Source organism: Pleurodeles waltl, chromosome 3_2 (genome assembly GCF_031143425.1).
Source record: "Pleurodeles waltl isolate 20211129_DDA chromosome 3_2, aPleWal1.hap1.20221129, whole genome shotgun sequence".
Lineage (NCBI taxonomy): Eukaryota > Metazoa > Chordata > Amphibia > Caudata > Salamandridae > Pleurodeles > Pleurodeles waltl.
Window position 1 is genome coordinate 120,444,486 of NC_090441.1, and position 144,179 is coordinate 120,588,664.

Here is a 144,179-nt window from a genome sequence, read left to right on the forward strand (position 1 = left end):
CTGTCCCTCTCTGCACACACACACCGACACACACAACCCTCAGCTCACTGTCTGTCCCTGCACTCACAAAGACACACACAACATTTTGCTCACTGTCTCTCCCTGCACTCAAACCCCTTTACTTACTGTCTCTCCCTGCACACACTAAGACACGCACAACCTTCTGCTCACTGTCTCGCCTTGCACACAGACACACACAACCCTCTGCTCACTGTCTTTCTCTGCACACACATAATCCTCTGCTCACTGTCTCTCACTGCACACACACAGACACAACCCTCTGCTCAGTGGCTCTCCTTGCACACACAGGGACACACAAACCTCTGCTCACTGCCTATCCTTGCACACACCGACACACACAAACCTCTGCTCACTGTCTCTCCTTGCACACAAAGACACACACAACCCTCTGCTCACTGTCTCTCCTTGCACACACAGACACACACAACCCTTTGCTCAGTGCCTCTCCTTGCTCACACAGGGACACCCAACCCTCTGCCTGTCCTTGTACACATAGACACATTCAACCCTCTGCTCACATAGCTCCCTGCACACACAGCCACACCAAACCCTCAGCTCACTGTCTCTCCCTGCACACACAGACACACACAACCCTCAGCTCAATGTCTCTCCTTGCACACAGACAGATACACACAACCCTCTGCTCACTGCCTCTCCTTGCACACACAGACACAGACACAACCCTCAGCTCACTGTTTCTCCTTGCACACACACATACACACACAACCCTCTGCTCACTGCCTCTCCTTGCACACACAGACACACACAACCCTAATCTCACTGTCTCTCTTTGCACACAGACACACAGAACCCTCTGCTCACTGCCTCTCTTTGCACACACACACAACCGTCTGTTCACTACCTCTCCTTGCACACAGAGACACACACAATCCTCAGGTCACTCTCTCCTTGCACACACAGACACACACAACCCTCTGCTCGCTGCCTCTCCTTGCACACACAGGGACACCCAACCCTCTGCCTGTCCTTGCACACACAGACACACGCATCCCTCTGCTCGCTTATCTCCCTGCAGACACACACAACCCTCAGCTCACTGTCTCTCCCTGCACACACAGACACACACACCCACAGCTCACTGTCTCTCCCTGCACTCACAAAGACACACAGAACCATTTGCTCAATGTCTCTCTCTACACAGCCCTCTGCTCACTGTCTTTCCTTGCCCACACAGACACACAACACTCTGCTCACTGTCTCTCGCTGCACACACACACACAAACCTCTGCTCAGTGTCTCTCCCTGAACACACAGAGACACACACAACCCTCTCCTCAGTGCCCTTCTCTGCACAGATAACCCTCTGCTCACTGTCTCTCTCTGCACACACAGACATACACATTCCTCTGCTCACTCTCTCCCTGCACACAGACACACACACACAACCCTCTGCTCACTATCTCTCTCTGCACACACAGGCACACAGTATCCTCTGCTCACTCTCTCCTTGCACAGACACGTACACACAACCCTCTGCTCACTGTCTCTTTGCACGCACACAGACACACACAACCCTCTCCTCCTCCTCACTGTCCCTCCCTCCACACACACAACTTTCTGCTCACTGTCTCTCCCTCCACACATAAAGACACATACAACTCTCTGCTCACGTCTCTTTCTGCACATACAGACACACACAACCCCCTGCTCAATGGCTCTCTCTGCACACACACAGATACACACAACACTCTGCTCAGCATCTCTCCATGTGCGCACGCACACACACAGGCACACATAACCCTCTGCTCACTGCGCCTCTCTGCACACACCCAGACGCACACAACCCTTTGGTCACTGTCTCTCCCTGCACACACAGACACGCATAGCTTGCGGCTCACTGTCCCACTCTGCACACACACCGACACACACAACCCTCAGCTCACTGTCTCTCCCTGCACTCAAACCCCTCTGCTTACTGTCTCTCCCTGCACACACAAAGCCACACACAACCCTCTTGTTACTGTCTCTCCTTGCAGACACACACAACTCTCTGCTCACAGTCTCTCCGTGCCCACATAGACACACACAACCCTCTGCTTACTATCTCTCTTTGCACACACGTAATCCTCTGCTCACTGTCTCTCCCTGCACACACACAGCCACAACCCTCTCCTCGGTGCCTCTCCTTGCACACACAGGGACACCCAACCCTCTGCCTGTCCTTGCACATACAGACACATGTAACCCTCTGCTCACTTATCTCCCTGCACACACAGACACACACAACCCTCAGTGCACTCTCTCCCTGCACACACAGACCCACATAAGTCTCAGCTCACTGTATCTCCTTGCACACACACAGACACACACAACCCTCTGCTCACTGCCTCTCCTTGCACACACACATACACAAAACCCTCAGCTCACTGTCTCTCCCTCCACACACAGACACACACAACCCACAACTCACTGTATCTCCTTGCTCACACACAGACACACACAACCCTCTGCTCACTGTATCTCCTTGCTCACACACAGACTCACACAACCCTCTGCTCACTGCCTCTCTTGCACACACAGACACATACAACCCTGAGCTCACTGTCTCTCCATGCACACAAAGACACACAGACCCCTCTGCTCTCCGCCTTTCCTTGCCCACACAGACACACACAACCCTCTGCTCACTGCCTCTCCTTGCACACACAACCCTCTGCTCACTGCCTATCCTTCCACACACAGACACACACAACCATTAGCTCACTCTCTCCTTGCACACACACAGACATTCACAACCCTCTGCTCAGTGCCTGTCCTTGCACACACAGGGACACCCAACCCTCTGGCTGTCCTTGCACACACAGGGACACGCAAACATCTGCTCAGTTATCTCCCTGCACACAGAGACATACACAACCCTCAGCTCACTGCCACTGTCTCTCCTTGCACACACACAGACACACGCAACTCTCTGCTCACTGCCTCTTTTTGCACACACAGAACCCTCAGCTCACTGTCTCTTCCTGCACACAAAGATACACACAACCTTCAGCTCACTGCCTCTCCTTGCACACACAGACACACACACACCCCTCAGCTCACTGCCTCTCCTTACACACACACACACACAAACACACAAAACCCTCTGCTCACTGCCTCTCCTTGCACACGCAGACACACACAACCATAAGCTCACTCTCTCCTTGCACACACACAGACAGCCACAACCCTCTCCTCTGTGCCTCTCCTTGCACACACAGGGACACCCAACCCTCTGCCTGTCCTTGCACACACAGACACATGCAACCCTCTGCTCACTTATCTACCTGCACACACAGACACACACAACCCTCAGTGCACTCTCTCCCTGCACACACAGACCCACATAAGCCTCAGCTCACTGTATCTCCTTGCACACACACACACAAGCCTCTGCTCACTGCCTCTCCTTGCACACACACATCCACACAACCCTCAGCTCACTGTCTCTGCCTGAATACACAGACACACACAACCCTCAGCTCACTGTATCTCCTTGCTCACACACAGACACACACAACCCTCTGCTCACTGCCTCTCTTGCACACACAGACACACACAACCCTGAGCTCACTGTCTCTCCATGCACACAAAGACACACAGAACCCTCTGCTCGCGGTCTTTCCTTGCACACACCTACACACACAACCCTCTGCTCACTGCCTCTCCCTGCACACACAGACACACACAACCCTCTGCTCACTGCCTATCCTTGCACACACAGACACACACAACCATAAGCTCACTCTCTCCTTGCACACACACACACATACACAACCCTCTGCTCAGTGCCTTTCCTTGCACACACAGGGACACCCAACCCTCTGGCTGTCCTTGCACACACAGACACATGCAAACATCTTCTCATCTATCTCCCTGCACACAGAGACATACACAATCCTCAGCTCACTGCCACTGTCTCTCCTTGCACACACACAGACACACGCAACCCTCTGCTCTCTGCCTCTTTTTGCACAAACAGAACCCTCAGCTCACTGTCTCTTCCTGCACACAAAGACACACACAACCTTCAGCTCACTGTCTCTCCTTGCACACACAGACACACACAACCCTCAGCTCACTCTCTCCTTGCACACACACAGACACACACAACCCTCTGCTCACTGCCTCTCCTTGCACACACAGGGACACCCAACCCTCTGCCTGTCCTTGCACACACAGGGACACGCAACCCTCTGCTCGCATATCTCCCTGCACACACAGACACACACAACCCTCAGCTCACTGTCTCTCCCTGCACACACAGACCCACACAACCCACAGCTCACTGTCTCTCCCTGCACTCACAAAGACACACAGAACCATTGGCTCAAAGTCTCTCTCTACACACACGACAAACACAGCCCTATGCTCACTGTCTTTCCTTGCACACACAGACACACAACACTCTGCTCACTGTCTCTCGCTGCACACGCACACACACACAAACCTCTGCTCAGTGTCTCACCCTGAACACACACAGACACACATGACCCTCTCCTCAGTGCCCTTCTCTGCACAGACAACCCTCTGCTCACTGTCTCTCTCTGCACACACAGACATACACATTCCTCTGCTCACTCTCTCCCTGCACACAGACACACACACAACCCTCTGCTCACTATTTCTCTCAGCACACACAGCCACACAGAATCCTCTGCTCACTCTCTCCTTGCACAGACACACACAACCCTCTGCTCACTGTCTCTCTGCACGCACACGACACACACAACCCTCTCCTCCTCCTCACTGTCCCTCCCTCCACACACACAACTTTCTGCTCACTGTCTCTCCCTCCACACATATAGACACATACAACCCTCTGCTCACGTCTCTTTCTGCACACACAGACACACACAACCCCCTGCTCACTGGCTCTCTCTGCACACACACAGATACACACAACACTCTGCTCAGCGTCTCTCCACGTGCACGGGCACACACACACACAGGCACACATAACCCTCTGCTCACTGCACCTCTCTGCACACACCCAGACGCACACAACCCTTTGGTCACTGTCTCTCCCTGCCCACACAGACATGCATAGCTCGCGGCTCACTGTCCCACTCTGCACACACACCGACACACACAACCCTCAGCTCACTGTCTCTCCCTGCTCCCTGCACTCAAACCCCTCTGCTTACTGTCTCTCCCTGCACACACAAAGACACATACAACCCTCTTGTTACTATCTCTCCTTGCACACACAGACACACACAACTCTCTGCTCACAGTCTCTCCGTGCACACATAGACACACACAACCCTCTGCTTACTGTCTCTCTCTGCACACATGTAATCCTCTGCTCACTGTCTCTCCCTGCACACACACAGCCACAACCCTCTCCTCGGTGCCTCTCCTTGCACACACAGGGACACCCAACCCTCTGTCTGTCCTTGCACATACAGACACATGCAACCCTCTGCTCACTTATCTCCCTGCACACACAGACACACACAACCCTCAGTGCACTCTCTCCCTGCACACACAGACCCACATAACCCTCAGCTCACTGTATCTCCTTGCATACACACAGACACACATAACCCTCTGCTCACTGCCTCTCCTTGCACACACACATACACACAACCCTCAGCTCACTGTCTCTCCCTGCACACACAGACACACACAACCCTCAGCTCACTGTATCTCCTTGCTCACACACAGACACACACAACCCTCTGTTCACTGCCTCTCTTTCACACACAGACACACACAACCCTGAGCTCACTGTCTCTCCATGCACACAAAGACACACAGAACCCTCTGCTCGCGGCCTTTCCTTGCACACACAACCCTCTGCTCACTGCCTCTCCCTGCACACACAGACACACACAACCCTCTGCTCACTGCCTATTCTTGCACACACAGACACACACACAACCATAAGCTCACTCTCTCCTTGCACACACACAGACATACACAACCCTCTGCTCAGTGCCTCTCCTTGCACACACAGGGACACCCAACCCTCTGGCTGTCCTTGCACACACAGATACACGCAAACATCTGCTCAGTTATCTCCCTGCACACAGAGACATACACAACTCTCAGCTCACTGCCACTGTCTCTCCTTGCACACACACAGACACACGCAACTCTCTGCTCATTGCCTCTTTTTGCACACACAGAACCCTCAGCTCACTGTCTCTTCCTGCACACAAAGACACACACAACCTTCAGCTCACTGCCTCTCCTTGCACACACACACCCCTCAGCTCACTGCCTCTCCTTGCACACACACGCACAACCCTCTGCTCACTGCCTCTCCTTGCACACGCAGACACACACAACCATAAGCTCACTCTCTCTTTGCACACACACAGACAGCCACAACCCTCTCCTCTGTGCCTCTCCTTGCACACACAGGGACACCCAACCCTCTGCCTGTTCTTGCACACACAGACACATGCAACCCTCTGCTCACGTATCTCCCTGCACACACAGACCCACATAACCCTCAGCTCACTGTATCTCCTTGCACGCACACAGACACACACAACCCTCTACTCACTGCCTCTCTTGCACACACAGACACACACAACCCTGAGCTCACTGTCTCTCCATGCACACAAAGACACACATAACCCTCAGCTCACTGTATCTCCTTGCACACACACAGACACACACAACCCTCTGCTCACTGCCTCTCCTTGCACACACAGACACACAAAACACTCAGCTCACTGTCTCTCACTGCACACACAACCCTCTGCTCACTGCCTCTCCTTGCGCGCACACACACACAACCCTCTGCTCACTGCCTCTCTCTGCACACACAGACACAACCCTCAGCTCACTATCTCTCCTTGCACACACACACACACCCCTCAGCTCTCTGTCTCTCCTTGCACACACGGACACACGCAACCCTCTGCTCACTGCCTCTCCTTGCACACACAGACACACCAAACCCTCAGCTCACTACCTCTCCTTGCACACACAGACACACACACACACCCCTCAGCTCACTGTCTCTCCTTGCACACACACACACCCCCCTCAGCTCACTGCCTCTCCTTGCACACACACACACACACACCCCTCAGCTCTCTGTCTCTCCTTGCACACACAGACACACGCAACCCTCTGCTCACTGCCTCTCCTTGCACACACAGACACACCAAACCCTCAGCTCGCTGCCTCTCCTTGCACACACAGACACACACACACACCCCTCAGCTCACTGCCTCTCCTTGCACACACAGACACACACACCCCTCAGCTCACTGCCTCTCCTTGCACACACAGACACACCAAACCCTCAGCTCACTGCCTCTCCTTGCACACACAGACACACACACACCCCTCAGCTCACTGCCTCTCCTTGCACACACAGACACACACACCCCTCTGCTCACTGTCTGTCCTTGCTCACACACAGACACACGCAACCCTCTGCTCACTGCCTCTCCACGCGCACACACACACACACACACACACACACACACACCCCTCAGCTCACTGCCTCTCCTTGCGCACACACACACACCCCTCAGCTCTCTGTCTCTCCTTGCACACACAGACACACGCACCCCTCTGCTCACTGCCTCTCCTTGCACACACACACACCTCTCAGCTCACTGCCTCTCCTTGCGCGCACACACACACACCTCAGCTCACTGCCTCTCCTTGCACACACAGACACACACACAACCCTCTGCTCACCGTCTCTCTCTGCACGCACGCACACACAACCCTCTCCTCCTCATTGTCCCTCCCTCCACACACACAACCCTCTGCTCGCTTATCTCCCTGCACACACAGACACACACAACTCTCAGTGCACTCTCTCCTTGCACACACAGACACACACAACCCTCAGCTCACTCTGCACCCTGTGCCCCGACAGCCCTATTATTCCAGGGAAATGCTCGGGTTGCCCAGCACAGATGCCACGCATGGCGCGGGATCCAATTACTGCACTTTTCCGACGTTACATCCATTGTCTAAACTTGGAGCCTGAATATTTATACCCCCTGGTCACCCTATATAAAGGGACAATGCCTATTGTGCGCGCGCTGGCTTGTGATCTGACACAGGAGGGGAGGACCGACGCGCTTCACAATGGTAGGACTGTGTGCAGTGCCCCTAACACTCCCAGTGTGTCTCTGCCTGCCTAATGCTCGGCGATTCGTATTTGTATAGCGCTTACTACCACCGTTATCGCCTCATAGCGCATTCTCTATATGGATGTCGTTTCTGCATATCGAGGAGGGTCATCAGTTGTTTGTGTTTGTTGATTGGCTGCGTGTTTGCCTATCGGTGCCAGTGTGTCTCAAATCCGCCCACCTGTCTGTCGGCCTATCTTTCCACCTGTATGTCCACCAACCAACCTGTCTATCACTCTGTCGTCCTATTCGTCTCTCTAGCTCTCCATCAGTTTCTCTCTCTCCTTGTGTGTCTTGGACACGCAGGGTCTATCACTCTTCCTATCCATCTGTATCCTCCATCTTCCCAGCTCTATTTTTACCATCTCCTGTTCTCCCCTCTACATATTCACCTGTCCCCGTGAGGCCTCTTTGGCTGTAGGCTGTCAGGCCACGGTTGCACAGCCTGGTGCTTCCCCCGAACTGAGACCTCCTTGGGATAAAGGGCCTGCCCTCCCCCTCCTCCCTCTGCTGGTTCCCTGGACGCATCTGTCCTGCACGATGATTCCTCGAGTGCGCCTTGACGCACGCCGACCTCTGGTACTTTGGTACTCCTTCCGGGACGTGTCTGTGCTGCAGCATTCAAAGGCCGGATGCCAAACTATCCACTGGGATGGCAACACATTTATTTCCCGCCCTCGGGTCTGCACCCCAAACACAGCCCCCTGGCCCTGGCGAGTGCAGGTTCTGAGGAGTTAGGATAGAATCGGATCCACTCTGGTGGGAGCCCACATTTACCACTCAGGGACAGGGTGTGGCAGCTGAAGGGTACACGAGATCAAGCTCGGTTCTAAGCTCTTCTTATTGGCAGAATCAGGGCCATTAGCTTGTGTTAATGACTAGCAGCATGGGCAATTATCTTGTGTTAATGACTAGTAGCATGGGCAATTATCTTGTGTTAATGACTAGTAGCATGGGCTATTATCTTGTGTTAATGACTAGCAGCAAGGACAATTATCTTGTGTTAATGACTAGTAGCATGGGCTATTATCTTGTGTTAATGACTAGCAGCAAGGACAATTATCTTGTGTCAATTCATAGGATGACAAGCCAGGACGTTTGAAAATGTTCTAAAAAAAGAAAACACACGAGGCCTTGCTCCAGATATTTTGCTTGATAAACTTGAGGAAAAAAGGAGTTTAAAGTACTAACCACGGGCCCGCCGTTTAATGGGGAATATATTCTGTTTAGACATTTGGTCTTACACGTCTTCCTCTCCACTGCGGCGTCTGTGATAGTATTCGCTCGAGGGCCGATGTGGGGTGAATAGAGATATCCGAAATGTGTGCAGTGGGCCCCGCTGCTGAGAGTGAAGGCAGTCTGAGGTGAGGTGGCCAGCTGGCTGCAGCCGAACACCCGGTGCAGTGCAGGCCTGCTGCTTGGAGCATGTCACAGGGCTGCTTTCACCCCTGGTCCAGCCTGCGTTCTGCCCACCCGGCCCCTGGTCCAGCCTGGGTTCTGCCCACCCTCAGCCCCCGGGCCAGCCTGGGTTCTGCCCACCCCCAGCCCAGCCTGGGTTCTGCCCACCCTCAGCCCCCGGGCCAGCCTGGGTTCTGCCCACCCTCAGCCCCCGGGCCAGCCTGGGTTCTGCCCACCCCCAGCCCAGCCTGGGTTCTGCCCACCCTCAGCCCCTGGTCCAGCCTGGGTTCTGCCCACCCGGCCCCTGGTCCAGCCTGGGTTCTGCCCACCCTCCGGTCCAGCCTGGGTTCTGCCTACCCTCATCCCCCAGTCCAGCCTAGGTTCTGCCCACCCTCAGCCCCCGGGCCAGCCTGGGTTCTGCCCACCCCCAGCCCAGCCTGGGTTCTGCCCACCCTCAGCCCCCGGGCCAGCCTGGGTTCTGCCCACCCCCAGCCCAGCCTGGGTTCTGCCCACCCTCAGCCCCCGGGCCAGCCTGGGTTCTGCCCACCCCCAGCCCAGCCTGGGTTCTGCCCACCCTCAGCCCCTGGTCCAGCCTGGGTTCTGCCCACCTTCAGCCCCTGGTCCAGCCTGGGTTCTGCCCACCTTCAGCCCCTGGTCCAGCCTGGGTTCTGCCCACCGTCAGCCCTTGGTCCAGCCTGGGTTCTGCCCACCTTCAGCCCCTGGTCCAGCCTGGGTTCTGCCCACCTTCAGCCCCTGGTCCAGCCTGGGTTCTGCCCACCTTCAGCCCCTGGTCCAGCCTGGGTTCTGCCCACCGTCAGCCCCTGGTCCAGCCTGGGTTCTGCCCACCCTCCGGTCCAGCCTGGGTTCTGCCTACCCTCATCCCCCAGTCCAGCCTAGGTTCTGCCCACCCTCAGCCCCCGGGCCAGCCTGGGTTCTGCCCACCCTCAGCCCCTGGTCCAGCCTGGGTTCTGCCCACCTTCAGCCCCTGGTCCAGCCTGGGTTCTGCCCACCTTCAGCCCCTGGTCCAGCCTGGGTTCTGCCCACCGTCAGCCCCTGGTCCAGCCTGGGTTCTGCCCACCTTCAGCCCCAGGTCCAGCCTGGGTTCTGCCTACATTCAGCCCCTGGTCAAGCCTGGGTTCTGCCCACCCTCCGGTCCAGCCTGGGTTCTGCCTACCCTCATCCCCCAGTCCAGCCTAGGTTCTGCCCACCCTCAGCCCCCGGGCCAGCCTGGGTTCTGCCCACCCCCAGCCTGGGTTCTGCCCACCTTCAGCCCCTGGTCCAGCCTGGGTTCTGCCCACCTTCAGCCCCTGGTCCAGCCTGGGTTCTGCCCACCGTCAGCCCCTGGTCCAGCCTGGGTTCTGCCCACCCTCCGGTCCAGCCTGGGTTCTGCCTACCCTCATCCCCCAGTCCAGCCTAGGTTCTGCCCACCCTTAGCCCCCGGGCCAGCCTGGGTTCTGCCCACCCCCAGCCCAGCCTGGGTTCTGCCCACCCTCAGCCCCTGGTCCAGCCTGGGTTCTGCCCACCTTCAGCCCCTGGTCCAGCCTGGGTTCTGCCCACCTTCAGCCCCTGGTCCAGCCTGGGTTCTGCCCACCGTCAGCCCCTGGTCCAGCCTGGGTTCTGCCCACCTTAAGCCCCTGGTCCAGCCTGGGTTCTGCCCACCTTCAGCCCCTGGTCCAGCCTGGGTTCTGCCCACCGTCAGCCCCCAGTCCAGCCTGGGTTCTGCCCACCCTCAGCTTCCAGTGCAGCCTTGGTTCTGCCCACCCTCAGCCCCTGGTCCAGCCTGGGTTCTGCCCACCCTCAGCCCCCAGTCCAGCCTGGGTTCTGCCCTGGTCCAGCCTGGGTTCTGCTTGTGTGAAAAAATGGGTGAAAGGGTGGATGGGTGAAAGGATCTGTCAGTGGGAGAAATTATGGGTGAAAGGAAGAGTGAAAAGGTGGATAGGTGAAAGGGTGCATGGATTAGTGAAAGGATGGGTGAAAGGGTGGGTGGGTGAAATGATCTGCTAGTGGGAGAAAGGATGGGTGAAAGATGGATGAAAGGATGAGTGAAAAGGTGGCTAGGTGAAAGGGAGCATGGGTGAGTGAAAAATGGGTGAAAGGGTGCATGGGTGAGTGAAAGGATGGGTGAAAGTGCGCATGGGTGAGTGAAAGGATGTGTAAATGAATGCATGGGTGAGTGAAAGGATGGGTGAAAGGGTGCATGGGTGAGTGAAAGGGTGCATGGGTGAGTAAAAGGATGGGTGAAAGAATGAATGGGTGAGTGAAAGGATGGGTGAAAGGGCGCATGGGTGAAAGAGTAGATGGGTAAAAGAATGCATGGTTGGGTGAAAGGATGGGTGAAAAGATGTGTGGTAGAGTGAAAGGATGGGTGAAAGAGTGGATCGGTGAAGAGATGCATGGATGAAAGCATTTGCAGGTGGGTGAGTGAGTGAAAGCATGGGGTGAAAGGATGAGTGAAAGGGTCTACAGGTGAAAGGGTGGATGGATGAATGGGTTGGTGAAAGATGAAATGATGGATTAATGGATGGCAGAATGTAAAGGTGAATAGTGGTTATCGGCGGGCGGATGGAAGGGTGGAAGGATGTATGAAAGGGTGGATGGATGAACTGATGTGTGAGTGGGTGTGTGAGTGAAAACATGGGTGAAAGGATGGGTAAAGGGGTGGACAGATGAAAGGATTGGTGAAAGACGGAATGATGGATGAATGGATGGCAAAATGTAAAGGTGAAATGGTGGATATCAGAGGGAGGATGGAAGGGTGGAAGGATGGGTGAAAGGGTGGATGGATGTGATGATGTGTGGGTGGGTGAGTGAGTGAAAGCATGGGGTGAAAGGATGGGTCAAAGGGTCTACAGGTGAAAGGGTGGATGGATGAATGGATTGGTGAAAGACGGAATGTAAAGGTGAAGTGGTGGATATCAGCGGGTGGATGGAAGGGAGGAAGGATGCATGGATAGATGTTCAGATTGGAATGATAAGGGAGATCTTCTAAGGAGGGTCGCTCTCACTTGCTTCGATTGCTTGGTTGCATCAGAGCATTGGTTGAAAGTGGGGGGCATTTTAATTTTCTAGATTTTCTCTTGATTGAAGTCCTTCAGTGCATGAAATCAAAAATAACCACTGACATATATTCATCCATATCAACTGATTACTATTAAGTTTCAGGGGGAAACAGTTCTAAAACGAGAACTTAAAATCGAGTTTTCACTTTCATTGTTTAAATGACATTCCTAATCCTGCTCAGTGACACCTTCCACAGAGTCTGCTGGCTCCTGTCCTGATGCCACAGCTCAACTGTAATAAATTATTACAAAACAACTTCAACAATATTTTCTCACTGTAGCTGATTAATGACATGAAAAAGACTGTAAAAAGAAAATTAGAGGCTGGTTTTTATACTGTAAATTAAATTTTCCTTGTATTCTAAATAGAAGAATGCACACCATCCGTACATTAATAATCTATTGCAGCTCGCCGAGGAGTTTCATAACCATATAGAGAGGCATGAACCGCCTGCTGATTGTCTTAATAAGGGCGTGGAACTCCGAGTTATGTGTCTAGTGTAATATGCTGTAATAACCAAGGAATATAATTTTTTCCTATTACGTAATAACTTTTTTATTACATAAGGTGTTGTGAACACACCCATTGAAAGAAAATTAAAAACTTCAGTTTACACACTTATTAGAAATGTTTAAAGGTACATCGTATTTAGATTATTTTACCATGGGTACCAATACAAGGAGTTTATAAAGTCCAGGTGCCAGAAAGCAAAGCTGAAATAGTGCTTTTGAGTGACAGGCCAGCGGTAGGTTACTCAGCTATAATGTGCTACATTCAAAGACCAGTTACAGAAAGCATGATATATATATATATATATCACGGCAGGGGTATACCTGGGAATTATCGGTAACCACATAGTGAAATAATTCAAAAGAATAATCAGCATAGGTAGCCCATGCAATGGGTATGACACGTGTATTAGGAATGGTATGTATATGGGATTTAAAACTCTCTGTATAGTGCACTGTAACTTAAAAACGGTTATTTATTTAAGTGTATGAATTCATTTCACTTTATATATCACCTTGCAAAGGTACTCTACAAGTAAATTAAAAGTGGTACAAACAATCAAAGTGAATTATATGTTAAAGCATCAATAAAACCAATGAAAAAAGACAGGTACATTGATACTGTCAAGAGAGTGGAACGTTTTTATGTGGGACTGATTATATAGGATACAGGAAGCGAGTTCCAGTGTTGAGGGAAAAGCAGCGAAAATGAATGAAAATAGGCCTGAGTACAGGGAGGGCGAGGAGAGAAAAAAGAAAAGTAGAGGCCAAATGCAGAGATTGAGAGAAAAGAGAGTAATAATAGAAGAAATGTAGGGAAAAGAAAAACCAGGGACAAATTCAGAGGAAACGGAAGAGAATGCAAAAGTTCAACGGAATTATCAGCAAGAAACAAGGAAGGAAGTGAATGTCGGAGAAAATCGAGTTATGAAAAAAGTCAGATTGCAGAACTGAAAATAGAGCAGAGAATGGCAAGGACACAGGCGGGGGAACTGGGGAGGGGGGAGCAGTAGTCAACCTGGGAAAGAGTTGCACGTAGAATCAAGACTATTGGTAGATTCATAGCTAAAATGAGGCAGAATTTCGGCTGTCAGTGTTAAGACGTTCTTATATGTTATTTTTTCTATTCTTCATTGTGCAGCCATGGGATTCAGAAGTGTTGCATTATATACATCCTAGCACAGAAACAAGCAACTTTTTTGGTGGGCCAGAGGATCAATAATTTACTTCTTGAGCCTATGAAGATAACTGGTCGCCACATTTTAAATGATGTGTGGCCATCCTTGAACTAATTTTACTAATTTAACAAGTATACTTTATTTTCAATTAAGTGTCCAGCTCGTAATGTGCTGTTGTCAAGGGGCTCAAGGTCCAAGCAATGTATGAAATAAACTGGGAGGGGGCACCATTACTGGGACTCATTTAAGCAGTTGAGATGTGTTATTTCCCAGAATTTATCCAGTTCTGGGATATAACACATAAGGGAGCTCCAATCAAGAGCTCTCTTATGAACGTTGAGCTGCTGTGGTTTTGCTTATGCATTCATCTGATGTTTTTCTTGACATACATTGGGTAGGCAAAGATAGACCTCCAGGGCCTCTACACTGGATCTCATCAATTTTCCTACACTTAGATGCTGTATAATAAAAAAGGCAGTCATTGTTTGACTGAATAAATTAGTTGAAATTCTATTGCGCTTGAAAATGCATTTAGCGTAAAAAGCAAAGACATTACAATTTGAAAATATTTATTCAAAAAGAGGAAGGCACATCTTTTCCCAACAATGCTCTTAACCTTTTTCATAACTTCAGTAAAAACAAAATTTACCTTCATGAGGGGAGAGCCCTTGTTAGCCAGTTCCTCGAAAGTCGCAAAGCGTAAGCATTAAACTTGAAGTTTAATTTTAATTCTTTCTATTAGTTGAATTCTGTTTCTGTAATTGTTGAAAATATTAGTCACCTAGGACCAGCCTTATTTTTGAGCATGACTTGAGATTTAATTTCGGATTTGCATTGAATTTTATACAATTAGATTTAAAATGCCTAGAACCTATGACAAATTATTATTTTAAAGATCTTCATACAATCTAATTTTAAAATCATTTAGCAGACGTTTTAATAGCAAGCATTGTTTATAAATCTATTTCTAATAATTTAATTTTGCTTCCAATTAAGTTTGAACGAATCCATCTACACATCACCACATGTATGCAGTTCTTACAGTTGCATCTGCTTGACAAAGGCATGCCAGTGACAGTACCAACTGTTTTTTTTATTTCACCAAGTCTTGGTTATTTCTGGTGATCCATCAGATAGCTGGCAAATGAGCAGATTGGCTCAAATAGTCTATGTTATGCTGTTGGAAAGGATAAGTGAAATGGCTTGGACATGCACTTTGAAAAGACATCCAGCAAGAACTCAGGGGTAGGCTCTCATAGATCAATGTAAGGGCAGTGCTTAATTTGTGCTTGAGGTTCCTGGTGCAGGGCACAGGCACTTATTTTTGAGGGCTGGCACTTATTTTTCTGCCTCAAGTATTTACTGTGAGCAAAAGACACATACGGGCAGGCGGAGGAAGAGAAAAACGAAAAATCATCACAATGGGAGAAAGCAGAAAGCTGCAAGAGTGAGCTGAAGGGGCAGGGAGTGGCTGTAAATAGACTGAAGAGGCCCAAGATGGCTTCAGGATCATGCTGCCTCAGTATTCCGTGTTCACACATTTAATTGCAGCAGCCGCGTGTTTAAGAGGAGGGCTTTGGGCACCGGAACGTTTTTAATTACAAATTAAGCACTGTGTAAGGGTATTCCTCTCTGGTGACTCAAGCATAGTAAAAAATGTGAAAGTGTAAGTAAAGTGTTAATGTTTTCTGTCCATCTGAAACACTGTTCCATACTGTACTCAAATTCCTGAATGCCCTGTCTTTTCTGTATGATTCTGTCGGTAGTGGAACAGTGGTAGAAATCACATTTGGCCGTTGAAGCGAACTTCAGAAAGAAAGCTCTAGCTTATAGGCTAAAACCAGGACTCCTACAAATGCCTCATCTCCAAGTAAGTCTGTGGCTTGGCAACCTCTATTGTAATCAGACTATTTTCCTTTAACTCCAAACTCCTCCCAAACGTACGATGAAGAGGAAAAAATGCTATGGGGCCAACATATCGAAGCCTATATCACGAACCAAAACACTGCACAGATAAATATGTGTAGGGAAGTATAGATTTACTATTCTTAACTCATTACTGTTAAGATATATATATATATATATATATATATATATATATATATATATATATATATATATATATATATATATATTTATATAAAAAATGATGTGACAGGCGCAGGCCAAACTATGTGGCAGGGTTCAGTAAATAATGCAGCAAGAAAAGGCAAATTATGCAGAGTAATGCTGCACATTCTGCTATAGTATTACGTCATTATTTTGTCACTTTTACACTGTTTGGGCATTGATTGAACCTCTTTAGTACCAGTCTAACACCCACAATAGCAATAAGCAACAGAAAGGTGACCAGGCAACCTTTGCAAAGGCCTTCCGTTGCACAGCAACGTGTTGTCGCATTGTTAGTAACTTTTGAACCGTTAGAGCTAAAATCAAAAAAGTTTTTTTGTCAAAATCTGCAAATTATGCAACAGATGATGGATTATGTGGCAAATCTATAATTATGTGAAAAACGCACCAGCCGCACAACCGCATAATTCCAGTGACCCCGAGTACAGTAAACCTATACCGAGGTATAAATACTTACCTTTACAATATTTTACATAAATTTACATAACAAAATAAAACCAGGCAGACCCAGCTCGACAAAAGAAAAAGCACAACGGAACAATCCAGAAAATCAAATACAAACAAAAATACAGACACTTGTTTTGGAGGTAAAATACAAACGTAAAACGAACCACAAACCACCTTAGCATTAAAAAACGAAACGGCTTAATTACAAAATGGAACAGAAAAAAACATTGCAACAAAACCATCGACGTATTTTATACGAACACAGTAGGTTCGAGGACTGGAAACATAGAGGTCCGAGGTGCTTTCTGATGACAGAGCCGGGGATGGGCTTTTTTGATGAAATGATAATTGTTTATTAATCTGCGGGACGTGCCCAAGTGTAATTGCGCGCGCCGTCTCTGTGGGGAGTTCCTTCCCTCTGAAGTCTGAAGGGGTTTTCGTGAACATTAGAGCCGAGCCATGCGAGGGGGCCTCGCCGGCTTTCAGCTGCACAGCAAAGCCACGCTGCTTTCAAAGGATTAGCGCAGACAAAGCAAATAATTACTAGTTTAGCTGGAGACGCTCTGGCTGTGGCGCGCGGGGGCGCACGCAGAGCCGGCGGAAGACCACACAGCCTCGCGGGCGTGGAGGACGGGATGCGGGCAGGGGCGGGGCGAGGGGAGACAGGCGGGGCGCGTGCCGTGGAATGTGGTGTAGGGCATCCTATGAGATGTCTTGGGACAAGGTCTGACACTACTATGTGTTGGCCTACCTCTGGCGCACGCGCAGCTGCCTGACCTGGCTTTCTTGGATAGCCATGGTGCTCAATTAAGGGTAGTCAGGGGTAGAAGGTGCCATGCTGTGCTGGGCCTGTGCTCTAGTGCCACTTGCACTACCCTGTTGCAGAGGCTGAAGGTAGCAGAAGGTATACAGGGCCCAGTGTAGTTCAGTAAGGCGTTCAGCACTTCCGCTGCCTGGTTCACTAGGCGGGAGTCGGTGAGTTCACATTACCACCAATTCATCACACATACTCAGTGTGCAGGTCCAAACTGGATCTTGAACATTCCAACCCTCCTTTTATTAGTAGGCGTCCGAGTGTGTTGGCAACATAACGTCCCTTCCCAATGGTATTAAAAAACATATAACGTGAGACGTTTTATGAGACTCTGAGTGGCAAAGGTACAGGCGTAGACCAGCTCGGCTGTCTTCATGTCTGGTAGGGCCTCTTCGTCTTGGTGCCATCTCAAATGATGGAGGCGCAGTGGAGGGTGGCAATTCTGAAGATAATGAGCTAATTAGGGCAGGACTAAAGTTAATGTCTTCAAATGCTTTCCCTATAGGCTGTTCTCAATGTCATTGTCATTGAGTGCTTTCCATGTAGGCTTGCTTGGGGATGTAGTTACCTTTGATTTGGCCGTGAAGCATTTGAACATGGAGACATTTCTTGTCACATGTTTGCTTATCTGCTCAGCAGTTATCATTGGGCCCTTGTGTTTGGGAGCGCTAATGGATGTTGATGCTGAACAACACCTTGTTTTTTTTAATCCCATTGTTGAGGGGTGGGCAATTCGTCTGGCACTCATGCATTTGCTTCCTTCTTTTCTTCTCTGTATTCAGTCTTCAATAGTTGTCTGGGTTGGCAGCCATCTTGTGGTGGTGGAATTGTATCTTTGGTTGCTAGGTCACACAGCATGGATGCAGGGACATGCCGATTTGTGCAGTGGGAGATGTTGAAAGGCACACGATCTGTGGTGGATGAGCTGCTCAAGGTTCTCCTTTGGTCCAGACCAGTTCTCATGGTCTTATTAAGGATTTACCTCTCTACCTCACCATTGGCTTCAGGCCAAAGACAAACTATTTTGGAAGGATAAATAATCAGGATAATTAGCAATTTACAAAAATTCATTCAATGGAATGGCTGGCTATTGTCAATTTTTACTTCACCAGCAAGCCCATGGTTTCTGTAGTTTTGGAGCCCCATAGTCAAAAGCTATTGAGTTGACAATCTCAACTGCATAGTAATGAGTTCCACTTTCAACCAGGGCCTGTACCTGTCTTCAATCTGGGTTATTTCAAATGCAGATCCTGATTTTGTTCTATGGTACTTCATTTTCCTCTTTGGTGATGGGCACAGGGTCATTTCCAAAACCTCTGGCTTTTGCACAAAACACACCCACCCACTATCTCCTTCACCATACTGTCAATGTCTGGCAGACAAAACTTTTCTGACTTTCATGTGTCCTTACCTTAGTGACCCTGATAGGCCATCTGGACAGGCCTTGTGATGAAGGAGAAATGAGGTTGCAATGCAGTTTCTGATAGGATATTGCTAACTTCATCTCTTTGTGTAGCTACTGGTTCCCTCTGCAGAGTGACCTCAGTGTGATCTGGGTTTGAAAGGTGTAGTGGGGTTGTCCTTCAAGAAAATACTTCTGTGTGGTGTTTCTGTCTGGCCACCAGGGTTGTGCCTTGAAGGGATGGAGCGGAGCTGCATATAAGCACCACCTTTGCCCGCTGATGACAGTTCCTTTCTTTTCATGCCTTCAGATGTGAATCCATAGCTGCATTCCCATTATGTTTGGTTTTCTGCTGACTTCCAGTGAATTCACAGTGTCTTAGGAAACAATGTCCTTGTCGTAAACACAAGAGGCCCTATTTTTAAAAGGTTTACGTTGCCCTTGCACCAGACAAGGAGGTGCAAGGGTGACGCAAAACCTGAGTGAGACTTATCAAGCCACGCAAGGCCACCTTGGGTGGCCCTGCATGCCTGGATAAATCTAGAGTAAAGCAAGGCAGCACAAATCACTGCTTTGCAGCACTCTGCCCCAGATAGGCATTCCATGGATGAAGTGTGGGTGTTCCCACGCATCCATCCATGAATTTTGGCGCATCCCCAGGTTTACTATTCGTAGACCTGTGAATGCGTCAAAGCGCTATGCCTCCCCAAGTGAGGCGTAATGAGGATAAATATTTTTATTTCACCTTGTTTTTTCCTCTTTCTGCATGTGCTGCATTCTGCAGTACACACTGAAAGAGAAAAATGCCTCTCAGGATTGTTTTTGTGAAGGAAGTGCTCCCTCATTCACCTGAAGGTGATCCTAGACTGGGAGGTGAAAGTGTATTTTGCAGAACCCAAGAAGAATTTGCATGCTCCTGCGACCTTTCAACTTCAAGCTCACACAAGTCAAAGTCCATGCCCAGACATATAAAAGAACATCAGGACTTGACCCCATCCTGCCACTGTGACTCCAGAGAGAAGGCACAAGTATCCTGGGCTGTTGTCATCCAAGCAGGAGATTGAGGCCTTCTATAAGGCCATGTTGCCACCAAATCACTTTTGTTAGTCCCTAGTGGCACATGCCCAATTATTAAGGGCAGGATTCAACATTTCCTTCCAGGCTGGCGATCCATCATATCCAACACATGGGTCTTGTAGTTTGTTCAAAATGGCTATGCGCTTCCCTTTTTTCCTACCCCACACACTATTCCTGCCACGCCAGAGCAAATTTCAGACCAGCACCTGAACATTCTGTTACATGAGATATGCTTGTTGCTCTCCCAGGGTACTTTTATGAGAGTGCCTGACTCGGAAAGAGGAGGGGGTTCTTAATCTTGCTAATGCCTCGTATTCAATAAACACAGTGCCTCAGGCCTCTTTTGGACTTTCAGCCCTTAAATGCCTTCCTGCAGAAGGACAAATTGGAAATGCTCACACGGTCAGGATCCTGTCTGATCTGGATCTTGGCGACTGAGGTTCAACGCAGTATAGTAGTACGTTTTTCAATTTGCTATGCTCCCATTTAGCCTCACCAGCACCACTTGTGTGTTTGGATTTTGGCAAAGCTGGAACAATGTATCACATTTTTAGATAGAGTTGAGGGTCAGCTCCGCAGCTAAATACAAGCTTGTTCAGCCAGCCCCGTTACTCAGGGTACAATGTGAACAGAGTGAGTGCTGTTGTTGCTTGGCCTTTGCGCGTGGTTCCAGGATGAGGCTCTGCGGAAGACCAGAAGGCATTGGCCTTCTACCAGAGATGCGCCTTCTACAGGAGGCCAACCTGTCTAAGAATTTGCCATGAAAGCCCACGTGAGGTCCCGGGGGTGGTATCAGCTGGGAGTGACCAAGGAGTACACAAAGTCCCTCATCAAGCGTGCAGTAAACAGCATCAAGTTTTATACGACATCTTGGATGCTGCAGCCAGGGTGGATCTGGATTGATGGCCCGCTAGCAGATGTTCCGTGTTCCAGGAGGCGTTCAGTTAATTGGAAACACTGCTCCCAGTTGCTTTCCCCGGCCAGGCAGATTAGAAACAGGTGGAACGTTGGAAAGGATGTCCTTCGAGTAACAGTGCTGCATCAGAGGAGGGTTTTACTCCAGGTTATCGCGCAGTAAGGCTCTGAGGAAGGACCTATTAAAGAGGTGACTTTGTGAAGTAGTGGGGGTACGCATAACTGGTTTTAGGCAGGAACAATAAATCCTGATATCATTATATGTCCGGACTCAAGTCAGTAATATTCAGTTTCTAAATTGCACAAAAGAGCGGTGCAGTAGGGAAATCAAAGCATTTGTATGTGTGAATTCACCATATAAGAAGTCCCTTGAAAATATATCACACCCTTCACTAGTCGTCACTCTAGCACCAGAGATGTTTCATCTAGCCGCACAATACTCCAGGTACTACTGGTACTACTACCACCGCTAGTCCTTGAAATAGTGCTACTAGTACTATTACTGCTACTACTGCTGCTATGAGTACTACTCATACTACTAATACAACTTGTATGCTAATGCAATCTGTACTACTTGTTCTAATACTACCGATGCTACTAGCACTGCTATTACCTCGACTACTACCTCCTGCAGCTATTTCTATCACTGATACAATAGGTATTGCTACTATCACCACTACTGATTTTGGCACTGCTACCACAGCTACTTTTGGTATTGCTTTTACTACTAATAATACTACAACTGCTGCTACTATTCCTGCCACTATTGCTGCTATTACTAGGGCCAGTACTACTAAAACAACTTGTACTGCTAATGCTACCTCTGCTACTTGTACTGGTACTACGATGCTACTTGCACTGCAATTACTCTACCACTACCTACCGCAGCTACTTCTACTAATACTACTTGTAGTGCTATTATTTCTACTATTAATTCTACTAACACTGCTACTAATGATAATTCTAATACTGCTTTTATTAATAATAATACTACAAATGTTGCTATTATTGTTTCTGCTACCATTGTTGCTACTACTAGGTCTTGTACTTCTAATACAATTTGTACTGCTAATGCTACCTCTGCTACTTGTACTGTTACTATGGATGCTACTAGCACTGCTATTACTCTACTACTACCTTCCACAGATACTTCTGCTAGCATTGCTACTGTGACTGCTACTATTTCTGCTCGTACTACTACTATTGCTACTTCTAGTGCTGCTTCCACTATAAATACTACTACCGTTGCTGCTACTAGTACCATTACTCTTGGTTCTGTTAGCACCACTGGTATTGCTGTTTCAACGACTAACTCCTACTTTGTAATAGCAATTAATTTACCGTGATAATAATAGTAATAACCATAGTAATACTTGTTACTACTGGTTGACAGATGACCACATCTTCTAATATGAATAACATGTTTTCAGAGACTTCATGTTCGCTTTACATAGAAAGAGACACTTTCTCTCTTTTAAATAACACAGTTTAGTACATTTACTCTCTCCCTGCTCTGGCACTCAAGGAGTTTGAAGCCCAGGGAGACAAAGAAATTGGTGATGATCACTCAAAATTGAGACGTCAGCATGCGAAAACCGGAGGTCTCCTGGCTGCAGAGCTAGCAGTGCTGACACTAGGCTACGCCCCTGGCCTACTCATTGATGATGCCTCTCAAACGTGTGACATTGCCTTTAAAAATACAGCAGGAACCTCACGGGGCGTTATTTCATCAGATAATCGATGCCGTTGGCCGCATTGCAAAATGAGATGTCACCAGCTTCCTGATTGGCTAACAACAGACGGTTGCTTTGTGATTCATGCTGGAGCAAGGAGCTGGCATGGTGGAGGTGTCAGCAGCATGCAAGGTTACATTGGGAAACCAAGGTTGTGACCTCTATGTTTAAACCACCCACACAATTTAATATCTTACAATGTGGAGCAATAACACTCTTCGATGATTTATCAATTGCTCGATTATACCCTGGTCTTAGGCCTCATTAAATTGGAGTCTCATATATTTCTTATGTAGGCAATGCTATTGAATTAAAGGTGAACCTACCTTTAGTCTCCTACTTTTCAGTGTCCACTCCAGTGGTTGGTCATGTTTCATTTCTCATAGACAAGCATAGGACATCTATGCTATTTGCAGCCGTACACTAATCATCTTTGAATCCCAGGGCACCTGTTTATTAACACTACTTGTAACTCCGTTTAAAACATGAGCACAAATTCTAGCCTGATTCTTTTTTGGACCCACCTTTTCCTGTTGTTCCATCACTCACCTTTGTCTATCAGATCGGACAGCCCACGCGGCGGTGCTCCAGCATCAAGCGAGGCGCGTGGTGCCATCTGCACTTGCTCACTGTGTGATACCATTGGTGCAAGGTCACTCAAGGACTGTTGGCTTGCAAGCAGAATAAGGAAGCACTAATGGTTGGATTTTAGCCCCAAGAAGAGTTAGACATGGAGACTGGACCAAGGGGGATAAGGTACCGAGCACCCGTCATGCCTTTGAGCTAAGGAGGCATCCCTCACAGAGACTCCCTCCCTTGTTGAAGTGCCCTTACTGGTACTACAGAAGTGGTGGCAGATTAAAATAACTTGATGAAAGGCTATGTCCCGCAGCTGATAAGTTGTTCCAGGAGAACCTTTTTGTCACGGTCATGGGTGTGGTTTTGAGAATTGTCTCAGGTTTAAACCTGCTTCAGAGACTTGATTACATGATTAAGTTGAGTCCTGCTCCTTGTATCGGTTCAGAGTCCACAAGCCATCTATGCTTCAAGGGGTCGAGCCAACCTCCCCCTCCAGGCACAATACTGAAGGTCAGTTGCAGCGAGCGGTTGAGCCCAGTGCTTAATTTGTAACTAAAAAGGTGCCAGTGCTAAAAGCTCTCCTACTAAACACGCAGCTGCTGCAATTAAAGGTGCGAGCACATAATACTGAGGTGGCCTAATCCTGAAGCCACCTCGGGCATTTTCAATCCATTAACAGCCAATCCCCCTTCAACTCACTCATGCAGCTTCCTGCTTTTCCCCTTTCTGACTCTTCTTCTTTTTTCTCTTCCTCCGTCTTTCCCACGTGTCTTTTGCTCACAGTAAATGCCTGAGACACAAAACTAAGCGCCGGCCCTCAGAAATAAGTCCCGGTGCTCAGCACCGGAAACAACAAGCACAAATTAAGCACTGGTTGAGCCCATCTCCCTCTCTGCATTGGCCAAGGGATCCAAGTCTCCACCTGTCTTGGAGGATTCCAGCAGGTACCTGAGATCAGTACCCTCTGTTGGTGATCCTGCGCTGTGCAGGTGGCTGTGAAGAAGGGAAGTTCAACCTCGTTAGAGGTGAGTCTCAGCACAAGCAGAAGTGCAGGAGGCAGGTTTTCCGTAGAGTGCCGAGACAGGTCCTCTGGAGACCTAACTAAGTCAATCTTGTTCAGAGATCACCCCACAACAAGGATTTTCAGATCCAGCAGCCTGCTCTGCTACTCCAATTCCTATAGGAGAAGGATTTGGCCCTGGGTTCTCCAGATCAGCGATTATTCTCTCAGGGGTCTGCCCCACTGCCCCCACTCCCTGGACCTGGAAGAGATAAGGCAGGACTTGCCATACCTCTCATATTCCACTGTGGATTTGAATGCAGATGTTTTTTACTCAGTTTTATCCTCAGTACTCTCCTCAAACTCCTTCCTGTATGCTATGAGCATGAAGCTGATGCCTAGAGATACCATTGGTTTCAGTTTTCCCACTTCCTGAAACAGGCTCTGGAGGAGCTTCTAAAGCCAGAAAATCAGCCCATAGCCAGTCATGTTCCTTGCTGGCTCAGGTACCAGTTTCTACTTAGGTCCTCGCCGCACCTGTTGGTTCTGCAGGAAGGGATGATTCCTTTTGGTCTCGTAGCAAGTGGTTAGTATGGGGGATACTGAGCACCGATACAGACACCCATCCAGAACCTGGTACCTGTGACCAAGACGACCTTCACCCACCCAGAGACTACTATGCAGACATGGCCAAGGCATTAAAAGCGATGTCCGTAGCGTCAGTGCACCCACCATGAGCTTGAGGGCATCTATGTCTTGGCGGCCTCATCAGTATCCCCATAAAAACCCACCATGGCTATAGTACCTCAAGTTCTCAAGTAGGCCCAAGAGATTTAGAGGAAGGCTTTTATTCTGAGTTTCCACTCCAAAAGTCATTGAATGCCAATGCTTAGTCTGAGTCGGTGGTTGCCTTTGGGGCCCATCTCCACTAATTTTGGGGTTGGCACTTATTTTTCCAAATCAGACTTTTACAAAGTGCACGGAAGGGAAAAGCACACAAAGTGGAAAGACAGAGGAAGAGAAACACGGTAACACCATCACAAAGGAAACAATCCTTGGCAAAGCCAGTAGGTCTCACCCATACAAGAGCTATTGGCTTTGCCAATGTGTTTTAGCCATGTTATTCACCATTGTGGCTGCTGTTCAGCATGGCTAAAAGTTAGTGGTATAGAGGAGAGTGTTGTGGAGTGTTGTAGAGTGGAGTGGTGAAAAGTGGAATAGACTATTGTAGAGTGGAGTGGCAGAGAATGTTGTGCATTGGAGTGGCATAATGTGGAGAAGTGCAGTGGTGTAGAGTGAAGTAGAGTGGTGTAGAGAGGAGTGGCATAGAGCATATAGTAGAGTGCAGTGGCTAAGAGTGCAGTGACATAGAGTGGAGTTGTCTAGAGTGCATTCTCGTAGAGTGCAGTATTTAAGAGTACAGTGGCACAGTGTGGAGTGGTGCACAGTGGAGTACAGTGGCGTAGAGTGCAGTGGCGTAGAGTAGATTGTTTCAGAGTTAGTGAAGTGGCGTAAAGCGGAGTGGTACAGGGTAGAGTGCAGTTGCGTAAAGTGGTATAACGTGTAATGAAATAGAGTAAAGTGGTGTAGAGTGCAGTAGGATAGAGTGCAGTGGAGCAGAGTAGTTTGGAGTGGCGTACAGTGGATTGGTGTAGAGTGCAGGGACATACAGCTCTGTGTTACAGGGTAAAATGCATTGCTGTAGAGTGTATTGGCATAGACTGCAGCTGTGCAGAGTAGATTGGTGTGGCCTAGACTGGAGTGGTGTAGAGTGTAGTGGTGTAGACTAGAGTGGCAAAGAGTGCAATGACATAGAGGAGAGTGGTACAGGGTGGAGTAGAGAGGCATAGCGTGAAGTGGCATAGAGTGCAGTGGAGTGGTGCAGAGCACAGTGATGTGGAGTGGTGTAAAGTGCAATGGTGCAGAGTAGAGTGCAGTGGTGTGGAGTGGTGCAGAATAGAGTGAAGGGGTGTAGATTGGAGTGTTCATGGTTTGATAGCACACTGCCAGTACAGACAACACACTTTCAATTGAAATAAGCATTACATATGCACAGACATGCAGTTTTACTACTAAAACTATACAGTGACAAACGAAAATGTGTGGAAACTGCACCACCTAGTTTAATGATTTGCTTTGATCATATTAAAGTATTTGTCTCCAACACACTTCAAAAATACCAGAAATGTGCTTCATTTGCACGTTTATAATTCTGATATATTCTGAAATACTTACACAGTTAATTTAAACGTTGTTGTGTGCTAGAAAAAAAACTCTTTCAAACCCCCAGTATCCAGCAACATTGTCACATAAATCCTCACTTAGAAGTCAGAGAAAGAAAAGTAAACAAGCGCCCTTGGAAGACAGCGCCTGACATTTGACCTCAGTCTTTGAATGCACAGCACGTTTTGAGATAAGAACAAGATTTAAAGACCTGTTAGCAGAAAGTGAGTTTGTGAAAGGATTCAGTAAACACAGTTTCTGCAAGGGAGGGGCGAACTGTACCTGGAGAGACTAAAGCAAATAAAGCCAGCAAATTTAAGCTAGAAAGTATGCCACAAAGCCAGTGGTAATCAGTGAGTGGAAGGCCTTGCACCTGTGGACGTCATTGCATGTGAGATGTTTGTGTTTGTGTGTTGTTTGCAACTTGTATCTGAGTACGTGCGTCAGTGTTTATACGTTCATGTGTGTATTAGTATTGGTTTTAGCACAAAGTACTGAGTTAATTACCTGTGAATGCTGTTCAGTCACTGGGTGAATAGTGACTTTAATCATATCTGTGTATGTTTATATGAAGGCATTACATGGAATGCGTCTTTATCTCTGAATAGGAATCCTATTCACAAAATTAGTGCTGGGGTCCAGATCATATAAGCTAGTCCACCAAGGCAAAATGGTGTGCATGGATCCACTTGGTTACTGTGGACCCTAAATCTGATGCCACAAGGAAATGTCTTGAATGTGGCTACATGCACTCATATCCTATTATGTGTGTCCTATGTCCCAATATGTAGTACATGCAAACTAGATATGGGGGGCCAGATTTACAAGGCCCTAGCGCCTCCTTGCGCCATACTAGTCATTTTGTTACGCTAATATGGGTCAAGGAGGCATTTTTCACTGCACCATATTTACAAAGTGGCACAATGCATGCATTGTGCCACTTTGTGACCCCTTGTGCCACAATATGCCTGTATCGGGCATAATGTATGCAAGGGGGCGTTCCAGCATTAGGAGGCCATTAAAAATGGTGTAGTGACATCTACAAGATTTCGCTGCTCCATTTTGGGCGTCATTTTTAACGCCTGCTGAAAGCAGGTGTTAAAGTGATGCACCCATTGTAATAATTGAACCTCCTTGCACTTTGCTGCACTAGCAAAGCGCCACAATAGCATTTTTTTTTTATACACTATTGGCCTAATGTGCACCATGGTGCACCGTATTGTAAATACGCCGCACCCATGGTGTTGTTAGGTGGGGCAGGGGCGATGCAAGAAAACTGGCACATCAGCACTGATGCGCCAGTTACTTGTAAATATGCCGCAAGGTTTGGCCACAAGAACCCCATTCTATGTCCTGTGCCCTTGTGTGAGGTAGATAAAGGGCATGGCCAAGTTATGTGCCATGTGTGTACAACATGTATGGGATGGTCAGAGACCATCCTGTATGTGCCCCAGTCCCTGTATGAAGCACTCGGGCAGTCACTGGTGATGTCTTCTATGATATCATTTGCACTGTTATTTGTGATAGCATGTGTGAGGTCCTGAACAGCGAGTCCACAGGGAAGTGGCTATGGTTATATAGCTAAAGATGAATAGTAAACTCCAAGGTTTTTTAGTTTTTGGACTGTAACACAGATTCATTTGTCATCTTTGCAGAGGAGTATAACTTTACTGAAGCAATTTTATCACTCACTTTCTTCAGATGTATTTACTTAAACTTTTTAGTAATTAATGTCTACTGTCATCAAATGCTAATGTGTGCTATAAGAAATCCTCACATATTCCTTGAAGAACATCAGCTGAAAGAACAATATGTATATTACCCAAAAGGCCCATAATAAATTAGACAGGTTACCCACCATAATGTAAATTAAGGTAACCCACCGTGAACCTTTAGTAAGATTAAATTGAGGTAGCTTATCCGCCCTTATCCTATACTAGGCTGACTTAAGTCTGAACGCTGTAACAAATTTGGTAAAAGCTTATAATAATGTCACCCTGCTCTTGCAAACTGTGCATTGATCATGGAGACTCTCAGACGTAAACCATGCTTGGCCGTTATGAGGTCTCCTCAACTAAGACTATTAGTTTTCCGTGCTTGTTTTAATCCTCACACGTTACTGGTGGTAATTAAGGGGGGTGGTAAAAGCAGAAGAGACTGGTGCCTTCAGGAACAGAACAGGGAGATTCCGTGGGCGTCCTGTTTACTGCAAAACTTGTTTTGACCAGCAGGTCCTTAATGGCCTTCAGAATGACTGGCGGCTTGTTTGAGTCCTGAGTTCCAGCTATTACAAACTGCAACCCCAAAAGAATACGTACAGTTCAGTACCCCAGCAGTCCACCACTCAACCTGATGCAGCCTGTCGCGTGGGATTGCTGCCCAGGTGCCTGGCAGTATCAGGTTGTGTGGTGGACCGCTGCTCTTCTGAAAGATGATCATAGATAGAGGCGAATGATGCGAGTTCATTTTTCTGCAGCCCCATCACTGATAGCTTCTTCTTAGCAAAAATATTATACCGAGGAGAGAACTACCCTGTTACTGGGCAATAGTCCCTACCTGGCAAAATATGATGGCGCTGATATTGCATCCTCCAATGTAATTATCAGTATCCTGTCTATTAATGCTGCCGCATTTACAAGTAACTGGGAATTGACCCTTTGTTGCCACACAGAACGTGGTTGATCAGTTATGTTGGTCTGATGAAGGCCCCCAGATAACTGAGGGGACGAAATAATCTGGGGGTTGTATTCTCAACCAAATCCAAAGTTTGTAATATAAATCATATTTTTGTGTTGTGTAAACTGACACAGACGGCTATGCATGTCCGATGTACAAAAATATGTTGATTAACTTGGTTCTTGACTTTTGACCTCCATTTCTTCCACAGGCTCCTAAGAAGGCAAAGAAAAAGGTAGAAGGAGCCAGTTCCAATGTCTTCGCTGTCTTCGATCAAAGTCAGATCCAAGAGTTCAAAGAGGTGAACTGCTGAAGTTGTTTTTTGCTTTTATGATGGGAGAAGTGAGGCTTTTTCTTACGTTTGGCCAGCACCCATTGGTCAGGCCCCAGGACACACTACCCGTGTGATGGCAAACAGTAAAGTAAGGGATCGGAGTAGGTAGCCCTGGGAGACGTGTACGGGATAGCAGTATAGGGAGTGAAATGAGAATGGTTTGCGTCTTTGGCCAGCGACCATTAGTCAGGCCTGAGGAGAGAATACATGGGAGAAGACGACAAAAGGTGGGGGATCGACTGGGAGAAGGGTACTCAATAACAGTGTAGAGAATCACATGCTTGAGGGTAATTGGACAATGCCCTCATATCTGATTATAACCTATTGAGAAGGAGGTTGATTCACTCCTGAGAATAGTTCTAGAGTTGATTTATGCCAAAAAATAAGCAGAGACTGAGCGATGGAGGATTCATTCTTGAGAGTAACACAACGGATGAGGATTCCCTCAGGGGTGGTTCATTCCTGAGGGATACAGAACCTATACAGAAGAACAATGCAGGATGGAGGCTTCATGCCTGAGAACAACAGGGCAGACGAAAATTCACTCGAACGTGATTCATGCCTGAAGGTAACAGATCCCAGGGAGATGATGGTTTACTCAGGGGTGGTAAGCTGAGGATAATACAACCTAGGGAGAGCAGGGCGGGATGGAGAATTCATGCCTGAGTAAGAATAACTGGATAGTAGAGGATTCACTTAGAGGTTTTTCATACCTCAGGACAACTGAACCTTTGGTGGAGAACAGTGCAGATGGAGTATTCATGCCTAAGAATAACTGGAGAGACTGAGGGGTAGTCGGTACCTGATAATAACAGAACCTAGGGAGAGGATCAGTGCAGGATGGAGCATCAAGCCTGAGGATAGCATATTTAAATTAGAGGAAGTTATTAGTCCCTTTAGCCATTGCCTCCGGTGGCATTATTCTCCAGTGAAGATGGTTGTTGACCTATGGCCTGACTGTATTTTATTTGATAGTATCTGCTGTTCCTTTATGCCTCCTTGTATTTGCACTGGTCCCTGCATTGCACCAGTCTATTAATTGACTGTCTTTGTTGGTGCAGCGCTGGTGGGGGCCCTTTGTGCTTCTTTTATGTCTTCCTGCACATGCATTTTCATGTTTCGATTTTAGCTATTTTAAGACCATGCCTACCTGTTGATATTATGTATTCGGTGGAATATTTTATGACTTAAACTTATAAACTATGTTATCTGATTGTGTTTTTTAACTATTGTAAGGCTGATAGCTGAAACAATAAAATAAACTTGAAACCATAGGTAGTTATTACTGGGATGATATGGGGGGGGGGGGTAGGATTTTCAAATATAATGATGAAAGTTGCAAGCCCTAAGATAAAAGTGCAAGGGGAGTGGTGGGATACACACCTGAGGATAAAAAGTTGAAGGAGGATTCACAAAAATGCACACAACTTCAGTTTGCAATGTGGCATGACATGGTATTTAGCAGTTCCTCTTGGCATCTCTGGATGCTAATGCAAGAATGATTTATATATGATGAAATGAACACAATATACTTCCTGGACCAGCCAGTGAAATCATGTGTACCACCCAAATCAGTCAATGAAAGCCAATGATAACACAGTTGCTGCCTGTGGCCAACAACATTAGAGATTGCCTAGATCAGTGGTTCCCAACTTTTTGACTTCTCTGGACCCCCACTTGATCATTACTGGAACCCGGGGACCCCCACCGAATCATTATTGGAATCCGGGGACCTCCCAGTGAGTCACTACTGAAATCTGGGAACCTAATCTGTTTTTATTATTTTATTTTCTGAGCAGTCACACAGCCTGAGGAGGCTTTGTGGACCCCCTAGGGTCCCCAGACCACAGGTTGGGAACCACTGGCCTAGATCATCCAATGTACTATCTGAAACAGCCAGTGCAAGATATAGTCTTCCCAATTCAGACAACAAAAGCATGTTTTATATGTGATCGATGCAAAAAAAAATGTTCACTGTATAACCAAACATATTTCCTATTTACTGCCCTGTCAGTTAACTGCATAACCCATACATTGAAAGTACCGCTTAATGGTACCAAAGTGATTTTTACCAGATATATCAGTTACCAAAGAATTCTTCTACCCATTCGCACCAAGAATTCTGCCCATCACATGGATCAGACAACTGAACCCTGCTTACAAGTGAATCCGCTGTTAAGCATGTTTCTTATCTCAATCTGCCCACAAAAGCATGTTTGCTACACAAATCTTCAAAGCAAGTATTAATACTGCCAGAATGGGCCAATGAGAGCTTGTTTAGTACCTAAATTAGGCAGTGCAATTCTGTACTACCAGATTCAGCATGTTCACTGCCCGAGACAATCAGTACAAGAACATTTGCTACCTGATTAATCGAATAGGAGCATGCCTGCTACATGCTTCTAAAGTTATAGCATGTTTACTAAGTGATTCAGCATGACAAATGGAAGTAGGTGTGCTTTCATAGGCATGATACACAGTAGACCTAGAAGAAGCATGTTTGCTGTCCTATTCTGTGAATGACGCATGCCTGCTCGCTGATGCAGAAAACGAAAGTAAGCATAATCCACGATTAAGCCAATGAAAGTCTCTTTCTACCATAGTCAGTAAATAAAGCTTGTGTACTACGTAACTCACCGAATACAGGCTTGTGAATCAGCCAATGGAAACATCGTTCTACCAGAGTCAGCCAATAAAGCTCGTGAACTACCAAAATCAGCGAATAGAAGCTTGTGAATCAGCCAATGGAAGCATCGTTTCATCAGAGTCAGCCAATAAGGCTTGTGTACTACGTAACTCACCGAATTCAGGCTTGTGAATCAGCCAATGGAAACATCGTTCTACCAGAGTCAGCCAATAAAGCTCGTGAACTACCAAAATCAGCGAATAGAAGCTTGTGAATCAGACAATTGAAGCAACGTTCTAACAGAGTCAGTCATTAAAGCTTGTGTACTACCTGCGGTAATGGCAGAAATGTGCGGTAATTTAGTTACTAGACATTTCTGCCATTCCAGCAGATTTAGATTATTGCGAAGTTACCATATTGCTTCACAGCTCTTACCACTAGCTCAAGCCTGATGTTAACACCCCAAGAAATGTGGTGTTTGGTACATCAAATGCAATGTTAGCGCCTTATGTTCCACACTTTTACTGCATATTGTTTTCACTATAATTCCATAGCTGGGGTAGTAAGACATCCCTCAGTGGGGTTAACATTATAACCTCATTGGGGTTCAACTCTTGAATTTCAGACACTGCTTTATAACAGATGGTAGCGTTAATAACTGTAAATTGAGTGTGTCGAGCGTGTGGCACTAGGTAGGAATAACACTGTCTCCTGTACTCCCCAGGCATTCACTATTATGGATCAGAACAGAGATGGCTTCATCGATAAAGGCGACCTGAGAGACACCTTCGCTGCTTTGGGTAAAACTTCAGTTAAAGCACTTATATTTGTTGGGCCTTTGCAGCGAAATCTCTCCCACCTTACATTAGTGACTCCACCCAAAATCATAAACATGCGACACAATAATACTTAAGGAGGTATAACACTACTTGTTTGGCCTCAGAACGAGTCAACTGCTTCACTTTTTTATACTTTTTAATAGCTAGCTTCTTTTTATGGACAACTTTTTTGACTTAAAAACAACTATATTTAAAGCGGCTATCCAGTGAGGAGGAAAATACATGTCCCTTTAGTCAGTTCTGCATCTCTAACAATCACCAAGGACAGATATTACAGAAGGTTTTCCTATGGTGACATTGTTCACAGGCTGGCCCTTTTAACACTCTCAATTTTAAGAGACCGTAGGCTATTTTCCCACAAGCAAGTGTTCACCTGCGACACTGTTGTACATCGCATTTTGCGACTTCCTAATTGCAAGTCGCAAAAAGTCACAATTATGAAGTTGCAAATTCATGAGATAGTGCATCTGACCATAGGGGCCACATGTACAAAGGTTTTTAACGGTCGCGAACGGTCCGATTCACAGAATCGGGTCGTTGGATGAACGAAACCGTAATATATTACTGAATTGCAAAATAGGTTGGCGAGTCAGTATTAGGAAGGGGGATGTTAAGGGGGACCCTTCCTAATAGTGAGTCGCAGGGGGATGTATGAATGTTTTGTGACCGGCAGTCACAAAACATTTGCAGTTTACCACCAACTTCAAGTCCCCTAGGTACCCCTTCTTTGTGAATGAGAGCACAAACATTTTTTAAGAGCAGGCAGCGGTCCCACGGACTGCTGCCTACTCTTATGAAATGAAAAGAAAACGTTTCATTTTTGTTTTTGAAATGCATCCCGTTTTCCTTTAAGGAAAATGGGCTGCATTAAAAAAATAGCTTTATTTAAAAAACAATCACAGACATGGTGGTCTGCTGACCCCTGCAGGCCACCATGCCTGCGATTACAGGCCATTCCAGATGGGTCGCAAATTGCGACTTACCTCATGAATATTGATGAGGTAGGTCCATTTGTGACTCATTCGGAATCGCTAAATGTGTCTGAGACTCATTAGCACATCGCAGTTTCGAACTTCTTAACTGTGAATTGCAAAGATTCGCTATTAGGAAGTCACAAGCCGATTTCTTAGTACATGTGGCCCTAGGTCCTGATTTTGTGATTATTTTTCAAAAACGTAATTCCATTTTTTAGAAAAAATCTGAGCAAAACATCTGACTTTCCTTTTATGTATTTTTTAAAAACCTTTTTCCTTTCACTTACTAGGGCAAGGGAACTCTACATGCCCCTTCCCTTATTTTAATGTTTTTTCCCTTTTAACCCTCTTCCTTTAATTTATCACCTGTGCCTTCCCAATTTTAATATAGCCTTAGAACCCGCCATGGCGGGCTCTACCGGCTATTAAAGGCCCGCTCCCCGCGTTAAATGCCCGAGCCGAAAGCGAGGGCATTTAACAAGGGAGAGGGACTTTAATAGCCGGTAGAGCCCGCTACGGCGGGTTCTAAGGCTATTAGAACATTCTGCCACACAGGGCAGAGTGTTCTATTAAAAAAAAAAATGTTCACGGAGCCCGAGGGGATTAAAATCCCCTCGGGCTCCGTGAGGCTTTGTTCACAGCTGCTGCTGTGAACAAAGCGAACATTGGAATGTTGGCGCTGCGGGCTTTTACCAGCCAGTAAAAGCCCGCAGCACTCCATTGTTTTCAATGGAGCCTCCAGCATTCCAATGTTCTAATTTCCCTTTCGCACCTGTACCTGCTTGTATTCCCCTCTTTCCCTCAACCTTTTTAATGTCAAATATAAAACATGCATGCCCCCATCCCTGCTCTTGCCCCACTTCAGAGCTTCAAACGTTTAAAATAGGTGATCTGCAGTTTAATACGGGGTGTTGCACTTCATCTTAACATTGCTGAGCATGTGTTTTTCCTGTCCTTGCGTTAAAATGTTTTTTACCAGCTAATTTCTCCCTTTACAGATGTGTCAGGATTATTTGTTTGCTCTTACAGGTGGATTTTTAGGCTTAGTGTCTTCTTCTTGTTTTGTGTTTCAGGCCGCATCAATGTCAAGAGCGAGGAACTGGAAGCCATGGTAAAAGAAGCGCCCGGAGCCATCAACTTCACCGTCTTCCTCACCATGTTTGGTGAGAAACTCAAAGGTATACAGCCTGGAGGCCCTGTTTTCAGCTCCAACTCCCAACTGAGGCCAGCCCCTTAGTTGAGGACAAAAAAGTGTGATGAGGGCACTTGTAAGGTTTATCCCATAAAAGATAGCTTACTGAAGGGATGGAGGGCAGGTGTACCCCGCCCACAAGTAAGGAAAAGGGCAGTCCAGATTCCTACCCATTCCACATGTCTGCCCATGAGGAGCAGATCTAATGGGCTCAGAAGAAGCCAAGACTCCATACCAATGAAAGTATGGCCTTCTCAACCAAAATGTCCAACATGAAGTTGAGAGATACCAAAGGCAATGCTGATTTGAATAACACGCTTGCCCTATTTTGTAACCACCAGGCAGGTGGCTCCACTCAGGTTGCAAGGCAGGTGGGAAAGTGTTTTGATTCCATGGTCCTATGATAGACTGAAAGCAATAAACCAGGCTTTTTGTTGAGTCAGAGATACGTCTAGCCTTGTTGGCCTACGTATGTCTTGGTATCACAAGACACTTTTAATCTCTTCCAATTTTATTGCTACATTTCATTTTAAAAGTCTAAGGGCCTGATTCAGAGTTTGAAAGAGGGAGTTACTCCGTTACAATCCCATTATAGCCTATGGACATCATAATAAGGTGAAGTGCAAATCCGTCACATTTGTGACAGAGTAATCCATCCTCCAAACCCTACATCAGGCCCATAGTGATTTAGAATTTGTGTTATTGGACTGTTTTTCTTCTCCAACAAGTTTGACTTCATGGATGCAGCCACGCCCTGGCATTCTCTTACAACAGCCTCTGGATACTATTGCTCTCAGCTACCGGGATGGTCAGGCTGTGGAGGAAGAAGGGCCTGGAGATGCTGGACATCAGCAAATTGGTGCCTGTGCGCATGTTGAAATCCTGGTTCTGCCTGTCGCTCTGGCATTCCTGAAGCTAAACGGCAAAGGCCGCCAGGCCCCAAGGACTTCTCATGATACTCCCTGCAGTGATGTGCAAAGATAATCCTGGGAATTCACCAAAGTTCTTGGGTCCCAGGGCACCACGGGAACCTTAAGTATTACATTCCTTGGGTACACAATCAACCCTGACAGAAGCAATTTACGGTAATTCTCTGAGCGCTACCATGCAGGCTTGTCCTTCCTCATCTTACTTCTGTTTTGGCTCTCCCCTCTCGCTTCAATCCTTCCTTCTCACTCTTCTTCTGTTTTGTTTTCCGCTCTGTCCTTCCTTCTCACTATCCTCTAGGCTCTCCATTTCTCTCCCATGTTATCATTCTCTTTTTTTCTCTCTTTCTTCCGTCCTCACTCCAGTCTTTACCTCCTGATCACTCTCTCTGTTCCTGTGTCCATTCATCTATTCTCACTATCGTCTCACCCCGTTCCATCTTTCATACTGTCTTCTTCAGTTTCCTGTTCCCTCCTCTGTCAGTGCTTCATATATACATATGTATATCTATATATATATATATATATATATATATATATATATATATATATATAAAACACAACAACTCTCCATCGTCGGGGGCCCCCAACCCTGCAGGGTGGCTTCAAAATGACGTGGACGGAGCATCCTGGCAATAACATCCAACATATATAGTGCCCATTCTCCAGGTATTTCAGAGGAGGCCACTGGAAATTGCACCACACACTACCCTTGCTAATCTGCCAAATGCCAGTGCCAAGGCTATGCACTAACCATCATAGTCCAGCAAATGTCACAATTTGGACGATTCTAGGTTACCCAAAGCTGTAAGAAGGTATATTGAGGGTATTATGTTTTAAAATGTATGTTTAACTGGTAACCACTTCAATCGTTAAACACTAAGGCCCTCATTATGAACATGGCAGTCCAGACCGCCATGCAGGCGGTGGCGGAAATTACCACCACCGGCATGGTGGTCTGGACTGCCATATTATGAACAAGGGAGAACCGCCACAGGCGGCTCTCCGCCACCGCCAGGCAGCCTGACAATGGCGGATTTCTTTATCCGACAGGGCAGCGCTCCGGATAAAGAACCCTTGTTCCTCCAGCCTTTCTCTGGCGGGTTCCCCCGCCAGAGAAAGGCTGCCGGAAGGGGTGCTCTGGGGCCTCCGTGCACAGCCCCGTCGCACAGGTCACTGCCCTATTTACGGGCAGTGATTTGCGCGATGGGTGCTGCTGCACCCGCCGCACTGAGGCATTGACGACGGCTCCATGTGGAGCCGTTGGCAATGTCCAGGCCCAGCTTTCCCTGGGCCGGCGGGTGGAAACACTGTTTCCGCCCGCCGACCCTGAGGAATGTTCATTATTGGCCTGGCGGAGTCCTCAACAGGCTGGCGGTCTGTGTTCAGACTGCCAGCATGAACACGGCAGGGATTCCCGCCATGTTCATAATGAGGGCCTAAGTGCCCGATTTAATATTTGGTGCACAAAGTAATCTCTGTTGGCCTGACAGAGGATTTAATGTCTGCCAAGCCAAGAATATTCCGCCAAATTTAGAGACGACCTCCTAGCTAGCTGTCATTTATAAAGCATTGACAGGAAGTGATGGTTCCTGTGAATGCTTTTTAAAGTTTGGTGCATTGACAGAGCTGTCCGTCAAACCTATTTTTTTCCACCAAATTTTATTTGAAAATAAAAAAATGCCCTCCTCGCTGCAGGAGTAATCTCCCATGTTGAAGACGGGCAGTGAAAACTGACCTCTATGTCCGCCTATCAAAATTAGGTGGGGGGACATAGACATCAGCTGCCGATGGTCCCTACGCTGTTGGGCCGTCGGCGGGATGTAACCATAGTGGAGAGGGAGTAGTCTCTGCCATGGTTACACGTATAGTCGACTTGCATCTAAATTCGGCGGGTGGACCATCATATTGGCGGCTAGGATAGTTTGTCACCGCTGCCATGGAATATCCTTACCAACAAGATTTAAATCACCCCCTAAGATGATATGTGCTGGTCCAAATGGACAGTCGGCATCCCAATGTGGTGGGCTGCCAGAAAAAAGTGCTGAGCACCGCCAAACACCAGCACAAATAAAACATCTAGGGCCAGATGTAGGAAATCCATGAATTGCGACTCGCAAATTGCGAGTCAGAGAGACTCGCAATTTGCAAGTCGCAATTCAGAATGCAGAACGGTGTCTCAGACACCTCCTGCACTCACGGGGATGGTGGCCTGCTGGAGACAGCAGACCTCCATGTCTGTGACTGCTTTATAAATAAAGCAGTTTTTTTTTTTCATTTTGCAGCCCGTTTTCCTTAAAGGAAAACGAGTTGCAAAATGAAAAATAAACCGAAACCATTTGGTTTCGTTTTTTTCAGAGTAGGCAGTGGTCCATAGGAAAATATTATTGTCGACATTCACAAAGGTGAAGGGGTCCCATTGGGACCCCTTCCCTTTTGCGAATGAGTTACCACCAGTGTGACACTGGTGGTAACTGCGAGTTGGTTTGCGACCGCATTCGCGATCACAAAGCAACTCTGAATTGCGATCCGAGTCGCAAATAGCAAGGGAACACCCCTTCCTATTTGCGAGTCGCATTCCCAAATTGCGAGTCGGTGCCGACTCGCAATTTGGGAATGTGCATCGCGTGAGGCCGTTTGCATGGCGCTAACTGCGTTTTTCGCCATGCAAACTGCGTGCTACATCTGGCCCCTATTGATGTCTCCCCCGTTCTCTCCCCTATCCTTTCTTCTCGCTCTCTTCTTCGCTCACTTTCTCATTCTCCTCTTTGTACTTTCCTTACACTTTCCTCATTCTCCCTCCTTTTAGCTGTCCGCTTCTCGCCTCTCCTTCCTTCTCCCTCTGCTTTTCACGCTCCATTTCCTTCTTTCTTTCTTCACTCTCCCCTCCTTCTCGGCCTCCTTTGTTGTCCCCTCCCAACCCTTCTCTCCACTTCCCCTTTGTTCACTCTGTCCATACTTTTTCCACACTTCCTTGTTATTCTGTCGTTTCTTTCTATTAACTGTTCTTTTTGCTGTCTCATGTCTCTCTCTCTCGTACTTCCCGCCTCTCCTGTTTCCATCCTTCTACCTTATGTTCTCTCTCTCTGCCGATCTTCCTATATTTTCTTTTGTTCCTCTTCCATCTCTGTTCCACAACTGTTCTTCTTTTCTTTTCTTTTTTTTGTTTTTTTTGTCTTTTCTTTTCTCCTCTTCTCATCTATGTCCTGCCTTTTGCTGTCTCTCGCTCCCTCCCTTTTGCTCTCTCTCGCTCGCCTGTTCCTTCCATCCCTCTTTCCCTCTCTCCTTTTTCTGCTCCATTAGCTCACTCCCTCCCATCTCAGCGCTCCCGTGTCCCCCCCCACGTCTCCCTCTCCACTTTGCATCCCTCCTCCCTGTGGTACACCGTCCCCTCGGCTCCCCACCGCTCCCGTATGCAGTTTGCCTGGTTCCTGCTGGCCATTAGCAGAACAGATTTTTTTCATTGGAGAACGGGGAGAGATTCACAGCTGTTTCTGTCATGCCCTTCTGGTTGGGTTTGTCATGCAAACTGAACCGAGCCAAAAACTCTGCGCATTCCCAATCAAAACTAATTGGGATGCGAGGCCTTTGTGGTGCAATTATGGATGGAGACCAGGCAGCCGGAAGTGGCTGCTGGGTGAGTAGAGGATCGTTTTAAGAGCCGGTGGGGGGGTCCCCTCGAGCTGGTAACCATGGACTGAGAAGCACTGTGCACTGATGCCAGACACACATTTTATTTATGCAATGCCAACCAGATGAGAGTTGGGAGCCAGTGTGTTGTTACCATAGAAAACAGATCTTGCACATCAAAGCCACCACTTTATTTACCAGCTAATCAATAGCGTATGGATTATTCCATCTTGTAAAACAAAATCCCATGAAAGGAATTTTTATTGCAGCATAGACGCACTAGTCTGCCCAAGGAACTGCGCAAATATCAACTTCGTCTGGTGCCCCTCGCCAGGCCACCATGTTTCATGGATGCATCTTCTGCATGTGCGTCACTGGCGGTGCGCTTAGCTGGGAAACTCAAAGAAGGACTTGAAAGAGCCAGCCTCTTACGTGCCTCCAGTGCCAACACTGATGGAGAAGGACCTCAAGAGATGACACTGATCGGTGGGTCTTGAGGTCAGCGAGTGAGGTACAAGGTAGGACCCCCCGGTGACCATGCACCTTTCACGAGCAACGTAGGCACCTGGAATCCCAGCTCTACATCAGGCAGCTCATCACAGTACTCAAGTGGGTCTCCTCACAGACACCAGCCACTACCAGGACCATTCACTGCCTAAGATGCTCGATCCTCCCCTAGCAATGGTCATCAGCGACGGGGCAGCGAGTACGAACCGTGGAACTCTTCTGGTCTATGGTCTAGATCAATACCAATTCAACTAATCATTTAATGTAGTGATCTTCCTACAAGGGTGAAACCAAGAGGTTTGAAACATGAATATATCTAAGTGAAAGTTTAAAAAAACTTGGGTGGGACAATCAGAGGGAAGGAAAGGGCAAGACAAAAGAAGTCTGTGCGTGGCTTCATCCCAGAATTGTTAGACATAGAGAAGGTTGAAATTTAGGAACAGAGTTCAGTAGATGGAAAATGAGTACGGAAGAAAAACTCGAATCACCTTGCAAACCTAGTTTAAAGTTACTAAACAAGGAGCTGTTGACAGTGGATTCAAGACACCATGAGAGTGTGTAGGACATGAGTATCCATTGTTAGTCCACGAGGATCCATGACAGGTGTTCAGGATATTGACATGGAATCCACAATAAAGAATTACTATATGCATTGTTAGTGAGCATCTAGGACAGGGTGGTGTTGTTAGGGCCGGATTTCTGCTCAATTTTAAGGATATCCACATTAGACACATTCACATCCAACGACTTTATCCAGGATTCATCTAAACTGTCAGTGGCCATCATGAAATTCTGCCATGGGTTGGAATCAGTTCTCATGGGGCAGCACTGCAAACCTGTGATCTGGAGATAAGTTTGCTATTGCTTATCCGCCTTGTGTTAGCATTTTCTCACCCCGGGTAACTCTTCTCTCTGTGTATCCCTGGGGGGCTGGGGCTGGGGTTGGGGTGTTGGGGGATGAGTTTTTGGAAATGGGTACTTTGACTCAGACAGTAGACTTCCAATACACTGCAAGGTGCCACCACAGCTGTGTGTACCACTGTTTGAGCACTGTTACCCGGCTGGAGTACTAAGTAATGTCTGTAGATTAGGGGTTTTCAGTACCGGGAAATCCGAATTAATGCCAGATTTTTTATATATATATATATATATATATATATATACATACATACATATAGATATATATATATCTTGCACTCTCCAATGTTAGTATATCCTAACACTGCTGATAGAGTTCAAGTACATGCACACCATGAATTCAAGTCCGTCTTAGCCTGAAGTTTGTTTTCTGGTTGTGGACTGAATCATCCAAACCAACTGTGCTATTTCCATGTGCATGATACGGTGGTAAGTGTGTTCCAGTGGGTAGTAATGCTTCTTGCCATCTGGTAAGGCTGGTAGACACAGTGTGTTAGGTAGTTGGATTTGTGGTGTTGTGTTGAACACCCACAGTATCCCTGTACCGGATGATCTGGCGAATGTTGGAATTTAGTGTGATGTGGGTTGCTGTTGCTTGGTATATGGCTTTGTGTGGATTGGGTTGTTATTTTTAGCTATCTTTGGTGTAAATGTGGTCTTTAGCCCACTGTGTTCAGTTGTTGTTTATTAAGATTGTAGCTGCAAGGCTGGTGATACTCAGCTATATGGTATATCTGAGCCTTCTTGGGTGTGTGGTGAGTGTTCTGTCTTTGGATATTTTGTGTTGTTTCTAAGTGGTTGGTGCTGTGGTTGGGGGTGTATCAATGCAGAATAGGTGTGTTGGGTGATCTTTCTAGTTTGCTCAGATGGATGATTTCTGTGTTTTCCCATTATATCCTAAAAACCTGGCATTGATCTGACCTTCCTTGACCTACGCTGGACAGACCAGTTCCAGAACAACTATGTATAAACCTTTATTTTGTAACATCTCCATGTCTTTTTTCAGGTACAGACCCAGAGGAAATCATTTTAAACGCCTTTAAGATTTTCGATCCAGATGCAAAAGGCCACATTAAGGCAGACTAGTAAGTTAATAAAATTCTATTTCTTTTTTGTATTTTTGGTGTTTGCTGTAATGATGCAAAAAACCTTGATCCTTGTGGACCCAGGAATCCATTGAAGTGATGACCCAATGACAGTCAATGCATCTTATTCAATTGGGATTATGGGACTTCAGCAACTTGTGATTTTTCTTGGAACACTCTATTCTTAAGAGTAATGTCATACCATCAGCCATTTAGGGAAGCTTTGAAAACGTGGGCCTTCAAAAAGATTTTTCTCCTAGTCAACAAGACAATTCAGTCATTCACCAATCTTGAATTGTGCTTACTTTGCAGTCACCCAAGAGTCAGCATGGCATACATTTAATAAATGCATGGTATGGGGCTAACTGAGTATGACATGCCAATTTCTTCTGTTATTTTCATTCTGCCTATTCATTGAAGCATCTTCAGCACTGTGGGGCATAGTCACTGAGAGGTCAGTTAAAGTTGCTGCGCTGAGTTGCGTGAATGGGAGAGAGCAGATGTGCATCTTATCTACTCAGACGTCACTCAGCTCTGCTCTCTTCCTGGGCTGGCACACTTGTGGCTGCCATGCACTAGCGTAGCCATTCTTGCTCTATGGTGCAATGGTGTCTACACTATAGTCAGAATAGTTTTTCAGCAGACAGGGGTGCCTTCATGCACAAAAACTGTTCTTCAAGGCATTTTCTTCTTTGCATGTGTGCTGTACAATGCAGCACACATGCAAAGAGTTAAAATTCAGAAGAAATGAACATTTTCTCCTTGTTATGACTGCCTCAGGGAGTGGCAGAATTTTGACACAAACCTCTGTCTACAATTCTTTGTAGTTAGGGATTTGTGTCAAAACCTGTGGGTGGTTAAATAGGAGTGCCAATTCCCCGGGACTCCTCCCTCTAACAAGGGCGTTGGGTTTAGAGTCAACCTAAATTCATTTATCAGTAGAGGGGGCTGTAATTTGTTGCTGTCGACTTCATTGTGTTTACCAGATGATAAATAGCACCTGTATTATAGCTGAGACAGAGTTAGGAGTTCAGGTAGGCTCCACAGCTGCTACTTGGATCCTGTATCTGCAGAGTCTAACCCAAGGAGGAGTTCATTTTCTATTTGGCCTCTATGAGGAACATATACTGAAATGTAAATCTTATTAAATTGGTTATTGAGTGCCTTGAAGTCCACTAGTTGGGGGTAACCAAAGCTGAACCTAATTCTGACACTTTTTTGTTTTATCAATAAGTTCATTGTTAGGTTAATTTATTTTCAGAGCACACATGCAAAAGCTTCTTGGCTCTGTGATCGTACTCAGGGGCATCGCTACCAATGGTGCTGCAGGCACTTGGGTACCGGAGGCATAGGCCTCCGAAAACGTTGTTTATTGCTGCATTTTAATAGGCTTCCAGTAGTAAAGACAGACATTTACCTTGTTGGCACCCAAACCCATTGCACCCTTGCTGCGGTGCTTAATTTGAGCCGGTTGTTTCCGGTGCTGGACACTGAGTTGTCAACACCAGCACTTATGACAGTCTGCCACATGGTGGCGTTGTTTGTCTAATTTAGAAACCAGCATAACACCAGTTTTTTAGTTCAATATACATTACAAATTACTAATGCCTGCGGCCCAGGATATTCTTATAACTTTGGGGGCCTGGAATAGTCTAAAATGTCACACTTGTAGGTGTATGATGGTCAGTAGTTGTGTTGGTGTTGTCACTGGCAGCGCTGGTAGGGACAATGAGTGATACAAGCTGCGGTGGCCTCCTAATGAGGGCACTTTCACTTTTTTATTTGACGCAAAGTCGCTTTGCCACTGATCATACTGGTTAGATGCGTAAGCGGCAGGGCTATAGTGCGAACTACCATGGTCCGATAAGTACCTCCTCACAAGGCTAGGCCTCAGTGTGGCCTTCACCACTAAGAATGAGCTACCTGATGCCCTTTCAAGTTTCAACCATGGGACTGGCAACAGATTTAGACCGGCCAAGCGTGATACCCAGATGAGCGTATTTCCCCTACATTTGGCCTAAATAAAGGTGGGTGTGGATCCATAAAAATATTTTGCGACTTATTACTAGTGCACTAAACATCACCCATTTTTCACTGTTATACGTATCTTCAAGTCTAAGGCAAAATACTTCTCAGGCCCTAATCACCAGTTATTTCTGATGGGGTGGATAACTCTGGTTACCAGCCACACTGGGACAGACATGATGTGTGGTAGTACTGCATGGAGTTAATCCTCAGTGGAATTATACATTTACATGCAGAAATAAGCACACTTGAACCGATTTCTGCATGCTAGCCCCCGGTGCATGGGGATCAACTTGTGATCCCGGGGCAATACACAGGGGCAGCTCCTCGGCAATGGCGGAGGAGCGTCGCCCCCCTGGCTAAGAGCCAGCAAATGAAAAATATATTGTTTTATTTTTTATCTGCTGGCTCAGCCAGCAGTGAATGGAGGGGTGGAGCTGGGTCAAGGGAGTGGGGAGAGAGGAGAGGGAGGAGGAGAGAGTGCACCTAAGTTTGCATGTGTGTTTGGCCGGCTGTCTCAGGCCGGCCAAACACACATGCACACTTAGGTTTCTCCAACCTGACTGTGTTGAACAGCCGGCCTGGAGAAACTGCACAGACCCCAGGGCAGTGTCTGAGCAGCAGTCCAAGTCGCTCAGACCAATCCTGATGCTGCTCTCATGCTAGGTTTAGCATGAGAGCAGTTCCAGGATTGCTGAGGAGCCTGTGCTTGTGTCCCCATGAATGCTGGGACACCAGAAGAGGAGCGAGGCGCCAGGAGGCGGTGAGAACAGTAAGTGTTTTTTTTGTTTTATTATTTTTAGTTGCGTCCCCGTCCATGTCGTTCCCCTGCCCCCCTTTGACATTTGCAGCGGCCGCCGCTGGCAATACCAGAATCCGGTGTTACCGCCCCTAAATTCCAGACCATTAATAATGAGGGTTTCAGTGTTTTAATACGATAAACGTGCATGTGAGACCTGCGCTTCCTACTTTTTTTTTAGAGTTAGGCCCTCATTTCAACCTCAGTGGTCTTTTCACAAGACCGCTGAGGTTCCGCCGGGCCGAAGGCCGCCAACCATATTATGACTGCTGGCAACCCTCTGCCCTTTTTTGAACGGAGAGCTGCCAGCAGCCATACTGGCTGTCAGCGGTGAAGTGGAGGCTTCTCCACCGTCACCTCATCAGAACACCGGCCACCGAAATATGACCCAGTATTCAGCGTGGCGGTGTTCTGGTGACGGGGTGCTGGCGGCGGAGAAGCCCCCATGGATCCCGTTCCCTCCCGGAGAATCACCAGAACAGGTAAGGTGATCGTCCGTTAGGGGAGGGGGGCGTTGTGTGTTGTGTGCGTGCATGGGGGTGTGCATGTGAGTGTGTAGAGGGGGTGTGTGAGTATGCATGCGGGGGGTGTAATGTGTGTATGGGAGATGTAACATGTATGTATGTATGTGTGCATGTATGTGCGCGTGTATGTGTGTGAGTGGTGCGAGCGTGCGTGTAGGGTGGTGTGGGGGGTATGTGTGTGGGTTTCCATGGGGTGGAGGTGGGGAGGGGGTCCTACCACCTTTGGGTGGTCATAGGGGGGTCGTGGGTGTTGGGGGAGGACTGAGGGAAGTGGGGGACTAGACCCCAATCAGTGCCAGGGAAAAAATTCCCTGACACTGATGGTACATACCGCCATGGATTTCGTGGCGGTAGAAAACCCCACGAAATCCATGGCGGTATGCGGGGTCCTGATACCGCCGACGGTCTAGTGACGGCCGCCGGGCTGGAGACCGTTGTCTCCAGCCTGGAGGTCGTTACCGCCGTGGCTGGCGGTGCGGGACATTGGCAGTTTGGCATATGCCAAACTGCCAATGTCATAATGGGGCGGTGATGACTGCCGGCCTGTTTGCGGTCTTACCGCCCTTTTTCCGCCATCCGCCAGGGTTGTAATGAGGGCCTTAGTCTCTTATCAATGGGTAGGTCTAGGTTTTTCAGAGCCTTCAGTAGTATAGGACAGGGACCCACTAATGATGGTCTTAAATTATTATAATAAAGCTGGAAAAGATAAAAGAATTACTTGTTATTAGGCAGCGCTTTTGCGGTGTCCAAGCGCTGTAAATAATAGAAGAAACAATTACCCAATCTAACAGTACCCAGTTTACTTCTCTTAGAAGGATGGAGTGCTGAGTGAGGCTCGTGTCTCCCAGGTCACTGCATGTTCCAGCCATGACTGTTCCACTCACTGAACTGAGCCATCTTCCTGGAAAAGCACCACTATCCCCACTCTGTCCGTTTGGAAGCATTAATTCCATGGTGCCTTAATGCCAAACCCCATCAGCCGCGTTGTCCCCTGTTTTGCTGGAGTCCGTGCGCCACTACATTTCAGAGGCGGTAACTCAGGAATCCTTCTAGGAGGCGTGGGTTACTTACCAAAGACCTAGAAGTGCCTAGAAGTCTGTGGACATGAATTATGCGCTTGATAAATTATTGTGGATACAACCTGCAGATCACAGGCTTGAATCCAGGTAAAAGAGCTCATTTCCTGATGAGGCAAGCAAGCAAAGGAACTCATTACTGTAGCAAATAAGGTTCATTGAAAGCGACCTCGCAGTAAAGAGGTGGATGCAGCCAACACGTGGACATGACGTACTACATCTCATAGGATTTGTATACGTTGCTTGGAGATCTATCCCTCTTACTTCCTTAGCATTCTGCTTTATGCGTAAGATGCTGCTACACACCTCCACTGGAGCTCCTACCATGGACCTTGCACTGGGCACCAAAACTCAAGACTTATCACTTTGTTGCGACCTCAGTCCCAACCATTTGCACGCACCATAGTTCATTGTTTAACCCTTCCTCCTCCTCCAATAGTCACTCCAGAATTGAAGTTGTTGACTTTTCAACCCCCACTCAGTCCTCCAGATGCGCCTTATTCTCCCACCTTTTTCTAGGAGCTAATATTTATTTAATAAATTCATTTCTACAGTGCCAACTTGTGCTCAGAGCTGTTTCTCAGTACAAATACCAAAATCGGCCGACAGCCCATAAGCTACACCCAAACTCTTAAGCTAAAACTGATCCCGCTGCTAGCCCGCGCTTGTAGAGTTCTCTCATATCTGACTTCATAAATCAATCAGTTGATTTTCTCTAACAACTTCTCAAATCCAGAGCCTACCCAGGCTGACCCTTCCTCCTCTATCACAGTGTCTCTCAACTCATTTTTCCCCAGAATTTTCCAATATCCGGTGTTTGATCAATTCAAATTATTTCCATGCGTAACCTACCACACCCTCCCAACCCAGCTTCTGGGGTCTTCAGTCTATGGAATCTGCCCTCACTCATCTAACTTCATCTAAGCGGCCCATCACAAACACCTTAACGTTTCCTCTTACTCCTCAGCCTTGCTGTGTTTGAAACTGACTCCACCACACACTGATAGCTGCCTGGGCTCCTCTAGGCATCACCGGTCCAGCTCTTGGCTGGTTCTCATACTAGCTCCTTCTATGACTGCTCAAACTCTCTCTCCTGGGTTCAGAGTTGACCCCAGACATACAGTGCTCACTCTCCTATCAGTGGGAACTAGAATGCAGCTCCACAGCCTTAGAGGAACCAATATGGAGTAGTAAGCTTTTCACGGAGCACCACGATGGAGAAGTGGTAGCCAACCCTTTAGGACCACTCAAATGTATGGTTCCCTTCTGAGCGATGTGGAGTTGAATAAAGGCTTGATTTGTCCTTTGAAGGACACAGGGGGTCTCCTAATTATCCATTTATGCGTGATGTTGAAAAGGAAAGGCTGTATTCGTAGACAACCCTTACAGTATAGTCGGTGACCTGTTCCTTATATGCACAATTTCAAAGTTTTTCCAGAAGTGAGTAACAAGACAATTGTATGGTACAGACCAAGTCTCGTGTGTTATTTGTCTCAAATCACGCCCACTACATTGCATTGACGAAACACAAAAACTGGGTAGAATGGGTCTCTACATTTTGGAGATCGTTGAGAACAGCTCCTCAGATGTAACCCAGACATTACCATGGTTTATAACATTTTGTCCGTACTGTACAAAGCCATTTCCGAATGACAGGGTGGTCCCACATGTTTCCCTTGATAGGCGCGCGCTTGACGCTGAGCAGCGCGCGCATTCTCATGCTACCCACATCAAGGCAGAGCTGGTAATGGTTTCTGTAAAGCCTCCGGGATGTTCTCTTTCTTCTTCCCAGAAATGGATCATCTGTGTAAATTGACTGGCTTTGAAAATGGTGACAATGCTTTTCCACGGGCCCCTCCTTGCCTTGTCACCCCACCATGAGCCCTACATGTCTCTGGCTCGTCTTTCTAATTTGTGCCCTGGTCTGGAGTGTGCTGGTGAATGTCGGACACTAGGGCAGTGCATGGAATCCTTTTTCCAAGTATGTTATGAAGATGCTGGCAGCGTCCTGGCACGTTCCTTTGAGGCTGATGCGCACACGGGCACAGCCGCAGGCATTGGCACAACAGATGTCCACAATGGATGCAACACGATCATACGCTTTCATTCACATAACACATTCTTGTTGGAAGATTCCTTCCCTACTTCCTTGAATGAAGGGAAGTGCACAGGAAATGCCCCAAACTCAGAAATGTAATGCATTTTCCTGGGCTGAATAAAATATTTAAAAAGAGGCTTTCATTGAAAATCGCTCAACGAGTAAACTTTGCTCTTCCATTTTGCTCGAGGTCCTATTTGGAGGGGAAACTACTTTAAACATGTAAGGGCAAACTCAAGAGTTTCTCCTGCCTCAAACCCGAAGGGAACTAAAGCGATGCAAACTCTTGGTATGGTATTTACTTTCCAGTACGAAACTTTTTTTGCGTTGAAAAATTGACCATTTATCAGTCACATAGCACTTTGGCTGGTTTGCACCACTTTTCATCAAGGGGATATATATGTGACACAGGGGCATTCCATTGCAAGCTTTTGTTAGCTTTGCGTTTTTTTTATTCTTCAGAATGTTAATATTACTGACCTATTCAGCTAACCATAACATTACTTTAACTTTTGTTTTTTTTTCAGTGAATTTCTAAGTTTAAAAAAAAACAAAAACAAATCTTTTTATCACATCTAACTATATCATTTCAGTGAATTTCTCGTTTTTTTAATTGTAAAGTAATATTTTATTACCATACGTGAAGCCACCCCCTTCACTGCACACGGCGGTCGCCACCGTGCATGAGGGAGGGTTGGCCGCAGGGCCTAGCCTTTGGCCAGGCCCTGTAGCAACACCCCCACAGGCAGACAACCCCCCACGCCTTGCACAGCCGAAGGTTTCCATCCATGACCCTTATTAGGCCCTGTGGGCCCTGTTGCCCAGGGTTGTTTTTTTAAAAGGGGTAAGGTGCTCCGTTGTCCCCATGCTGAGCCTATTTTGGCCCCAGGAACCCCATCCCCAAGGGCCTCCTTTTTAAAAAGTTAGGTGCCCACCCAGAGCACCGACCATGCAGACACTGGGGAGTGACGGGGGGAGCCCCAGGGCCCCCATGGCCGAAGCTGGGTCCTGCTTGCTGCGGGAGACAGTATTGCTCCCAAACGCAGGGAGCAGCTATTTATGCTGCTCTCTCCTGGCGGGAGCAATACCTTGATCTGTGTCCCTGCCTGCATCAGCAGAAACAGATCACAAGTCTGATCCCAGCTGGCGGGAGTATTTTTAAAGCTCCCACCAGCTGGTATCAGACTTTGTGTTTTCCCATGTTTGCTCCGAGTTTAGGCAGGAGCAAACACACGTTTCCCTGCCTGTCCAGAGCGGGCAGGGAAACTACTGTGTCCTGTGGATGGGCTCCATGGTACACAGTATGTGAGCTGGCCCAGGGAAATCAAGTCATCGAGGCCATTAAAAGCTCACAGAGAGGTGCTTTGCCCCTCCCCTTCAAAAATACTGTGGGCTCCGGGGGATGGGATCCCTAGGGATAAATGTGGCTCGGAGAGAAGGGGTTGTGCGACTCCTCCCCATATTTGATGAATCAGGCCCCAGGGGATGGGGTCATTGGGACCAAATACGGCTTGGGGAGCCTGCGTGCCCTCCTCCCTACATTAGTGAATTGGGCCCGGAGGATGGGGTCCCCGGAGTGAATACTGCACTGAGTGGTGGGTCGTGCAGCACCCTTTCCCATATTAATGAATGGGGCCCAAGTTTTTTCTTAACTTTGGCCCTGGAAGTTAGATCCCTGGGGCCTATATTAGCTCGGGGGGGGGGTGGCTAGTGACCACTCCCCTTAATTAAACAATGCAGGACTGGCCCATCATATTATTTATTTATTTTTTTCCAATCCTATGTGAGTCACGCGGAAGCGCAGCAAAACTTGCTGATTTATTTTTTGTATTTTGCCCGCATTTGGGGGGCGGAGGGGCTCTAGCTCCCCCCTATGGGGCCTAGGGGGGCAGGGTATCCCTATATTGTTCCCTTATATCACTTTTTTATATTTCAGAACAGGAGGAAAAAGCTCCCTGGGCCAATCAGAGCACGTTAATTTTAAATTGGCGCTACTGCAAGCATCTTTTGAGCCTCTTGCGGACCCAACCATTAATGTATACAATTATTTTTTAACCTTAATGTCTTGAAAACTACTGAACAGATTTACACCAATTCACTGAAAGCACACTGTGCGGACCAAGATGTACCTTCCTGCCAAATTTGGTGCAATTCTGTTACGCAGTTTTTGCTGTAGCCCTCCCTAAAGTGGTGCATTGGATTGGTGTGTCATCGAGGGGAGAAGCATCTCCTAGAGTTGAGCGGTGAGGAGTGTCACAGAGTGGAGTGGAATGCTGTATAGTGGAGTGGGTTATCATAGAGTGGCATGACATATCATAGAGTGGAGTGGTGTGTCATACAGTAGAGTGGAGTGGCGTGTTGTGTTATAGAGTATTGTTTAAAGAGACATAGATCCAGATTACGAGGCTGGCGGTCCGAAGACCGCCAGCCTCGCGGTGCAGTCCAACCACCACATTATGAGGTTTGCGGGCAGACCTGCCAACCTCCCGCCGTCCCCACCAGGATCTCAGATCCCGACAGGCTGACAGCAGTGCAGATTGCAATCAGCCAGGGTGGCACTGAAGTCAGCGCTGCCCTGCTGATTACAACCTTGTTTTCTGCCAGCCTTTTCATAGCAGTTCAATCGCTATGAAAAGGAGAACAAGTACAGGGGGCCACAGGGAGGACCCTGCACTGCCTATGCCCATGGCATGGGCAGTGCAGGGGCCCACCTGCAAGGTACCCTTCAAATGTGCACTGTCTACTGTGCAGACAGTGCACATTTCAAGGGTGCTGGTGCCCCCTGCGTGCGGCAGCACTGCCGGCGGCTCTATTATGAGCCGGCGACAATGCTGCTGCCCTTTTCCCACTGGGCTGACTGGCGGAAACCCTGGTTTCTGTCAGCCAGCCCAGTGGGAAAGTTGTATTGGGGCCGGCTGGGACCACCCAGTCGGGAATTGGGCGGATGGGTGTTTCCATCCGCCAAACTCTTAATCAGCCCTAATGTATGAAAATGGTAGAAAGGGTTAAGATGAAATATGTAAAAAATATAGATTATATGCTGTAAAGGGCCACTTTAGGTATTTGATCTAGATTGTTTCATTATTTTAAAAGTTATAGGGTGTGATTCAAAAAGGTAAAGTTACACAAAGAAGTATCTTTACAACTGCGGAGTTTCCTCACCTCAAAAAATAGTACACTCCTATATTTTTATGTATGTAGACTGGGCAGTCGTAAAGATACTACCAGTGAAATGGCATTCTGAAGGCCAAACAGTGGTAAAGTTACACAAAAGTGTAGGTGTACCGTTGTGAATCAGGCCCATAAAGCTTAAAATGTTAGTGATATATTGGCCAGCGGTATACTGCGGTATATCGTGGTTAATGACGATTACAAAACAGTATATGAGTGTCTAATGACTGCCTTTTCAAAAGTAAAAGGCAGCCATAATGTTTAAACTACACTTTGGGCCTCAATACATCCCTGGCGGTCTAATGACCAGCAGGGTTGCGGTGGCGGTCTGACAGCCATATTACAACTGCAGCTGTAGCGCTGCGGTTGGACTGCCAGCACTGCCAAAGTTCATCCACATGGCGGTCTGGCGGTGATGGCAGTCCTAATCCGCCAGGGCAGCACTGCTTATTATGAGCCCCTTCGCCAACAGCGATTTCATGGTGGTAACCCCGCCATGAAAAGGCTGGTGGAGATGGGGTGCAGGGTGCCCCCCGGGGGGGGCCCTGCACTGACCTTGCACTTGGCATGGGCAGTGCAGGGCCCCCCCTGACCAGCCCTGACGCAATGTTGACTGCTCTGCAGACAGTCAACATTGCGACGGGTAATGATGCACCATACATCCTACAGCATTGCCGCCAGCTCTAGTGGGAAACTCGTAATGGGCCCAGCGGGGAGGCTGCCACACTGTTGGCACCTACCTGTCGGTACTTTGGCAGACGGACTTTTCCATACGCGGAAGTCATAATAAGCCTCTTTGTCTGTGTTCTGGAATTTAAGTATAAAAATAGCGTCCTACTATTTTGTAAGTGTATAAGAAGGGATGAGTCAGTTTAAGGAAGTGTGAAAAGGTAAGTACAATTTAGTTTTATTACTTTATATATTTTTACCAAAGTTTGTGGAGTACAGCAGTACTACCGTATTGTGTAGACTGCACTTAGTGTGCGTTCTGGGTTTTAATGGTAGAGTGTAGTCGATTTTTTTTTTCTTTAATTACATAAAAAAAAAAAAAATACACTGTGCTAGACTGTATTTCCCCTTAAAACCCACAACACCGACTAAGTGTGGTAAAAAATGTTTTGCAGTTCCCAAATTAGAACTGCGAAATAAAGTTTATACCACACTTACCGTGTGTTATGAGTTTCAGGGGGAAATATGGCGTTGTATTTTTTTATATTTCTTTCTATATTAGTATTTTTTTATAATATTTGTAAGTACACTGTACTACACTATATTTCCCTTGAAATGAGATGCATTTTTTAAATTTTTTTTACATATTTAATTTCTTTCTAATTTTCCAAAGTAGAGCAGTAATTTCTAGGAATCACCACAGTACTCTCTAACATGTTTTTTTTAAAAAAAGTAAATAGGTAAAAAATTAAAAACACACTGTAGTAGACTATATTCATGAAATATAGAGCAATAGTACAGTATATTTTTTATTTGTTACAGTTTTAATTTTTTTAAATAATTTTTGCAAATAACATGTTACCTTGTATGTAGTACTGCAGTAACCTTCAATTTTTTTCCAAACAAAAAACTAAATTGTAAAAAATTTAAAATATACTATGGTATGCAATATTTATGACATATAGTGTAGTACAGTGTATTTTTATTTTATAACTTACTTTCTGAATTTTGTTAAAAAAAAATTAAAGTGCGAGGGTACGCCATCATTTAAAAAATATATATATTTTAAACTTTAAATAATTTTCCCTATCTATTACCACTTTAAATACGAAACCTTATATCTAAGCTCCTAACCCAGGACACAGCCAAAGTGCAACATGGCTGCCTTTAACTTTTGTAAAGGCGGTCATTAGCCAATCACATAACGCCTTGTCAGCAGCATGTACTTCAGTACTTTTGTGAAATTTCGCAAAACTACCAGGGTCTGAGAAATCAATAAGTTTAAATTCCAAAATACTTACCCTTACTACCTGTACTACCAAAAAGGATCATCTGCACTTTACAATAATCCTGCCAAATTTCCTACAAATCCGTTCTGCCATTTTGGTGCTACATCCAAAGCAGAAGTCTATGGAAAATGCACTGGGAAAAGATTGAGTTTTGGGATCACTCTTTTGTTCCTTTATACTCCCTTAACAAATCAAAATGAATTTTTCCATCATCAGCCAATGTAGAAAAAGTTATGGGTGTTGAAAGTTACATAAAGATTCGGAAAAGTTATTAGCAGGCAAACCTCTGAGGTATTCCTGTCTCTGAGAACACTGACTACAACTACAGAGTGGCTACTGCTGTAATACACACACACACACGCACACACACACACACACACACACACACACAACACACACACACACAATATCAGGTACTGTATGCCAAGAATACAGTAGGAATGACCAACAGAGGCCAGGATGGCAACCACATCTCAGGGAAGGTCCTCCAGAGCTGACATATGTAGTCATATAACACCCACAGTAATTCACCAACTACAAGATATTGCCCAGCTCACCATATATGTTTGTAGTAGCAGACATCTGTGCTGTGCTGCTGCCTGCCCTCCTGCTTGAGGCACTGCAGTTTTGTCCCAGCCATAGGGTTGTGTGTCTGTCAGGGGCCTCCCTGCCTACAGCTGCTTGTGGCTACAGCTTGCCTCTGAGCTCAGAAAGCAGATACTTACTACTTGCAGCTCTCAGCCCAGGAGACCGAAGGCCTGAGCAGTGTTAGCACCCAGGCAGGTATGGCTCAGGGGGACAGGGCAGGGGCTGGTACCATACTCAGCAGTGAGAAAGCAGCAGAGCAATGTGCTGAAACCAAGATGGAGAATTTACCAGTTCCAAAGTCTCTACTGGTGCTGCTCCTGTGTACTTCATATTTCACTGTTTGTTGTAAATTACTCTGCTACCCACGTGGTGATTTTCTTCCTTTATTAATACTGTTATAACTAAGGAAAATTGGATTCCATTAAAGACAGGAGGCAAAGATGATGACTTATATTAATTCCTTACTGAAAATCTCTAACAGTAAAGAAAAAAGTAACAACAACATTGAACTTGGATGGAACAATAGAACCATCAAAGTAGCAAAGGCCAGCATTAAAGCTGACCTCACAATGTAACCACCAATCGTAACACAGCCCATAGTGTAATGTAATTTAATCTTCCTCTCTGTCTTTAATAGAATCCAAACCTCCTGTCATGTTGGTGGGGGAGATTTTCCATTCTGTTACAAGACCAGAGGCTCAATTATGACAAGTTCAAAGCTTTGTAATAACATTGCATGACACATGTGGAACTGGTTTGTAATAAAATGTTTTAAACATTTACTCCCGAGACCAATCTGCTGCTTTAAGAATGTCCTCCAAACATCTAGAGGAAATGTATGCCTTGGACGCCCTAGCCCCACTATTAGATTGGGCACGAATAAAGATGTGTCAGTCAATCCCTGATCCAGCTTTAATCCACCTGAACCATCTGGCCAGGGTAGAAGGAGATACAGGGCTAAAAGTTTTCTTGCAAGAAATCAAAACTTGTCAAGTAGAAGCAGGATGAAAACTGATGCTTGGGACCCACAGTAGCGCAAAGATGGCACAACAGATGGCTTTTTACAGTTTTGGAGCACAGGATAAAATGCAGAGGTAGACAAGAATGTAGCTTGTCTAGTTGGTTAGAAAGTGACCCCCATGTGGCAAGAATGATTTCTTATCCAAAGCTAATGCCCAGGCATTAGACATTCGTCTAATTAATATAAGGCATCGTGACATGGTTAATTGTGCTAACAATTGCTTAAAAGAAAGGCATTAATTATTCAGCTAAGATACAAGTAAACCCAAAACTATCTTAACATCCCACAAAGCAGAGTATTTTGGAAGATAAGTCATAACTGAGCCTCTAGTCTTGAAAAAAGAATGGAAAACATTTGAGTTCTTGCGTAGTAAAAATATTTCTATCAAACACTGGCAGAAGCAGTCCAAGCTTCTCTGAGAAATGCACAAGTACACGGCAGGTGAGAGCTGAGACACTGCACACTTTCCCACACCCAGGATGCTATGAGTAGAAGGATTTGGGCTGTAAGCCATCCTCGGCCCCACATCTTTGGCACAACAGCATGGAAGCGGCAGGTTTAGAAAGAGATGCCTTCCCGCCGCTGCACTTTAGACACTAGGACAGCAGGACAGAAGCGGCAGGCACCCTACGCCTGTCTGTGCACCAGAAACTGCATGGGAGGGCAGGAACATCAGAGAATTATGGAGCATGGGGAACAGTCATCAACGGAAAAGGCGGCAACATGGGCAAAATGATACAAAGGTGGGGGAAGCAGGGCGGAGGTAGAGAGCAGGGGAGTTGGGAAACAGATGCCAAGCACCAAGTGGGTGGGAGAGAGAAATCATTTCATTGTGTGGTGGTGTTGCATGTGTGGGAGGCATCGCTTGCAGAACCTCTTCTGTCTAATGTGCAGGAATGAGTGGAGTTATATCATTATTTGCAACTATGTATTTCATGTTAGCGAATGCGGACAATGCTCTTCCAAGATGGCTGCAACTCTTGCCGTACTCTGATGCCGGGTAGCCTGGAGGCCTCTGGTTTTGCAACATATGGGTCCCATGCATCAGAGTATGCAGCGGGATCTTGTGCTACTGCCACCCATGATGCAAATGATGCGTGGAGAGGGGGGTTCTCAGCTTCCAGTCCTCTTAGTCCAGCATCTTCCACAAGCACCAACATTGAGGGGCATATTTATGATGCCCCTAGCGCCACCTTGCCCCACATTTGCGTCATTTGTTTTTTTTTTCACGCAAATGTGGCGTTAAGGTGGCATTTCCCATGCGCCATATTTACAAAGTGGGGCAATGCAAGCATTGTGTCACTTTGCAAAGCCTTGCGCCACATAATGCCTGGGCCAGACATAATGTATGCAAGGGGGGCGTTCCCACCTAGGGAGGCCCAGAAAAATGGCGCAGTGAAATTTACCAGATTTCACGGTGCCATTTTTTGCATCATTATTGATGCGTGCAGGTATTAAGATGATGCTCCCATTGAAAACAAAGGGCCTCGCTGTGCTTTGCTGCATTGACACCATAATTTATGGCGCTAAACAAGCAAAGCGCCACATTAGCCCCATAAATTATGACAGTAATGTGGACACGACCGTCATGGTGCACCGTATTGTAAATACGGCGCACACGTGGTGTCATTTGGGGAACGCAATGGGGCGCTAGAAAAGTGGTGCATCATCAATGATGCAACACCTTTCCATAAATATGCCCCTTAGACTCTTATAAAACATATAAATCATACTTCCTGACCAAATGCTGAAAGCCCCAGTATCTTCTGTACGATTTACTGACTATGGGGCAGATTTAATCGCTGGCAGTCAGGATACTCCACTGCAATGGTGACAGAGTTCCCTCCCAGTGAACCAAGTGGTTCACCCCTCATATGTATATATGGGGCTGAGCATAGGTTTCACTACTCCGTTACTGCCGTAGCCAAACTTCTTTGACGGCTGAACGAAGAATTGGCTATATGTCCGTCTGCCCAATTAGGATGGGCCTACATATGGCCATTTGTTACTGTCTGTCACCTCCAGGCAAACCCTGCCGTTAAGGGAGAGTAAAAAAACAAAAATACCCCATCTTCATGGGAGGTGACTTCCATGGTGAGGGGGGGCATTATATATTTTTTTTTTCAAAAGGAAAATCCAGCTTCGGGATTTTCTTTTTGAGAATAAAAAAGAAACCAGTTTGGTGCAAGGCTCCATCATGTTGACGGAGCCCTGCACCAAAGTTCGAAAAGCATTGGCAGTGCTTCACAAATAACCGCCAGCTTGGTGGTCATTTCTAAGGTTGTCCGGCAGCATCTCCATCAGAGCGACGGGCCTTTCGCTGACAATTAGATCGGCCTCTTAGTTCCTTGCACGATGATGGTTGCAAGTTATGATGATAATAAGATGCAGATGTAGCAGCAAAGATGTGAAGAAGATGTTCACACGAGACATGAAAATAGCAAAAAATCACACGTTTTACTCGTGTGAATAAATATGTCTTCACTGCTGAAGACTGCCGACAGATCAGTGGCCAGGAGGAGGTTGCTAGAACAGGCGCCGTGGCAGCGGGCCTCTCCCCCCTTTGCGCCTCGAAATTCCCAGCTGTATAGAAAAGCCAAAAGCATTGTTTGCTGTTGAAAAACAAGAGATGGAGTTGGACCAATATTAGCGCTGCGAAAGGATACAGTAAAGGGGAGATAGCAACACCATTGCTGAAGACCACCATGTAGTTTCGATGTGAGGCATTTTAGGTCTTGGCGACACACAACTGTAGCTGGCTGATGGCCAGACCTATTGTTCCCACAAGTGTGCCTTGTTTCTTTCCACTGCATGCCAGAGAGGACTCTTTTTCCTTCGCTTGAAACACTCCATGGGAGTGCATGTGTTTATTTTCTCTCTTTCCCCATTGTCCTGCCCCCTTGGTGCATGCTCTCTTTAAATGGCCCCTACCCAGACGCCGCTACCCGATTCTGCTCCCCGTCACTATGGACTGCTTGCTCATTCATCTCCCAGCTCATTGCATTATTAAAAAACATATTCCAAAGTTGTCACTCATGTGTCTTGATGAGTACACCTGCTTGCGGTTGGAAAACAAGCACTGCCAATCCAACAGCCAGAGCCTAGACTGATTGGATTTGCCAGTGTCTGTTTTTAAAAAATAGGCAAAATGTGTCAAAGTTTGGTTCTGAATTTTGATTGCCTCTATTTAGAGAGGCTTCGTGGACATGAACCCTCCTGGTGTGACTGATTGGTTAGTTCTATTTCTTATTAATGAGCATTTAATAGATCATTATTGTTGAGATATTTGCTCTTCACTCCACTTAGGCACCCGGCCCACTACCAGAGACCAATCCACTTGGGTTGTGAGCAGTTAACTCCTGAGTCTTTATGATAGTATAATACTTCTAAAAGTGTAATAGTCTATTAGTATAATACGCATGTAATACGAGTATAATAGGCTCTTTCTATTTTCCTATTACAATGTAGCTTTCAGATCACTACTCACTGTAATGTGAAAAAGATATAGGTACTGACTGATTCAATGATTAATTCATTAAATGCATTACTTGGGTACTCCAATGTAATAAATGATTACAGGTTAGTTGTGATGTCGCTCTGCTTGCCGAAGACAATGTGAAAGGGAAGCCACTGAGACAATTCACATCTATTGCTTAAAAATAAAGGGAGTGCGACCCTCATCACCAGTCATTCTTTCTTCTTTATTGGAGCAATTTTAGGCACATCAAGGACATGCAACAGCGCCGAATTCATTACTGCCTTCATCTGTGAATTAACTGTTAAATAGCATCCAATTGTACTTTTAAAAGCAGTTTTATTTTATCTAACAGAAATTCTACTAAACAACCCCATTTAGAATCACGTAATCATATACAGAGTAGTAAGAGGCGTGTGATTTACCACCAGTGAAACCTAGAGTGAGCATTTGGCATTATCTTTCCAATTTCTTTTAAATAATCTATTCAGATTCCTTACCGTTTACAAAAGGGATGTGGGAGGCCCACCGTATGGGCCAGGGAACTGGAAGAGGCCTGTGGGGGGCATCACTTCAGAGCAGGATTTGGTCTCATCACTCCTTAGACAAAGCTATTTCTTCAGTGCTGCAGGGCTCACCGGTGCTCCACCCCCGTCCCAATATTTCCAAATTCAAAGCCAAATTCCAGCAGGGCGTGTGTGCTGCTGGCTTGTGACCACAGAGATCACAACCCTCTACCCATGTAGACATTGAACAGCAGAAGTGACAGGGCCTGCTCACATGGCACCCCAGGTAAACTCTGAAGAATCTAAACTATGGCTTATATAAAACTGCAGTCTGGTAGACCTGTAGACGGGCTTTGCCTATAAGCAGGAGCACTGGAATTATGTGGCATGGAGGATCAGATTTTGCATCGGGGTTGACTAAATTGTTCAGCAAAGAAAGGCAAATTATGCAGCTTAATGTGGTACGTTTTGTGATAGTGTTACTTAATTATTTTGTCATTTTTATACTTGATAACACTGCCTGGGCACTGGCTGCCCTCATTAGTACCAGTTTAACACTCAAATGTAGCAATAAGCAACAGAAAGTTGAGCAGTCAACCTTTGCAAATGGCCTTCCACTGCACTGCAACACATGTTGCTGCACTTTTAGTAACTTGAGGCAATTTTGTTTTTTTAAATAAAATCTGCATAGTATGCAGTAGATCATGGATTGTGTGGCAAATGTAGCAAATCTATATTTATGCAAAAATGCTACACTGCACAATCATTCTAGTGGCCCAGGCTATAAGTAAAGACTGTATTTATTTCAATGTTGTTATTCAAATTCATATTTCATGGCCCTTATAACTCAGATGCACCTTGTGGTCTGTCATTTTGAAAGTTGTCAACAGGTGTAAAGTCCTTATTTCCCATTAGACACAAAATGCGTAAAACCCTTTGATAGATCAGGCCCTAAGAGTATTAAAAACAAGCTGTTTCCTTCTGCTATCACAGTCAAGCAATTGCTCATTATGAATGCTGTTTCTGTCTTGGGTAGGAGGGTGGATGACTGTCTACAGTTGTACTGTTTTGAATAGGAGAGACATTAGCAGCAGCCCTGCCTTCTAAAACTGTATCAATAAAGCAGGTTTCAAATATGAAGAAGGATCCATGTCACAGGCTTTTTGTGGAGATGGAGGCATTGGCACCTGTTGGCTACTCCAGATTTGTTGGCTTCATCCCTTCTTGCACAGTGGTGTACAGCAGCTGGAAGATCTCTTGTCAGCCCACTATTGCTCTGTTTACCCATAGTTGCTGGATAACTAATCTACTGAGAAGGATGCATGTAGTTGATTCATTCTCTGTGTGAACTCTTAGTGTACCAATAGGAAGAAAGAATCAAGAGGTTTGCCTTTGTGTCCTAGTCAGTAGTGGTCTAGGCTCATATCATGTACCTCTTTCGTTTTGTGCCCAAATCATGCATTTATAGATTAGCTCATCAGAAAAAAGAATTGTTTCTCTGTTCAAGGATCATACTTTTATTGCCATGTTTCACTATTCATTGATGCCAGACTAACCGTGACTGACCATGCCTATTTTTTTCCCAACAGCATCAAAGATATGTTGATGACACAAGCTGATCGCTTCAACCAGGAGGAGGTAAGAGACTAGATCCTTCTGGAGTCTGTTGCCCCTCAGCCATCCGTCTTGATGCACACTTGCACACTTTGCACCCCCCGCCAGCCACCTTACAAAAAATCCCACCCGCTAGGTTGAAGTGAATGTACCCAAGACCTATGCTAAACTTCACAAGTGTGCTTTGTTTTTTATTGTATTTTTCCGCACCCTTGTGCAACTATTTCCTCCAGTTGATATTCTGCAGGTGAGGACTAGAGTCAGTTTCTCATCTGAGTTAGTGTCATCTTGAGGCAGGAACTAGTGCAGTTGTCTTCTGTTTAAAGGAAGTCTTTTACAGGAACTAACCTTTGTGGGCATTCGTTCCCTTGACAAGCAAATGGTCATCTGTCTTTTGTCTGGCAGTGTGTGACTCAAGGCATTGATTGACTTGTCATTGTCGGGTAGCATGCTGGGTGAACATATGCATGTCCAACTCCTAGTGGAATACAGTGGGATCAATAAAATGGTCTTAGGCAAGATATCACCCAGTGATCAGTCTTGTCATTGTTATGTTATGCAGATTTGTAGACCTCACTATCACTCAGGAGGGTATCATGGTGCTGAGAAGGTGTGAGTCAGGACAAACCCAGTGCCAAGTGGGACCACTCAAAAAGCCGTGTCTTCAGCTCCTTGCAGCTCCTTGCAGAATTAAAGAAGTGAGGAGGAGGTTCTAACGGTTAGCGGCAGGTCGTTGTACGCTTTAGGTGCGATGTAGGAGAAGACTCGACTGCAGGATATGGTTTTCCTTATGGATGGGATGTGTGTAAGTAGGAGTCTTGATGAGCGGATGTGTCTGGAAAGTTTGTGAAAGCAGATGCAATATCCTGGGCCACTGTTACGTAGAGCCTTGGAAGTGTGGGTTAGGAGTTTGAAGTGTGCTTGTTTGTAAGTGCAGTGGTTGAAAGTGATTCTGGCTGCTGAGTTCTGAATGGTCTGCAGCCTTCCAGTGAGTTTTTTGTTGATCCTGACAGAGAGGGTGTTCCCTTAGTCCAGCTTGCTTGTGACGAGGGCATGTGTGATGGGTTTCTGGGTGCTAACCAGGAGCCATTTGAAAATCTTCCTTAACATCTTCAGGATATAGAACCATGAGGCTTTGACAGCGTTGATTTGTGCGGCCTTGTGGAGTTTGCTGTCGATGATGTTCCTGAGGTTCTTGGCATTAATGGTGGGTGTGGTTGTCGGTTCTAGCTCTGTTGGCCATCAGGTGGAGTGCTCTTTCTGAAGATATGATTTTGGTCTTGTTGATGTTGAGCTTCAGACAGTTGGTCTCCATCTGGTGGGTGATTTTTGTCATGTAGGCATTTAACTTTAGTAGGGTACTCTGTGTCTTGTGAGGGAGGCAGAGAATGAGTAGCATGTTGTTGGCATAGAGAGGATGTTAATGTGAGATCTGATGAAGCTGTCTAGAGGGTTCATGTATGTGCTGAAGAGGGTTGGGCTTTGGGAGATCCTTGGTTAACTCCACTAATGAGGTCCCATACATCCGAGATGTATGGAGCCAGGCTAACTGACTGTCCTTCTAGACAAGAAAGAGCAGATCCATTGGAGTGCATTTTCTTGGATTCCGATGTTGTGTAGGCATTGGATGAGAATAGGGTAGAAGACTGTCAAACGTAGCAGAGAGGGCTGCCATGTTTCCTCCAGCCCGAGTCATGTAGATGGCATCTGTGGCAGCGATGAGGGCAGTTTCTGTTCTGTGGTTGTGTCTAAAACCAGACTGAATGGTGTTGAGAAGTTGGTGGCCATTGAGGTATTCAGTGAGGCGTCTGTTGATGAATGGTAGCAGGGGGTCTGTAGTAGGCAAGTGTTGAAGTGTCCGTGGAGGGTTTCTTCAGCAATAGGATGAAAATTGTGTGCTGATGGGTTGCAGTCCTCTGGAGTAGGTGTGGTAGGGTAAGGGGTCTGATGGGCCCCCTGAGTGGATGGACTTTTTGTTAGCAGCGTTTTTTTCTGGGGTGAGGGACCATGCGTTTAGCATCGGTTCTTTAGATAGGATCAGGAGATGTTTGGTGAGGTCTATTGGTCATGGTTACAGATTGAACTTGCTGTAAATACTGGCAATTTTGTTGCTGAGAATTGAAGGAGATAGTTACAGTGGTCCTGCGAGGCGGTGACCGAGTTGGATGGGGATACTGGTAAGGTGAAATCCTTCATGATGGCGAACATTTCCTTACACTGTTTGAGCTGTCATCGATGCTGTCCACCACAGCCGTAGTGTATGAGGTGTATGAGGCAGCAATTTCATCTGGTAGCTGAGCTTCTGTGTACTTATCACTGAGATGATTGGTAAGGTGGTATATTGGGCGGTCATTTGTGTGCCCTTGGTACGGCGGGAAATTTGACAGTAATTTGCTTAGTTTTTAGTAGAGAGTGATGTAGTTCCCTGTCCTCTGACTGAGTGATTTGTAAGGAAGTATTTCCACCAGACGTGTGATGTACATCTGGGGAGCTCCCAGCGTGCTCGAAGCAAAGCAATACTGGGAAGCGTGGACAGTCTTTAGAACGTTTAAATTTAGGGCAGTGTGAAGGTTGATTGCAGTGAGAAGTTTGCTTGCTGGTAGGCCTTGGTCCACCTGTCAATAAAGCATTTATCTATTTGATTTCAAAGTGGTGGGCCATAGGTGGACACAACTCCTTCCAGTTTCTTCTTCCGCTTGCTTTATTGCGTACTTTGAGAAGAAAAGCTAATGCTTTAAAACGTCTATGAATCTTATCACCATCACTCTCTGCTCTTCCGATCCCACTCTGATCATGTTAAAGTTCATGGAACTGGTCAGAGGGTTGTATGTAACAATACTGAGCACACTAAGATATCACCACCAAAATGTTGTAGCCAGATTTTCGACTACCAAGATCTCAAGGAGGAGGAATTTACAGGTAAGTACAGCATTACTATTGTTAAATATGGTGGATGTTTTCTTAAGTTAACTATACGTACTTGTCTTCACAATCATTTGGTAGTTGATATTGGAGCTAAAATATTTTGGTAGCAGAATATTTAAAACTTGAGGTTCAGAAAGCATTCAGGTCAGAGGCGGTGCTTAATTTGTGCACATGGTGAGCGCCGGCACTCATTGTTTGGGGGCCTGGACTCATTTTTCATCATCACACTTGACCCAGAGCAAGGGAATAAATGGCAGAAAAGAGAGACAGAAGGTGGGATAGAAAGATATGAAAACTGTGACAAAACGAGAAAGCAGGGTTGAAAAATAACTGCGGAAGTGAGATACAGAGACATGAAGCGTAGGATGGTGGAAATAAAAGGCGTGAGGTGGAATCAAGGCTAGTTTGCCCCAGTGGTTCAAGGCTCCTAAAATGTTTGGAACCTCGCATTGAGGGCCGTATTTATACTTTTTGGCGCACAACTGCGCCAACGCAGTTGTGCGTCAAAAAATTTAACGCCGGCTAACGCCATTCCAAAGCACCATGTGGGTGCCTTATTTATGGAATGACGTTAGCCGGCAGAGCTGACTGGTGTGCGTCAAAAAAAATGACCCACACCAGGCAGCGCCGGCGTAGGGTAAAATGGAGCTTGGGCGTCAAAGAATGGGGCAAGTCGGTCTGAGGCAAAAAATCTGCCTCAACCCGATTTGCGCCATTATTTTTTTTTACTCCTACCCTCCATTGACATGACTCCTGTCTTAGCAAAGACAGGAGTCATGCCCCCTTGCCAAATGGCCATGCCCAGGGGACTTCTGTCCCCTGGGCATGGTCATTGGGCATAGTGGCATGTAGGGGGGCACAAATCAGGCCCCCCTATGCCACAAAAATAAAATAAAAAATACTAACCTGAACTTACCTTAAGTTCCCTGGGATGGGTCCCTCCATCCTTGGGCGTCCTCCTGGGGTGGGCAAGGGTGGCAGGGGGTGTCCCTGGGGGCATGGGAGGGCACCTCTGGGCTCCTTCCGAGCCCACAGGTCCCTTAACGCCTGCCCTGACCAGGCGCTAAAAAATGACGCTAAAGCGGCTGGACGTCATTTTTTTTGACCCGCCCACTCCCGGGCGTCATTTTTGCCCGGGAGTATAAATACGGCGCACATGCCTCGGAGTCATTTTTTAGACGGGAACGCCTACCTTTCTTATCATTAGCGCAAGGAAGGTGTCCACGCTAAAAAATGACGCAAACTCCAAGATCTTTGGCGCTAGACGGGTCTAACGCCAAAGTATAAATATGGAGTTAGTTTTGCGTCGGATTTGCGTAAAAAAAAACGACGCAAATCCGGCGCAAACAGAGTATAAATATGCCCCTTAAGCTTTTTACAGATTAGGCACTGGTCACCAGCCTTCACTAGCTCGATGTACCAGTCATGTTTTTCCATACACTTAAGAAGTCATTTCGGGGCTGTTCTGTGTTCAGATCTCGTATAGTTGTTTGTTCAACCAGTCCTGCTGGGTAGAAATTAGACTAATTTACCCAGGGCGTGATTAAAAGCGCTAACAAATCCCCAGCACAGCACTTGTCAGAACCAATAGCTTTCTGAACAAAGGAGAATTATGCTGACTATGCCGCTTTCAGAGCATATTTACAGAGGCTAAAAATAGCAGCGGACTAGCAGCGCGCTGGCCTGCTAGTAAATACTGTAACATCAGGGCGAGCTGACTCCATGAACATTCATTCAGTGCCTTTCACTCTGTCCAGCGTTTGTGACTCTTGTGCTTCTCAGCCAGATCAGTGACTGACGTCACAGTATGTCTCAAATCCCAATCTGACGTCATCAAAGGGACATTCTAGCGTGCTTATTGTTGACGATTGTTAGCGCGAAGGACTGGATAAAGAAAAATGATTTTTCCTTCGCTGGATGGCCCCTTTAAAGGAATGAGTATGAGCTGGCAAGTTACAAGGTGGATACTGACGTGTAGGCTGAGAGTCTCTTCACTGGGTTCCCTCATTTCCCTACAGTCACAACAATAACTCGCGTACATGGATCATCTGCACTGGGCTCAGGGTTTCCATCTTTAAGTGGAAAATGCATCTGCAACGAACGGATGTAACCGGATTACTGACAGAATATAGAGGACAAAAATATTGTGCGGACAGAATATTGTGTAAAAAATATTGATGATCAAAATATCGAGAAGGTAAGCACAAATAGGTAAGTATAGATTTACTATTCTTAACTCCACATCTCCATACCTTGAGGGTATGTATATCGTCAAGGTACATTTATGTTGAGATAAGTATAAAAAAAACTTGTATACCCATAGAAACGTACCTTCAAGATTTTCTTGTCCTTGATAGTCTTGAAATGATATTTTGGTCACATGATATGTTGGAATTGATATATTTTCCAAACATCATGTAAAACACAGGGGGCCGGCTAGGTGCTGTAGTCACCTCAATAAAGTTTCTAGGACAAGAGCTGTTAGGCAGCCAAGAACTTTGCTTGGCATTTGGAGTCACACACACACTGAGGGCAATCTTATGTCTGTGTGCAGAGTCAGACACCAAAGGCTGGCATCAATCAATGTGTCAGAGCTGAGCCAGGCACTGAAAGCTTCCACTGACGAGTGTGCTAGAACTAGAGTCAGGCACTGAAGGCCTCCCTCAATCAGTGTGTCGGTGCCGAACATTGAATCCCTCAGTCGCTCCAGTTCTCATAGCCAGGCATGGGAAGCCTCCTTCTTTCAATGTATCGGACCAGGAACCAGGCACTCAACGCCTTCCTCTTTCAGCGTATCAGAGCTAGAACCAGGCACTAGAGATCGCCTCTGATCAGTATGTCAGAGCCAGGGACTGGAAGCCTTCTTCTAACAGTGTGTGAAAGCAAGAACCGAGCACTAAAGAAGGCCTCTCTGTTTCAGTGTGTCAGAGCAAGAACCAGGCACTGAAGACCTCTCTTCAGCAGTGTATCAGAGCTAGTACCAGGCCCTGAACGCCTCCTTCGATCAGTGTGTTAGAGCTCAGCCAGATGTCGAAGACCTCCCTCAGGCAGTGTGTCACAGCCAGACACTGGAAGCCTCAATGAATCAATCAGTTTTTGTGAAGCACAACTACTCACCCGTGAGGGTCTCAATGCACTTGTGGTGGGTCTGTGCCTCAGGCCAAGAGCCGGGTCTTGAGGTTCTTCCTCTCTGAATCAGTCTGTGGGAGCTAGCACCTGGCAGTAAAGGCCTCCCTCAATGGGTGCGTCCGAGCCAGACACTGGAAGCCTCTCTGAATCTGTGTGCGAGAGCTAGAACCACGCAGTAAAGGCCTCCCTCAATCAGTGTGCACAGAAGGTCTGCCTCGGTGCCATAGTTGGAAATGTTTACTGGGACCAAGCTTCCCATAGGTTCTCAAACTTAAATGTGGACTTTGAGGCAAACCTATCAGGTCCACACATTTATGGTCACCTTTAATATGTAGGCACACCTATTGCTGCACTCTGAGGCTCACCTTGGATCAGTGCATCACACCTTTTGCTGCTCACTGAGGTTCACCATTGATCAGTGGGTCGCATTTGGAGCTCACTGTGGTGCTCACCTTTAATAAGTGGACAACATTTAAAGGTATTTCATCAGACAGAATGAGGGACTTGGGCTGCTAAACGGCAGTGCAGGGACTGGGGCAGCATGGGGTTGAATGGCACAGAGTGATGGGTGTTGATGGCCATAGAGATAGTGTAAAGAGCGCGTGTCCTAGGGACATTATGTTCATGGACATAGTGCTATGAGCTCGATTCAGGAACCTGAGATGCTTGGATGCAGGAAGTGTGCGAGGAGCCCACAGTAACATATGTGACTTAACACTCTAGTATCCCCTTTTTCTTTTTTTTAGTATGCTTTTATTTGTTTTCCAACATATAAAGTCATACGGTACATTGGACTTTGCAGCATTTAAACAGTGTAACCTAGTTGTGTCCCAGAGGATGAAGTCAATAGTATATAATAAACATGCACACAATAAAGGTCAGACTGAAGGCCATGTGGTGACAGCTATAGGCCAGAGCAATGGCTGTACCAGTGACGGGTTAGTAATTCTGCTATGGAGGGAGCTATAACAGAGGCTGCTGAAGCTAGCAAAGAGATCTAGACCTCTTACCTGGCATGAGTACCACAAACAATAACAAACATCACAAACAATTCTCCAGTAGCCAAGGGGTGTGTTGAGTTATGGCTACAGACCCATGTTCTCTCTCAAGCAGCAGGTCATACATGTGTGACCGTGTAGAGTGCTAATGGTGAATGATGCAAGTATTGTTGGAGAGAGAGACGCATAGAACGTTGGTTGTTCCAAATTAGGCACATACATACTGCCCAACAGCAGTGGTCTAATATCCATTCTACCCTTCTATGACTACATATCTCCCATTATTGTCTACGACTTTATTACAGGTCTTGAATGGGACATCTGGACCGATCCTTATCAGGGTTCCTCTGGCATAGGAGCAATGCTTAATTTGAGCTGGTTGTTTCCGGTGCTGAGTATCATCACTTAATTGTCTACACCAGCACTTAGGACAGTGTGCTGCATGGCATGTTGTGTGACTAATTTAGAAATCAGCATAACGCCAGTTGTTTAATTCAATAGACATTACAAATGACTAATAATACCTGCCGTCCAGACCATACTTATAGCTTTGGGGACCTGGAATAGTCTAAAGTTTCACACTTGTAGGTGTATGATAATCAGTAGTTGTGTTGGTGATATCATTGGCAGTGCTGGTAGGGACAATATGTGGTGCAAGCTGCAGTGACCTCTTTACAGGGGCACTAGCACTTTTAAAGTTACAAATCAAGCACTGCATAGGAGAAGTATTCCATGGCTGCTATTCGACTGAGCCATTTAGTGTGCAGTTTTTGCCCTTCTTTGTGTCAAATGAATCTCTTGCAGCATGGAAATGTTCATTCCTCCAGAGCACATGTAGGAGTGAACTTTGTATTCTTTAGTGGTGGTAGACATTCCCTAACATTTCAAGTCAAGCACTCATATGTGATCTTCCCCATCCTTCATGGTCATTTCTAGGTCGTCGATGAGATAGAACCCGGGTTGTAAGATTGATGTGTTCACTAGCTAGCACCATGCTTGGCCACCCCCTACTCACTGCCAAGGCAGGGACCCAAACTTTCCCTGCCCAAGTAAGAACCAACTGCAACTAAAGGAGAACGTCCTGTGAGAGATGATGTCACACAGGATTTAGCCGTGAAGGTCAATTTGTGCTGGGATTAAAGGTGTGTGGGGCTGGCAGTGCTGCCTAACAGGTAGTTGCAATACATGGAGCTTGCCCCCTCCCGGCCTGGGACAGCGGCTACCATGTAGCAAAGATAAAGGCTTATCATCTCCTGGGCTGCCTTATGTTGCAACTGGATCGGGACAGACCTTGATGTTACTATGCGAGCTACTTAGAGGCTAGAGTATTCATCTAGAATATGAAGGCAATTACAATGTGAGCAAATTGGTCAGTTACAGTAGCTCATCCGATGTTTGTGGTATGACGACGGACACAATTGTTGAGGTGTCGCTACTGGAGTCAGAGCTGGATTCATGAGGATGAGGTTGTGGAGCTGAACTGTCTGATAGATCCCGAATGATCGTCCATCGGAAGGATGCCGCAGTTGCTATGGCTTCTCGCTGTTGTCGGAGGGCTTATAACTGTGAAGGGGGATCTGGTTTGCAGGATCTCTTGCAGCTTTTCCTCAATTGATGTGGACCGGGATGAGGATTGTTTAGAACCATCACCACCCCCTGGATGGGCCAGCCCCCCTCAGCCCAGTCCCAGGCCTCTTCTGGGGTATTGAAGAAAAATGCTTGTTGCGTAGCTATGATGAGGGATCAGGAGAGCATATCAAAGGCCCATCTCCCGGAGTCTACGCTTTACCACAATGAAAATGACCCTGCGGCATTGGGACTGCTGTGGTGTAGCCTGGAAAGAACATTACATTTTTTGATCCAACAATGAATTGTCTTTCTTGGCACAACTGCCGGATGATGATGTCTCTTTCTATGTGGTCGAGAATCTTGGCCACTATCAATGTAAGAGTGATGTTGTGGAGGAGGAGGCTCTCTCAACCATAAACAAGTTCGAGGAGGACTGACGAGACACAGATAGTGAATGCCAGTTCTCAATGTACTGAGTGGGATTGTCCCCTTCTATTCCCTCGGATGATCCAACTATGCAAACATTGCTCCGCTGGGGTTTCCATTCAACGTCTTCCACTTGTCCTTCTAGAAAGCAGACTCTAGAGGTAAGGTCCTGCAGTTGTTTGTGGAAGTCTGTTGTTTTTGGCTGAAGATCTTGAAGTGTCATTCCAGCTGTGTGCAGTCTGTCAGACAACTTATGTTGATCTTCTCTGAGGAGGTGGAGGGCTACGACTAAGCCGTCCACCTTTGTTTCTAAGGTGGTTTTACTTTCCATGACAGCAACTGGAATCCATTCAAGTATTGCCGGTGGTGGCTCTGAGGGCTCTCGGCTGATTAAAGCATCTGGTCTGACCACGGGTAAGAGGACATCAGAACAAGTAGCACAGGACAAGCTAACAGGGGCTCCCTGCTTCATGTGGGCCTTGGAGTGACCCATCAAGAAATGACAGTCCAGTCTGCTTCATCCAGGGCCTGGAGCACGAGCACCTGGAATGAATAAGTGGAAAGGTGGGGCTGAGGCTCGGGGGCACCGCAGGGGCTGCAGAGGCCTTTGTTACACCACTGATCCCGTCTGCCTTATTACAAGTGTAATAGGATAGAATCTATTTGTAATAAGATAGGCAGGATATCTGTTATGCTTGTGAAAAAGTACCCTGTCCGCCACACCCTAAATCAGGCCCTAAGAACCTGTGCTAGAGACAGGCACTCACATACCACTCTCTTTGAAATGTGTGCAGGCCAGGCTTTGTGCAGTTCCACCCCGGGTTTTGCACTTGTTCAAAATGTCAAGAGCCACAGTGACATCTCTAGCTTGCATCAGCTTAAATGAAAAATAAATTCTGTGCGTTGCTGTAGAATCAGCATTCAATGTTATGGAATTAACAACCATCGCTACAGAATAAACATTCACTGTTACTGGATACACACTCGAGGTATCAACTCAAACATCACTGGCGCAGAGAGCATTAAAAGTTTGGAGGCTGTTTGCTTGACCTGAAATGTCAGCTATGGTCTGTTCGACAAGGCAGTAGCCAGAAAAATAACATACCCCCCACTTTGAACTACGTGTAGCAATAACACACAAGTAAAGCGAGCAATCCCAGCTCTTCCTATGAAGTGTCATGGGAATTGTAGCCCTTAGGAAAGTTTGCAGAAAAAGATGGGGAATGATGAATATCATAAACATAGTTTTAAAAGAATGTGGCCTAAAACTACACACTTTCTTCTCTTAAACGTACTTTCTCTCTTCTTTCTTTTTATGCTTCTTTCTTTCCATCATTGTTTTTGCTTTATGTATATTTAGATCTTTCAATCTTTCTTTCCTTCTGTCTATTCTTCTCTCATTACATCAGTTCTTTTTTCCTAGCTTTCTATCCTTCCTTATAACTGTTTATTCGTACGTTGCTCCTGGCATTCTTTCAAACATTCTTTTCATATTTTCTTTTTGTTTTCCGTGCATTAGTTAATTCTTTCTCTCTCCCCTTTCCTTCAATCACCCATCCTTTCATCTCACATTCCTTCTTTATTTCATTATATTTTTCAACTTTCCTTCTTTCTTTCCTTTATTTTTTCTTTATTTCTTTCATCTTTTCTTTTCTTCTTTCCACTCTTCATTCTTTCTTTTCTTCTTTTACACCGTTTCCCCTTATTTTCTTTGTTCTCTTGTGCCCTCTTTCCGTCAACCTTCCTTCATTATTTGCATTTTACCTGCTTTCCTCTGCGCTGTCTCACCTCTTTGGCCTCTATCTTTTTTCTTTGTCATTTAAATAGTTGGTCTTTCTTTGTCACCCTTTTAGGCTGTTTTTAGGTTTTCTTCTGGTCCCCACCCCACAGCTGAATTATTATAGCTTATTCTTGCAGAGGTTATTAGTTTTAACTTAAGACCTGCGATGACCTCCGAGCTAAGGATAAATGTTAAGAAGGGCCATAAAACAAATTAATCTGCCTCAGTAACACCCCTTAAACTGGGTCAGCGGGTGGTTCACTGCGCACTTGGTGCTCGGTACTGAGTAGAGTTGAGCAGGAGATTACATTAAAACTGCTTCAAGAGCTTCAAACTTTGAGGACTCGAGGCCAATAGCAAACTCCCTCAATGACACCCGAGTCATTGTCAGTCATGTTCCTAAACCCTGCCAAATCCAGACGAGCTGTAGTATAGTATATATATTTGCCTTGGTAATACTGTTCTCTAGTCACTCACACACATCCAGGCGCAAGCAGTAAAAAGCTGCGACCAGCGGATCTAGAGCAAGGTTTTGGCTGTGCAAACCGGAGGCTTGAGGAAGGTCAAGGCAGAGCAAGGAGACTTGCATAGACTGTGGAGGCTCCAGGCACAGCTACTCATGGAGGCCTCTGAGATCCATTGCAGATATCAGCAAACTCTTCAGCCAGAAGACCCGATTCCTAGATATCAGCCTGCAACTGAAAATAAATTAAGGATGGTCAGTCCATGAGAATATGTCTTCCAGGCAGCACATTCACAGGGCATTAGTGGTTTCAAGAATGAAGACATTTCTAACTATCTCAAAGCAATAGGTTTCTCTACTGGGGGTTCCTTTCCACCTCTAATGTCTCCTTTTGAGACTCCTTTTCGAGGCTGACTGCAGGTGATGTGGTCAGGCATCCAGAAGAGGTCTTTGACTTTTTTTGGCATAACTCTCTGGAACACAAATGCTTATCATGCCACACGTCATTGGCAGGGTTTTGATAGTCGTTTTTCGGGGTGGGCAATAACTTGGAGACCAGATCCTGAAGACTGACTCTGTTGTTTTACCTCATGTTTGTTTTGTCTTGTAGATAGCCCAGATGTTCAACGCTTTCCCACCAGATGTCGCTGGTAACCTCGACTACAAGAACCTGTGCTATATCATCACTCACGGCGAGGAAAAGGACTAGGAGTAGAGATTTCTTCATATGTTGAGATTATCTGGTTGGAAAGACAAGATCCTGCAATAAAGCGAATTTGAGAAGCTGTTCAAAAATTATGGATCATATACTTTATAAATATTACAAATTCTACTTTTGCCAATAGAAATCCTCATGATGTAATTGGACTTTTGAAATATTAGTATTATTGAGTTTGCGTTCGTGGCTTACGGGTCTTCTGTCTTTCCTATTTGAACTCAGAGCAGCTTATGAAATATTCTACAGTATGCTGTAGTCTGTTCAGCAGCTGATACGAGTAGCTGTTTATAATTTAAAACACAAACAACAGTGTAAATAAAAGACAACCTTTTGTGAAGATCATTTTTACGATAATGTCTGGTGTCCATAATTTGGGATCTGGATTGAATGTGGGTGCTCAAGTCTTGTAGACATCATTTGACGTAAGGAAGAATTTCCCCTTGAGAAGGTGGCAATTTAATAATATTTAGAAAATATGTAGGGAGAACGAGTAATGATTGTCCTTCGGTGACCATACAAACAGGGTCAGAGCTCAGTCTGTGGCCAGGTTTGGATCCACGCCTTTTAGCATTTGGCATTAGAGACCATAAGCCTGTGTGGCAAGATTGGAAAGCTGCTGGAGTGTCTTAGAAACACAGAAACCCTGATCCAAAATGTACTTAAGTGTATTCTGTTTGGTACCAGCTCAGGTAGGTCCAATGTGTGAAGCATAGAGTTGGACCAAAGATCGGGACCACTGGTCTTTCCCATATGCAAGCAGCTACCTCTCCGTGCCTTACAGATCCTACCTGGTCCTTATGTGTCAGTTGCTTTCCCAGTGCTTTTATTACACTGAGGGCCTCATTTACAAGGCCTTTGCGCCACCGTTGTGTCATTTTTTTTTTTTACGCAGCCGTTGCGCTAGCAGTGTTCTACACTGATCCAGATTTACACACTGACGCTTTGGGCCAATGCGTCAGTTTGTAAACACTTGTGTCACATTACAGTATACCTGCTCCAGGTATAATGTATGCAGGGTAGGCACTCCCATAGGAAAAGCCATGCGAAACTGACGCAGTGAACATTTTACTGCTTCATTCAGTGACTTCACTATATCAGAATTTTATCGCCTGCTCAGAGCAGGCCTAAAATTGACACAAGGCTTTTCTCCATGGGACCTCCTTTCATTGCTGGAGTAGCGTCATTTTTTGAGCTCCACAGATGCATCAGAATTTCTGACGCATCTGTGAAAACGTGCGCCATAGAGCTCTGTATTGTAAATACAGCGCATCCATGGCATAGTTAGGGGATCGTAGGGCAGCGTAAGAAATCTAACGCATCGGGCCGATGCGTCAGATTCCTGTAAATGAGGCAGAGTAGGTTCCAGACCTCTCTGGACTCATCTGCTGTTCCTGTTTCAATCCTTTTTTCGAGGTGGTTCTGTGCATTTGCTCCACATTCTGTCACAAATATTTTCTAATATTATAGGTTTGAGAAGAGGAATAATCAACCAGTAGTATTCAACTGTCGTAGAAATTGGTGTTGTGTTAAGCAGAGCAAAAACACAATTGGGAGCTGCTTTCCTACCCAGAAAGAAGGTTAAAAGATTTGGCTTCGAGGGATTGGATGGTGCTCATGTCTCTTCGTAGTTACTGAATATCTACTTTTTCTGAACTATTAGGTGCATCGAGAGATTATTAATGCTAAGTAGTAATTTTTTAAAATTTATGACATGTATCTGTCATGGTTTTGGATAGCTATGACGTGGTAGGTTGCCAAACTGCAGCCTTGTCATTAGACTTGAGTTTGAGTGTGGCTTTCCACGTTTGGCTTGATATAGGTTCTAAAGCCATCACTGTAAACGTCCAGTCAAGCCTCGTATCATGACTTTGCATCTTATGAGGACTCTTCTCTACAGTTTATTATGGTAAGAAGAGGCGCAAACTGGTGAAAGTTCACATAGAGTATTTCATCAACAAAGAAAGTTCTTAAAGCAGTAGTTCATAGAAGGATGTTCTTTCCTGAGCACACAACAAACTACAGACAATATGTTTCACTCTTCCCAAGAAGAGCTTCTTCAGGACTACTCCTTTTTATAGGAAGCTTGGTTTTGTTAACAACATTCCTGTAGTCCCCAAAAGGAATTAATCCTCTTGTCAACAGTTTAAACCATAACATGCCTATGGGTCATTACTGACTTCTGTAGCTACGCAGGCTTCCTATACACTGAATTGGACTCAATGAACTGACGTCAAAGGCTTTGTTCCTTTGTTCCTTGGGATCGCACAAAGATGCTGTGGGGAAGCTGCGAACAGGACCATTAGGCTATTATATTCCTCCACCAACCTCCAGGATGTGAATGTCAATATAACTACTGCCCCAGGCCCTTAAGGATTCTGGAGATTCACACTAGGGTGTTACTGCTCTCAATTTCATGGTCCACCCATTGACTTTGAAGTTTTCACTAAAGCTGCATCCTTCATACACTCAAAGGATGTTAATTTATCCTTACCTTGATGTCAAATTCTTCCATGCACAATCAGTCCCGCAGACCAGGGAGAACACTTGAATGAGGTGTGAGGTGTGCATCAGTTTTGGAAGCCTCATCTGGACAAAACCCAGAATTCAGTGGAACCTTATACAGATCAGAATGCTCCTAAATCCTCACCAAAACTGTATGCGTTAGCAGAGGTTGATGGTTCTCTTAGCCAGTCAGACTTCCTCAGCTTGTCAGGTGGTTTGAGTCCAGGGACATGGTGGCCTGTGTATTGTATTGTAATCGTATTTATATAGCGCTTACTACCCCTGACGAGGCGTCGAAGCGCTTTTCGATGAGTAGCACGCTACTCCGGAACCCAACAAGAATTAGTGATGGATTAGTATCATTTAATAATGAGTACAGTTTTAGTATTATTATGAGTTAATTTGAGCCGCGGATATGAGAGTTTGTTAGTTAGATTGACGGGAGTAATGGAGGGGTGGAGGAGGAAAGAAATCCAGAAGTGTTAATTGGGAGTATATCCTTAATTTACTCAATCCAAAGGCTTGGGATGAATAAAGGGGGGCGGAGGGGGGAAGAGTATGTGGAAGGGTTAAGGAGAGCATAGTAGCAGGGTGAGATGAATGCAGGAGAATTTAGTAGGGTTGTGTGATCACAGCGCCCTTAACCTAGTCTTCTGATGAGGCAAATGCTCAGCCTCTGGGCTTCAGACTTGCTGACTTGGATCAGATAATTCCAGTATCACCCACTGCGTTTCTTCTTTTCAATTCTGGTTTCACTTGATCAGTCAGTTCAGTGCCGTGGACTTCAACCCACCAGATCACTTGGTAGTTGTGCTGTTGTCTGGCACCAGAGCCACCGATCCGTGGGTGTTGACTACTGCTGCTGATTTAAAGGAAAGAGACTCACGATAACTAGGCCATGGTTACTTTATACACCTGTACACGCACACAGTGCATACACCCCGTATACATTTGTTATATAGGGTAGCATTGGCTATCTAACGCACTCATTCCAGTTTCAGCAACTCACAGGTCAGGCCGGTTCATGCATAACTCTTTAAAACAATCTCTGCACTGGATCAACAAGCTTGGTTTGAAGAATCATATCTCATTTCTTGCAGATGAGAAGATCCTGGTGTACAACCTTTCCATGCTCAACCGGGCAAGACTCTTCCTTGGCATGTAAAGTTATTGCAGACCCCAGCACAATGTGTTACAGTCGGTTGATCAGTACATAGCATACAGTGCTTGCCCAGTTAGCACACCCAGCTAACACTTGACACATTGGGCAGGCATCCCTTTGTTCCATAGTTACAATGTCCTATGCATGCAGTCCTTGTGTAGTCTGTACTCCAGATAATACTTTCTTAACCCCTTCTGATAAGGCTTATACTTGGTGCACACGGTTTGATGCAGACATGGATGTCAAATATTTATAACAAAAATATTGTCTGACATAAATATCAAGGCCTAAATATAATCTACAAAAATATTGTTCAATTGGATATAGGTTTTCTATTATTGGTTTCAATATATTTTTGTAAACGATATTTACAACATGATCATTTTGTCGGAAAATATTTAGCTACAATATTCTGGTATAATTCTAGAAAAGAACAGAACGTGGTGCAGCTCGTTAATCAGTTCATTATGTTGTATTTGATGTGTGCTTTTGCTGTGGAGCTTGACATGTCTGCAGTTCAGGTAGATCAGCCCAGGGTTGTGTACACAAGGTGCCTTTCTGAAACAAGGAATCAGCTATGCCCATTATGAAATAGTACAATTCCTCGCAGCAGTCGCTTGTGCTATGAGTCTGGGGGCCTAGAGTGCCACATTCAGGATTGATTCAGCGCAGGAGCTTGTATAGAACATAGAAGTCTAGGATATCTTCTAAGTGGAGAGAAATTGCACTCAAATAAAGGGGGTTATTCTAACTTTGGAGGAGGTGTTAATCCGTCCCAAAAGTGACGGAAAAGTGACGGATTTACCACCAGCCGTATTACGAGTCCATTATATCCTATGGAACTCGTAATACGGCTGGTGGTATATCCGTCACTTTACCGTCACTTTTGGGACGGATTAACACTCCTCCAAAGTTAGAATAACCCCCAAAGTCTTTTTCACAGTGTTGTGAGTGCAAATCTTCTTTATTAAAAAAAATATCCAGTGCTTGACAATTTACAGATTTTAACCAACACATTTTTCTTATTGTCAGTTAAGACAGTCAGTCAATGCTTTTGTGTTAAAAACACACTAGGAGATATTGTAGCCTAATAGCTTCTCAAATCATGTAGTGTAACTTGCATATGTGCAAGGTAAGTATGTACAGTCTGACAGTTAATGGCTCTGGTATTAACATCTCATTAATTCCGTGGCCATATTTCTTTAGTAAATAAAGTATTATGTAGGAGTTATATGGTCCTTAATCAGACAGGTCTCACAAAATGACATACAGTACTCTGGACCTGTGTGTGCAACTGCTCCCACCTGTGACATTGGACTATGGGACCATGTCCATAATTGGGGAATATTTGAAGGAATATCCCACCTTCGTTGCCGAGCACTGCAGATGGTTTAATAATCAGACCAAATAGCTAATTAGCAACTGGATTTTGATTGCACTTGCGAGAACGTAGCTAACCCCGGTTTTGCTAACTGGAGAGGACTTCCAGCCCTGTTGTGAGCACCAAAGGCCTTAGCGCCAAACCTAAGGGAAGTCGCACAATCCTTATTTACTTATGTAAGTGCCCTGCACGTTTACAAGGGCAATAGAGGTCTTCACAGGCACCCAGAGCACCATTAAGAGCAGAACATGGTAGATATGTGTGTATGTATATATATATATATATATTTTTTTTTTTGCAGGCACTTTTAAAGAACAAACCTCTCTAGACAGCTGTGGCGTGCTGAACATGGTGGGAGGTTTTTGACTCCACATTCTTTACAATGAAGCAGGCTGTCTGCCGGTGATAATATGCAATTTGCATGAAGCGTAGTTGTACAGCATATGAACAGCAACAGTGGGAAGGGAAAATCAGTCAGAAGTTAAAAGAACCTGGAAGATTTGACTTTTGAGTGCCTTATGAACGGTAGATATTGTGGATAGATTTTAAAGATCTTCTGGGGGTTAGAATTACACATTTTGTGGGGGTCAGCTTGCTGGGATCAGAGGAAGACAAGTCTCCTTGGAGCTCCAGCACGGTTCCATCTTCTGAGATCAGTCAGTGGATGATTGAAGGTGAACTGCTAACCAGAGAAGCCACCAGTGGCGGATGCCAGGAGGAACGCCATCTCCTCTGAGACCTAGGCATTTGCAAAGTGGAACTGGCTTAATCAGCAGAGGTGGGATCTCAGAGAACCCTCGGTTGGCTGGTACCAGGTTGGAGAGTAAAGTCCCTGCATACTTTCAGAGACGGGGGTCAATTTGGGGCAATGTGCGGTTGTTAAGAAAGTATATCAAATAGTTTTTTTCCAAGGTTGGCAACTCCTTTCCCTGGTCAGTCCTTTGGTACTCCTGGCACTGCCCTTTTGAACTCCGGCTATCATGTGTTGATGACTTATAAATTTAGGTCAAATCAAATTCTACAGGAAAACATAATATTGAAAAAGTTGTCTTTCTACCCATTAAAAACAAACGCCAGGCGCAGACAGTTCAGCTTAATGATATTGGAGTATGCCAAAGCTAAAATGGTAGTAGATTTATAAATATAGCAGAGCTTTCATATCTACGTTTTAAACTTTGAACCTCTTACATTTTTTCATCTTGCAGGTTTGTTTCGAAGACATGCTCTGTTCATTGCTATATTTTTCCCAGCAAACCTATACATGTTTTAAAACTCTCGTTATACTCATGTTAATATATTCAAATGAATGTTCATGGTATATAATAAACATTCAACTGCAGCCAAGCAAGGAAAACCTCTGTGCCTTTTATTTGGACAGAAAATAAATTTGACTTTTTTAAGCTTACTTTGCAGATAATATTCAGTCTATCCTATTCCACTAAGTAATGGTGGGTAGACTGCCTCTCAGTGAACTTCTATGAAAGAATGGATCTTCAACCCTAGGAAGAATTAGAAATTTGCTCCAACTGAGGAGGCAAAACTGCTGTCTGCGTGACCCTTTGTCAGCCCTAGATTTGGAAAACATAATTGACAGGCCACAGTCCTGCCACCACTAGGCACCATGTGACTTGTATACCTTTGATTCAGCCAGGGAAGTAAAGCCTTTATCAAACAATACCTTTTTGAACCCTGAGGATCTGAGTTCCTTCATCCATACTTTAGCAAGTTGTTGGAGAAAATGTTTTATAGCTTTGCAGGCACCAACCATATCCTAAATGGGTTTCAAACAGGCTTTCAGCCAGTAGAAGTACAGGGCAGAAAGTACTTTCCGTTCTTGATGACATAAGGATGTTGGTGAAGTTGATGAGCTAATGTGGTGTCAGAGCACTTGTCTCAATAAATCACTATCTGGTAAGCTTGCTTGTGGTGTGCTGCAGAGTGAACTTGTGACCATTTCTATGTGACATCTACATGGACCCCTGGCTAAGCTCAATCCTCACAATTTAGTGGAGAGATTTTTCTTAAAACACAAAAAAGTCTTCTACAAAAGACCTTTAAACTTTTCAACAGAGGACGGGTGTTTTGAATTACATTGTAGGCCATGTAGATATATTGCTGGAGTTTTTGGAATATAAACTGAGGATAGGGATTACATAGTTTGCCTCCCCATACCAACAAGAAAGCTCAATACATCCAGACCCATTCAGATACATTCACTCTTGATTTTCGACATGGTTACTGAAGCCTAAATTATTCTGACATGTAATCCGAGCCAGTAATAAGAGGCTACCAATTCAATTTAGTGTTCAAGATTGCCCATTTCCTCAGGGCTGTAATAATGCCCTATCTTATCAACTTTCCTGAATTCAACTTTATATCTAGTTTATGCAAATTCAAAAAATTGTGAGCAGCATTCTGCTATTGTTGAAGACCAAAGGTATTTTATCTATACAATGTGCAGCATGCATAATTATGAGTAGTTGATATCCAGCTAACTAACACAGGAGGAAAATATCTGGACCCAGTTATGGCTTCTGAAAACTATGCCAAATAAAGAGAAAAAATCAAGGGGCGAGTACACACCTATGTTGCAGAACATTTTATGTAAAAATGTTCTTAGTTGGTTCCTTGCTGGAACCTGTCAAAACCTGCAGCCAAGCGATGGGCAGTAATACGTTTTAAAAAGCCCCGACGCACTTCCACAAGAAGATAAATTGGACCATCATATGTTTCATTCAACTTTATCAAATTCACTTGATAAATTGCCTGTTGACAGTGCATCAAATTGCACAAAAACACCCTTGATGAATAGGTATTATCTGCTTTCAGTAACCCATGGTTGCAAATGCTGAAGACGTTTAGCAACTATTTTCCATGAAGCCTCTAACAGAGATATAGGGCAATAGCTGCAGGTTGAGTTCTTAAAGCAGACTGAAGCATCCTTACTCAATAAAAGGATAACGATTGATAGATGGTCATCGAATGCCATTGGCTTAATGCTCTTTCAATGTTTTGGCTTTAACGTTCTAATTATTTACTTAATTCGTTAGGAAGAATGCCCCTATTTAAATATGTAGTCCTGCAAAATGTTATATACATACTACAGGACTTCCCCCCTGCAGACCAAGTTGGTTTGTGGGTCTGCGTGCTAGGCTACACTGCTTCATATGAGAAAACTGCCCCAAAACGCATTGCATTCAACAAATGTAATACAAAGGGTACATACAATGGAGGTATGGGCATGCCGGTCCTCCAAATGGATTACTCAATCTCCCCAAAACTTAGTTCTATAAATACCGGCAGCTTGATCATGCACTATCCCAAGACATCTTAGTTAGCTCTCCTAAATTCAGTCCATTAGAAGCCAAAAACACACAAGGGCCACTGGGCCAGTTGCAATCTCACGCATTTACGCATTTCTAATCATCAATGTCCCTGACCTGTTCCAGGAGTTGAAAGGATGCTGGGAAGCATGAATGGGCCTTCTAGACGAAAGCGATCAGAGGTTTGCAAAGGCCTTGAGAGCTGGCTCTTTCCCTCAAGGTCGTGCCTTATGCAGCTAAACTAACTACATGGTACTTACTTTACCCCCAGAAACTTATAGCGAGTGGGCAGGGCTTCCACGTCCAAGTACTTTTCCTGCTCCACATGGTTTGGAGATACCCGATCCTAAAGTAGTTCTGGTCCAAGATACTTACCTCTCTGTCTAGAATTATAAAGAGGCTGGTTGACACTTCTTGTATTCCTGTCTTCATGTTCTTTTGTTTACTGCTGTATTTGATAAAACAGTAACATTTTGGTTAATAGAAAAATACTATTAAATTATTTATTTATTCCACTGATATATTCAATGAGATGCCACTAATAAATAGCTTACCAACACAAGTAGGTTTATAGATGTATTAACACGATACATATCTGAAAAGTGGACAATCAAATGTGATTAAATACCAGACACAGACTTTACCAGTACCAATGCCACAATCTGCCAAAATATATGTATGTTAATGGTGGACAACGCCTTTTATATAGAATGACAATTTTGTTCTTATACGATATCGCCAGTAGCAGTCTTGTCTGAATCCTAAGTAACCTGTAAAGCATTATTGCTTTTTTCTGTAATTAGGAACAGAATTTCAGAGTTTAAAGAATCAAACCTACACAATCATCGTCCAAATAGAAAGAGCAATCTTAGTAGGTTGTTAAAAACAAGACTAAATCAATTTTCGCTTTATGATTACAAACACCTACATTACCTTTATAAATGGTGAAATCCCCATGTGGTATATTTGCATGTCAGAGCAATTATTTTATAGATCCATTTTAGTCCCCATATCACTAGCTAAATTATTATAATCCTCACTCAACTGATGCACAAAGTTGCAAAACCAAGGAAACTTTGAATTTCCGAACATTGGCAGGTGTAGGGCATTTGAATATAGCTGGTCGTTTCTTTGAATTTCTAGATACACCAGAGGCATTCTGCTTAAATCCAAAGTACTCAATCTCCTCTTTATCGTATTCACATTTTGCTGTTTTATAGGTTAAATGATGTTGTTGGAGCCTCGTCATATGTTTTGGATGTTCAATAAGAGGTTTTGAAAAAAATATATATTGTCCGAATAAATCACTACAATGATTTAAGACATCAGAAAAAATGTAATCCATTAAATGGTGAAAAATAGCAGACATATTAGAAAGGCATAGCACAACACTATAAATGCCAAATGGGGTGCAAAATGTCAGGTTTAGTGTAGGCGAAGACTTTCTCCATCTTGAAAATGCCCTGATACATGTAATTGTTGGCCTGTTTGCAGTAAGACAAACAATAGGTTTTACAAAAATGGTTAGGGTAGCCCCCGGGGAACTTTACTTCACTGATTAGGGAGTGCCCAGGAGTCACCTATCATGCTGCTGGCAAGTTCCACACATAAATGTGGCACCCCAAGACACCTCCTTAGAACACTTTCTAGACCTGTAGAACAAAAGAAGGGTAGTGGGCCTACTGACTATGACCCGAGAGGAGTCCTGAAGGACTGGACCTGCTCCCCCTTATACCCAGGACAAAGAAGTAAGCTCATAGGGTAAGTTGGCGACCTCCTATGGTGCTACTGGGACACAACAAGCTTTAAGAAGAAGAAGAAAGTTTGGAAACGTTGCCCAACTTTTGCACCAGACCCTCAGTGGTATCAACTGCAAAAAGCATCCGACCAGTAGTTTCATGGTGTTGGGTAGAATTTCAACTTTGTGCCATGTGGAGATCGCCACACTTCCGAAAAATCAACAAAGTGTGTGTATTTAAAAATTCATATATCCATTTCCCCTCGTTGGATTTTTGTTTTGGTATAATTTTGTTTATTATATTGTACTCTGTTTTTCTAATTCGGTTTGGGATTTTTATTGCTTGGTGTTTTCACTTTATTACTGTTTTGGTACTGCAGTCATACTTTACGAATTGTCCAGAGTTATGCTTGTCTGGTCTGTGCCGTAGCTGCCAGAGGATTGAGCTCAGGCTAATTTAGTGACTTGGAGGGTTAACCCTGACAAGAGTTGCCCACCTCAAATGTTAATCCAATTTCTTGCAGTTTGGAAAATGAAGCTCGACAATGAGTTCAAACTAACATGTCCTTCATTTTCGTTTTCAGTCCCTGACAAAATTATGTAATTTGGGTGTTCTCAGTCCAAGTTGCTTCTGCTGTCAATGGGTGAAAGCGAGTCACATAAGTCAAAACATCCATTCCAACTCAGGATGCTCAAACACCTTAAAAGCAAGAAAGAAGGTATTGTATCTATTTAGCAGGAATCTGAAGGTGTAACAAGTGGAGTAGGCAAGGTAAGGCAGGCGAAGTAAGGTGCAAATTAGGAAACCTACCTTTGCTTGTTTAAGTAAAGTGTGCAGTGCAAAAACGAAAAATGAACAATGAGAGAATCTAAAAATTCTCTTAACAGGATCCCCCAAGAAACAAGGGACACCCAAAGGGACTATTGGGATATCAGTCGAACTTAGAGCTAAGATCGGTTGTAAATCTGCATTCTCAGGTGCAGTTCTTTTAGCTCTTGAGTTAAAGTCTGAAAGGGATCCATAATGCCTTCTGAGTCTTTGGTAATGCAGTCTTTCAAGGACTAGATGCAATAAAAGTTTCTCTATTTCCCTGCTTGACTGCCCAAAAAAGGGCGATTCCTCCCTGTGTCACCCTGCACAAAACATACTTGTGAAAGGTGACCAGTGTATTGTTAAGATGGCCCACACAGGGCAGTAAAACTCTCCTTGGCAATATTGGAAATTCTTGATTCTAGTTGATAGTTAAAACAGGTTAAAAAGCAATGAACCGAATCCATCCTGAATCAGGGATAAGAAAGAGCCTATATTAAGGTCTTCCAAAAAATAGAATCTAAAAGGAAACCTGGTAAACAACAGCAACAGCTCAGAGACAAATAGGTAACTAAATGGATGATGAACGCAATGGAAAATAGAGACACAAATTTGTTGTGAGGCATTCCTGGCCAGCACAAGCATCCTATTATGTGTTTCAAGGAGGAAATAACATCACACGAAAAAAGGCTTGCACCATCTTGGTTTGGGAACTTGAGGGAACAAACACTGGAGAGGTGACCATCTTGAAAAAGTTTAGATCACAGTTTAAGGATGCCTCCTCGTCCAGCAGAACACCGTTTGCAAAAATAGCAGGTGAAGAAAGAAAAACTGCCTTTCGGCTATCTTTCATGTCTTCCCATTAACACTCCACATCGCAAGTGGAACACTCTGCTGAGTGACTCTTCATTGTGCAACAAATTTGAGAACCAAAGATGTGCTGTTTTTCTCATGAAAGGTGTGACTCTAAGTGTGACTCCAGTGAGTCTCAGGATCGGCATGCGTAGCTGGGGCTGGGCGGGGTGGAGGGAAGGGCGCGGAAGTCGTGAACCCCACCCCAAAAAAAAATGTACCTGCTTTGCTCCTGCACCTCGCTCCTCTCTCGTCGCTGCTGCAGGCACAGGTTCCCAACCTACGCTGCGCCAATCCTGACGCTGCTCAGAACTGTGTCAGGATTGGCTGGGAGCGCCCAGCCAGGGCACTCCCAGGCAGACTGGGAGCCTGTGCATGCTCTCTCGTTGCTGGGCTGGAGAGACCCCTGTGCGCATGTGTGTTTGGCTGGCCCGAGACGGCCAGCCAAATACACATGCGCTCTGAGGGGAGTGCACAGTGCGTCAACCCCAATGCCCGCACCTTTTGCATGGAAAGGGATGTAAAAGGATTATCAGCCGTTGCTGCTGGCGGGGGGGGGGGCGACGCTCCTCTGCCCATATGGAGGAGCCGCGCCTGGTGAGTCTTGCTCTTAACAGATTTGCTAACAATTTTCACCCCTGTATTCGTCATACTGCCTGCATGCATTTTATTTCTGTCTGTCTGTCTGCAGAAAGCAGTTAATTTGACTGAGAAAATTATTTAAACTACTCAAACTAGGAAGCACAATGCAGGTCATCCTACAATGGCATGGGGTATATCAGAAGTGCGTTCAGATATTGCAGATGCAAGATATACCAAACCATTGTAGTGGGCTATGGGTCAACCCCTGATAATCATTGGATGGCTTTTTTGTCAACCTCTTTTGCTTCTCATTTGATGCTTTGCTTTCCTCTTGTGTTTGTTCCTACACTGCAACATAGTTTATTTACCATACGATTGATTGGATGACATGTATACTTTCACTAATTGCATTGACAAAACTACTTTTAGGGTTGAGTCTGCAATAGCATACACTAGCGCAAGCATCTCTCTTGCGAGACACTATTGCCCATTACCTACTATTTGTTGGCATGCATAGCAGTCTTATTTACAGCCTTGCAATAGGTCACTGCAGACCTAGCATCATTCCTATTCCTTTCTATGACCAAGAACTGATTGATTCAACTTAATCAGTGCCTGTCCGCTACTCCCAGCACGGCAGAGATACTGTTTTGTTCTTTTTAACTTCTAGTGCCCTGCAAAAAGAAACCATGAGACTGACAAAAACGCGCCCAGCAGGATAAACACAATTGTAAGGATTTAGGCCCTCATTACAACTTTGGCGGGCGGCGGTTCAACCGCCGCAGTGGCCATCACTACATTCCCGCTTGGCCGGCGGGCAGGAACCGAGTTTCCGCCCGCCGGCCCAGCGGGGATGTCGGCCGCAACACGGGAGCCGGCTCCAAATGGAGCCGGCGGTGTTGCGGTGGTGCGATGGGTGCAGTTGCACCCATCGCGCTTTTCACTGTCTGCTATGCAGAGAGTGAAAAGCTCCATGGGGCTGGGGCAGGGGGCCCGCGACTCCCCTTTCCGCCAGCCTTTTCATGGCGGTTTCTACTGCCATGAAAAGGCTGGCAGGATGGGGACTCGTAATCCCCTGGGCAGCGCTGTAAGCAGCGCTGCCCGGGAGGATTAAATCAGCCAGGACCAACGTGGCGGTAAAACACCGGTCCCGGCGGTGTGACCGCGGCGCTTCCAGTGCAGACTCCAAAACAGCCCTGGCGGTCTTTGACAGGGTTGTAATGAGGGCCTTAGTTTCAATAGGTAACTTTCTTTTATTTTGCCAAGTCTTTTTTTTTCTTACTTTGCACTCATTTTTTGTTTTATTTTTGCTCATGGGTTCAAAAGATGACAATTATCTTGTTCTAAATATTGGAAAGTAGAATTGTTTCTTTCTTTTGTGTAATTTCTGAAATTGCAGTACAACCCAATCCACTCCACACCAATCCACCCCACACCAATCCACCCCAAACCAATCTGCTCCAATCTGCCTCACTCTAATCCACCTGAATCCTCCCCACCCCAAACCAATCCACCCCACTCAATCTAATCCTCCCCAATCCACTCCACACAAATCCAATCCACCCCAGACCAATCCAATCCAATCCACCCCACTCCAATCCAAACCACTCACCCCAATCCAGCCAACAACACCCTAATCCACCGCACTCCAATCCTCCCCTTCCACCCCAATCTCCTCCACTACAGTCCCATCTGCCACTATACTAATCCACCCCAATCCAATCCAATCCATTCCAATTACCACACCAATCCACCTTAATCCAATCCACCCCACTGCAATCCACTCCACTCTACTCCAATCCAATCCACCCCACTCAAACCTTTCCACCCCAATCCAATTCACCCCACATAATCCAATCCACCCCATGCAAATCCAAAATAATCCACCCCACTCCAATCCAGACCACTCCAATCTACGTACTCTACCCCAATTCACCCCACTCCAATCCAGTCCACCCCACACCAATCCAATTCACCCCACTCCAATCCAATCCACCCCAATCCTGTCCAATTCACTATGCTCCAATCCACCCCACGCCACTCCATTCCAATCCACCACATTCCAATCTGATCCACCTCAACCCACCAACTCCAATCCAAACCAACCCACCCCACTCTAATCCACCACGATCCACCACACTCCAATTCAAAACAATCCACCCCACTCCAATCTAATCCACCCTACTCCAATCTAATGCAACTGAATCCACCCACTTCACTCCAATCCACCCCACACCAATCCAAATCACCACACTCCAATCCACCTCACTCCAATCCAAACTACCCCAGTCCACCCCACTCCAATACAACCCACTCCAGTCCAATCCAATCCAAACCAAACCGCCCTACTTCAACCCAATCCACCCCTTTCCAAACCAATCCACTTCATTCCAATCAAATCTACTCCAATCCAGTTCAATCCACCACTCTTCAATCCACTCCACTCTTCCCCAATCCACCCCACTCCAGTTCAATCCACCCCACTCAGTCCAATTCCAATCCAATCCACTCCACCCACTCCAATCACTCCATTCCAGTCCACCCACTCCAGTCCAATCCTCCCACCCTAATTCAACCTAATCCACCCCACTCCAGTTCAATCCACCTCACTAATCCAATCCACCCCAATCCACTCCACACCAATCCAATCCACCCAGACCAATCCAATTCACCCCACTCCAATCCACCCCAATCCATCCCACTCCAATCCAAACCACTCACCCCAATCCAACCAACACCAGCGCAATCCACCCCTCTACAATCCTCCCTTTCCACCCCAATCCAATCTCCTCCACTACAGCCCCAACTGCCCCACTTTAATCCACCCCACACCAATCCACCTCAATCCAATCCAATCCACCCCACTCCAACCTATCCCACTCTACCCCAATCCATCCCACACCAATCTAATCCACCCCACACAAATCCAATTCACCCCACCCCACCCCAATCCAGTCTACCCCACTCCTGTGCAATCCACTATGCTCCAATCCACCCCACGCCACTCCATTCTAATCCACCACAATCCAATCTAATTCACCTCAACCCACCAACTACAGTTCAAACTACCCCATCCCAATTAAACCCAACCCACCCCACTCCAATCCACCATAATCCCCACACTCCAATCCAAAAAAGTCCACCCCACTACAATCGAATCCACCCTACTCCAATCCAATGCAACGGTGAATCCACACACTCCACTCCAATTCACCCATCCCACTCCAATCCACACCAAACCACTCCACCCTAATCCAATCCAATCTAAACCATTCAACCCAATTCAACCAACACCACCCCACTCCAATCCTCCTCTTCCACCCCAATCCAATCTCCTCCACTACAGTCCCATCTGCCCCACTCTAATCCACCTCAATCCAATCCAATCCACCCCATTTCACCCCACACCAATCCTCCTCAATCCAATCCACCCCACTGCAATCCAATCCACTCTACTACAGTCCAATCCACCCACTGAATCCTTTCCACCCCAATCCAATCCACCCCATATAATCCAATCCACCCCATGCCAATTCAAAACAATCCACCCTACTCCCTAATCCACCCCACTCCAATCCAGCCCACCCCCTCTACCCCAATCCACTCACTCCAATCCACCCCAATCCAATCCACCCCACACAAATCCAATTCGCCCCACTCCAATGCAATCCACCCCAATCCTGTCCAATCCACTATGCTCCAATCCACCCCACGCCACTCCATTCAAATCCACCACACTCCAATCTAATCCACCCCAACCTACCAACACCAATCCAAACTACCCATTCCAATCAAACCCACCCCACTCGAATTCATCACAATCCACCACACTCCAATCCCAAAAAATCCACCCCACTCCAATCTAATCAACCCTACTCAAATCCAATGCAACTGAATGAATCCACTCCACCACAGTTCACCCACCCCACTCCAACCCATCCCACTCAAATCCACACAGTCCAATCCACCCCACTCCAATCCAATCCATCCCTTGCTTATCCACCCCACACCAGTCCACCTTAATCCACGCCACTCCAATCCAATCCACCCACTCCAATCCACCCCACACCAATCCAAATCATCCCACTCCAATCCACTTTACTCCAATCCAATCCACCCCACCCTACCACACTCCACCCCACCCCAATTCAACCCACTCCAGTCTAATCCACCCACTCCAATTCAATCCACCACAATCCACCCCACTGAAAACAGTAAAGCCCCCTCCAATCCAATCCACCCCATCCAGTCCAATTCACCATAATCAAATCAGCCCCACTCCAAAAAAGCCGCCCGACTCCAATCCAAGTCACTCCAATTCAATCCACCCCACCCCACCCCAATCCACCCAACCCCAATCCACGCTACCCCAATCCACCCAACCCAACCCCAATCCACGCTACCCCAATCCAATCCAGTCCAATCCACCCCACTCCATTGCACCCCACTCCAATTCACCCCCTCCAAACCACCTCACCTTAATTCAATCCACCTCATCCTAAAACAATCTACCTACTTCAATCCAATCTGCCCCACCCCAATCCAATCCACCCTATCCCAGTTCAATCCACCCCACCAACTCTATTCCAATCCACCCACTCTAATCCAATCCACCTCACTCACATCCAGTCTACCCTACTCCAATCCAATCCACCCCACCCCACCCCAATCCAAACCACCCCACTCCAATCCAAACAACCCCTCTCCAATCCACACAGTCCAATCCACCCCACACCAATCCAATCCATCCCTTGCTAATCCATCCCACACCAGTCCTCCCATTCCAGACAACCTTAATCCACCCCACTCCAATCCAATCCACTCACTCCAATCTAATCAAATCCACTTCAGTCCAGTCCAATCCACCACACTTCAATCCACTCCACTCCCCTCCAATCCACCCCACTCCAATCCACTGCACTCAGTCCAATTCACCCAATTCCAGTCCAATCCAATCCACTACAATCAACCTCCCCCAATCCAAATACTCAATTCAAGTCCACCTACTCCAATCCAATCCTCCCACTCTAATCCAATCTAATCCACCCACTCCAGTCCAATCCACCCACTCAATCCAATCCACCCCAGACCAATCCAATCCAACCCACTCCACTCCACTCCAATCCAAACCACTCACCCCAATCCAACCAACACCACCCCAAACCACCCCACTCCAATCTTCCACCCCAATTCAATCTCCCCCACTACAGTCCCATCAGCCCCACTCTAATCCACCCAATCCAATCCACTCTAGTTCCCCCACACCCATCCACCTCAATCCAATCCATCCCACTGCGATCCAATCGACTCTACTTCAGTCTAATCCACCCCACTCAATCCTTTCCACCCCAATCCAATCCACTCCACATAATCCAACCCACCCCATGCAAATCCAAAACAATCCATCCCACTCCAATCCACCCCACTCCAATCCAGTCCACTCCAATCTACCCCACTCTACCCCAATCCACCCCACTCCAATGCAATCCACCCCACACAAATCCAATTGACCCCACTCCAATCTCATCCACCCCAATCCTGTCCAATCCACTATACTCCAATCCACCCCACGCCACTCCATTCCAATTCACCACACTCCAATCGAATTCACCCTAACCCACCAACTCCAATCTATCTACCCCATTCTAATCCAACCCAACCTACCCCACTCCAATTCATCACAGTCCACCACACTCCAATCCAAAAAAAACCACCCCACTCCAATCTCATCCACCCTACTCCAATCCAATGCAACTGAATCAATCCACTCCACTCCAATTCACCCACCCCACTCTAATCCATCCCACTCAAATCCACACAATCCAATCCACCTGACTCCAATCCAATCCATCCCTTGCTAATCCACCCCACACCAGTCCTCCCCACTCCAATCCACCGTAATCCACCCCACTCCAATCCAATCCACCCCACACCAATCCAAATCAGCCCACTCCAATCCACTTTACTCCAATCCAATTCACCCGGCCTCACTCCAATCCAACCCACTCAAATCTCATCCACCCCACTCCAATCCAATCCACTATAATCCACCCCACTGAAAACAGTATAGCCCCCTCCAATCCACCCCATCCAGTCCAATTCACCATAATCAAATCCACCCCAGTCCAAAAAAGCCACTCGACTCCAGTCCAAGTCACCCCAATTCAATCCATCCCACTCCAATCCACCCAACCCCAATCCACCAACCCCAATCCAATCAATGCTACCTCAATCTAATCCACTCCAGTCCAATCCACCCCACTCCAATGCACCCCACTCCAATTCACCCCACTCCAAATCACCCCACTCCAGTCCACCTTAAGCCAATCCACCCCATCCGAATACAATCCACCTACTTCAATCCAATCTGCCCCACCCCAATCCAATCCACCCCATCCCAGTTCAATCCACCCCACCAACTCTATTCCAATCCAATCCAAACCACCCCACTCCAATGCAATCCACCCCATTCCAATGCAATCCACCCCACTCCAATCCAATACACTCCAATCCAATCAAATCCACTTCAATCCAGTCCAATTCACCCCACTTCAATCCACTCCACTCCTCTCCAATCCACCCCACTCCAATCCACTGCACTCAGTCAAATTCACCCAATGCCAGTCCAATCCAATCCACTACAATCAACCCCACCCAATCCAATCACTCCATTCCAGTCCATTTACTCCAATCCAATCCTCCCACCCTAATCCAATCTAATCCACCCACTCCAGTCCAATCCACTCACTAAATCAAATCCACCCCAATCCAATCCGCTCCACACCAATCCAATCCACCTCAGACCAATCCAATCCACCCCAATCCAATCCAACCCACTCCAATCCAATCCAAACCACTCACCCCAATCCAACCAACACCACCCCAAACCACCCCAACCAATCATCCCCTTCCACCCAATCCAATCTCCTCCACTACAGTCCCATCTGCTCCACACCAATTCATCTCAATCCAATCCACCCCACTGCAATCCAATCCACTCTGCTCCAGTCCAATCCACCCCACATAATCCAATCCACCCCATGCCAATCCAAAACAATCCACTCCACTCCAGTCCACCCTACTCCCTAATCCACCCCACTCCAATCCAGCCCACTCCAATCCACCCCACTGCAATCCAATCCACCCCACACAAATCAAATTCATCCCACTCCAATCCACCCCACACCTGTCCAATTCACTATACTCCAATCCACCCCATGCCACTCCATTCCAATCCACCACATTCCAATCTAATCCACCTCAGCCCACCAACTCCAATCCAAACCACTGCATTCCAACCCAACCCACCCCAGTCCACCGACTCCAATCCACCACACTCCAATCCAAAACAATCCACCACACTCCAATCCATCCCTTGCTAATCCACCCCACACCAGTCCTCCCCACTCCAATCCACCCCAATCCACTCCAATCCACCCCAGACCAATGCAAATCACCCCACTCCAATCCACCTTACTCAAATGCAATCCACTCCATTCCACCCCACTCCAATCCAATCCACCACAATCCAGACCACTGAAAACAGTATACCCCCTACACTCCAATCCACTCCATCCAATCACGTTCACCACAATCAAATCCACTCAAAAAAGCCACTGACTCCAGTCCACGCTACCCCAATTCAATCCACTCCAATTCAATCCACACCACTCCAATGCATCCAACTCCAATTCATCCCACTCCATACCACCCCACTCCAGTTCACCTAAATCCAATCCAATCCACCCCATCCCAATCCAATCCATGTGTTTCAATCCAATCCATCCCACCCCAATCCAATCCACCACAATCCAATTCACCCCATCCCAGTTCAACATACCCCACCAACTCTATTCCAATCCACCCCAATCCAGTCCAAACCACCCCACTCCAACCCAATCCAATCACTTCAATCCACTCCACTCCAATCCAAAACAATCCACCACACTCCAATCCATCCCTTTCTAATCCACCCCACACCAGTCCTCCCCACTCCAATCCACCTTAATCCACTCCAATCCACCCCAGACCAATCCAAATCACCCCACTCCAATCCACTTTACTCAAATCCAATCCACTCCATTCCACCCCAGTCCACCCCACTCCAATCCAATCCACCCCACTCCAGTCCAATCCACTGCACTTAGTACAGTCCACATGATTCCAGTCCAATCCAATCCATTACAATCCACCCTACCCAGTCCAATCACTCCAATCCAATCCACCCACTGCAATCCAATCCTCCCACCCCAATCCAATCTAATCCACCCCACTGCAGATCAATCCACTCCAATCCAATCCACTCCAATCCAAACCACTCCAAACCACCCACTCCAAATCTGTCCATCACACCACACTCAATCCAATCCACCTCACTCCACTCCCCACTCCACTCCATGCACTCTACCTCAATCCACCCCACTCTACTCCAAACCAATCCCCCCACTACCTCAATCCACTCCACCCTATTCCACCCTAGTCCACTCCACCCCACTCTATCCTATCACACTGAACTTTACACTCTGTCACTGAACTCCACTCTACGACACTCTACTCCCTTTCCTCCACTCTGCAATAATCTGCTCCCCCACTCCACTCTCTGACACTCCACACCACTAACTTATAGCCATGCTGAACAACAGCCACACTGGTCTACAACATGGCTAAAACACATTGCCAAAGCCACGAGCTCTTGCATAGGTGACACTCATTGATTTTATGCTTGGTTCTTTTGCTTTAAGCCATCCAAGAGGGTGCATGTATTTCCTTACTCTCTCTCCCGTAAACTTCTCCCTCGCATCCCTGCCCCCACACACTCTGTGTTACTACCCTGAACTCACCCGTTTCTTTCCTTGCCACTACCATGCTATTCGGTTTATTTTGACTTTTTATTCCTGTCCCCAACTCCTGCATTTCTTCCCTTTTTTTATTCATTGCCAACTGCAATTTGTTAGCACGCTGCACCCTGCACTTTGTTGCAATTGTTTTTATTGTTTCGGTTACTGCTCAAAGATGAGTATGCCAACCTTGGAATGGTAAATTAAGCGTAAACCAGAGGCTACCAGAGTCATGACACCAACATGTGGAAAGTGGTGATGCATTTGCACGTGTACGTCATTTCACTGGGGCCAACCATATGGTAAGAAGTTTCCACTGCTTAGCCCTTTTAAATATCTCATCCGCTGGGGTAGTATTAGTAATAATGCAGTTTTGCACCTCTTTTGCACTGCCTGCTAAATCCATAAAATGACATCCGGATCGAATATCCTGTACAAAATAAGACTTTGCAATCAGTAGCCCTTTTTAATATCAATGTAAATGCATTTTATGTAGTCAAGAAATTACGACTGCTTTACCTTATGCACTACGGAAAATTCCACATACCGAAAAATTGCATTAGAACAATCTCTGTAACCTGGAAATCCCACACAGTGCAAAATTGCATTGGTGCAATCCTTGTAATTTAAAAATGGCTGAAAGCGTAACATTTCACCAGAGCATTCTGTTTAACCTAGAAATGTCACATTGTGCAAAAGTGCACGAACGCATTCTGTACTATGCATATACTAGACAGTGCAAAATTGCACCGGTGAACTCTACGTACTCTGTAAACGCTAGAGGGTGCAATCTATGTAGTTTGGAAACATTAGACAGTGCAAAATTGCACCGTTGTGCACTATGTAATCTAGAAATGCTAGACTGCAAAATTCCATTGGTGCAATCTATGTAATCTGGAAATTTCAGCAAAAGTGCAATCTGTATAATATGGAAACACCAGAAAATGAAAAGTAGCATTCGATCTAGTGGTCACTACCATTGCTTCGATATGATTTCGAGCATATGTATTTCCAAAAACGGATTCTAACCCTTTCTAATAATTCATATACTATATTCAATATAATTCTCACTTTATTTTTGAGGTCATTGTGTAATAAATTGGCACGTTTATGTTCTAGTTTTGTTGCATTTTCATTATTGATTTTCTTTCATGCATTTCATTATGGTAAAATGTTTATAGTTGGAATAGTGGAGAGTGGAGTGGAATATTATCAACTTGAAGCCTGTTATTCATTATACTATTTGCATTTTAAACATTAACAATTAAATGTGTCTATTGTAGAACTTCGACCACCCACACCCATCTCTTCATAATCTTTCCTATGTTTTTTTAATGTCTCAAGTCTACAGGAGCGCACAAGAGTAAAAATCCAAGCCAAAAAAACCAACAAGTATTTGCAAAGCAGTGGGTCTCGCGATTGCTCGAGTTGGAGCTATTAGGGTTGTAAATTCCTAACTGAACTTTTCTGGCCACATCAATTGAAAATGAAAAGTAAAACAGTTGACATAAGCAAGCCGATTCAAAGTGCCATGGCCGCCATGAGCATGAGCACAAAGGAGAGACACAAAAGGAAAAAGAAGTTCGCTCACAATCAAACGTATCAGCAAACGTGTAATTATCCATGTTACCAATGATAACAAAGGATTTTTGAAAGGCAAGTCCACCAACGAGTGACAGTGATGGACGTGGTTAAAAGCCCACAGATAGATTACAACAGGCCAGAGCGCTTGCGTGCTGGACCTAAAAACAGCAAATGGTGTCAAGAAACTAATCTATTGAAAAACAAAATCACGAAAAAAGGGGGCCTACGGGTTGCAAAGCAAGTGGCTGGAAAAATCATGCACCATCTACATATGAGCTGACAACCGATAGGGCTGAGTGCCTTATCACATGAATGAGACTTCTAGTGATTTTAACCATATATCTGACATCAGCTTCCAGTTTAAAATGAAGGTGAACGTGAAGCTCACCCCTATTCACCGGTGTGCTCTGGACTCAGCTGAACCCTGCAGCAGATGCTCAGACTGCGACAGGCACTAAATCACTGAATTTATTCCATTAAGGCTGAACATGCAGAATGATCTCCTTTTAATAAAATACAAGGCAGATGGCCCATAAAATGCATTATCCCTAAGAAAAAGCACTAATTAGCAGGGAGGTGGCATTTCTTCAAAATGTCACTGCCTGGTGACAGTACAATGAGAATGTTAGCAACCTAGAACACGGAATGTTCACACCACGTGACACACCCTACACGTTCTGAATACTCTAACAAGCACTGGCAAAGTCAATAGGTTTTGCTTATGCAAAATAATTGGCTTCAAGCAGGCCAGGGCCCATCTCTACTCATTGGCCGTTAGGGGCCAGCTCCAGACGCATGGCAGGAGAAGGCCTGGGGGGTGTAAGCCGTGACTGAGGATCTGGATTGGGGTGTGGCCAGGGGCGGCTCCTCCATGGGGGTGGAGGAGCGTCACCCCACCCCGCCAGTAGCAACCACTACAAATCCCTTCACAACTATGTTTATTATCCCTTCCTTGTGAAGGGGGGTGGGGCAGTGGAGGTGACAAGCAGAGGGGAGTGGACAGTGCACTCCCCTCAAAGCGCATGTGTTTCGGGCCGGCCAAACACACATGCGCTATAGGTGCTGTCCAGCCTAGCAACTGTGTTGGACTGGAGAGAGCCTGCACAGGCTCCCAGTCTGCCTGGGAGCGTCCTGGCTGGGCGCTCCTAGCCAATCCTGATGCTGCTTTGGTCAGCGTCAGTATTGGCGCAGGGCAGGCTGGGAGCCTGTGCCTCCAGCAAGAACGTCGAGGGACAGAGGAGCGGCACGCAGCGCGGGAGCAAAGGTAAGTTTTTTATTTATGAATTTTATTTATTCTAACCCCACCACCCCACACGCGCCGCCCCGCCCCCGGAATTAGCGCGAGCCGCGACTGGGTGTGGCACCTCCAGGCTGACGACAGACACCTGCTGGACGACCCCTCTGACTAGGGGCTCCCAGTGGGGCCCCCGCTGGTATCCTCTTGCTGCCACAATGCAATGGACAAGGGTGCTTGACTAGGAACACAGGGGACACAAATGCTGGGTGTCCTGGTCTTGGATGCTCATGTTGCCTTCGAGGCAAGCGGGCCACAGCCCATCAGCACTTGCTGGCTGCAAGGAGTCTACCCAGTACCAGTCGCCATGGACTGGCCAAAATCAAGATGGACCAATATATAGTGCCAGCCACATTAGCATTGACAGATTTGGTACGCACAAACTGGCCCCAGTGCAATTCGAATTGGCGACTATTATGCAAGTAATCCTAAATTCGAGGGAAGCGATTGAAACTAAAGTGGGCGAGGTTAGGGTTGATGTTTTGCTCCTGTGCCAGGACATCTGAAATGTTGCTCATCGGGTGACATAGGCGGAGAACTGGGTATCCTCTGTAGAGGATGATGTGGCCTCCCTTAAGAAACAAGTCTCTAAGTTGCTCTCAATGACTGCAGCACTCGAGGAGTATGCAGAGAGCACCAAAAACCATTCATGCAGGAGCAGCCTTGGGCTTGTGGGATTTACTGAGGATATGGAGGTTTCCAGCACAGAAACCTTTCTAGAAGGTTGGTTATGGTCCTGAGTCCCGGCTGATAAATTGTTGTCATGGTTTGCGGTGGAGCAAGCCCACAAGTCTTTGGCTCTGCGACCTCGGCAGGGGGCTCCAGCCCACCTACTGACTGGATACTCAACTCAATCCTCAGTTCCAGAATGCGTGCATCCAGATCTTCCCCGACTACACGCGGGTTGTCCAGCAACACGGGAGCTCCTCTGACAAGGTTATAAAAAAGCTTTGTGCCCTCAAGCTTCAGTACATGGTCCTCTTTCCTGCAAAACTGAAGGTGATCTTCAACTCCACAGCTCACTTTTTCGAGCAGGGAAACTCTGGGGGAAATGAATCCAGAACAAGGTCCTCCATGCACTCCCATTCTCTGATGCCAAAAAAAAAAATGGACAAGACTACACACATATCGCTCGCGCCCCTGGGGGAATTGAGACTCTTCAGTTTCTGAGTTGGGTAAGACTGGGTTGGGTGGGGACAGTCAAGCAGAGCACCTGGCGTACCAGCCCGATGCCATGGTTGGGCCACCACTATGACAATGTGTTGCTATAAAATAGCAGGGGCTAGGAGCTTGCTCACTTTTGCTGAAGGGGGGCATCTATTGCGCACAACAACGAGGTGTATTTGGCTATTTGATATTCGATCCTGTATTTGAGGTCTCCTTTTAGAGTTTAGGTTAGGACATAGGTTGCGGCCCTTGTTACGGCCGGTTCTAGGGAAACAGATGATTCAGGGGTAGAAGTATGGGGAGCAGGAGAGTTGGAGGGTAAGGGAGTAAGTTTGAGGACACTTGTTGGTGTGCACCGCTTCCGGCTCATAGTCACCACGCACACAGACATACTAGTCACTCTGATACTAAGGTCTGATTCATGCCGGGTTGGGGCAATACCATCATGCCCTGAACCAAACCCACTTTGCCACCCCATACTACATGCACCACCTGACCTCCACCTCCATTGCTGTAATTAAAGTAATGTCATAGAATATGAACGGCATGATGGACTGCATAAAGCGGTCTGCTATCCTCTGCTCGGCTAAACATTTCCAGGCGATTGTCCTCCTCCTACAGGAAACTCACCTCTTGGGTGAACACTGCCCTTTCCTTTGATGGCATGGGTATGATAGAGTCTGTCACTCAGGGTTCTTCCAGGGAACATGTGGGGTGGCCATTTTTTGCACAGAGACTTTACACATGGACCTACTGACTGGGGAGATACACTGGGGTGGAAGGTACCTTGCATTTTACTGTCGGTATAAGCCCTGCAGCAGTTCCTCCCCTCCACACTTAGTACACTCACATCGCTGCTTTGGTAGTTCTTGGAGGGGATTTTAATGCAGTCCCAAATTACAAGCTGGACTCCACAAGCCCTCCAGGTTCAGGGCGGTAGGCCCATTCCAGCCAGCTCGGGGTTGGGCTGACTCAATGAAGCTCTGTGATACATGGAGGATGTGGCACCTATGTGATTCTGTTAATACTCATACCTCGCTAGCCCACAAGTCTGTGTTGCATATTGCTCTTCTCTGGCTCCCGCCTACAGATGTCCTTAGGTTGTCAGAGATCAACATACTTTCCTGGGGGATCTCTGACCATGCACCACTAAATGTCCATCTGGGCATCCCTGTACCTATCATTTGGCTAATGTTGCATCTAAATTTGTGGCATCTCCAAGATCCAGACAGCTTGGACTACATAGTATCAGAAATCCGTTCCTACTTTGAGATTAATAAAGGGACAGGGGAGTCCGCCAGCACCTTGTGGGCTGCTAGCAAACCTGCACTCCGAGGTCTACTAAAGGGGCACTTCCGAGGTACAAAGAAAAGGAAGCTAGAGCATAATTCATCCCTGGAGGCCCAAGTCCTTAATCTGGGGCACTGGGTGTTGCATGATTCATCAAAGGAGCTCGACCAGCGGTTGACATTTGCGAGGACTCAGGTATGACTATTCTTGCTGGAGAAGGCACTTCAATGCTGGCGAGCATCAACTCAGTGGGTTTATGAACACGGGGATAGATGTGGGAAGCTGCTGTACTGGCAGGCCACCAGCGACTTTGCTTTCAGGTTGGTCCCTTGGATCAGTGACGCTGAGGGACGAACGTGGACCCACACCTCAGAGATCCTGAGAGTGTTTGTGAACAACTACCAGACATTATATGAGTGTATACCGAGACCACCCCGGAAAGTCACCCGCCCCATTTTGAAGAGAACCCATTGCCCCCAATTCCCCAGTCCCTTGCTGGGGAAGTAGATCAGCTAATCACAGCTGAAGACATTGAGGAAGACTTATCTCATCTGTCCCAAGGTAAACCTCCAGGCTCCTGTGGTTTTCTGGTTGAATACTACCAAAAACTTTGAGCACACCTGTTGGCTTTCTATAAGGAAGTGCCTTAAATTGGAGCTGTTCCCCTGGAGCTAGATAGGGTCACCAATGTGGTGATCCCCAAAAAAGATCATCCACCTGAATGTTGTGCTACCTATTGACAGATCTCCCTCATTAATGTGGAGATCAAAGTCTTCGCCAAGATTTTGGATAATCGCCTGGAACAGACCCTACTTTACCTGATTTATTTGGATCAATGCAGCTTTACGCCGGCTTGGAGCACCAGCCACTGCATCCGAAGAATCCAGCTAGTGCTTTTTCAAACACATGCTCTCCAACTCCTGGTGGCCCTGCTCCTGATTGATTTTGAGAAGGCCTTTGATACCCCTGACTGGTCTTTTCTTGATGCTGTCCTGAAATGGGCCAGACTATCTCCGTAGCCTCTCTGCCTCACTGCACTCTATTCCCACCAGCCTGCTCAAGTCATGATCAACTGTTTCCTCACCCCCCTTTCCGCATTCTTAGGGGCACCTGGCAAGGTTGCCCACTTTCTTCATTACTGTTTGTGCTGACAATTGGGCCCTTGGCTAGAATTATATGTTGTGATGCACCTACACAGGTATGGGCATGGGGGGGGGGGTGCCCCGAGGAATGGATAGAGCTATACTCGGATGACATCCTACTTTTTTTAGCAGACAAAAAGTCTTCATGCCATTGTTGCCTGCAGCTCCTTGACATATATGTATAGGCCTCGGGCCCCCGAGTAAATAAAGTGAAATCCTTGCTGAACTTGATACGTGGGACCTGGGCTTATGCGACTGGTGGTCGGTGAACCCTGTTAGTCATTTGTCATCCCCGTATATCAGCATCCATATATCCCTCTTCCCAGAATTGACATGGAGTGTTAAGCTGACTCCAGTTCTGACCAATATGAGGAGGGGTCTACAGAAGTGAAGTCCACTCCCACTACATGTGATGGACTAGGTGGCCCTCGTTAAAATGATGATGTTGCCATTCTTAATGTATGTCTTTCAGAATTTTCCTATTCCAGTCTCTAGGCAGTGGCTCCAGCAACTCAACTTCATGCTTTTGTGGGCAGGCAGATGCCCCTGCATAGCAATGGACAACTCTAGGAAATCCCACTATGATGGTGGATTGAGGATGGCAGACCTCTAATGCTACCATATTGCACTGCAACTAACGATTGGTTTGATGGGGGCTGGGGAGATCCGGTGTATCATGTGAACCTAAATTTGCTGAGCTTGGAGACAATAATTGCCATAATGTATGGGTCACGAGCCCTGCTGGTAATGACTCAGGTGATATTCCTCAGTTAGAGAGAGGGACTTCGTCTCATATGCTGGGATGGTAAACTGATAGGAGTAACCCACCCTCTGGCGAGGGAAATGGCTGCATCATGCCCGAGGATTGGAGGGGTTCTCAAATTGGGATGCCATAGTTATCACACATCTCAGAGAAGTATGGACGGGTGGCCACATACAGATGTCCAAGAAATCCAACAGCAGTTCCAACAGTCACACACTCAGTTTCTCAAATGCTTATAGTTGAGATACGCTCTTGTGGCCAACATCCCCCCAAATATGGACATCCCGGAGTTTAGCCCACTTGAGGCTTAATTGCTAACTGGGAAGCTCCATAGTGGAGCCAGATCTCAAATTTTCCTCACCCAAGCTTTCAATGCACTGGACCACTCCGGAAGGCTGAGACAGAAGTAGGAGATGTGGGTGGGTGAGCTGGAAGACGCAAAGTGGCAAGAGGTCAGGATGGCTCAGACTAGTTCAGCCTAATTACCTGCATCTCACATACATTGCCCCTCAGAGGTTACACCGGTTGGGCATGATTTCCCAGGCAGCCTAGTTTGGCTTCCGCTTGCCAGACGCAGACTTCTTTCATATGGTATTGTCTTACCCAGCGATAGTCCAATATGGGGGGCATTGAGCAAGAACTCTCCCGCATCCTGAACCGACAACTAGAACTCACGGCCATTAGGCTCTGCTGGGCCTGATGGAGGACTTGGGTGGACTGAAAGCGGAATGTATTTTCCTTAGGATAGCAAAATTTGTCGTTAATTTGGATATTGCACAGATGTGGAAATCTGTGAGCCCCCATACAATGGTTGAATGGCGGGTGGGGGTAGACTGGTGCTTCCAGGAGGAAAAGACTGTTTATAAAGGAGGGTTGCCCACAAAAGCACATGTAGGTATGAGGCAAATGGTGGGAATACCATGGTTTAAATGGGTGAGGTAGATAACTGAAAATGGGTGGCAGGACTGTTCAGATTATGATGTTTGGAGGCTGAGAGATGTCTATAGAAGAGGTAACTGTGTTTGTCTGTTGAGTACAGTTACTGGTGGAAAATACAATAAAGTTGGTTTATCAAAAAGATATTGGCTTTGTCAATGTTTTTTACATGTTGCAAAGCAGCGTGAACAAAGTTTAGGGTTTTGTATCCATTAGCTCCCATGGCCTTGTCTTCCAAACAAAGTTGGCTGAGTTGAAACTACAAGAGTACCAGCAGTTTGTATCATGAGTCTACATTGGTTTGTGCAAACTGAATGTATTACATTCAAACGTATTAATGCCCACATGCCTTAGTAATCACAGGGTCCCTAGGCAACAGAGTGTACCTGCATGGGAAAATGTATAACCTACCTCTGAAGCACTGACAGCATCCCTGGAACGGCAGGCTCGATGTGAAGTTACCGAGACCACAGGTATGTTCAGAGGCGACATGTCTAAAAACAGTGCATTAGTGAGGGGATCGAGAAATGCGAGGGAGGACGGTGGGAAACACAACAGAGAGTGACGGGAGGGCGGGGAAAGTGGGTGAAACAGGTGGGGTGACAAACAATGGTGGGGGGAGGACTAAAAACAACAGAGGAGTGCCGGAGGAGGACGGAGGTGAAGGAGAGGATGAAGGAGAGGAACTGCAGACATGTGCGCTCTGCCGATAAGTAAAAAGAAGAATACCTGCAGGAGCTTGCGACTAGTGGAAATACACTGGCCAGAGGAAGCTGTACTTGGTCCATGCTCTATAGCAGGGATGAAGAGTCAAAGCCAGGAGGAAGCGCAAGGCAAGAAGGATGCACCGACCAAAAGAAAGCAAGGGAGAGTGGCCTGGGAGCCAACAAGTGATAAGTAAAGGTAAGTAATGTGTGGGCTCTAAGCCCCCTTTAAGATTTTTTTTTCAGTACAATAGATTTCACAAACTCAATGTAAGCGGTGTGCAGACGAAACCTAAAAAGAAATCTCACACATACAATTTAGTTCCAGGATGATCCCCTTCCTAAGTCAATGAATAGCAACATTTGGACACAGAAAAGGGAGATTTTGAAAAAATAATCAGGTGAATTTGTTTTCTCTATTTACTTACATTATTGTAGAAATAATTTTGGGTAGAAGAAACCTAAATAGGCTGTGTTGTAAAGTATGTAGCTCCTGCCCTTTCAGATCAAATGCATGGTGTTTATAACCAGGTTTAACATTATGTGGTAACATTTACATAACGTGTTGTACCATTTCCTGGTCCAAATCGCTTTGCAGACGGAAGGGTAAGGGGCCTCGGGGACACCTATGCACTGCTGGGTTTAAGGTCTGATCTGTGTGGGAAGAATTGGGAGTTGTGTGGAAGGGGTGCTCCAATGCTTGGAGCTGCACCTTAATGTCGAATTTTGCAGAAAGTTTCAAGAGACTAGAGCTCTGTAGTGAAAACAGACATACAGAAGAGCAGGTACTCCTCGTCTAAGGGTGTACCTTTTTGCTACTGAGACGTGTTAGTACTTCCCCACTGAAAGCACAGCATCCGTGCTGAGCATTGCAAGTACACCCGCTTTCAAATTAAAGAAGTGGTGGTACCAGACAGTACCCCCATTTAAAGTTCCGATAGAGCTGCATTTACAGATACAAACTAACTTCCTCTTGTCTCACTAGGACCGAGAGGTCATTTGATTGGGAACAGCCGGCTCTTCACTGCTTCCTGGGAACCAGGATGATTTTGGGTGACTCTTATTCTCACCGGAAGTGAGTTTCAGAGTTTAATCGCCAACAGAGACAAAGGTTAAATCTAGCTGACCATGTGTAAACCGTGTGCAGATGCACTGAGGACCTGGATGACCAATCTCCACAAACCACCTTTCGGAATTAATCAACCCTGGATGTCTTACCAAATTTGTGAGTGCCTATTCAGGATAAGGTGTTCTCAGACCACCTAGGGTGACCACCCGTCTGTAATTTTCACGGACTGCCCGTAATTTAGCCCTACTGTCCGTTGTCCGTGATGAAAGGCTTAACGGACAGCATTTGTCCCTCATTTTATCCTTTCTGCTAAATAACAAATGCAATTAGAACAATTCATTTTCACCAGGTGAATTAAAAGGCAGGGCGTGTCCTGTGCTCTGATCCCAAGGGAGAGGCAGACAGATAAGAAACAGGCCTTCTTCCCAGGTGTCTCCTTCCCAAAAGAAAAGCAAATGTGAGCAGCTGGTAAATCCGCAAAGTAAAAGGGCTTGGAAACCTTCATTGACTTTAATCTAAGGATTCACATGAAGCTTTTTGATGACAAAGATATTTTCTTTCAGAGAGGTACTGTAAGGGTGTTCCAAGTTGAGTTGAAGAATGTGTGGTTGTAATGGACAGTTATAAAAAATGTTTGCATTAGGTACAATCTATATATTATTGAAATCTGCATTTTAGAAGGGCTTTTTTTTATTCAGCCTAAATGTATTTGCGCATTTAGTGGCAGCCTATATTATGCTGTGTGTAAAGCATTTTTAAAATATGGACTTCCACATTCACAGTGCTTTGAGGGACCTTGGGACCTCACAGTGTTAACAAACATTGCCAAAGCCAATAGGTCTTGTCTGCGCAAGAGCTATTGGTTTTGCCAGTGTGTTTGAGCCATGTTATGCACCAGAGTGGCTGCTTTTCAGCACGGCTAAAAGTAAGTGGCATAGAGGAGAGCAGCACGGAGTGGCGCAGAGTGGAATGGTGAAGAGTGGAGTAGAGTGCTGTAGAGTGGAGTGGCAGAGAGTGTCGTGTTTAGGAGTGGCATACTGTGGAGTTTCGTAGAGTGGCATATAGTGGGGTGGTATGCAATAGAGTTGACTGGTGTAGAGTGCATTGGTGTAGAGTGTTGCAGAGTGAAGTGGCATAGAATGCAGCATTATAGAATTCAGCGGCGTACAATACAGTGTTATAGAATGCAGAGGCATAGATTAGAGTGGTGCATAGTAGAGTGGTGCAGAGTAGAGTGGCACAGTGCAGTAGCATAGAGTAGAGTGCTATACATTAGAGTGGCAGAGTGTGCAGTAATCTAGAGTGGTGTATAGTGCAGTGTCGTAGAGTGCAGAGTAGACTTCAGCAGCATAGAGTGCAGTGGTGTAGAGTGGTGTAGAGTAGCGCAGAGCGGTGCAGTTCAGAGTAGAGTAGAGTTTAGTGCTATAGAGTGCAGTGGCATAGAGTGGAGTGATGCAGAGTAGAGTGGCATAGAGTGCAGTGCCATAGAGTGCAGTGGCATAGAGTGTACTGAGGTAGAATGCAATAGTACAGAGTAGATTGGTATAGAGTACAGTGGCGGAGAGTGCAGTGTTGCAGAGTAGAGTGTCAGTTTGCAGTGGTGTAGAGTGCAGTGGCATACAGTGCAGTTGTGTAGAGTGCAGTGGCATAGAGTGGAGTGGGGCAGAATAGAGTAGCATAGAGTGCAGTGGAGTAGAGTGGTGTGCAACAGAGTGGCAGAGAGTGCAGCAGTGAAGAGTAGTGTATAGTGCAGTGATGTAGAGTTCAGAGTAGACTCGAATTGCATAGAGTGAAGTGGCATTGAGTGGTGCAGAGTAGAGCAGTGTAGAGTGGTGCAGAGTAGAGTATAGTGCAGTAGATTGCGGTGGCCTAGAGTGGAGTTATGAAGAGTAGAGTGGCATAGACTGCAGTGGCGTAGAGCATATTGGTGCAGAATGAGGTAGTACAGCTTAGCATGGCATAGAGTACAGTGATGGAGAGTGCAATGTTGCAGAGTAGATTGTCAGAGTGCAGTGGTGTATAGTGGAGTAGAGTGGCATACAGAACAGTGCAGTAGAGTACAGTGGTGCAGAGTAGAGTGCAGTTGTGTACAGTGCAGTTGTTTAGAGCAGTGGTTCCCAACCTTTTGACTCCCGAGGACCCCCAATGAATCATTACTGGAAGCCGAGGACCCCCGGCAATTGGTACGATTTAATTTTCAAACATTAAAACAGTAATTCGCAAAAAATATAACAAGTACACACCAAACAAATACTCAAATTACTAAAGATAAAATTCTTTTATATTGAAAAAATATGCAAAAATCGAAACATTTTATTGGGAAGGTTGGTGCCTCATCTCAGCAACTACCTTTTCAATGTTTGGTTTTATTTAGGAAAGGTGAATTCTCAGGTCAAATTCTACATTTCCGGAGCGATTTCTGTTTTTATTTTTTAGGTATGCAAGAACTGAGAAAGCTTTTTCACATAAATACGTGAAGGGGGAAGGAAGTAAACCATAAGGGCCTCTCATCTCTCCCTAGCCTCTCTGTCACATGTACCTAATTTGTTTTATAGCACCTCTCATACCACTGCAGGGTGTCAGGGCACTTTACAGGGGACTGCAAGGTGTAGGATTCACATGTCATCCAGACTGGTAGGCATTTTCTAAGAGTGCTTGGTGCAGAGAAGCACAAACTTAGGATTCAGAACACAGCACAGTGATTAGTGATGAAGTTAGCACAGTGCTTAATTTGTCAATAAAAACGTGCCGGTGCCCAAAGCCCTCCTCTTAAACACGCGGCTGCTGCAATTAAATGCGGGTACACGGAATGCAGAGGCAGCAAAATCCTGAAGGCATCTCGGGACTCTTCAATCTATATAAAGCCACTCCCTGCCACTTCAGCTCACTCTAGCAGGTTTTCTGCTTTCTCCCTTTGTGACGCTTTTTCATTTTTCCCTTCCTCTATCTTTTCCATTATGTGTCTTTTGCTCGCAGTAAATGCTTGAGGCGGAAGAATAAACCCCGGCCATCAAAAATAAGTGCTGGTGCTCAGCACCAATCAATCAATCATAACATTTGTAAAGCGCACTATGTACCCGTCAGGGTTTCGAGGCGCTGGTGGGGGGGGGTGGGTGAGCTGTTAGCGGTCGAAGAGCCAGGTCTTGAGGAGTCTCCTGAAGGCGAGGAGGTCCTGGGTCTGGCGCAGTGAGGTGGGGAGAGAGTTCCAGGTCTTGGCGGCGAGGAAGGAGAAGGATCTGCCGCCGGCGATCTTGCGCTGGATCCTGGGGACGATGGCGAGGGCGAGATTGGCAGAGCGGAGTTGACGGGTGAGTCTGGAGTTGAGGTAGGTAGGTCCGGTGTTGTGTAGAGCCTTGTGAGCGTGGGTGAGGAGTTTAAAGGTGATCCTCTTGTCCACGGGGAGCCAGTGGAGGTCCTTCAGGTGAGGGGAGATGTGACATCGGCGGGGTATGTCAAGGATCAGGCGGACGGATGCATTTTGGATACGCTGGAGTCATTTGATGTCTTTTGTTGGGATGCCTGTGTAGAGTGCGTTGCCGTAGTCAAGTCTGCTACTGACGAGGGCTTGGGTCACCGTCTTTCTGGTTCCTGTTGGGATCCACTTGAAAATTCTGCGAAGCATTCGAAGGGTGTTGAAGCAGGAAGAGGAGACGGCGCTGACCTGTTTGGACATGGTGAGGGCTGAGTCCAGGATGAAGTCAAGGTTTCTTGCGTGGCTGGCTGGGGTGGGTGGGGGTCCGAAATCGGTGGGCCACCAGGAGTCGTTCCAGGCCGAAGGGGTGCGCCCGAGGATGAGGACTTCCGTCTTGTCGGAGATGAGCTTCAGGCGGCTGTCGTTCATCCACTCGGCGATGGCTTTTAGTCCCTCGTGGAGGTTGGTTTTGGCGGTGAGTGGGTCTCTGGTCAGGGAGAGGACGAGCTGGGTGTCGTCGGCGTAGGAGATGATGTTGAGGTGATGGTGGAGGGCCAGTTTGGCGAGGGGGGCCATGTAGACGTTGAACAACGTAGGGCTGAGGGAGGATCCTTGGGGGACGCCGCAGATGAGGTTGGTGGCTTTGGAGCGGAAAGGGGAGAGTCGGACTCTCTGGGTTCTGTCGGAGAGGAAGGATGAGATCCAGTTGAGGGCTTTATCCTGGATGCCGGCTCCATGGAGGCGGGTCAGTAGGGTGCGGTGGCAGACTGTGTCAAAAGCGGCTGATAGGTCGAGGAGGATGAGGGCCGAGGTTTCGCCGTTGTCCATTTGGGTTCTGATGTCATTTGTGGTGGCGAGGAGAGCAGTCTCGGTGCTGTGGTTTCGTCTGAAGCCGGATTGAGAGGGGTCTAGGATGGAGTTGTCTTCGAGGAAGTGGGCGAGTTGTGTGTTGACGATCTTCTCGATGACTTTTGCTGGAAAAGGGAGGAGAGAGATCGGTCGGAAGTTTTTGAGGTCGTTGGGGTCAGCCTTGGGTTTCTTGAGGAGGGGTTGGATTTCTGCGTGTTTCCAGCTGTCTGGGAAGGTGGCGGAGTCGAAGGAGAGGTTGATGATCTCACGGAGTTTGGGGGCGATGATGGCGTTGGCTTTGTTGAACACGTGATGAGGGCATGGGTCCGTGGGGGAGCCTGAGTGGATGGTGTTCATGGTTGTTATTGTTTCGGTGTCGTCCACGTGGGTCCAGGCGGTGAGGCGGCAGGCGTCTGTGGAGATGTCAGGGGTGGGGTCTGGCGGTGGAGTGGCGTTGAAGCTGTGGTGGATGGTTGTGATTTTCTGGTGGAAGAAGGTGGAGAGGTCGTCGCAGAGTTTCTGGGAGGGCGGGATGTCGTTGGATTTGGCGTTGGGGTTTGAGAGTTCCTTCACGATGCCGAAGAGTTCTTTGCAGTCGTGGGCGTTGTTGTTGATGCGTTCAGTGAAGTGGGCGCGCTTGGTGACTCGGATCCGTTGGTGGTGTTCACGGTTGGCGTTTTTGAGGGAGGCGAGGTTGTCGGGTGTGCGCTCTAAGATCCACTTCTTCTTGAGCTTCTGGCAGAGGCTTTTGGAGGCGGTCAGTTCGTCTGTGAACCAGGCTGGTTTTTTCTTTCCTTGGTTGGCGGTGGGTTTCTTGAGTGGGGCTAAGGTGTTGGCGCAGTCGAGGATCCATTGATGGAGGTTGATGGCGGCAGTGCTTGGGTCGGTTGAGCCGGGTGGAGGGTCTTTGACGAGGGTGCTGGTTAGTTGGTCTTGGGTGATTTTTCCCCAGCGGCGGTGAGGAGGTCGAGGGATGCGGTGGTGTTCGGTGATTTTCGTATAAGAGAAGTGGACGCAGTGATGGTCGGTCCAGTGGAGTTCGGAGGTGTGGCTGAAAGAGATGTGGTTGCTTGAGGTGAAGAGGGGGTCAAGAGTGTGTCCGGCGATGTGGGTGGGAGTGTTGACCAGTTGACGGAGTCCGAGGTTGAGGAGGTTGGTGGTCAGAGATGCGGTGTTGACGTCGTTGTTATTTTCCAGGTGGTAGTTTAGATCTCCCAGGAGGATGTAGTCTGGGGACGCGAGGGCGTGGGTGCTCGCGAGGTCGGCGACGGTGTTGCTGAAGGGGGCTCTTGGTCCTGGAGGGCGGTATATGAGGGTTCCTCTGAGGGTCATGTTGGGGTCCGTGTGGATCTGGAAGTGGAGGTGTTCGGCTGTCTTGAGGGTGTCGTCCGTGTGGGTGTGGATTTTGAGGGTAGATTTGTGGGCGATGGCTATTCCGCCGCCGATTCCGTTGGTTCGATCTCTTCTGGTGATTTTGTATCCCTCCGGTATGGCGATTGCGATGTCCGGGGCCGAGGAATCGTTCCACCAGGTTTCGGTCAGGAAGGCCACGTCAGGGGCGGTGGTGTTGAGTAAGTCCCAGAGTTCAATGGCGTGTTTTCGTGCAGAGCGTGTGTTGATGAGGATGCAGTTCAGGTGGTTGGTGTTGGAAGTTCTTGTTGTTGGCTTCGCCGTTCTGTCGCAGGAGAAGTTGCAGGTGCGGCAGGAGAAAGGTCCTTTTGTGTGCTTCGGGGTTGCAAGGAAGCACTCTGCGGAGGGGCCGGGGTTGAGTGCGCGGAGTTCGTTGGTTGAGTAGCGGACGCGGGTGAAGCGGGGGGCGTGAGGACCAGGGGGGGTGGTGCTGGGCGCGGTCCAGGCGCGGACGGGCGCAGACGGGCTTGCCTCTGGCGCGCCAGCGGCGCGGACGCGCAGCGCCAGCCATTAAGAAGGGAGGGGGGAGGGAGGAGCAGCTGGGAGGTGGGAGGGAGCGGCGAATGGGGGCGCGAGGGGGGCGGGGCCGCAGGGAGGCAGCGGCAGGGATCGGAACGCTTGGGGGAGCGCACAAGGGGCAAAAAGCACAAAAAACGAGCAAAATTAAAGGCAATCACAATAGAAAAACACACAGTATGAAATACAGTAATGGCACAGTACACGATCGGGGAGACAGCAATCAGGGGGGCACAACGGGGGCAGAAGCGCCGGCGGCGAGGCGCAGAAAATTTGGAAAAACAATCAGAAAAACAACTTACAGGACGGCAGAAGCGGCACACGGGTCAAGTGGAGCTAGGCAGAGCCCACTAGACACCAGGGATGAGGCGCAGGAGGATGCCTGCGGGTGGAGGAGGGCCTCGAACACGCAAACAGCAGTGTGGTCGGGGGACAGAGGCAGGAGGCAGCAGGTTGGTGCTGCGGTCGTGGGGGGCGAGCTCAGGACCTGAAACAGGTCAGAGGTCGCTCACTCGCGACGCGCAGCGCCAGCCATTAAGAAGGGAGGGGGGAGGGAGGAGCAGCTGGGAGGCGGGAGGCGGGAGGGAGCGGCGAATGGGGGCGCGAGGGGGGCGGGGCCGCAGGGATGCAGCGGCAGGGATCGGAACGCTTGGGGGAGCGCACAAGGGGCAAAAAGCACAAAAAACGAGCAAAATTAAAGGCAATCACAATAGAAAAACACACAGTATGAAATACTGTAATGGCACAGTACACGATCGGGGAGACAGCAATCAGGGGGGCACAACGGGGGCAGAAGCGCCGGCGGCGAGGCGCAGAAAAATCGGAAAAACAATCAGAAAAACAACTTACAGGACGGCGGAAGCGGCACACGGGTCAAGTGGAGCTAGGCAGAGCCCACTAGACACCAGGGATGAGGCGCAGGAGGATGCCTGCGGGTGGAGGAGGGCCTCGAACACGCAAACAGCAGCGTGGTCGGGGGACAGAGGCAGGAGGCAGCAGGTTGGTGCTGCGGTCGTGGGGGGCGAGCTCAGGACCAGAAACAACAAGCACAAATTAAGCACTGCGTTAGCAAAAGAATGTATTTCTACACAAGCAAATCTTTTTTTAGCAGCATAAGGAAAATGAAAGACAAGGAAAAAAACAACTTTCTAATTTGTGCTATGCGGTTTGCATGCAGCTCTTAAATGGCAGTTCACAGCTCACTGTGCTAGATTACGATTATGAACTGCATAGTAACAAAATAATCTCTGTGACAAAAGCAGTAACCCACTGTGCCATGCATGTTTCTTTGCATGAAACACATTCTTTGCAGCAGGCACATTAACCATCTGCGCTACCTTTGAGTCAAAACTGCCACTGCACAAAACTCCCATCTCCCCCAGATACATTAATCACTTGAATTACCTTGATGCTTTTACTTTTGCAGTACATGGAGCTGCGTTTAAAACTGCTCAACAAAGGAAGTAATAAATATGAAAACACACATGCATGTGTTTGTCTGAGGCCCCAGCTGGAGAAGTGCCTTCCTCCCAGTCCAGGCCTGCGGACCCCCTGGGAATGTGTCACGGACCCCTGGGGGTCCACGGACCACAGGTTGGGCAACACTGGTTTAGAGTGCACTGCATAGAGTGCATTGAAGTAGAGTGCAGTGGTTTAGAGTGCAGTGAGGCAGAGTGGCGTAGAGTGCAGTGGCAAAGAGTAGATTATTTCAGAGTAGAATGCAGTGCATAGAGTGGAGAGGTGCAGAGTAGGGTGATTTGGCATAGAGTGCAGTGGTGCAGAGTGCAGTGGTGTAAAGTAAATTGTTTCACAGTAGATTGAAGCGGAAAGGTGCATGGCAGAGTGCAGTTGCATAGAGTGGCATATGGTGTAATGGCATAAAGTAAAGTGGTGTAGAGTGCCGTGGCATAGAGTGCAGTGGTGCAGAGTAGATTAGAGTGACGTACACTGTATTGGTGTAGAGTGCAGGGACATAGAGTTGAGTGCTACAGAATAAAGGGAATTAGCATAGAGTGCATTTGCATAGAGTGCAGTGGTGTACAGTACTGTATTGCAGAGTCTCATAGAGTGGAGTTGTGCAGAGTAGATTAGTGTGGCCTAGACTGGAGTGGTGTAGCGTGCAGAGGCACAGAGTGCAGTGGTGTAGAGAGGCATAAAGTGCATTGGCATAGAGTAGAGTGATACAGAGTAGAGAGGTGTAGAGTGAAGTGGCTCACAGTGGAAAAGAGTGCAGTGTCCCAGAGTGCAGTGGCATGGAGTGGTATAAAGTGGAGTTGTGCAGAGTAGATAGGTGTGGCCTAAACTGGAGTGGTGTAGTGTGGAGAGGCACAGAGCGCAATGATGTAGAGAGGTGTAAAGTGCATTGGAATAGAGTAGAGTAGAGTGGTACAGAATAAAGTAGAGAGGTGTAGCATGCAGTGGCAGAGAGTGCAGTGGCATAGAGGGGGGTGGTTCAGAGTGGAGCAGAGTGCAGTGTTCCAGAGTGCAGTGGCAAGGAGTGGTATAAAGTGGAGTGATGCAAAGTAGGGTGCAGTGGTATGGCGTGGTGTAAAGTGGAGTGGAGTATGCATAGTGTGGTAGCACCCTGCCATTACAGACAGCACATTTTTGATTGAAATGACCAGTACATTTGCACAGACATACAGTTGTTCTAATAAAGCTATACAGTGCACAGATGATGTGTAGAAATTGCATCACCTAGTGTAATATGGTTTTAATCAGCACAGTTCAGAATTAACAATAATGTGCTTCATTTGTGTTCCTAATTCAGATATATTTTGAAATCCTTGCACAGTTCATTTAAATGTTGTTGTGTGCTAGCAAAAAACTCTTTCCTATCCACAGTATCCAGCAGGATTGTCACATACATCCTCTCACTTTGAAGTCAGATACAAAAAAGTAAACACTAAGCTCCCACCGAAGACAGAGGATGACATTTTCCCTTGTTCTTTGAATGCACAGCAAATGTGAAGACATACAAACAAGATTTACATGCCTGTTTACAGAAAGGGAGCGCTCCAAATGATACTGTAAATAAGGTTTGGGCAAGGGAAGGGACAAACTCAAGTTGGGCAGCCTAAAACAAATAAAGTCAGCAATTTGAAAGAAACGCAGTGTGAGTTACAAACTACAAAGCCAGTGGCAAGCAATGAGCGGCATACATTCCCAGGGAACTCTATGACTGTACTTAAATTGGCAGCACAGGATACTTTGTGGGGAAAGTCCAGTATCACTCTCCAAGGTAGTATGACAAGAAGCCCAGGTGTGGTCTCCATGTTGCAGAAGAGGTCTGTACACCCAACGTATCAGTTTGCTATCAGTCCCTATGGTGTAGAGCTTCTGGAACACCTCATGTAGAGTTAGTGCTAGGTGGCAGACATTAAATAGGGCATTTAATGATTGTTTAAGGTGTTTGTAAGTAACAAGTTGACCCATGTGAAGAGGGTAGTCTGCCACAAGGGTTTGGAAATCTAGTAGCTTGCCATCCAGAAACAAAAGCCCCAATTTTAAAATGCCTGTATCATCCTACTGACGGAGTTGCTCTGAGTACTGCCGTCCTGTGTGAGTGGGAAGGCTTAGCAAAGCTAGTGCAAGAGCACAGGGTTTCTTTATGTCAGTGAGTTTCCAGGTTCTAGCAAGCCAAGAGAAAGCTGTGCAGGGTAAGCCCGGATTGGTGTTCTGTAGAATGGTCAGTAGGAAACAATGAGTAGAGCAGTAAGCCCTCCTTAAAGTCTTTAAGGATAAACCCCATCTCATGCAGGGGGTGAGGAGACAGCCAGCGAGCCATCCGTTGGACCTGTGCAGCTAAATAATAGCGTTCTAAGTCTGGAAGGCCTAATCCACCCCAGTCACTAGTAACTTTGGAGTGGGAAGAGCTTCCCGATGGCACACCAGCAACCAAATCTGATGTGTGGCGGGTCCAAAGAAGGAATGAGGGATGAGCAGGGGAAGGTTTGCAAAGTAATACAATAATTGGTGTGGCACACCGTCTTCACTAGTGCCACGTGGCCCACTACAGAAAGCAGAAGAGAAGACCAAAAAGCACAATGGACTTGGAGGGATCGTGTCACTCTGCAGAGATTTCCATCCTGCAAATCAGTGGCAGATCGGTATATATTAATCCCAAGGTATCAAAGGGTAATTGGTTCCCAGTTCAATCTAAGTTCTAATTGTATATAAAGGGGAAAAACGAATTATATTTTAAAATCTTTCTCATATTCTTATCTTTTGTTTGTGCAATTTACAATGTAAATATTTTGAAGATTCTATGTGTACTTTGACACTTCGGGATAAGCAAGATCACTGGTTTGGCTTTTGCTTAATTATAAATCCATTAAGACATGAACAGAGTGGGCAATTGCCTTGCACAACCTTGCAAGGGGCCTTGCCCCTGCTCACCCTTCACAAGCACAAACAGCGGACCACTGCAGCAAAAGAGTTTGCCAAGGCGGGTTTGTGCTGCTTGTTCAACTATTTGACAGTGTCTTCTGTCTGTTTTTCTCCTGTCTGCAGAAGCAACTCCCCAGGTATGCAATACCATCCAATACTCTTGGTGGACGCATCTTATCTGATTTTAGGAACTGTCCCTCCTTGTTCTTCTCTTTCTTATTTATCCAGTTCTTATCAACATTCCTTTGAATCAGTAGCTGCGGATCTCCCACCTAATCTCGATTTCATCCTCCTCTTTTATTATCTTTGATTGGTAGTCCGGGTTTGCAGCTCTGTGATAAATGTAGAGTCCCAGTCGTACACTCTAGTGCTGTGAGGCTACAAACAAGTTGAGGGTACTTCACATCCTGACGTTAGGTGTGAGACTGTCGTCCACACCATCTGCTCTGCCTCATTCATTTTTTTCGGTTGAAAGTCCATTGGAGGTTGAGGAGAGCCAGATTTTTTTCAACTTGTTTAAACCAGCATAATGTTACTTACCTTAATGTTTCCTAATTGTTTGCCAAGGGTTTAATATGTTTAAAAACATAATCAAAATGTTGCTGTTGCTTTCTCTCCAAGAAAGATTGGGTAGATATGGGTAGAAGTGATGGCCTTGACACAGTGCTGAAGGGCATTAATTTACTACTGAACAAGGACGTAATGTGACACCTGAATGTAGCATACCAGGAGGTAATCACAAAAAGACCACAGTGAATAAATAGTGCTATGAAAAAAAAGAGTAATCAAATGCACTGATAAAGTAATGGGGTATGGCCTCTTTTGGATGTGTCTATAAAACTGACATTTGTTGTTGGATTTTTGTTCTGAATTTTGACCCTTCGTCCTGATTTTTTGTCCTGAATTTTGACCCTTTGTCCTGAATTTTTAACAGTCTTGTCCAGAATTTGCCCCGATGCCAGATGGTCACCCTATTTGCACCTACAATCAAATGTGCACTACTGTGCACATGCTGTACGTTACGAGCCAACCAAAGGTAAGTGAAGGTAGGGCCAGTCAGCGAATGGAAGCCTCGATGTCTTCACATCCGTGGTCACAACATGAATGGTTGCAAACGGTTTGGAACCATTTTAGTGACATAAAAATTATTATAGACAAACTAGATTTCATGTGAATATGAGGAGCCACTTGCATTCTAAAATATACCCCATCTGTTTTTTTAAAACAGCCCTTCCACTCTTGTGCCCCCAGTTACGACATAACGGACAGTCCAGGACTGCAAGACTACACACAGAGCTACTTGATCTGAAGAAAACTGAGTTGCCCTTTATTCTACATGTTATGTTATGGCGTAAAGGTGAAAAAGTAGTGTCTTGCTGGAGGTGTGTCCACCACCATCCTGTAAACTTTTTTAGGCACAGACAACGGCCAAAGGATAAGCTATGCAAAATATGTGTAATTTCACTGGAATTACCCATAATATTTAGGCAATAGCAGTGGTGGCTGCTGCCAATCGAGGTTAGTGGAGTGGGGGGTGGGAGTGAGGGGTTAAAAAAACAAAAGAAACCTTACCTGCTGCTCCTGATCCCGACCACCTCCATCGCTCCTCTCTTTCCGGTAGTCCAAGGGGCGCAGGCTCCCCATCCAGTGCTGCTCTCATGCTATCCCAAGCATGAGAGCAATGCCGGGACTGGTCTGAGCGGGCCTGGCTTGACGCTTGCTCAGGCATATGGAGCCTGTGCCATTTCTCCAACCGGCTGTGTAAGCCTGAGATGGCCGGCCAAACGACATGCGCACTTCACAGTGTCCACCACTCCTCCTCCCTATGGCCTGGCCCGCCCTAGACTTGCGTGGCTCAGTCAGGCAGTGACAAATAATACCACCCCTGGGATGTAGTCCTAGTCAGCTTGTATATTGGTTATTTCTGAATTTGTCTGATATTAGAATTTCATGCAAAACCTTGTTGTATTACTTTAGTTGATCCAGCTCTCCCTGAAATACTAAGGCCCAGATTTTCAAAGGTTTAGCTTAGGGTTAGCTTTACTTTTGTAACGTTAAACCAACACTAAATCGATGATAGACTTTTTCTGGGATTCACAAACCAACACAAGTTGGTATTTGCATTGGTTTGTGTAGCAAAGTAATGCAAAGTAGCATGAAACGCTGCTTTGCATTACTTTGCGTCAAGGGGGTGTTACATGGGTGGTATATTGGCGTACTTATGCTACCACCCATGCTTTTTGTCGCTAAACCCTATTCTGAAACATCAGTAGAAAGGGTTTTTATTTCTCCCTGCTTTTCCGACTTTGCACACATACAAAGTAGGAAACGCATTTCCACCTGTCTAAGCATAGTATTTTGTACAGAAAGGATACCCTTCCTGTACAAAACCTATGCTAGATTCACTCACACACCATAGCACTATAGTGCTAAGGTGTGTGCGTGGTGCACAGCAGTTGAAATTAGTGCCAGCACTAATGAGGGGGGAGGAGAGTGCCATTTCTATGTGAATATGGTGCTCTCCTGCTCTCTCCTTGTCACGCAACGCAGCACAGGATTTTTAGTGTCACCTTTCAGAATCTGTGCCTAAGTGTGTTCACGCTGTTTCTGCCCCGTTTTTCTGACTTTCCATAGTTTATGAGGTGTTGCTGTTTCAGTGCTGCATTCAAATCAACTTCCTATCCAAAACAGCTGGCTTTCAAGTATTTTTCCAAGTCTGCAGTGTACAAGTTAAACAGTAGCGGGGCCAGAACACAACCCTGTTTTAGGCCTCTGTTCATTTCTATTTTCTGTGTTAGTGACTGGGGCCTGGTACGGACCTGGACCCAGGTACTGGAATAGAGTGGGATGATGGCTTTTTTGAGGTGAGCAGGAATGCCCCATAGTGATATATTTTTCCACAGGGTATCGCGATCAACCCTGTCGAAGGCTGCGCTGTAATCAACAAAACAGTAAAATAACATCTGGCGACCATAGTTGACTGCCTGATGCTGTAAGTATGCAAGTATCATGATGTTGTCCACTGTTGAGGCCCCGCTCTGAAGCTGAATTGAAAAAAAAGGCTGGTTTTGATGCTTGTAGGCGGGCGTCGCTCACCTCGCCTACCTTCGCGCAACACTGGCGGACGCCGAACGCCTCCTCTGGCTCCCGTTCACGTCGTCAAGGAGACGCGTGGGGGCGGAGACGACAATCGGCACCAGACTTCCGGGTTGCCGAGTGGCCACAAAAGGAAGACGCCGCGATCGAATGCGGCGGGGAAAAGAAGAAGGAGCAGGAGAGACGACACGGATCCCCATCGAGAGAGGAGAAGACGAGGAAAGATCCCGACCGGGAGGAGACGACCCTGACCGGACCGACAAGCCGTGCTGCACCGGCGCCCCGTCCAGACTCTGTCAAGCCGGAACGACCGAGAGAAAACGAGACAGTTTGCCACGGCCCAGGAGGGTCATGGCTGCACAAGGTACGTGCCCTCTTCAGGGGCAGCCACCATAAAGAGGGAGAAGGGGAGGCGGAGGGGGGAGAAGTAGAAGGGGGAGGACAGGGACTGGGGAGCTATCAGGGCACCTTCCCACCCGATCTCTAGCCTAACAGAGCCCAGAACAGCCTACCCCCATAAGCTCCTAACTCCCCACTAAAACACCAATTGTATTTTTTTTATTGGTTACTTCGTATCCCCTCACACCTCCCCTGTACTAACCCATAAATTGAGAAACAAGGAAATACCGTCCCACTTACCTGGTGTGTCCTTTTGTTCTTTCGAGAGAAATCGCGAGACCCAGAGGAGGACACCCAAAGCTCGCCACCTAAGAAGGAGAAAAGAAAACCGTTACAAGACCCGTAGAAACCCAACGTTCACGCAGAAGAGAAATAAAGGAAGAAAAGAAGACCTACCATTATATTTTTGTTCCATCTCTCCTATAACTCAAATAAATCACGTAAAAACCCTGTCAAGGGTCTTGAAATCTGCGTCCGTGTCCTCTGTAGCCCTGATCCCAACCCCACAGTGGTGTCAGAAGTGGGATTTCGATTCCATACGGGGCGTACAGAGATAATACAACTATGGAGGACAAACCCAGCCTCGAGGACATGATCAAACAACTTGCGGAGGGTCAGCGCCACCTCCAATTAGTGTGGGAAGCGCAACAAAGGGAGGCCAAGGAGTACAGAGAAGCTCTGCAATCCGCCCTAAAGAGTCAGGCCACTATAATGGCCAGTAATCAACTGGTCCATGAGACTGCTCTCCAAAAACTGACCGACACAATCGCTGCCAGCAAGGTACATCCAAACGTGCCAAGTTCGGTATTACAAAAGTACCAGGAGGGAAAAGATCCCGATTCTTTTTTCACGAACTTTGAAAGAGTAGCTTCCTCAGCTCAATGGCCTGAAAATAGGTGGGGGCAATACATCGCTCCCCTCTTGACGGGCACACTTCAATCCGCTTACCAGGCTGCCAATCCGGGTGGCACCACACCATATTCTGAGATAAAGAAAAGTATTTTAGAGCATGTGGGACATGATACTGAGTATTATAGGGCCAAATTTCGCAAGGTTAAATGGGGACCCAACGAAGACCCACGTACCTATTATTACCAGGTGAAGGACCTGGGACTAAAATGGCTGGGACCCATAGGGACTGACCGTGAGGACGTTATCAAAGTCATTATCTTAGAACAGTACCTGGATTCCCTACCTCCCAGCACCCGAAACTGGATAAGGCAGCACCCGAAAATAGACACCGAGACAGCCGTTGACCTGGCACGCGCCTACCACAGGTCTGTAGATGTGAAACATCAACAACCCAGACCCCTGGGTAAAATCCCTATAGCTCCTCCCCATTTTTCACCCAGACGAACAGCTGAAGAACCAGGACCCTCCCGGAGTACCGAGAGAAATCCCATGCAACAACCTCAGTGTTTCAGTTGTGGGGAGTGGGGCCATATCGCCCGTGGATGTCCAAAAAAACATGAGGGTGTAGAGCCGATGGAAATAGGAGTTACTCGTGGGAGAGTCCTGTGCCTGGGGAAAAGTGACTTGTCCTTCAAACACCCCCTTCGGGTAAATGGACTTCCGGTCATGGCCTTGATTGACTCCGGATGTAGTCAGTCGGTAATCCGTCGTAGTATAATCAATCCTGTCAAACCTAATGACCTAATGTCCTGTTGAACCTAATGATCATTGGGTAACGATATGTTGCATTCATGGGGACCGTGCTCAGTATCCCCTTTCGGTGGTAGAAGTAGAATGGAACACTCACCTTGACCTCCTCTCCATGGGGCTCATGGATAACCTAATAGAGGATTGCGTCATTGGGACTGATTATCAGAGGTTTAATGAGATCCTGGATCAAACACGGAAGCATAATCCTGTAGATGATTGGTGGGTCACTGCTCCTTTCTGGGATGACTCTATTTATAGCCCCCCCGAAAGGAAAAAGTTAACACGAAAGGAAAAGAGAACAGAGAAACAGAGATTTTCAACTAAGCAAGGTCGGAAGAAAGAAGAAAGATTAGTGGCCAATATAGACAGCGCCCCCATATCTTTTAGAATGAGTCAACGCGAAGATCCTACCCTAGGGAATGCCTGGAAGAATGCCAAAAACGCCTCTATTGGAGAGGTAGGTCCCTACTTCTTAGTATACAAGGACTTGCTATATAGAGTAACCACAAACGTAAATGGTGAGAAGAGACAGCTCGTAGTTCCTGAACCGTACAGAACTCAGGTACTCTTCCTAGCCCATAACCAACCGGGGGGAGGTCATTGTGGCCGGGAGAAATCCGAGGAATACTTACTGAGACGGTTTTACTGACCCGGAGTATATGCGCATATCCGACGATATTGTGCCCACTGCCCAAAATGTCAACTAGTAGAACCGGGAGCCACTAGAAGAGCCCCGTTACGGCCATTACCTATTATCGATACCCCATTCAAACGAGTTGGTATGGATCTAGTTGGACCCCTTCTGCCATCCAGTAAAGGACACACCCATATTCTCGTCCTGGTCGATTATGCGAGTAGGTATCCAGAGGCGATTCCACTTACCAGTACCACCACTAAGGCGGTTGCACAAGCCATGATCACATTTTTTCCCGAGTTGGTTTCCCTGAAGAAATCCTTACTGACCAGGGGACACCGTTCGTATCTGGACTAATGAAACAGATATGTAAGTCCCTAGGCATTCTCCAGAAAAAGACGTCAGTATATCACCCACAAACGGATGGTTTAGTGGAGCGATATAATCGCACTATCAAAACCCTCTTGAGGAAAATAGTGAGCGAGACGGGAAAAGACTGGGATCAGAAACTTCCCCTAGTGTTGTATGCAATAAGGACACATGAACAATCCTCTACCGGGCATAGCCCGTTTGAACTTGTATTTGGGAGACAACCCCGCAATTTACTAGATATGGCGGCGGAATTGTGGGAGGAGGAGAACAATGAGGAGAGACCCATCCTAGACTATATTCACAAATTAAAGACCCATCTCCAGACGGTTTGGGAAGATGTAAGACACCATTTAGAGAAAGCCCAGGAAGATCAAAAAGGCTACTATGATCAGGGTACCAAACTACGGGTACTACAACCCAACGATATGGTATTGATCCTACGACCCACCTCTGAACATAAGCTAATAGCCAAATGGCAAGGGCCGTATCGAGTAGTAAAAGCGGTCACCCCGGTTACATATTTGGTTGAACTAAATAACCACCCGAGACGGACCCAAATTTATCACATCAATCTATTAAAGAAATGGGAGGACCCGGGAAACGACAACGACGCCCTTGCGAGGGGGTACCTGATCACCCCGACAAACCCACTAGGGTTAGAACTATGCCCCACGTCCCAACCAGACCCACAAAAACTCCCCAGTATCAATGAGTCCCTTTCTGAGATGGAGACACGACAGTTAATGGGGCTAATCCAAAGTTATGCCAGCTTCTTCTCTGAACTTCCGGGAAGAACTTCTTTGGTTCAACATCATATTCGAACACCTGAGGGCCAAATTCTGCGCCTACGTCCCTATCAAATCCCCGAAGCTAGAAAAATCCTTATAGAGGAAGAGATAACAAAGATGTTATCTCTAGGAGTCATTGAAACATCCACAAGTCCATGGTGTTCTCCTGTAGTCTTAGTGCCGAAACCGGACGGTTCGGTCCGCTTCTGTATCGATTTCCGAAAACTCAATGAGGTGTCACTCTTCGATACCTACCCCATTCCACGGGTAGATGAAGTTTTAGAAAAAATCGGGCAGGCCCGTTTTATGTCCACTATTGATCTGACGAAGGGATATTGGCAGATTCACTTAGCCCCATCAGATAAAGAGAAGACAGCGTTCGTTACCCCTTCGGGGTTATATCAATTTACCGTCCTCCCATTTGGCCTTCATGGTGCCCCGGCGACATTCCAACGCTTGATGGATCGACTCCTGAGACCCTTCCATGACTTTACGGCCGCCTATCTCGACGACATTGTCATTTTTAGCTCTACCTGGCCAGACCACCTCCTCCATCTAGAGAAAGTGTTCTCAGAACTGGCAGCCGCAGGCCTTACCGCCAATCCATAAAAATGTGTCCTAGGACAGACCCAGATTGCTTATCTTGGTTATGTCATCGGTAAGGGAGTGTTGAGTCCACAAAAAGATAAGGTAGACACCATTAGACAGATACCACTCCCCAAAACTAAGAAAGAACTCCGTTCATTTCTGGGGTTGGTAGGGTACTACCGACGGTTCATACCACAGTATTCGACCATTACGGCCCCCCTTACTGACCTGTTAAAAAAGCAATACTCAAACACCCTTCCTCCTTTTTCTCCCTCACAACTCCAGGGGTTTCACTGTCTCAAAGAAGCCCTTTCTACAGAACCTGTGTTAAGATGTCCTGATTTTTCCAGACCTTTTCATCTTTTTGCCGACGCTTCCAATGTCGGGTTAGGGGCCGTATTAGCGCAACCGGACGATCAGGGACATGATCACCCCATCGTATATATCAGTAGGAAGTTGTTACCTAGGGAAACGAACTATCCTACTATCGAGAAGGAATGCCTTGCCATAAAGTGGGCGATAGAATGTTTACAATACTATCTCCTGGGTCGTCCTTCCATCCTTTACACCGATCATGCACCCTTGACCTGGTTGGCATCCCATAAGGATACCAATTCCAGAGTGTTGCGCTGGTTCCTTGAATTACAACCCTTTACCTTTCAGGTCCATCACATTCCCGGGTCACGACAATGTCCCGCTGACTTTCTCTCCCGCTGCCCGGACTCCACGGTCCTCTACTAGTCCCGTTCATGGGAAGGGGTATGTAGGCGGGCGTCGCTCACCTCGCCTACCTTCGTGCAACACTGGCGGACGCCGAACGCCTCCTCCGGCTCCCGTTCACGTCGTCAAGGAGACGCGTGGGGGCGGAGACGACAATCGGCACCGGACTTCTGGGTTGCCGAATGGCCACAAAAGGAAGACGCCGCGATCGAATGCAGCGGGGAAAAGAAGAAGGAGCCGGAGAGACGCCACGGATCCCCATTGAGAGAGGAGAAGACGAGGAAAGATCCCGACCGGGAGGAGACGACCCTGACCGGACCGACAAGCCGTGCTGCACCGGCGCCCCGTCCAGACTCTGTCAAGCCGGAACGACCGAGAGAAAACGAGACAGCCTGCCACGGCCCAGGAGGGTCGTGGCTGCACAAGGTACGTGCCCTCTTCAGGGGCAGCCACCATAAAGAGGGAGAAGGGGAGGCGGAGGGGGAGAAGTAGAAGGGGGAGGACAGGGACTGGGGAGCTATCAGGGCACCTTCCCACCCGATCTCTAGCCTAACAGAGCCCAGAACAGCCTACCCCCATAAGCTCCTAACTCCCCACTAAAACACCACTTGTATTTTTTTTATTGGTTACTTCGTATCCCCTCACACCTCCCCTGTACTAACCCATAAATTGAGAAACAAGGAAATACCGTCCCACTTACCTGGTGTGTCCTTTTGTTCTTTCGAGAGAAATCGCGAGACCCAGAGGAGGACACCCAAAGCTCACCACCTAAGAAGGAGAAAAGAAAAACATTACAAGACCCGTAGAAACCCAACGCTCACGCAGAAGAGAAATAAAGGAAGAAAAGAAGACCTACCATTATATTTTTGTTCCATCTCTCCTATAACTCAAATAAATCACGTAAAAACCCTGTCAAGGGTCTTGAAATCTGCGTCCGTGTCCTCTGTAGCCCTGATCCCAACCCCACAATGCTCTACCCAGGCTTCCAGCTGATCCAACAGTAGTCGGGCATACATTTTGGCCTCCACATCCAGGAGGGCAATTAGTCGATAGTTTGTTGCTAGAGAACGGTCCCCCTTTTTGTAGATTGGGAGCAGTATAGAACCTCTCCAGGACTCCGGGACCATGGTCAGGTGGTACGCGTCATTAAAAAGGTCTGTCAGCTTCCCTGCACAGTCCGATGGAGCACATTTAAACAGTGTAGCAGGTAAACCGTTTGGTCCCGGCACCCCGTCCTTTTTGATCCTTTTTATGATTTTCTCAGTCATACTCTTGGAATAAGAGGTTAAAGTTGTAGATGAGAGATTGTCGCTTTGGGGGATCAGAGGGTACTGAACGCTGTCCCAGCTGTTGCTGGAAAACGTAAAGATGGGTTGGTGTTCGTGTATAGAGTAATTACATGCAAAACCCATGCATACTCTGAGACGCTGTTCTCTCTTGACTTGTGATCATTTTGTAGTTTGTTTGTGTAGTCCCAGAAGCGGGCGTGATTGGGGTCTTTAAGAAGCTGGAATAGGGTACCCCATTCCTTCCTGTCTTTTTCCCCCTTGTGCTCCCATACCAGTTTCTTTAGAGAACTTCTACTGTTTGATACCTGCACCGCTGTGTCTGGTGTGGGTTTTTGCTTATGTTTACATAGGGATCTGCGGAGTGCCCGCCTTTTTCCGAACAAGTTGTTGTCCATGTGTGTTGTTGTGCCTCTTTGGGCTGGGAGGGTGGCTTGAGTATGCCACGAGTTGCCCAGCAGCACTTGTGCAGATCGTCCACTGACTTTGCCCACCATTCTAGGGATGTGGTTGGTGCCCAATGGCTTCTTAGGCATTGGGTTATTTTGGAGGTGTCGGGCTGACGATAGACTACAGGTTGTGAAGAACTTTTGGAATATCTGACGGCCTCTGACCAGAGGGAAGTCCTCTGTGTTTGCATCAAGCCCCTGTATGTTAAAGTCACCCATCATAATTATTTTGTGACCGCGGTGGCTGAAGATGACCATTTCCAAGCTTTTCAGGAGATCAAGAATGAATCCTACTTTGGATTTGCTTGGAGCATTTATGTAGCAATTAATTAATATGAGATCCACATTTTGCTGATCAATGGTCACACCGCTAATTGTTATTACTTGGGCCATTTTGCTCTCGATGGTGAGCTGAGTAGTTACCAGGCGAACCGCGTGCTTGATGAAAATGGATAATCCGCCAGACGGTTGGCCGAAGATGCTGGGACGTGTGGCTGACTGGAAGATTTCGTAATAGCCTGGTAATAGAGAAGGAGTACATTCCCATGTTTCTTGCATGCAAATTATGTCATTAGAGTTAAGATAAGACGTGGCTGCGCCAGATCTACAGATGCTCCTGAGACCTGACACATTCCATGACAGAGTTTTCCGTGCTTGCATAAAGTGGTGCTCTATGGTCCCCATGGTGCTAGGGCCCATACCTTGGCTCTTCCTAATCCCTCCGCTTGCTTTGCGGGCGTGTTTGTGTAGCTGTGTGAACTTCTCTTCTGTTTTGTGCGCAGACTATGATAATGGACTACGGAGCCACGGTTGTCTTGATCAAATGATTCTGCCCCCCACCTGAGACTCTTAGAACCGATTTCCGCTCTTGTGAGGGAGCAGTGTTTAATAGGATATATGGGAATTTATCAAGCGGGGGGATGTGTAGTTCGATGCCCCAGTCTGCGAACAGCTCCCAGACTGCTGTCCTCTGTGCCGCCGTTTTCCAAGATGTTTTGGGTATCTTGTTTTTTCCATCCAGTGCCGGGGGCACAAACCTTACCCATTCCATATGTTCCGAGGTAATATGTCCGAGAGAAGGAATTTGAGTAAAGAGACACAATAAATTCCCTCTGTTTAGAGTGTCTATGAGTCCTTTTGAGGTATAATGTTGAATAAACATGAGGTCCAAAGAATCCTGCTCCACAGGGTCTGATGTGGCTTGACCCACTGACAGTGCTTTCAAGCTAGCCCAGTGAGTGGAGCCTCTGCCGTTGGAGGCGTGATGAATTGAGTTTACCGCTGGGAGGAGAGCAAGCTCTCTGTTAACCGCTGGGGCAGTGATTTGAGCTGTTTCTGTGGGCTGAAATAGTTGTGCCCTCCTTGTGACCATTTGCCACTCTTGGTAATTAATCTGTGTGCTATGTGACATAGTATTCTCCCTTGCCCCTTCCATGGGGGTGCAATCTGTTACAGGCCTTGCCGAAAGTGTTTGCTGGGAGGGCCTTGCGTGTTGAATCTTTTGTTCCGTGGAGGAGGGCTGGGCCCCTGGGCTGGTCGCTAAGTCGAATGGGCCGCTGTTCCTGTTAGCTGAGTTCACGCCCAACCTGATTGTTTCTCTTGCGTTGTTTGTGCTGCTATTTGATCTTGTAGTTGAGCCTGAGGCGAAGACTGCGGAGAGGAGGTAGAAATTTGCCCTTCCTCGTGTTGCTGGGCCACTACCAGTTCTGCCTCGTGTTGCTGGGCTATAGGTGAGGTGCATGCCTGAAACATTGGGAAGTACTTTACAGTGCCCTTGGTTTCTGTTTCTGCTTCAGAGACATTGCTTGTTTTATGTCCTTTGACTGATCTGACTTAGGTCCTGTGTTTCCTGGCTTGCTTTTTTAATTTCTTTCTTGCTCTGCTTGTGAGGGCTGTAGATGGCACTTGGGTCGACTTAATTGGAAAGGTACATGGTATCATGGGTTCACCAAGGGTTATAATCTCTGCGGTGATTGCCGATTTTCATCCTGCGCGGGACATTGTGTCTCTGTCTGGGCTGGGTATGGTGCCCAAGAAGAGGCTGTCCGCCCCAGGGTCTTGACATAGTGAGCTCCTTGTATTCGTTCTTGCTATGTCGATATTTTGGCCTTGGATGTGGGGAGAGTTGACCCCCTTGGTGGGGCAAGGTGGATATTCTAGCTTTGTCATTGCTTGGTGTTGACTTGACTTCCTCCACTAATTTGCGCAGAATGGTCAGCAGGTCACATAGCTTTTCAAGGATCGGAGAGGACGGACATTGAGCTCTCATCGTTGTAGTAGGAAGGAGCTTCTCGATGTTTGTTACCTTTGTTCTGACATCAAGCAGATAAGTGGCCAGCGTCTGAAATAGATCCAGTTGAAGCTCCATCTTGTTTGACTGACATATCAGTGCCCTGGTCATGATGTCCTGGGAGGCTCCGATTGCCGCCAACTCTTGTGCATTTGTGAGACACTCGGGAGTTGTACTAACTGATGGTCCACTTCCCACCTCGTCCTTTTCATAGTGTTTTGTTGTTGTTGTTGTGAGAGAGAAAGTTCTATTAATCTGTTCCTCTAGGTTGTTGAGAAACTGCTTGGATAAGGCCCCTAGCTCCTGATCTGTGAGGCTGGACCTCCCTTTAATGATTAGCAAAATTGTTGGTTTGCCACGAGATGAAAGCTCTGTGGGATTGGCTGTCTCTGTCTGCTCTGCTTGCACCGGGGACCACTCAAGTTCGCCAATTACCTGTGCAATTGTGGTGAAATTGTTCCTTGCTGGTTTGTGTTCTTCAGGTTTATGGGCGTGCTGATTGACTGTGTCTGCTGTAGCAAATAGGTCTTTGTGCCACGATGTTTGCGGTGAGACCGCTGGCGGGGGGCACTCCACCGTGGATTTGTGACACTGAATGGCGCTGTCTGCTGTGGTGGAAAAGACACTCGTCAAGGGTGGCAGCGGGCGGTGCAAGCTTGTGACAGGGAGGTGTCATAGAGTGACGAGTCGTGGTGGCCAGTTGTAGGCAGAGCTGGGCATGAGAGGGATCTGTGGGTTCTGATCCCTTCTGTAGGACTGACTGTGCCTGTTGATGTGTCTGGCGAGCTCGTGCTCTGTGTGGGGCTTTGCTCCTCTGTGCTGATCCGGCTGTCAGCTTCCTCCTCTGTTGCCTCCTTACATGCTCTCTTCCCCACTCTGGACTCCCTGTTGCCGTTCTGCGCAGGAATCGGACAATGGAGCCCCTTCCTTCAAGTTGGACCTGTCTGGCCTGTGCCTGTGCCTGTGCCTGTGCGACCGCCTGCTCCGGGAGCGGCTCCACCTCTTCAGGCTCCCTGTCTGCTGACGGGTTGGTGGCACGCCTTCCCGGACGTTTTGGTTGTGAGGTTGAGCAACCCCCCATTCCGTGTCGACGAGTATTGTATTTCCTTTTGGGCATTGTCCTTGAGGTTTGCAGGTCTCTACGGAGGTTGGTGTGCAGGGCGATCTCGGGGAGCTGCGCCGCACCTAGCGAGCTCCTGACTCCTAGTTCCCACTGTCGCAGTCACTGTCTCTGTCTGGCTGTTACACCTTATGTACACCTTGTGCTTTGTCCGAACCGGATAACGTTTGCTGAGCGCCGCCTCTCCTCCACGTTCGTGAGATGTGACAGGCACCGGACGCCAGGCACTCAGGCCCGTATTTATACTTTTTTTAGTGCCGCATTTGCGCCGCTTTTTGACGCAAAACGGCGCAAACCTACAAAATACAATGGCATTTTGCAAGTTTGCGCCGTTTTTTGCGTAAAAAAACGACGCAAATGCGGCGCAAAAAAAGTATAAATACGGGCCTCAGTGTGTGGTTGAGACCGTGGAGGGGCACGAGCACGCTGCCTGGAGCTGTGGCCAGGCGATGGGTCGGTGGGTTGCAGATGGCAAGGTGGTGAGGGGAGCGGGTGGCGCCCTACCCCCAGCACTTCAGCACTTCTGCACATTAGGCCCTTCTTCCGCCACTGGCGGGACCACGGGGCCCCTCCTCTCTCCCCCAGCAGCCTGCGGCCTGCTCCCAACCTCACCGTAGGCTGGACTGGGCCACGGTGCTGCTCTGGGTCTGGGACCAGGGGACCAGGGACCAGGAGCACGGGGGACAGGAGGCAGGAGCACTTACCAGAGTACTGGCCGGCCACTTGCTGCTGGCCGCTGGCTGGCTGCTGAGGTCTGCCGAGGGCTGGGGTTGGAGGCTTGGAGCCACTGGACCCCCTTGTGTCTTCCTCCGGCGTCTCTATGGAGACAGGAGGCAACAGGAGATGGTGACGGTGGACAGGGGGACAAGCCGCACCCGGTCGGGCCGCTTCTGCGGGAGTCAGCGGGGGCTGCGGGCCCCCCTCGAGCTATGGAGATACGGGAGGTGAGGACCGAGCACTGCAGGCAGGAGGCTCTACTCACTGCCCTTCTGCTCCTCAGGCGCGGCCGCTGGGCTCACCTCGCCTCGTCTACTCCTGGCGGCGCGCAGTTTCTGATTCCCATGCTGTGCGTTATTCCACTGTTTAGCGGTTAGATCTAGAATGTTGGGGTGGGTGTGGTCAAGTCGTTAACAATTTGGTAATATGCCCCTTCTCAGATGGCACCACCCATACACCCTAGAAGACCCTCAGCATGGTCATCATCTTCTGACTCTTTTTTCTGATGTAGCGCCTGGAAGCACAGCAGAGAGCTCTGGAGCGAAAGAAGAAGGGAAATTAATTTTTCGAGATTAATGCTGAAAAACATCAGATAACATAAGAAGACAGCACATCTATTGACCAGCATTGAGGGGCACAATTCCACTGATAAACAACAAAGTTGGAAAGTTCTTGTTCGAGAGAGGAGAATGAACAAGCATTGCCACAACCAATAGGTTTCACCTACACAAAATCTATTGGGTTTGTCAATTTATTTTTACATGTTGTAAAGCAACACATAAACATCACGATGGGGGAAAGCAGCGTCAACGAAAATAGTTGACAACTAAGAAGGAAAACGTGGAGAAACATTGAAAGTGCACATAAAACACTGACAATTAACAATTAATTGCGCGTTATTTGTCTTTGCTAATGTTTGTTTAGAGATGTACAATAACATCACATTTCCATCCTGAAATGTAGCCAAACTTGTTCCTTTTTGTTTTCTCACCATCCAGATTCTTACAAAACTTGAATTCATATAACACCCATTCAGACTAAAGCAATTCACTTGCAGAGTTTTCCTTTTTTAGGAAATAGCAGTTTCTTGAAAATAATATAATCTATCTACAAAGTATGACACGCATTCAAATAAAAAGTACACCAAAGTAACAAGCGAGTGCATGCGCACACACACACACATGGGCATGTGTCCTTTCACACGGACACGTAGAAGTGCTTTAAATAAAAGTGAGGCCTGATATCCTCTGAAACACTGCAGTTTTTAGCAAGGCAGAAGCCATTGTACAGACATAGGCCCATATTTATTTATACTTTTTAGCGCTGCATTTGCATCGTTTTTTGAAGCAAAATCGGCGCAAACTTACAAAATACAATTATGTTTTGTACGTTTGCGCTGCTTTTGCGTCAAAAAATGCCGGAAATGCGGCGCTAAAAAAGTATAAATATGGGCCATAGTCCATTGGAGGGGCCCGCGGGAAGCAAGAGCAACGCTCTAGTCTTCCCACGGGTCATTTCGGGAAAGGAAGTGACGGCGAGGGACAGGGATTGGGAAAAAGGTAAGTGGGGGCGGGTCTAGGGGGAGGAAATAAAAGGGGTTGGGAGTGAGGGACCGGCCTCTTTTCCGCGCTCCCATCGCGCGTTTTAATTTGGCCTCCCACCCACCCGGCAATTGGAAGAGCGATTGGAAGGACGGAAGTTAGAGTTGAATAGCAAGGGGGGGAGGGAAATTGTCAGTTAGGGCAGGTTGCAGGGGTGAGCGAGCAGTAGATGGGGGAGGGTGGTGAGTCAGATGCGGGCTTGGCCACCCTTCCAGGGAATAAACAAGCAGGTGAAGGCTCTGAGTGGGGGTACGCACGAACCAAATGGGGCATGAAAGGAAAAGGGGAGTGCGTAGGGAAATGGAAACGAGATAAGGGTTTGAAGGAGAAGGATTAGCGAGGAGATGTTAATAGGAGGGCGTTATTAAAGTTACGGTTACGTTTGAAAGTTAATGGTTATGTTACTTATGCAATCCTGTCCTAATAAATGACCTTTTACACTAAAACAGCTGTCACTGAATTATTTCCCGAAAGATGTTGGGCTGTAGGGATGTATACTAACAGAGAGCTGGAAAGGCCTGCAGTGGGCGTGTGCAATGCGCTCTGTCCCTGTGACCAATGGGGGTGAGAGCCAGGTGAGAGCCAGCCCCCGGTCACGCGGTGACAAACCATGTTTAACTACCATGCAAAAGCATACACTAATCCATCTGACAACAACCTCTGCTTCGAGGGTTGGCGGTGACCCGCAGGCTGCGTTTGAGCAGGGACAACAGGCCTAGGCCAAGTTTACCTGTGTTATTGCAGCTACTTGGCCATGGTCTGAATACATACTTCGTGCAACTATATTTGCAGCGCCTACACGAAAGCGCTCCATTTCCACAAACCGCTGTTTTATGCCACAATATTTGCTCCTATTAAATATTTTCATAATGCTTTGTTTCTTTTTTCACTTTCTGAAATCGTTAGATAATTTTGTTTGCCTTTTTACAATGTTTCTTAAAACTAGTGTACTGAAAGTGGACCTCATTTGGTTTCGTATCCAGAAGAAATAAGTAACCAAAAACAATGTTTGCCCTGTGATACTTGTAATTTTAAGATTTGAATAAAGAAGTTACAACTACATGCACCAGTATGTAACGAAACACCAAGGCCCATATTTATACTTTTTTAGCGCCGCATTTGTGCCGCTTTTTGATGCAAAAGCGGCGCAAACTTACAAACTACAATTGTACTTTGTAAGTTTGCGCAGCTTTTACGTCAAAAAATGACGCAAACGCAGCACTAAAAAAGTATAAACATGGGTCTGAATGTGCTATTCAAACCCCACGTGAAACACGTTGATAGCTGTCATACTTCTAGTATTCTTTGATTCTATCTGCTTAAGAGAGTTGAAATCATCCATTCCCCAGCACAAGGAGATATATTCCTACTTGAAAATATCCCTGTGCTCGAATGGGGTATTGAAATTGACTTTTTTACCTTTCCTGAAACCAATTCTCGAGTCCAGGTTCGCAGTGGGATCTAGCGCCCCTTGTGGTTGAGCCATCTATGGGTCATAGGGTGTCCAATACTCTGGCTCAGCCCGTGGTCGCACAGCCATCTTGCCTCCCCAGCAGCTCAGTAAGGTCAGGGCGTAGCTCCCAAGCCACCGGTGGACACGGATCGCCTCATTTGTATCCCAGGAGCGCCTCACCCAGCCCCGCTCACCTGAGGCACTCAGAGGAAGCAGCATCACTTCAAGCACGCAGCGTCTCACGGGACATCCACATCTGTGCGCTCCTTAGCTACGCTCAGTAGCGAACATCCTGGGTCTGCATCTAAAATGTCATGGAGCCTGGACGTCCTGCATGAGCGTATTACAGAGGGCCGGGAGGATGTCCAGCACAGGATTAGAAAACCACTAGGTTGTGTGGATCAAGCAAAGAGGACAGTGCTAATTCTGGGCAGCATTTTTTCGAACATTCTGTAAGTAGGGAGGGAATAATTAGAACAGGAAACATCAGCCAGCGATGCAAGCCTTGTTGCAATCATAGGGCCTGTACGTGGAGACAGCTTTGCTGACAGAGCTAAATAAACAAGCAAGGATGAGAAAACGAACAACTGGGAAGGGGGGCAGCAAAACAATATAGAGTGAGGAGGGGTGGGGCAAACAGCGACAGTGAAAGGGGAGACATGTGCCTGTGTCTAGAAAATGAATGCGACCTATGGAGTGCTGGTCATAATTGAAGAAAAGTACCTGCAAAACAATGAGTAGCTAGCAGAAGTACATTGGTCAGTAGCCACTGGCAGTGACCGAAAGCTGTACTTCATCTAAACTCCACACGACGGCAAAGCAGAGCAGGAAGTTAAAGCAAAAGACATGCTGATGACGTGTTGTCCAATCAGAAGCCGGTGTATTAGAGCGACGTTGGAATAGGCCAACAGTAAATTCAGGTAAGTAAGGGGCTGGCTCTAAGCCTCTTTTAAGAGTTTTTTTGTTTTTTTGTTAACAAAAGACTTTACAAGCACAGCAAGCAAGCGAAACCTAAAACCTAGAATGGAGGACATCGCTTTTTAAATTCTGTCCAAGGTGCCATCACAAGTGCTCCCAAAAAGATAACCACAAAATATGCAACCTCTATTTGCTGAAGGATCACAGCTTGGATGGGTGCAACGATGGGTGCAATGTGTCTGCAGAGTTTCAACCAAAGACCTTAAAGTCCAGGCAGAAACAAAGGTGGGTGCACTAAGCCATGGCACAGAAGTGCATTTCCCTTAAAGGGCTAAGGCTTTCAAGAGAGGATAAAATTCCTGATGAGAAAACAAAGGTCACACTGGGGTAAGGCTCTGAGAACGACAAACTTATTGAACTGGAAAGAGATTAAATCCCTGGTGAGAAAACAGAAGTTACACTGGGGTAAGGCTCTGACACAGAGGAACTTATTGAACTGGAAAGAGAAAAGACACCAAAGTGGAATTGGAACAAGGCAGAGATTGCCAAAGAATCAAGATTTCTTAACTTTACTGAGAGCCCAGTATACCCAACAGAACCAGCACACTCAGATTACTGGCATGGCCCCTGAAAACAGAGTTTAAAATCTGAATTTACCTCTAAGAACTATGGCGGTCCTCATAGTGGCAATAAGGCCTACTGTAAGAAAGTGCTACATCATCAAATGGAAAACGTGTTTTTTAAAAATATATACATACTCTTTAGGCCTGCTTAAAAAATGTATATATGACTTATGAATAACTATACATATACATATATATCAACAACAACATTCATGAAATTCTTCACGAACGACCGCACTCTGGGATCTCTTATTTCACAGGATTCATTTATTCAGGCTCCGTTAACTTCGTTTACATCTCAACATCGCCCAACGCGTTTCGGTCTGAGAGACCTTGATCTCGGGCATTTCCGGTAGGGGGTTCCTGTTTCGACATTTATATCTACAAATAACACATTTAAACTCAACATATTTCTAAAGACACTTTGAGACTACTTCTCTCTGTTTGTCAAGTTTGATAAATGCACTCTGCACAACTAAAACTCACCCATTATTTCCAAATGAATTCAATTATTGACTAATGCACTATAAACTTCTAATGCTGCATTCTGGGAGTTGTAGTTACCGCCAAACAAAACCAATTTGCCCAATATGTTGATACACCTCATAAATGTGTGTCTGTGACATAATGTCCGTGTCTCCCCCCATAATAAAAAAAACAAAATATTAACTGAACTGAATATTAGCTGCAAGTGTCACAAGATAGAAAAAAAGGTGTTTTTGTGATTATTTACAGTGGCTACCCTAAGAAATTACAAATGTACAAATAACTCCTCATCCTGACTCATCCCCAGAGGGGTTAGAGTTCGAATCTTCAAGATGTGTTTAGACACCAATTGTCGTAGTCTCTTTTCTCTGTCCCGTCCTCGTTCACTTATGAGGACATGGTCAATTGCATAAAAAGTAATTGTTTCCCATTGACTGTCATGTGCCAACACCATATGTTTGGCTGTGGCATAACTTCTGTACGTATTGACGATGGCACGAATATGTTCAAGGATCCTGTTCTTCGTTTCACATATAGTGCTCCCAACATACTTTAAACCACAGGGGAATTCAATAACATATACTGTAAATCGGCTCTTACAAGTGATATGATGTTTGATACTTTTTGTAACACCATTACCAATGGTGTATTCCTTAGTGTTTTTCGCAATTTTGTAAGCCTTGCAATTGCCACATTTCCAGAAACCGTTTTTTTTGAGCCAGTTGCCCCTTTTCTGAGAACTAAAATGACTTTTTTGTGATTCTGTCCTGCAAATTTGGTGCTCTTCTAAAAGTTATTCAAGGAAAATCTCCCATAATCTCCTTTACTATAGGATCCAATTGGAGAAAAGACCAGTGTTTTGTTAGAATCTTCCGTAACTGGGAGACATTGTTGGAATATGTTGTAATGAAACGTATAGAATCCTCCGATTGGCCATCCACCACAGAAGTTTTTTTTATTATGAACTAATTCTGTTCTCGAAACCTTTTGCACTCGCTGTTTTGCCTTATTAATGCATTTCCTGGCATATTGTCTGGAGATGAATCTTTCTTCTGAGGCCTTCATATGTTTAGCAAATTCTCCAGATTCTGAACAAATTCTTTCAATTCATAAGAATTTGCCATACGGCATGTTCCATTTAGTATTGGGTGGGTGGAAACCATTGGCATGTAACACTGAATTCGTGGCAGTAGCTTTTCCATGTGATGTGGTGTGTATCTCTCCTTCTCCTATATAGATTTCTGTATCCAGGAACATCACTCGTATGTCACTGATTTCACAAGTGAATTGCAATTTGGCAGCAGTATTGTTCAAAACATTGAAATATTCCTTGAATTCAATTTCTGTACCATCCCAAATTAGAAATAGATCATCAATGAATCTTAACCAGCTAATAACTTTCTGCTGGAATCTTTCATTCTCTTCTGTCCATGCTATTCTCTGTTTAAACCAGCCCATTGTTAGATTCGCGAAATTTGGAGAAAAGGAAAAGCCCATGGCTGTTCCTTTTATCTGTAAAAATAACTGCTGGTCAAACTGGAAAAAATTGTTGGTGGGCAGAGATGGATCATCTCTAAAAGCATTTCATTGTGTTGGGCAAATTAGATATTTATCTGGCTCAGAAAGTGCCTACATGCCTGGATGCCAATCTGATGTTCAAAATTGGTGAATAATGAAATAACATCCATTGTTATCAAGTTATATGAATCCTGCCACGGAATGCCATCCAGATGTCTCAGTAAATCCCCTGTGCCTTTCAAATATGAATTTAAATTACATGCCACTGGTGCTAAAAAGAAATCAATTTCATTTGATATAGATTCCAATAAGGATTGACTCACTGAAACTGTTGGCCTCCCAGGTGGATTTTTGGGATCTTTGTGAATTTTGGGAAGAAAATAAATTGTGGGAGTGACCGGATGTTCAACTGTCAGGTATTTAGCCTCCTCTTGATCAATAAGGCCATGTTCTATCCAATTTTGTAAATATGTTTAAATCTGAACTGCCACCTGTTTCGTAGGGTTACTATTTATGGGTTGATAATAAGTTTCATCTGATAGTTGTCGCATTGCCTCTTGTACCTATCAGTTTTTATCTAGAATTACAATGTTCTCGCCTTTATCTGCGGGTTTAATTATTAGAGTTTCATCTCTTTGTAAATCACGAAGAATTTGTACTTCTGTTTTTGTCAAGTTGTTTTTACCACAATTCCATTCTGTTTTATATAAATCATCAACAACAATTTCAGCAAATAAATCAATTTTATTTCCTGCTGGAAGTGCTGGACAAAACTTAGACCTAGGTCTTTTTTTAGTTTGGCCAGCTCCTAATGGTATTATCGCCTGTGATTCGCTAATCGGCTCTTCCTCTTGCGTGCAATCCAGATTTATTAAAGTCATTAAGGTATCTTTATCTTGTACCGTTCATAGGTTGGCATGGCAATACATGTTTTGCTGATCAGATTCGCATCTTTATGAAACTTTGCCAATTTAATTTCCGTATGTATTTGTACTAAGTCAATGTCGATGGCAGGACAAAAATTGAGGCCTTTTTTCAATAAGGATTCTTCTTGTGATGACATTACTCTATCAGAGAGATTTATCACATTTATTTCTTGAATAATGTTGCAGTTTTCGCTCTGGTATTTCTTTGAATTCCCCCTCTGTCCCCTTCTTGTGCGTTTGTTTTTCTTTCGCCCCGTCCTCGGCCTTTTCCATGTCTGCTGCTTTGTTGGTCCTTGGATTGTTGTTGGAGGGCGAGGCGCATTTCATTTAAAAGTGTGGGATTTGATTCATATGATGTTACACTTCCATCCTCACTTACACTGATGTCACTATGTACAGAAAGAGATTTAATACTTGAGTTTTCCGATCTTTGAGATTGTGGCGAATCAAGTTGAGCTCCATGTTTTGCACTCTGAAATTTGCGTGAAAATGTAAAACATTTTCCTTCCGCGTAATCCTGTTTATCTCTCTGAAATTTAAATTGTTTGCGCGCTATAACAGTTTCTTCATGTTGCTGTATTTTCAAACCCAAATCAGTTTTGATTTTCCTTTCTTCCTCAGTCAGAATTAGAGAATCCAAATCTTGTTCGAGATTTTTTAATTCATTTGGAATTTTATCCAATGCTATCTCTGCATGCTTAATAAGAATTTCAACTAAACCTCTTGATGACTCCAAAATATATGTTCCCAATTCTTCCAATAGGGCACTGCTGGCATCTTGGTAACTTGGCATAATTCTTATTCTCAAGCCTCTAGGCATGCGTTTTACTTCAATGTATTTTTTCAAAGTCACCACTTCCCACCATTTATTTATTTCCTTCTGAGACAATTTCTCCCATTCAAGTAGTTTAGCTTTAACATTTGAAGGGCCTTGACCTGTGCCCCCATTATCTGTTTTGGAATTAGTTGCAATGTCCTTGAAAGCTTCCTGTGCCATTAAACGGCATTGTTCTGTTCTAGAATCCATTGCATGCTAAATTCAAAATGCTCTAAAGACTTAATCCAAAGAACATGAGCCTTTCACTCCACTTTTATTATAAGGAGATTCCGACAGAATGAAACTATTTAATCAGACATTGTAACCATTTAGTTTCACAGTGCCTCTTATATATATATATATATATATAGTTAGGAAATAGAATTTAAAAAAAACTAGAAATTCCCTTAAAAACCAAAGGTTGAAGGGGCGTTATAGTTAGGCTCACATTTTAAACGTACAAAACCATAGAAATTCACCTGTTACAGTTAGAATGATCTCAAGTAACTATAACTTGTGCCATAAGGTAACTAAACTCGCACCCCCACCACATCTGCTGGGGTTGGCTGCAGGGCGGCCGAGCAGGCCAACCCCTATAACCACCCAATCCTGTGTTAGGGGCTGGCCCTGCAGCCAACCCCTGATAACCACCCAACCATGCACAACCAAACAGTCTGTCTCTCTTTGTGTGAGAATAGGTGTGAGAGTGTGTCTCTGGGTGTGAGAGTGTCTGTGTGGGTGTAAAAGGGGGTGCGTGAGGATATGAGTGGGTGTGTCAGTGTCTGAGTGGGCCAGTGAGTGGGTGCATCAGTGTCTGACTGGGTCTGTGAGTGGGTGCATGAGGGTCTGACTGGGTCTTTGAGTGGGTGTGTCAGTGTCTGAGTGGGTGCGTCAGTGTCCGAGTGGGTCTGTGAGTGGGTGCATGAGGGTCTGAGTGGGTGTGTCAGTGTCTGGGTGGGTGCGTCAGTGTCTGAGTGGGCCTGTAAGTGGGTGTGTCAGTGTCTGAGTGAGTCTGTGAGAGGTTCCATGAGGGTCTGAGTGGGTATGTGAGTGTGTATGAGTGTCTGTGATTGGGTGCGTGAGGGTCTGAGTGGGTGCATCAGTGTCTTAGTGGGTCTGTGAGTCGGTGCATCAGTGTCTGAGTGGGTCTGCGGGTGGGTGCATCAGTGTCTGAGTGGGCCTGTGAGTGGGTGTGTCAGTGACTGAGTGGGTTTGTGAGTGGGTGCATGAGGGTCTGAGTGGGTCTGTGAGTGGGTGCAGGAGTGTCTGAATGGGTCTGTGGCTGGGTGCATGAGGGTCTGAGTGGGTCTGTGAGTCGGTGTGTCAGTGTCTGGGTGGGTCTGTGAGTGGGTGCGTCAGTGTCTGAGTGGGTCTGTGAGCGGGTGCATGAGGGTCTGAGTGGGTCTGTGAGTCTGTGTATCAGTGTCTGAGTGGGTCTGTGAGTGGGTGTGTCAGTGTCTGAGTGGGCCTGAGATTGGGTGTGTCGGTGTCTGAGTGAGTCTGTGAGAGGTTCCATGAGGGTCTGAGTGGGTATGTGAGTGTGTGCATGAGTGTCTGTGATTGGGTGTGTGAGGGTCTGAGTGGGTGCATCAATGTCTGAGTGGGTCTGTGAGTCGGTGCATCAGTGTCTGAGTGGATCTGCGGGTGGGTTCATCAGTGTCTGAGTGGGTTTGTGAGTGGGTGCATGAGGGTCTGAGTGGGTGCATGAGTGTCTGAATGGGTCTGTGGCTGGGTGCATGAGGCTCTGAGTGGGTCTCTAAGTGGCGTGTCAGTGTCTGTGTGGGTCTGTGAATGGGTGCATGAGGGTCTGAGTGGGTCTGTGAGTCAGTGTGCCAGTGTCTGAGTGGGTGTATGAGTGGGTGTGTCAGTGTCTGAGTGGGTCTGTGAGTGGGTGCATGAGGGTCTGAGTGGGTGTGTGGGTGGGTGCATGAGTGTCTCAGTGGGTCTGTGACTGGGTGCGTGAGGGTCTGTGAGTCTGTGCATCAGTGTGTGAGTGGGTCTGTGGGTGGGAGCATGAGGATCTGAGTGGGTCTGTTAGTGGGTGGGTCAGTGTCTGATTGGATCTGTGAGTGAGTGCACAAGGGTGTAAGTGGGTCTGTGAGAGGGTGCATCAGTCTGTGAGTCAGTGTGCCAGTGTCTGAGTGGGTGTATGAGTGGGTGTGTCAGTGTCTGAGTGGGTCTGGGAGTGGGTGCATGATGGCCTGAGTGGATTTGTGAGTGGGTGCAAGAGTGTCTGAGCGGGTCTGAAAGTGGGTGTGGGAGTCTATGAGTGTGTCTGAGTGGGTGCATGTTTGTCTGAGTGAGTGTGTGAGTGGCCGCATGAGTCATTGAGTGCATTTATGAGTGAATAAATGAGTGTATGAATGCCTTTGAATTTTAAAAGAAATGTTTTGCTTATTCGTGAATAATCTTGAGTAATCTCAATTAATTGCGATTAATCTTGATTAACCTTGAATCTCGTGCATGGTGAAGAAAAAGGATTTTAAACGCATAATGTGACCCTCAAAAACCCCTATATCACATTCCTGGGGTCAGTGTATCTCCACCCTGACTCCTCATGCTACTTTTCATTTTGTTTTTCAGCCCAAGGAACCATGTCCTGAGACCTTAAAATGGCAGCCGCAACTTTCTGTTCAGGTTGAGGCCAGCCAATTGCAGCACTTCTATTCGCGAGTGCATTCACGAAAATATACAAATATTTGTGAATTATTTGTGACCTCAGATATACAAATTTGGATTTTCTTTAATTTCTCGTAAACTACTGAATGAATTTACACCAAATATGCACAAACGTAATCTGCATACCGAAACCTAGCTCTCTGCCACATTTAGTGTAATTCTGTCCAGTGGTTCGGGTGATAGCCTTGTCCAAAGATCCTATGGGAATTAACATGGGAAACAAAACTTTTTTGACCCCCTGTTTTTTCTCCACCCCCGCTTGACGGATCACTGCAAAACTTTCTGTACGCAACAAGAATCACTGGGGCACTTTTTTGGAAATGTTTATTAAGATTCGTCAAACGGTGCCAAAGATATATGCAAGTCAAAAAATGATTTTTCTGTGGAAATATGGCCCTAACTATAACTATCTAGGGGCAACAGCCACTAGGCAATATATATATATATATATATATATATATATATATATATATATATATATATATATATAAATATATATCTTAGTGGCACCACTAGGTGATTACAGTTTGGACCGTGTTTCCACAGAAAAAAGTGTTTTTTTACTTGACTATATGTTTGGCACCGTTTGACAAATCTTCATGAAATTTTCCCAAAAAAGTGCCATCCATTTGGATGCATTAAAGGTGTGTGAATATTTTTTACAAACAAGATCATTGAGTTCAAACAGACACATATGCTGTTGGAAATCATGAAGTTTTGCCTCACAAATAACATCTTTATTTTTGAGGAAATATATTTTATTCAGGAGAAGGGTACAGCACACCTTTTCCCCCAACTTATTCCAATTTAACAATGGGCCCTTGGGAGGGTGTACATGTGTGGACGGAAGAGAATGGTGAGATCCTGAAAAAAAGATAATCTTGTAGATCTGTTTTATTGAAAAATTGTTGTTAATTTGGGAGGAGCAATAGGATAAACTGGAGACATTCTTAAGCTCTTTAAATCACAGTTCACTTATGAGACAAGCAAAGAAACCATTACTTATTTAGATACAGAGGTTTACATTGGTGATGAAAAGATCTGCACAAAGCTGTATTGAAAGACCACTAGCTGTAATAGCATTTTGTTCGCATACAGCTCACATCCAAAGGCAATAAAGCAGAGTGTGCCCTATGAAGAATTTTTGAGGGTCGAGAGGAATTGCTCAGAGCCGAATTACTGTAAGCTGCAAACTAAAGTTCTCCTGCCCGCACATCCATAGACATAAAATGCTACAAAAATCCCTGGCAGGATACAATAGCCTATTCATCCCATGATCCAAGACTCACCTTTAGCGATGCTAAGGATAGACCAATCATCTCCTTTCAGCACATTGGCAAGAGAGGACCATGAGCCCAGTGCACAAAAAATGTGAAGGGTGCTCAGAAAGCAAAATACCACCATTCAAATGGTGGAAGTGGGTTACCAATGCAGGCAGCATAAAATATTTCCTATAAGTATCCTGACTTTGTGGAGTAGGATTGTGTGCTTCTAAGTGTCTTGGTGTCTAAGATCTGTGTGCAAGTCCATCACGTATGCAGCAAGCCAGTGCTCTGTTTATTGTTCACTCTCACATCTTACCATTCTGACTAACACTTTTGGGCTTATTGGAGGTTGCGACACCCAGACTGGTCTTAACCAACATCTCTCTCTTCATCCTTGGACAGCAGGTGGAATCTGTCCACTTGCTCTTCTGCCCAAGTGTCATATTTTACATGAAGAATAGAATGCATTTCAGTAAGTAGAACACTAGGGCTGTAAAGATGTGTAGTGGATAGGCATTCAGTACTGAGTTAATAATGTCAGTCGGTAGGTAGGGACCACTGTGAGCACAACTGTGTGTCTTTGTGAAGGATGCCTGGATGTGACTAGTAGATGTGTGGTACCGTGCATAAATCCAGGATTCGGTATGACTATGCAGCACTAGTCAGGATGTAGGGTCACAGAAGTTTCCCCCTTAGAGGGTAAAGAATGACAGTAATGATGTTCATTCCAAGTAAAGGATGTGATGAACATTCTTTCATATAACTATCACCTACATATAGTCTTACATACATGATGGTGGCCTGGAACTCATCTTCCCTGTTCATATCTTGGAAAGAGGTTCTTTTTTGGTAACAGCTTTTGACTTGTAATGATGAACATATTTGCTGCCTCAAAGGACAAATAACCAGGCATTCATAAAATGAGCTGCTGCTGTGGCGGAAAGACAGAGGTAGTGCTTAGGTTCTACATAAATGTCGTCTGATAGACTTAAAACATAGAAAGCACTCCAATTCAAAATCTCAATTTTAGAAAAAACAACCATTACAAAACATTTTTCATTCTTACATCAATGCTGATTTCCTACGCAGATGGCAATATCATGAGATGACGTTTTATACAATAAATCCGTAGTGTCATATAGTGCAATTGAAGACAATATTTAAGACAAATATATTCAGAAAGCAAATAGTGAAATCTCTAAATCTTGTTCCACGGTCATATATTCTTTCCAGGTCAGACTCACAATTCCCTTTATCATGTTATGTTATGTGCATTTGACAACTGCACTCTCACCTGCGAGGGTATCCTGGCGCTGAGAAGGTGTGTGTGCCTAGCCCTGCCCATGGTAGGTTGGTTAATTGAAAAGCCAGGTCTTCAGCTTCTTGTGGCCTTCAAGAAGACAGGAGGAGGCTCTGATGTGGAGTGAAAGGTCGTTGCACACTTTAGGTGCAATACAAGATGACACTCGTCCTCCTGATCTGGTTCTGAGTATGAATGGGATAGGTGCGAGTAGGAGTCCTGCGGAGCGGAGGTGTCTGGGTGGTTGGTGGAAGGAGATGCGTCTATTCCGATAGGTAGGGCCTCAGTTGTGTAGTGCTTTGAATGTGTGTGAGGTATCTGAACTAAGCACATTTGTATATCAGGAGCCAGTGTAGTTCCCTGAGGTTGAGGATGGGTCTGTCTGCCGAGTTCTGGATGGTTTGCTGTCTTCTAGTGAGTTGCTTGGCGATCCTGCCAGATTTCTTGCAATGCCCTGTGCCCCCCTAATGATGCCATGGATGAGCTGTGTTTACAATACAGAGCACCATGGCGCACGTTTCCACAGATGCAGCAGAAAGTCTGATGCATCTGTCATTTTAAACTAAAACATTGCTGGACTAGCATTAAAAACATGACACTACTTCAGCAATGCAAGGAAGCCTCCTTTGACAAAAGCCCTGTGTCAGTTTAACACATGACCTGGGCAGGCGTTAAATATGTGACGCACTGAAGGTGCAGAACAATGCAGTGAAATCTTGCAAATTTCACTGTGCCAGTTCTGCGTGGCCTATAAGGGGGAATGACTACCCTGCATACATTATACCTGGCGCAGGTATAATGTGGTGCACTGCTTTACAAACTGACGCAATGGTCCCACTGCGCCAGTTTGTAAATGTGGTGCACTGTCGGGGACTGCTTTGCGCCACCACTGCGTCAAAACAAAGATGCAACTGTGGCGCAAGGGGCTTGTAAGTAAGCCCCAAAGTCCTTAAGAGTCAGTAACGTCAGGTATCCAACCTTTATTAGCTTCTTTGCCCACTGCCAACACGTTTCGTCACTCAGTGTCATGCCCCACGACTTCCTCAGGGCTTGTTCTTATATATCATAGTACTGTGTCCGTTCCATAAGATTGATCTGGTTATTTCCATGTTATTAGCGTGCAACATGAGAATATTCAAAGCTGCACCACACGTACGTTCCAAATAATCAATCTGATTATTTCTGCGTTAGTCGCGTACGTGAATATTTTCGAAGAACCCCTCCACGCATAAATAGTGTAGTATACAGCCACGCGCCCAGCAAATACACCTCGAGATAACAGCATCCTCTTATGATATTTGCCTGGTAGATATTGATACACCTCCCATATTTTAAATGGTTATGTCATATTAGTTCTAGATACGTCTTTTTGATTACATCAAATAGCTTGTGAGATTTCTGCATTCAAGTATCGCTTGCTGTTGCTCACACACACTATTCTAAAGACAACCTTGTACTCCTTGTTCTGGGACTCGTATATTGCATGGTTTTCATAGCAAAGAGACCAGAAAAGGCTCGTATTTCCACTATTTACAGCTCATTATATACCTCCTGCTTAGCCCCTTGTCACAGTAAGTTGGTCTCGTTTG

General features: G+C 46.4%; 1 protein-coding gene across 1 annotated transcript; it reads left to right on the forward strand.

Moving 5' to 3' along the window:
• The first annotated feature begins 8,010 nt into the window (after positions 1 to 8,010).
• Positions 8,011 to 73,518, forward strand: MYL10 (myosin light chain 10). The gene is made up of 7 exons (XM_069226955.1): positions 8,011 to 8,094; positions 29,488 to 29,577; positions 32,961 to 33,036; positions 35,123 to 35,227; positions 42,229 to 42,307; positions 61,138 to 61,186; positions 73,063 to 73,518. The coding sequence occupies exons 1-7, from the start codon at positions 8,092 to 8,094 to the stop codon at positions 73,159 to 73,161; spliced, it is 501 nt and encodes a 166-aa protein (XP_069083056.1). The 5' UTR covers positions 8,011 to 8,091; the 3' UTR covers positions 73,162 to 73,518.
• The last annotated feature ends 70,661 nt before the right edge of the window (positions 73,519 to 144,179 follow it).

Coding starts and splice junctions, on each gene's coding strand:
- MYL10 (XM_069226955.1), top strand. Junction 29,578..32,960: donor AGATCCAAGAGTTCAAAGAG/GTGAACTGCTGA, acceptor TGTACTCCCCAG/GCATTCACTATTATGGATCA. Junction 35,228..42,228: donor GTTTGGTGAGAAACTCAAAG/GTATACAGCCTG, acceptor GTCTTTTTTCAG/GTACAGACCCAGAGGAAATC.